At 45.9% G+C, this 144179-nt stretch overlaps 2 protein-coding genes and 1 long non-coding RNA gene across 8 annotated transcripts; 1 reads left to right on the top strand and 2 right to left on the bottom strand.

Moving 5' to 3' along the window:
* Positions 1 to 5939: 5939 nt before the first annotated feature.
* Positions 5940 to 9154, bottom strand: RTP4 (receptor transporter protein 4). Its single transcript, XM_030330022.2, has 2 exons — positions 8866 to 9154; positions 5940 to 7937 (listed from the first exon to the last, which is right to left on the bottom strand). The coding sequence occupies exons 1-2, from the start codon at positions 9045 to 9047 to the stop codon at positions 6923 to 6925; spliced, it is 1197 nt and encodes a 398-aa protein (XP_030185882.1). The 5' UTR covers positions 9048 to 9154; the 3' UTR covers positions 5940 to 6922.
* Positions 9155 to 77562: 68408 nt separating this feature from the next.
* LOC115523647 lies at positions 77563 to 80026 on the bottom strand. 2 transcript variants are annotated; one of them, XR_003971807.1, is made up of 2 exons: positions 79843 to 80026; positions 77563 to 79695 (listed from the first exon to the last, which is right to left on the bottom strand). It is a non-coding gene; the product is annotated as an uncharacterized LOC115523647 (long non-coding RNA). The 2 variants fall into 2 exon arrangements; XR_003971806.1 differs by having other exon boundaries at positions 77563 to 79682.
* A 15-nt stretch (positions 80027 to 80041) lies between these two features.
* Positions 80042 to 143208, top strand: MASP1 (mannan binding lectin serine peptidase 1). 5 transcript variants are annotated; one of them, XR_003971804.1, is made up of 18 exons: positions 80071 to 80281; positions 86912 to 87143; positions 107053 to 107230; positions 109300 to 109431; positions 111589 to 111785; positions 113294 to 113441; positions 114773 to 114891; positions 115864 to 115942; positions 122148 to 122285; positions 123093 to 123167; positions 133488 to 133625; positions 135035 to 135148; positions 136033 to 136218; positions 137987 to 138054; positions 140019 to 140118; positions 140310 to 140405; positions 140546 to 140866; positions 141896 to 143208. XR_003971804.1 is itself a non-coding variant. In XM_030329810.1 (17 exons), the coding sequence occupies exons 1-17, from the start codon at positions 80277 to 80279 to the stop codon at positions 140734 to 140736; spliced, it is 2196 nt and encodes a 731-aa protein (XP_030185670.1). In that variant the 5' UTR covers positions 80071 to 80276; the 3' UTR covers positions 140737 to 143208. The 5 variants fall into 5 exon arrangements, 3 of the variants coding, with proteins under 3 accessions (XP_030185671.1, XP_030185670.1, XP_030185672.1); XM_030329810.1 differs by having other exon boundaries at positions 140546 to 143208; XM_030329812.1 differs by lacking the exon at positions 140310 to 140405 and having other exon boundaries at positions 140546 to 143208.
* Positions 143209 to 144179: the final 971 nt, after the last annotated feature.

Here is a 144179-nt window from a genome sequence, read left to right as displayed (position 1 = left end):
CGGAGTGTCCTGTAACGTCTATTACAAAAGTCCGCCCTTCCCCGCCCCCCTGCTTCCATTTTCCTTCCTAGAAACAATGGCCTTTGTCTCTGGGCTTTAAACTCCACGTCTCTGCTTCTCGATTTTTCAAAACCATGCACGGGTTTCCTACCATCAAGATACAGATTCCGCGGTCGTATATACCCTCAGCCCCTCTGCTTTTAAGTCCTAATTTTTTGTTAAAGTGCCCTTCAGGCATGATATTTGACATTAGGACTGTTTGAATGCTCTCGTGGCTAAGCCATACGGTCTCATTGCATTTACTTTCTTGTACAACCGTTTTTGTTCGCCCTGCCATCAATGATCCCCTTGGTCTTCATTTTCTGTTTCTCTGCGTGGATTTTCCGTGTTCTTGTCTACCTCATCTCCATACTCTGTTGGAAGTGTGAACCTGCATACCTCCACACCTGCAGGTGCCTGAGGGAGCCTCTCAGTTTCCTCCATGTTCCCCTTAGAAGCATGCTCTCCCGGGCAGCTTCTGTCAGCCAGCTCCAGTGTGGATTTGTTTGTCTTTTTAGGCCAGCTGGGAGTCAGTATTCTGGGAGCTGGCTTCTCCAGCTTTCTGGGAGCTCACCCAGTCCCTGTGCCGTATGGGAGCCCCTACTGACTGGACTCCGGATGTTCACTCTACACTGCAGTGGGGAGAGGAGAGAGGGAAGGCATATCCTCTAGGGGCTTCCTGAAAATGGATCCACGGCAGGAAAGGAGGTAAAAATATGACCCCTTGCGTGACTGAAAATGAGGTTTATTCTGTACTTACATTTGACTACATTTTGGTTGGGTATGAGATACTATGTTGGAAGTAAGTTTTTTCCCTCAGAATTTTGAAGGCTTCGTTCCATTGTCTTCCAGCATACCCTATGCCAGCCCACTTTCTAGTGTCTTGTATTTGAACTTGGATGGAGAGCCAAGGACTACCAGATGTTTGAGGAAATCCTCTAACACAAAAAACAGAGGCCAAAACAAGTTTGAGAAAAAGAAGAAAGAGCCATTACCGAATCAGAAAATGACATCTGCAAATACACAAAAGCATGAATGCCTCTGAGACACATTGAGATGTTGGAAGGCCAATGTAATTACAGCTCTAGGCCCTTTGCATGTTGTCTTTGTTTTTATTTTTGTCTTGTTTTTCTTTCCAGAACTTTTAGAGTCTTTTTTATACCTGGTGTTAGAAATTTCATAATAATGTGTCTAGATGTGACCCTTGTCCATTCATTGCGTAGGTGGCCCCTCAGGGACCCTCTCAAGCAGGAAGTCCTGTCCTTTTGTTCTAAGAAAGGCTTTTAAAGGTTTTGTTTTGTTTTTTCATTTTCTGTTTTCTCTCTCTGGAGCTCCTATTGTTTGGATATTGGGCCTTCTGTACCAATATACTAGTTGTATCTATTTTCTATTTTTTATGTAGACGATAAACAGGTAGGCATCCAGTAAGAATATTTCTCAATTTATACAATCAAAAGAAACCATAAATGGATGATCAGGAATATGAGGGAAGCTGAACCAATAAAGTTAAAAAAAAAAAATTAGAACGCTTATTTAGTAAGATCGGAGCCACTTTTCAGACCCATAATTCATTGGCTGACAGAGAGGCTGGTTCCCAACAGGAAAGAATGAGGCAAAAGTCCCCGGTCCTTCCTCAAACAGATGTATGGCCATTTATTTGGGTAACTGTATGCTGGGGAAAGGGGAATATCTAGACATATTGAGAGCTTTTAGGTTCAGGATCTGAATTGATATTGATCCCCAGGGATCTGAAACAAATCATGGACCGCTGTTTGAGTAGAAGTATCTGGGGGCCACGTTATAAGCTGAGTCCCGACTCACGTCAGGCTCATGATGAATACAGTGAATCCATGGGCTCACCCAGTCCCTGAATGGATAATTGGAATGCACGCATGCAGTGGAAGTAGAACCCTTCTTTGGTTCTTTTTCCTCTGGGTAAGAGCTACTGTAATGAGAATAGCTGAAGATTTCTCTTTCAAAAAACCATGATACAGTACCATAAAAGCCAAAACTATCATGTCTCAGGGAGAATGGCAGAGATTAGAGCCACCCTTCAGACCTAAAAGACACAGAGGTGGTGATCTCCAGCCGATTCTCAATTAATTCCCCGGTCTAGCTCCTATAGAAGCCAGTCAAATCCTGGAGGACTGACGCCGTACTTTTCATACAGAGAGTATAGCAGCTTACATTTACGCTTTTGTCCCAGGACCATGTTTTCTCTCTCATCCTCGGTCATGATACAATCTGCAGAGCCTGAACCATCTGGACTTTCTGCAGAAGGTCACATTGGTTTACTCCATCAACGATACCATTTTAATCAGATAAGAGGAGTAAGAAGTGGCAAGTGCATCGGAGACCTCACACTTCACAGGGTGGGGGTCCTACAGAATCCTACAAAGGTTCCCTGCCATATCAGTAAACGTTTTAGGGGCACAGTAGTTTGGAGCACGGCAGGACAGCGCTTCCAACGGGAAGGTCAAATTATAGCATCTTGACCCTCACACCTCTAAAAGGAAGCACAGGTCCTCACACCTCTAAAAGGAAGCACAATGCAATGCAAGTGGCCCTGCCACGTGGGCCATATGACCCGGCTGACCCTTTGGTACCAGGGTGCCCATCCGCATTAGAGAATTACACACCATTCAGAAACCAACTTCTACAAGCCATTTGGCCTCATAGAGGTAAGACTCCTGATGGTGAGATATCAAAATGTAATGGGGCCAGAGATGCCCATTGTGAGCCAGATTCTGAAAAGCTCGTTTAGTCATAAGGTTGAGCAGGCCCAGCACATCAGAATATGGAAGTGACACGGCCCGGGATTGAACAGAAGTCAGGGATGGAGAAAACAAAACAGCTGGGTGACCTGGGGGCCCAGCCCCCAGGTCAGCCTCCACTGTTGCACTCACACCTCTCCCTCAGCTCACAGCTGATCACATGGTCAGGAAGAGGTTGTTACTTAAGACCTGTCAATAGAGGAAGGTAAAGGCCAGTCTTGGTTCACCAGTAGTTTAGTTCAATTATGTGGTAGTAATTAGTTAAGATAAAATCATACTGGCGTCCTTATGAGAAAAAAAAAAAAAAAGGCGGGGGGGCCACCTGGGTGGCTCAGTCAGTGAAGCGTCCGACTTCGGCTCAGGTCATGAAATCACCGTTTGTGGGTTCGAGCCCCGCCTTGGGCTCTGTGCTGACAACTCAGAGCCTGGAGCCTGCTTCGGATTCTGTGTCTCCCTCTCTCTCTCTTCCTCCCTTGCTCTCTCTCTCTCTCTCAAAAATAAATAAAGATTTTTTTTTATTTAGAAAAATAAAGGGGAAAATTGGACACAGAAACGCACATGTGAAGAACACCTCGTGAAAGTAAAAGGAGAGAGCAAGGTGATGCTACAAGCCGAGGAACCCCAAAGATTGCCAGCAATCCACGGGACGCTGGGTGAGAGGCACAGAATGGATTCTTTCCCACAGCCCTAGCAAACTAACGCATCACATATTATCACGTTAGAGAAATGACCAAATGTGGAGCAAAAGAGTTATAGCAGAGGTGATAAGGCCATGCAGTTTCCTGGTTTTCTCAAATACAACACCACGCAGAAGCGGCCAGCCTGAGGTACGGATCAATGATACAGCCCTTAAAGAGGTGGCTGTAATGCTGCTTGGAGATGCTGCCTTGCAAAGATGAGTCACCGTCCACCGGGGCGGAGTAGTACACGTTCTGAATCAATGACCATTGTGTGTGCGGGCCCAGTGGTGGAGCATATGGATCTGGAAATCAAGAGATGGAAGTAGGAGCGACCTTGTTTCCCATCACTCACATTAAATCAGGCGCCATTTTCAGGTGTCCCATCACCACAACCCAAGGCTCTGCAGGTCTGGCCACCCCGGGTGGGGACTGCTCCCACTAGGGACTGCGGCAAGAACTGCATGACCAGCGAAGGCTGGTCGTCTCAAAGACTTTTTTGCCGAGAGAACAGCAGGCACAAAAGCGTCACTCTCCTGATCATCAGAGGGAAATAGGACGCGGGGAGGGGGGTGCCCAGGAAGAATATATTTGGCACCCAAGTGATCCACTGGCGCCTCTCTTGGTACTTTCCTCTTTTGGTACTTGGTACTTTTGACAGTGGATGGACAAATGCAGAAACCACAACTGAGAAAGGCCTTGTGAGGAAGGGTCCACAGCGCCAAGATGAAGGTCTGGAAAGGCTGAGCAGGTAAGCCACCTGAATGGCAGAGGTGCCCAGGTAAGGGGAATGGAGAATGAGTAGTAAAGGGAGATAGTTGCCATCCCAAGACAGATGCAGTGATGGGGCTTAGTTTGCTCGCTATCTTTCCTCTTATCCTGGAGGATTCAGGGAGCATTTTAGACCAAGCAAGTGGATTGGAGTGGTGCAAAATATTGCCTGTCGTGGAGGCTGTGGTCCCCTGGCCAGAGCCCGGCCTTCAGGACCAGGGTGTTTATTCCTCCAGCTTTCAGGAGCATTGCCTGCATAAGACTTGTAGCTGAGATTCCCCCCAAAGACTCACCCCCAGCCAGAGATAACTGCCTCACCTGAGAGTGCTGCAGAGAATCGGTCTAATTCATGTTTCGCAAAGATGATACCCTCTCTTGTCCCTCTGAGGCATAAATAATCATTTTGAAATAGGTTTTGGTTTGTTTTCTTATCTTGAAATTATCTGTTTTCTCTGACTCCTCACGTTTTTTTAAAATTTTATTTTCTTCTTCGCCTTCACAGTTGGTATTTCCCTTCACACATATCAAATATTTGATAAGCCCTCGGCAATCTGTCCACATGAGGTGTCCGACCCTCTGCAGGGCTCTTGCATCTGGTGGATTTACTCTGGAGCTACTTTGGCTAGTCATTCCGCTAGATGAAACTCATCACCACAGCCCCCCCACCACCACCCTTTTTCATAGATATGTATTGTTTTTTCTCTTGAGCTGATAGGTTTTCCCAAAGAGGACCCATCCACTCTCCTGTGTATTTGAGGGGCGGGTGCGTAGGATATAAGCCTGGCATGGTTCCTAGGTTTGGGAGTGGGTAAGGGACTCCCATAGTCAGTGTATAGACGTTGACTACCTTTCTGATTGCTGGGTGGCACTCTGTCCCATAACATCACCCAAGTCCCTGAGTCCAGAGTCCCTCTAAGTCAATGTCTTCAGAGAATAAACCTGGAGTCAGTTAAGAGTGGTGACTGGGCTGCAGAGGGCTGGAGGAAAGAAACGTGCTGTAAACGCCTTCGGCCAATCCCCCTGCTTCCACGTCCCCAGCAGGTTCCTTCAGCGTGGCTGTAGCCTCCGGTTTTGAACTTTTCTGAAATTGTGCCGCATGAATTGCTTTGTGCCTCAGTTTTCCCTCACCTGATTTCTATTCCGGATCTCCCTACTCTGCCAAGTCAGTGACCTATCACTGGTCCCTCGGTTTGCTGGCTTCTACCCATTCTCTTTACCCTTGTGTGCTGATGCCTTACCCCCCGCCCACCGCCCCCTTTCGCCGTCACTCGGTAAGATTTCAAGAAAGCTCAGAGGGAAATGCACGTGTTCAATCTACCATGTTTCACTGGAAGACATTAGCCTGTTTTATAGATGGGGAAACTGAGGCCCGGGTTTCAGGATTGGCAAGCTCTTCCATGCTTCCTCATCCAGTGCTGGAAGAAGGGAGAGAACAGGATAGCTCCAGGGGTCACCAGATCAAAGGGAGTCTCTTCTGGATGGGGGCATTTGGATAGATTTAAGTAGGGGAAGAAGAAGAACAAGAGGGGATCGGCCTATTGGATATTTCTAATCTACAAAATGCTCTTTTTATTGTTTCAGCGGAAGCATACCTAAAACATAATTGCCTGATCCTTGGAGTGATCTTGATAGCTGTATTACTTTCCTATTACAGCTATAACAAATGACCACAAATGTAGTGACTTAAAGCAACGCAAATTTATTATCATAGACTTCTGGAGGTCCAAAGTCTAAAATCAGTCTCACCGGGCTGAAGTCGTGCGTCTGCAGAGCTGGTTCCCTCTGGAAGCTCTGGGGGAACATCTGTTCCTTTGTCTTTATGAGCTTCTAGAGCTGCCTGCGTTCCTTGGCTCATGGCTACTTCCTCCATCTTCAAAGCCCATCACTGCAAGCTCTCCTGCCATTGTTAAATCTCTTTTTTTCTCACTTTGACATTCTTGCCTCCCTTCTGTAAGGACCATTGTGATTACGTTGGGCCCATGCAGATAATGCAGGATAAGCGCCTCATCTCAAGATCTTTAAAAAAAATTTTTTTTTCTAATGTTTATTTATGTTTCAGAGAGACAGAGACAGAATGCGAGGGGGTTAGGGGCAGAGAGAGAGGGAGACACAGAATCCGAAGCAGGCTCCGGGCTCCGAGCTGTCAGCACAGAGCCCGACACGGGGCTGGAACTCACGAGCTGTGAGATCATGACCTGAGCCGAAGTCGGACGCTCAACCGGCTGAGCCACCCAGGCGCCCCTCAAGATCCTTAAAGTAATCACACCTGCAAAGTCCATTTTGCCTGTGGCATATGCACACGTTCTGGGAACTAGGACACGGATAAGTTTGGGGGGTCATTATTCTGCCTACCACAATAACTTTCTGATAACACTCATGATCCTCAGTTCTTGTCAAGATGTGGCGTCTATCGATATCTATAGATACCGATAAATGAATGAGTGGATGAATGAATGAAGAGCTTTAGTGAGTCATCAAATATTTATTATTGGGTCCATTATCTGCTAGGTTATGTTTTAGACTATCTGCTAGGGAGATCTAGGAAACTAGTGTTTATTCTTACAAACTTGACCCTGCACGGTCTGAAAGCATGTTCTGTGTCGTACTAAAATGGCAACCAGTTCATTGATTACCGTGGAACTGAGACAAAAGAAGACAAGCTTATCGCCATCTTCCTTCTTCTAACCATTTGGCTATGAAAACGACAATGATACAAATACCGCAGAGAAAGTAGAAGAGGTTCAATCTCTCCTCATCAACGAAGTAATCTTGTTGCACTAACGGAGCGTATATGGGATAGCTGTTTGGAACATTTCTGGGTGAACTTCTCCAGGCAGCTTGAGTTCCACTGGAGGCCGAAAACCCGTGTGTAGCCACGGAGTCTGTCCACGTGAGCTGTAGGTTTGACCTAGAGGGGACTGTTCTCCCTGTAGTCTGAGTGTCTGACCCTGATGTAGCCTTTGGGATTGCCCTCAACGTGGTCTTTGGGTCTGTCCCCCGTGTGGCCTGCACACCTGCCCCTTGTGTGGCTTGTGAGCATGCTTGCTGTGTGGACTGTTGTCCTACCCTCCTGACAACCTCAGAGTATGTCCTGCAGGGGGCCTGTGGTGCTGTCCCCAGTGTGGATTGTAAATTTCCCTGTGCAGCCTGCCTGTCAGTCCTTGGGATGGGCTGCCTGCTGGTCTCCCCTTTGGGCTCAGCAGTGGTGTGGCTGGGCCCTGATGCCTTATAGACATAATAATACCCATTCCATTGGCTTTGGCTGAACACATCACCAGTGGGAGATGAGGAACCAGTGGGAGAGAATGGGGATACTGATGGCTCCGTCATGTTGTTTCGCAATCTCAGTAAGCAGAAGCCCAGAGAGCAACCTTCGCAATTGTTCGTGTCATGGGACCCATCCAAAGGCACCTCCCGAATGATCGGTAGCTCTGAAACCTTCTTAAAGTCATAGAATTTCTTCAGAATACGCAGCACCACGTTTTTCAGAATCCTCATGGTACTCTCTGGGGAGAACTCAGGGTTCTCAAATCGAGACCAGGAACACTTCTTGCACCTCTGAGCAAAGAGGCGCATAATCACCTGACCCTGGGATTTGTGGGACTCCAGGTGCATGTGACATAGGATATGCACTTGAGCAGAAGCCCAACTCCGCTGGCATGAGGAACACTGGAACCTGCAGATAAAAGGAACAAGGCCGTGTGCCTTCAGGTGATTGCTGACCCGAAGCAGGTTGGCCTGCCTGGCCTCAGTCTCTGAGATCTCTTCCAGTTTGAAAAAGTCCATATGATATTGACACATTGCCAAATAAGAATGAGAGGGGTGGGCGCCAGGACGGCTTAGCCAGTTAAGTGTCCAACTCTTGATTTTGGCTCAGGTCATGATCCCACAGTTTGTGGGTTCAAGCCCCCGTCAGGCTCCGCGCTAACAACTCAGGGCCTGCTTGGGGTTCTCTCTCTCTCTCTCTCTCTCTCTCTCTCAGAATGAATGAATAAACATTAAAAAAAAAAAAAGGATGAAAGGGATTGTGTTTTTAACAAAGCTTTTTCCTGTGAGCCACCATAGCTTCTATCCTATGTGGCCCCACGTTTGCCTCTTTGCTAGTAAAATATCTCTGGGTGTCTCACGGGGAGGGGTCCTTCTGCCCCCTGCCAGTGAGATTTAAAAAATTTTTTGTAATATTTATTCGTTTTTTGAGAGAGATGGAAAGAGAGAAACAGAGCGCAAGTGCGGGAGGGGCAGAGAGAGAGGGAGACACAGAATCCGAAGCAGACTCCAGGCTCCAGAGCCTGACAAGGGGCTCAAACTCACAAACCATGAGATCATGACCTAAGCCAAAGTTGGATGCTTAACTGAGCCACCCGGGGAACCCTAGCATCCCATTTGTGGTTTCCACTCAGGTTAAGGGAGGAAGCCTAGTAAAAGAAGAAACTTCCTGCGGTAAACAAAATGGAGGCATTTACATACTAAAGAACACTGTGCAAAGGGAGATCCTGGTGACCCTTGTTCCTTTAACATGCTCTGGAAGGAACCCAAGGATGCTGCTGAGGCTAAGCTGGCCTCTTCGTCCAAGAATGCCCACTGAAAGGCAAACTCTCACTCACCTGCCGAATCCTTTCAGCTCGTATTGCTTCCACCCTTCTGCAAGGCAGTTTGGATCGAGATTCTTATCCAACTTCAGGGTCCATCTGGCCCGGGGTTTCTCCTGCTGCATCAGTTCTTGAAATATCTGCTCCCATGTCCCAACATCTAAAACCGTTTTCTTCTCCTGAGGCTGGGGAGCCATGCCTGGTGAGTAACTCAGTTTTATTTGGCAACTTGCAAGAGGGGAAAGAGAAAAAAAAAAAAACAAACATCAGTTTCAGTTTCTCTGTCAGGAACACACGTCAGCTATTTTCTTAGGTTTCGTTTTAGACTGAGTACACAGAACAGGTCTTTGTTCAGAAGACAGAGGGCAGCAGAGTTTTGCTAGTTTGTGAACAGAACTCTCTAAGAGATATCTGAATACAGAGCTCTGTTCTAGATTCTGGGGGCATTTGTAAGTTACCTAAGTATTTTAATTTTCTCTTATTTTTACACGAGGCCAAGCACTTTGCTCGGCTCTGGGATAAATACCACTGACTAAGAAAGCAGCTTCTACCCCCGCAGATGCTCACATTCTCACGCAGACATGGGAAGGTAGTGTGGGAGCGTGTGGTCAATGTTGGTCTCATGCACCCAGTAACTCTGGAGCTCAAACTCAAATGGGAGAGATAAGACAAGCAGGACCTCATGTCCTTGGAAGCCCCACTAGGGTTACTGTGTCCCAAATGGGATCAGTCTAAGCCTTCTCTGGCTTTCTAGATTTTAACATGTTCCCCTTCTTCCCTCCCAGCCTAGGGGCACCTGGATGACTCAGTCAGTTAGGGAACCAACTCTTGATGTCAGCTCAGGTCATGATAGCACAGTTCATGGGCTCGAGCACCCTGTCAGCCTCTGTGCTGACAGCACGGAGCTTCCTTGGGATTCTCGGTCTACCTCTCTCCCTTTGCCCCTCCCCCTTGCTCTCACCCTCACTCCCTCTCTCAAAATAAATAAATAAACTTAAAAAAAAAATCCTGGAAAGCCCTTAAGCATCAACTTTTTCTCTTTATGGCAGTCATCCACTTGATACTTTATTTCTGTAGTTACTCGAGCTTGGGGGTAGAAGGGGCTGGAAGGATTTGGTTTGATCAAAGGAGAGAAACAAGAAACTAGAAATGTAGTCCCTGATGTAACAATAATTTTACTTCGATTTTAAGCATCTCTTCGACTCCCAGAAACTCTATAGGTATATGCAGAACAGATAACAGAAAATTTTGAAGGAATAATCTGGGGAATAATGAGGCTGGATGACCCCTAAGCTAAGTCCATATCTCCTGCTTTGGGGATTCAGAATAAGGAGAAATGAGTACTAGAATTGGGGTCCCTGCTTGTGGGTGACACCAGGCATATCTTTACCCCCTGGACCCCAGGATCACTTGTTGAATGTGTGGCAGAGTGGAAGACTTACATTTCTCTGAGGCCACACTGAATCCCAGGAAAGTGTGGGCTTGTCTAAAGGAGGGGTTGAGGGGCACCTGGGTGGCTCAGTCAGTTGAGTATCCGACTCTTGATTTCGGCTCAGGTCATGATCCCAGGGTCGTGGGTTTGAGCCCCACATCAGTCTCTGCACTGAGCATGGAGACTGCTTGGGATTCTCTCTCTCTCTAATAAAATAAAATTTTAAAAAAATTTTTAAAAAAAGAGGAAGGAATGGTTTTCTAATGGTAGAAGAATAGGCAGAAGGCAGAAGGAGCAATTTGGGGAAATCCAAATGGGGGTCTTCAATCTGCTCTTCTGAAGGTTGCCCTCTCTGGGCTGGGACTCCTGGACATATCCTAGGAAGGACTGTTGGTCCAGTGAGGACTGCTTCTCAGCCAAAGATCAGCCTAGAGGGGAGGAAAGGTGTTGAAATCATATTGTCATAGAGGAACGTAAGGGGAGGAGTTGGTTCTCCACACCACTGCCCCTATGCTGCATGATTATGGCTGTTCACCACTACGTAGAACAGGGAAGGCAGAATTAGACAATTGTCTTTAAAAGAACAAATAACACATCTATTATGTACCGTCATCTCCTCGTCCTCATTCTCAGGCTATCAGGAAAGACAGATATATACCTTCACCGTTCCTGTGTCACTTTTCTCCACTTGTCCCTTCAACTCAGAGCACAGACCAGAGCCAGCCCACCCGGGTTTCGGTACTCGTTCCACCACTCTCTCCCTTGGAGGCCCCGGGGAAGTGCCTTCACTTCCCTGTACCTTGGTTTCTGCATCTAAAAGATGGGGATAATAATACCACCTACCTCACAGGGCTGTACTGAGGATTGAATGAGGTGAAAAATAGTTACCAGCGCTTAGCAAGCAGACAGAAGCGTTTGCTATTTGTTGTTGTTGCTGTGTTACAGGTTTCCTTGTTGTTACCATAAAGCCTTTCTTAAATATGTTGAGGATAAAAACAAAGATAAATTATATAGAATATATATATTATTATATATATGTATAATATGATATGTATATGTATATGTATATGTGTGTGTGTATATACATATATATACATATATATGTATACGTATATATATACATATGTATACATATATATACGTGTATATGTATGTGTATGTATATATTAAATAGTATACAGTATGAAAAAAACTACAAATAAATGTGCACATAAGGACTCAGAGAGCTCAACAGCCCCTTAAGAATTCAGACTGGGCAAGAAAGACACTAAATAAATAAATAAATAAATGAATAAATAAATAAATAAATATCCTAGAAAGAATCAGAAGAACTATGTAAAGTCAAAACAACTCAAAACCTCACAAGTTTTCGGGGCGCCTGGGTGGCTCAGTCAGTCGGGCATCCGACTTCAGCTCCGGTCATGATCTCACAGTCCGCGAGTTCGAGCCCCGCGTCGGGCTCTGTGCTGACCGCTTGGAGCCTGGAGCCTGCTTCGGATTCTGTGCCTCCCTCTCTCTCTGCCCCTAACCCACTCGCATTCTGTCTCTGTCTCTCTCAAAAATAAATAAACATTAAAAAAAAATTAAAAAAAAAACTCGCAAGTTTTCAAAGGGGGAGCTTACTTCACAATTTCTGTGAAAATGTATTTGGCTTCAGGCCTCATGCGGTCCATGCAGGATGCTGGGGTGTCCCCCCATAGGCACCCATTTGGATGTTGGGAGTAGAAAGATCACCCGTGAGCTTGAAGAAAGCTGAGCCCCAGAGAGGAAGGTGACCAACCTCAGGCCACCCAGAAGCCCCTGCGAGTAGAGCCCACGAGTCCTATTCTTTTTTTTTTTTTTTAAATTAATTTATGTATCTTGAGAGAGAGAGAGAGAAAGAGAGGGAGAGACAGCACGCACGCTAGCAGGGGAGGGGCAGAGAGACACGGAGAGAGAATCCCAAGCAAGTCGCCAGGCGGTCAGCGCAGAGCCCAATGTGGGGCTCGAGCCCACAAACCATGAGATCGTGACTTGAGCGGAAATCAAGAGCCCTTTGCTTAACTGAGCTGCCCAGGCGCCCCCTACCCCCACATTCCCATTCTTGACAGCACTTCCTCTTTTGCACTACAGGCAGCCTTAAAACCAGAGTCAGAACTAGTCAGGCCCTATTCCAAGGCTGTGGTGAAGATAAAGATATGTTAAAGCAGGGTCTTTAAACCCTTCCACCCACACGGCACACCAGTGCCGGAAAACCAGCAGGCTAACGCCACACCGTTCACTGGCTTTTCTCCTGTCCCTGACTCACTTTACCCACTTGTTCCAGCCCGCGGGGATCGCCTCTCGCATTAACCACCTACAACACGCTCTGATCGCAGGTGTGCTTCCTGAACCCCAACCGAGACAAAGAGCCCAAGTAACTTTTCTTCACTTCCCTCCTTTGTGTACAAAGGCAAAAATGCAGAGCAGAAAATGCAGAGCAAAAATGCAGAGCAGAAAACTGCTCTGACGCATAAGGAGCTGAGAAGGCATCGCTGCCATCCTCACAAGAAAAAAGCTCAGCAAACTGAAAACGAACCACTCTTCTTAGATTCACTAGAGAATTGGGGACACGGGGCAAACTGCTACCCAGACAACTGGAGAGACAAACAGGGGGACACAGAGGATCACAGCTTACCAGAGCCAAAAGCCCAGGAGCAGAAGCCACCACAGCTGGAACCAGTACTGGCCAGAACACTCGAAACTGCCATCGGCCAATTGCTGGGGGCTCAACGAAAACTAGCTTAAGAATTGAAAATCCAGGAGGGCCCAGTCTTAGAAGAGATTCCCATCCTTTCATGAATTCTGTCTCCAAGAACCCCACGAGGTCTCTTCACTATGAAGACGGACAAAATTCTTCTTGTGCTTTCAGCAGGGGAAGGAGGAAAATAACCACTTTTTAAAGATACCCAGGGGGGGGGCGCCTGGGTGGCGCAGTCGGTTGGGCGTCCGACTTCAGCCAGGTCACGATCTCGCGGTCCGTGAGTTCGAGCCCCGCGTCGGGCTCTGGGCTGATGGCTCGGAGCCTGGAGCCTGTTTCCGGTTCTGTGTCTCCCTCTCTCTCTGCCCCTCCCCCGTTCATGCTCTGTCTCTCTGTGTCCCCAAAAAATAAATAAACGTTGGAAAAAAAAAATTAAAAAAAAAAAATAAAGATACCCAGGGGGACGCCAGGATGGCTCAGTCGGTTAAGCGTCCGACTTCGGCTCAGGTCATGATCTCTCCGTTCCGGAGTTCGAGCCCCGTGTCAGGCTCTGCGCTGACAGCTCAGAGCCTGGAGCCTGGATTCTGTGTCCCCTCTCTCTCTCTGTCTCTGATCCTCCTCTGCTCTCTCCCTCTCTCTCTCTCTCTCTCAAAAATTAATAAACACTTAAAAAAATTAAAAAACCTAAAGATACCCAGACCTCTCTGTTCCTAACAAGGTCTTCTGTCAAGGAAAGCTTTGTCACCAAAATCACACTTGGATTTTATAAAAGCCTAACTGACCTGAGGGGTGGGAAATGCCCAAAGCCAACGGCAGCTGGCCTCCACCATACACATGGGAACGACCCCGGCGCTTCCCACGTGTGACCTCCTTTCTGCCTGCCGTAAGGACAAACCTACCAATCTTGCAATGATGAGAGAAGAGAGCCAGGCATAAGCTCCACAGGGCAGAACTACTCCTGGGCTGTTCTCTGGGAGAGGAGCCAGGTCCCACACAGGGCGAACTCATTCTCCTCTCAGCTCATAATATCTGGGGGAGAAAAAAAGAATTCAGTCAGCCATCAAGATTTCCAAACATGTGCTAGAATCATTAAACCATCAAACCACGGAAGAGGTTTTAAAGGCTCTCTAGGTCCCATCCTTTACTGGTTCACTTTGTAATGGTTAACATTTGAATTATAAGTGCAAATTCAGATACAATTCTTGGGGGAAGAATTGTCAGTGGGGGAAAAGCTTGGGCTCCAAATAAGAAGACGAGGGTATACATTCCCCCTCTAACATTTACCGAGTTACTTAAGCTCTTTGAACCTCAATGTCTTCATCTATGAAATGGGAATACCCATCCCACTATATTAAATGATGTATGCACTAATATGATATAAATATGAATCAAAACTACAAAATACTAGGGGCGCCTGGGTGGCTCAGTCGGTCGGGCATGTGACTTTGGCTCAGGTCATGATCTTGCAGTTTGTGAGTTCAAACCCCACATCTGGTTCTGTGCTGACAGCTCGGAGCCTGGAGCCTGCTTCGGATTCTGTGTCTCATTCTCTCTCTGCCCCCCATCCTGTGAGATAAATAAATGTGTGGGGTTTTTTAGGTTTTTTTAATGTTTTATTTATTTTTGAGACAGAGCATGAGCAGGGGAGGGGCAGAGAGAGAGAGGGAGACACAGAACCCAAAGCAGGCTCCAGGCTCCGAGCTGTCAGCCCAGAGCCTGACGCGGGGCCCGAACTCACAAACTGTGAGATCATGACCTGAGCTGAAGTCGGACACTTAACCGCCTGAGCCATCCAGGTGCCCAAGATAAATAAATGTGTAAAAAATTAAAAAAAAAAAAACTACAAAATACCAGGTAGCATCACTTCAAAAAAGAAGACTATACAGCAGCTTGAAATAGTTGTGCTTGGATGGGCCAGAGCATTTGAACTCAATAATTCAACAGTAAGGAAGAGACAAGGACCCACTTATGGAAAGAAGAGACACAGTTAGACTGAGAACTTAGAAAGTGTCTGTGTCTGTGTCTGTATGTAGAAAAGTAGAAGATAAGATGAATAACCAAATTGTAGAGCATTTTATCTGCTAGAATGTACCTTTATCCCCGCATCTATGTTGTCCCTCTAGTAACGTGATGGCTTAGGACTCTTAAACAAGAAATGCTCCAGAATGGACACATCTAATGGAGCTTTATAAAATACAAGGGAGCTTTATAAAATACCTCTGAGAATTCTGATTCTGCAGGTTGAGGGGTGGAGAGGGCATGTAGTTTTTAAAAGCTCCAAGAATGATATTGGCATACACTCTTGCCTAAAAGTCACTAATACGTTAAAAATCTGAGGCTCGGGCAGTCCGAACCACTCGCCAAGATCTAACATTCTGAGTGGCAGCGACAGGAGGCTCAGCCAGGTGCTTTGAGTCCCACTTGTGCACTTTCTTGCACTGTGTGATTCGGGAAGGCAAGGTCAGCCTTGATTAGTCCAGTCGTTGACTTGCCAAGGCTGAGTGGCCCTGGCATCAGAAAGCAGCTTGCTTTCTGATGGATGGAGTCCAAGAGAAGGCCACAGTCGTCCTGTACGAATTTAATCAACAATGGTATACACTCAAATCCAGGGAAGAGGGCTATGAGCAATGGAGGCAGATCAGCCTTGGCCATCGCGATGCAAAGCTGCAGACACGCTGCACGGCCTGCAGCTGTGATTGGTCACTCCAATCAGCAGGAACTCGGCTTTTTACCTCTGCGGCCTCAGGCTGGCCATGACAGTAGCCCAGGCCTTGGGGAGATCCTGGTATCACCGAGAATTCTGAAGCGGTGCTGAGAGCAGCCAAGAGGCCAGGCCGGCAGCAGGAGGCAAGCGGGCTCAAAGCCACAGGTCCCCCAGGGGTGGTTTGGGGAGTATGTTAAAGGATCCCTGATCCCGATCTCTAGGTAGATGCTTGGCAATATTTTCCCCCCAAGGAGAGTTTAGGAGATGGGTGTTGGAGCCATCTCAGAATCTGACCTAAAGTCTTCCACGAAGTTATTGATTTCTCCCAGTTCACTCCCCGGATCAATTTCACAGCCTGGTTCCCATACTTCCCTGTGGGGCCCTTTTCATTCTTGGCCACAAGATGGAGGGTTAGGCTTTCCACTGTTGTTGGAGGAAAAGAGGTCAATTCTCTCTATCTCCCTGCCAACTCTCCAGAGATTTTTTTCTTTTCCATTTCAGTTTTCAAAATCCAGATTCATTATCACCTTGTTTCGGTGAGGAGGGGCTCAGCTGGCCCTGGGAGCACCTTTAATTATTGAGCATCAGTAGCAAGTGTCAGATCCGCAGAGAGCTCGGTGAGTAGGGAGAGCAACTGCTTCTGAACAAACCGCGCGGTGCATAAGACCTGCTCTGAAGGCAGGCGGGCTGGGAGATTGCAGGTGACGGATGTGGCTGCGGGCATCGGCACTGCCGCACTGTTTTCTCCCCTGGCTCTTCCCTGCCAGCCCCACGATTTATAATGCTCTGTCGTGTCCAATTTCAGCCACAGCCTGGTGAATGTCATAAGGCTGCAAACACTGCGAGGCTTTACTTTCTGTGTGTTTTCTCCCACTTTGCATTTGTTACAATCCACGTCTCCCAATAACCGATTAACTTTCGGATCCACTTTTTGTTCTCGTTAAGCTCCCGGGGAGCGGGAAATGAGTATTCAGAGCATGCCCGTGTGGCACTGAGCTGAAAAATTATTCTGGCACAGATATTTAGGGAGAAGAAAACGAGCTACTATCCCCAGGGAAATTGATAAACAAAATGGATCGGATTTGGGGGAGAGGACCCGGATTTGAATCCATGGCCGATTGCCATGGTCTGCTCAGGCACCATTGCCGGGCATCTCCCTGCCTCAGCTTCCTTTCCGCGTAATAAAGCATTGGTTCGGATGGTCTCGGGCTAAGCCCTTTCAGTCCTAGCGCTGGCATTCTGTGGGATGGTTGAGGTTATGGATCTACATTAGGGGGTGCAAAAGGGTCTTTCCATATCCCAGATTCTTGTGATCCACAGCCTCAGGTTGTCCCAAGGTGGTAGTAGGGTAGTGAACTTTAGAGCAGTTCTCTGAAGGTGGAAAGCCTACCTCCTGGTAGAGCTTACTTTTCCCTCAAAGAGAACTGCGGAGTAGGTAAAGCTGAGGAGGAGATCTAGACGTGCAGGAGGACAGTGTGTAGAGGTCGGTGCCTAAGACAAGGGAGGGGTGGTGAAGGAAACAGGACTATGTACCTTGAGGAAGGGAAGATCCACTAGACGGAGGGCTAGCTAGAATTACCAAAGACCTTAGGTGTGTGCAGAAGGATGCAAGCTTGTCCCTGGGAACGCCAAGGGCTGACCTGACAGGGAAGCTACAAGAAGAGCTTTCATACAACGTAAGGGACAACTGAACAAGACTGTCATTCCAAGCGGCATAGAGATGGAGTGGCTCATCCTACCCACCAGCCCCTCTCTCTAGCAGCATCGCAGGAATTTTGAGTAACACACAGAGGGCCGGATTAAGAATTAAAGACGGGGACTGACATTCAAACTCTTCCAGGAATGGACAGGGCATCCCCATAGAGAGGATGTTGAACAGTTCACCACCAAAGGTTGGCTGGAGGAGAGGACTCTAGGGCGTCTCCCTGGATTTATTAAAATCTCTGAGTGCATCTCCCTCTCCCCTGGTATTGAAAATAAAGTGCAGGAGAAACTGGCATGGCCCTGCTTGGCTTCGTGCAAGTCCAAGGGTCAGTGTAAGTGGGCTAAGTGGGTGCTTGTTTGCAAAAAGATTGTGATAAAGTCTAGGCTACCACACTTTCCGTAGCTCTGACCCTCAAGTCAGTGAGCACACAATGGTCCGCGTTCATTTGTAGCCTTCAGAAATGTTTCCACTTTTCTCTGCATGATTTCCTTAAGTGCCGGCTGCTAGATAGATTTGATGCGTAACAAGTACGAGTGGGTCTAGATTTACAGATAAAATGCAGGGGAGAACTGAAAACAAGACATTACTTAGGATCTGCTCTTGCCTTGAGAGGTATGTTCTACTTCTAGTCTCCCGAGACAAGGCAGCTTTGATGACGAAAATCCATCTTGTATTCCTGGCTCTAGTCATTTTCAGGGACTTTCATCTCCACTCAGTTAAGCCACACCATCCCGCGGCCTCATACTTGACCTTGTCATGTCCCAGATTATCCAGTGTCCAGCTGCAACCAGCTCTCTCCTTCGGCTACTCCCACCAAAGCTATTGCTAGACCTTGCCAGCCCCTGCCCCCCCTACCCTCTCCGTCGGTCAGCGCCCTGCCACCTTCACCTCCTTCCGTCTCCAGATTAGATAAGGTGGTCTGACACTGAGACTTGTCCCATCTGACTGCTAAAAATCCCAACCACGGGTGAACCTGCTTCCTGCTTTGGTCAAGTACGTAAGTAGCCTGCCGGATGCTGTTGGGAAAACACACACCTGTGGATGCCATTGCATATTTACGTTTCCGGTCTCAGTAGAGCCCTCTACCTTGTCCAGAAAATTCTCGGCTTCCTTCACTTCCACTCTACTGCAGCTATTTTGAACTGTGTACGCTCTCCCCCAAATCCCAACCTGCCATTTTCCCAGCTCACGCTGAGGAGATGGCTTTACCCCACTCACCAGGAAAGCCGAAAGCTTCAGATGAGGACCTCTTCAATGTCCTGCTACCAGACCTACAAACTCTTGTGCCCATCTCTCTGTCCTTCCTTCCTGCTTTTTAATGAGGTGTCCTTCAACCTAAGTCGAGCAATGACTCCCATCCTTCCCGAAAATCTTGACGTTTTCGTTTCCCTATTTCATATTTCTGATGGTCTCTGTCTACTGATGCTTCCACTTGGCATTTAAATGTGTTGACCCCACGTCCCCTTTGAGCCATCACTGACATCCTGCCTCCCCGTCGTAGCCACTTTCTCGAATGAGTCACACACTCGCTGCCTCCACTTCCTTACCTCCCACTACACCTGACTTCTGTCCCCAACACCCCACTAATCCCAGCCTCACCATCGTCTCCCTTAACCTTCCTGTTCCTAAACCCACTGGGTAATTCCTAGTCATCATATGACTTGATCTCTGGGCAGGGCTTCGGCCTCTTTGAAACAAAAGCTCCTTTGACTTCTATGATACCGCACAGTCCTGTTCTGTTTTGTTTTTCTGCTCAGCTTTCTAGCCACTCTTTTAGCCTCCTGTGCAAGTTCTTCCTGTGCTTAGCAGTGGCCCTCAGAGCTCTGCCGTCTTGTCTGATGTTCTACTCTTAGGATAACCCAGGCTTTCCCGCCTATAATGGCCTCATGCACCCTGCTGCCCGCCTATAGGTCCAGTCCCTTTGAGTGTCATAACCTCATCTGCAATTGTCTCCCGACCGCCTCCACTTTGATTTCCACAGGACCCTTCAATGTGCCGCACTGAAAGTAATCTATCTAAAATTCAGATCTTATCATGCCAACCCCCCCCCCCCCCCCGCCCACCGCCACAGAATCCCCTGTTTCCTTACTACTCTTAAATGGAAGGCCCAACTCCTTGGTTTGACCCCATAACTCTTCATGACCTCTGTCTCCCTCTTCAGGCCAGGGTTTCTCAACCTCAGCCATTGACATTTTGGGCTAAATAACTCTTTGTTATGGGGGCCTATTCTGTGCATTGCAAGATACTTAGCAGCATCCCTGATCTCAGTGCTTCACTCTTTTTTTGTTGCTGTATACTATTCTAACCGATGATATTTCTGAGGCTTGTTCATATTTTATGGACACTCCGCATTTTTTCTTATTTGGGTACTCTCCCTAACTTTATTATATGATTCTGTCTGCAGTACTTAGACCACTTCTGGAACTTGCCTCCAACTCTGAGAACACACTAAAAGAAACATTAAAAACCTGAATATATTATAGGTAACTCCCTGTCACCCATAATGCTGTGGTGTGGTGGGGCAAGGAACAGCAGTGAATGGACCCCATCTCAGCCTTGGGGGCCGAAGGGGGGCCAAGATGGGTCTAAACCTATCAGTGAAAGTGCATTTCCCTTCAACAGTTATAAGTTCGGGTGCCCATTCTGAGCCGGTGAGATCCCACTCCTGCTGAGTCGTGTAGGGTGCAGATAGGATCTCTGGACCCTACCGCATGCACCTCCTCTGTCTCCTTGAGGAAGTTCAGTCTCAGAGTCAAGTTGACGCTTCAGAGGCAGAGAAGGGAGATCAAAAGAAACTTGGTTCTTGACAACATCACTGGGCCCTGACAAAACACTCTTCAAGAGTTCACCTTATCTCAGTGAACTGGGCATTGTTGTCCCCCTTTATTGTCCGAATCTGTTTGAATTAAGTTTCTTGGTCCTTGTAGCATAAAGGGTATACTTACTTTGGAGCATGGCCAAGGACATATGAGCCTGATGCCAGTGGACTCTGAAGGTGGGCAAATGAGGCCACTGCCCCCAACAACTTCCAGGTCACACAAGGAACCCTGGCAAAGAATACAGAGGTCCAGAAAAAGAAAGACTTACGCTTCAAAGAAAGACTTCTGCTTCAGTTTGAAACCATAAGAGACTCTTAAATACTGAGAACAAACTGAGGGTTGATGGGGGTGGGGGAGAGGGGAAAGTGGGTGATGGGCATTGAGGAGGGCACCCGTTGGGATGAGCACTGGGTGTTGTATGGAAACCTACTTGACAATAAATTATTTAAAAAAAATAAAAGAAAGAAAGGATTCAGAAAGGCCATCATTAATTAAGAGTCCTAACACGTGCACATACTCTGGTAAGTTTTTTTTTTTCTTTTTCATATCAGAGGAAGACAAGAAACACAAAAACCTACAGGTATCCCAGCAAACGGGAGAAGAAATGGCTCACCTACAAAGAAACAGAAATCAAGTTGGCTTCAGATCATTTCTTATTAATATTAAAAGCCAGAAGGAAAAGAAACAACATTTGGGAAGTTTAAAGGGAAAACATTCAAGGCTGAAAAATATATCAAGTTATTTCACTTGCGAGGGGGTAAAAAGATGTTCTTAACAAGCAAGGACTCAGATAGTACCTATATTGATGCTTCTCAGAAATCTTATTAAAATTGTGCTCTGAAAGATAAATAAAATAAGAATTCTAGGATGTGAAGAACTTTAGTGCTTCAATATTTAATATAAAGTTTACTGTTAGCATCTGAAAGATAATTTTTTATCATAATATTAAGATGGTTCACTTTCTAACTATTTTTGCATGACGTTTTAATCACCAATACATGACCTCCATGAGGCAGGGAGTTTTGTCCATTTTGTTCACTTTTCCATTTTCCATTTTGTTCCCTGGAAAAGTGCTTAGCACATAGTTGGTGCTCAAGAAATATTTGCTGGAGGAATGAGTCAACCAGAAATAGATGCTGAATCAGGTCCAATGCCTTTCCCCTACATGTTGTTTTGTTGTTTTCTGTTTTTTGTTTTTGAAACAATTACTGTTCTGATTTGCACTCATGGATTTCTCAATGCTGAGCCATCCTTGCATATCTGGGATACTCTTTACTTTAGTAGTGTACTATTCCTTGAATATACAGCTACATTTGATTTGCTAAGATTTTTATGACTAACCTTACATTAGCTGCTGTTGTTTTGTATTTTTTAAAGCTTATTTATTTATTTTGGGGAGGGGGGGAATCTGAAGCAGGCTCTACGCTGTCAGCATGGAGGTTGATGTGGGGTTTGAACTCACAAACCATAAGATCATGACCTGGGCCCAAATCAAGAGTTGGACGCTTAACCAGCCGAAACACTCAGGCGCCCCTGTATTTTTGTTTGTTGTCTGTATGTGTCTGACTTGTTTTTGTTCCATCTGCCCAGAATCCATTCTCCTTTCTCTTCATAAAGGGCCCTGTTTTCATTTGGACAGTTACCGCTTACTCATTCTGAGCCCACGAGGCTCGGGGTACACTAACTCTACCATTGGTCTGGACGTGGACCCGTGGTGCCCTCCGGGCCTGCTGGAGCACCAGATCTGCCACAGAAGAAATCTCAGTAATGGACATGGGAGCCAAGCCGGACCAATAAGTTCCCTTCTCAGGACTTGTACTGGAATTGTCAGTACAGACGTGGCTCTTATTCTGCTGCGGCTCCCCACTGAGAGACTGCCGGCTTGCACCTGCTGGGGACCACCTTGCCCCACCCAAGAGAAAGGGTGCCTGGAAGCAGCACACAGGAACCTTCAAGTGCCTATTTTCAGCATGCCGGAAGACACACTCCCATATTTGTTAGCAACATGAACGAGTTAGCTCCATTGTCTTCCCTAAGTCCATTTGACGAAATGAATATAACACTCATAAATCAGAGCTGTCTGTATCTGTGCGTGTGTGTGCGTGCACACGTGTGTGTGTCCTCTATCGAGTTTTGGTGTCGGCTCTACGCCAGTCTTATTAAAACATCTGGGAAAATTTTCCTTCTGTTTACACTCTGGAATACGCTAGAAAGCTAATTATCCACACCTCCTTCCACTTCCAGGTTACATTGAAAAGTAGACATTGGACCCAGGAGGGAATGAAAATATAGTAGACCTTACGATACTGGCAGAAATGGCCCGAAGGACATGCTGAGCTCTGCAGCCCAAATGGGGGCCTCCTGAACCGAACTGCCCAGTCACTGGAAGCTGCTGGCACAAAGGCCCCGCCCACAGATGCCCCTGTACCCATATATGCACGGTGGGGAGGGCCAGAGAGCCCTGTCTGGAGTCAGTTTTGGTTATTTCAACTCTCCTGAAGAATTATGCGTTTCATTTAGAGTCTTCTTGTTGTTATACTTTTCCCACTCCTCATGCTTTATATTTTTTATTTTCTTCATTCATCCAAAACCAGATTCCTAGGGATTGCTTATTTTAACCTATCCAACTACAAATCTTTTACTAACCGTGTTTATATTCCCTCACAAAGAGACTTTAGCGTGCCTTCCCTCACTCCATCCTCCTTTTGCCTGTTAACAGGATTGGAATTTTTAGTCCGAGTTGTTAAAATATTGATTTCTTCTCTTTTAAGAAACTCGAGTTATATTTTAAAATGAGATTCTCTGGATTCATTGAAAATCAGCATTTTTTTCTTGTATATTTCATTTTCCCCAATCTGAACTTTTATTCCTGATTAAATTTTAATCTAGAAGGCATAGATCTTCCAGTCCTTTGTAAGATGTTCACAGGTGCATACTCTTTTGAGCCCTTGTAGCCCTTGGTTGGAGGACCAAAGGAATCACAGTTCTGCTTTTCCACTCATCCTCTTTAAATACTTCCTAGGTCTACCAGCCTCCACTGCTGCGGATAAGAACATGAATGTCAAAATCATTCTTTACCCTTGTAAGTAACCTGCTCTCTCTTTTTGAAAAACTTGTAAAATATACTTTTTATTTCTGGAAATTAAAACTTCACCGCAAAATGTGTGTTCGTATTATTTTATTAATTACATCTATAATCCTGTGACTTTTTATACAAAAGCGTTTCTCTTTCTTCAGTTCCAAGAAATCACAATTTTTTTTTTTAATTTTTTTTTTCAACGTTTATTTATTTTTGGGACAGAGAGAGACAGAGCATGTACGGGGGAGGGGCAGAGAGAGAGGGAGACACAGAATCGGAAACAGGCTCCAGGCTCTGAGCCATCAGCCCAGAGCCTGACGCGGGGCTCGAACTCACGGACCGCGAGATCGTGACCTGGCTGAAGTCGGATGCTTAACCGACTGCGCCACCCAGGCGCCCCAAGAAATCACAATTTTTAATTATTGTTTCTCCGTTCTTTCCTTTTCCTCTTCTGGAGCTGTTTGTCTTTGTCAGTTATACTTCCTGAGTCCACCTTCCATTTCTCTTTTATTTGCGTTAAAAATTTTCATTGATTTGTCTTTTTTTTGGTCTATATTCTGGACTATATTTTTAGGTTTATTTCTTAGATGACTAATCCAGTTTTCAGTTCCTGCATATATTATCACTGCTTCTGTGGGAAGTTTCAATTTTAGAAAATTTTTTTAACTATATTTCCTAACTTTTGAGGGTTCTTTCTTATTATTGTTGTTATTTCTTAATTTTTTTTTTTACATTTATTCATTTTTGATAGAGACAGAGTGCGAGCGGAGGAGGGGCAGAGACAGAGGGAGACACAGAATCCAAAACAGGCTCCAGGCTCGGAGCCATCAGCACAGAGCCTGACACAGGGCCCAAACCCGCGAACCGTGAGATCATGACCTGAGCTGAAGTCAGAGGCTTAACGGACTGAGCCACCCAGGCGCCTCTATTGTTGTTATTTCTCATTATTTCTCTTTTGTAACATCTTCTTGAATCTCACTCAAAATTTGTATCAAAGCGTTCTCATTCTTGCTCTCTCTTTCCTCCATTCTATTTAAATGGGCTCTGTTTTATTTTTATGTGTCAGTGTTATAGCTTTCCTTTCATTCTCTGAAATGCCTAGCGTTAGTATTATCATTATTATTAATTTTCATTCTTATGAACACAGCTTAGACCTGTCAGCCCCATCAGCCAGTGTAGGTTCCCTCAACACAATTAAGGCTGGGCTGTTGAGGCCTTGAAAGGCATTAGACCCTCTCCAGGTAGACCCATGGCAACAGGTAGACAGGCTAGGATTCCTGAATTAAGGAAGGGGAAGGCCACTGGGTTCATGAACTTATCCAGGCTCGTGAGAGGGAAAAGAGGACACTGCAAAAGAGCAGTGCCCCTCAGCAGGCCTGGCCCACCCAGGACAGCTGGTGCCAGCAGGGGCCGAGAGCCGGTCCTGGGGCTGAAAACGCTGCACTGACTTCAAGGCCAGCGGCTCCCGGGCTTGGCCCCGGGCTCTCTGAGATGCGAACCATCACCCGCTGCAGGCAGATCCCAGGTGACTGCCTGAATCATCTCCATGGCAACTGAAGTGCCAGTCAGGGCAGGTGGGACCTCTTCCAGGCTTCCTTTGGTCCCTGAACTCTGGCCACGTGGTCAAGCCATCCGAAAGGAGTACTGAGACAGCATCTGAGTTCAAAACAGAGTGTTTTCTTTCCCCCCTGCACTTTGAGAACATACGCTCCACTATTTATAGTTCGGAAGGGGAAAACAGCTGTTATTTTTGAAAAAAGAGACCCCCTGGCGTGGTGGCAGTCATCCGTCATCAGTGAAGACTGCCGACAGAATGCGCCATCAGTGAAGACTGCCGACAGAATGCGCCGACGCCTCTTCCCAACAACCTTGTGAAAGTCAAAACGTTATGAACAGGAAGATACTTTGTTGCAAGTATGTCACTATGAAAATGCAAGCTGATGTGACTATTAACATCAATAAGAACTGGTGTTACAATGAAAAAGAAATGCGCTGTCACACAGCAGTAAAACTCCCTGTCCCTGGGCGCGTTCAGAGCGAGATGCATGGCCCTCCCTTAGAGACGTTCGGGGGAAAAGGAATGCATTGGACTTCAGAGTCGTTGATCTCCGAGTCCCTTTTCAATTTTCTAAAAGTCTGTAATTCATGCCACACGTGGAAGTATCATAGGCCTGGGAACCAAAATTTCCCCAAAGTTACTAAACTCCGTAAGTTGGAAGTCAAGTAGGAACAAATATACATTCTAAACTGGGGTAAAGTATGGCCTCAATACATGGCTAGTGCACACAGACTTCTCTTTCACTAAGGACAAGGAAAAAAATATTACAATGGGAATTCTCTAGTAAAATAGCTAGCTGCAGCCCATTCTCATCATCCTGACAGGCTGAGGGAAAGAGGGGCCCCAGACTTAATTAGCAAAATGTGACAAATCCTCTCTTGAGCCCTAGGCTTCAAGCCCACCTGCTCCTGCTGTCTCCCAGGCCCATATTCCAAGTCTCCAGTCTGTGCCTGGCTGTGGTATAAATGGATGAGTTCATAGCTGCAAGTTATCAAGAAAAACCATCCACCCGTACTCAAACGAACCTGAGTAAGAATCACATCTCTGTCAGTTATCGTATCCAATATAATCTGAAGACGAATGAGCCTTGTTAGATTTCTACTGGAAACTGACAGGAGACCCCATCCTCACGAAACCAAGTACAGAATGCAAAGTGGAAGAGAAAGTCGAATCTGGCTAGTGAGGCTTTTCATCGTTTACTTGATTCATTAATTTGACCAACCCAAACAAAGACTCCTTTGTGCGCTTAGGCACGGGGCTCCCACCATGGGGAGAATCCAGACAAGAACTGGTGAGGTTTTCTGTCCCTAACAGGTTTATGGTAACAGGTGCCGACACACTCTGACAAAGGAGAAAATAACCAGGAAGTAGGAGTCTCCGTTAAGGGGGTTAGCGGGACGTGGGAAGTTTATTTCTCGCCAGGAAGATTAAGAAACACTTTCTGGCCAATTAATATTTGCGCTTAATCTTGGAGAATGGGAAGAATGCAGATGTGCAAGGGTGAAGACAAGTAAGGCCCGGAGATGGGTAAGTATGGAGAATATTCACAGGACAAGGCGTCTATCTATCAAGTGCTTACTGTGTGCCAGTAAGGTGCTGTGCAAAGCTCTTTAAACAGATTGTTTCACTCAATTAAGAAACTGAAGCCCAGAGAGATTAACTTCTTTGAAGACACCAGCTTAGAAGTGATAAAATTGATACAATAGTCAGTGATAGTTATAGGAGGATATATTTATAAAAGTCACTGAAACTAGATCAAGAGGATAATGCCAAGTTAAGACCAACGTGCCTCGCTCTTGAGATATTCTCTCTAGATCTTATTATTGGAAAGATTCAATAACTCTATTATTCACTACATTTTCCACTCATCATAGGGGTTTGAGAAATCTTGAAAACCTAGACTTACTTTACAGACTGAAAATGGTCAGCTCCCACTACTTTACCACATGGTTCTCGGTTCTGAATTCAAGAGAACTCGGAGCTGATTTAAGGAAAGGCTGACTATAAGCTGGAACCACTTGACTCTGGCAGAGGTGAAGGAAGGAGCCTTGGGCGAGTCCCTTCATGAAAGAGTCAACTTAGTGGAATAGAATGGAGTCCCACCGCTTACTTCAGGCTGGAGACAGTCCTATTTTGTGGAAAATAGAATCGTCTGGAACAAGAGTCGACAAACCAGGGGTCAGCAAACCAAATTCAGCTTGCCACCTGTTTTTATAAGTAACGTCTTATTGAAACAAAGCCACGATCATTAATTTATTGCTACTCTCATGCAATAATGGTACTGAGTAGATGCTACAGAGACCATGGGGCATGCAGAACTCTTAACTATCTTGCCGTTTACAGAAAAAGTTTGTTGACCTTTGACATAGAGAAATCAGAGCATTCTAGCACATTCACATCGGAAGGAAGAACAGAGATCATTTAGTCCCTTATCCCCTCCCTCCCCTCAACACACATAGAGAGACCAAGCCCGGGAAGGAAGAGATTTACCTAAAATCACAAAACTGGTAAGGGACCATAACTGGGGTCACTAACCATTAGAATAATGTTCTTTCTACCACAGTAATCCTGAAAGACTAACGTAGCTTGTTTTCTAAACAATTACTCATCACTAATTCCTGATATGTGGGGGGGGGGGGGGGGGGGGCACGACCATGCTTCCTCAGGCTTCTGTGGAGGATGAGAGAAGTTCTGTGGTCCACACTGGAAATGGTGATAGGCCTTACGTAGCGGAGTTCTACCTGAACTCAAGTTGGCATCTGAGGGAAAATCAAACTGCACCCAAATTTCCCTCTAAACTCCCTCAGGAAGCCCCACATTACCTGACATAATGTTTCCCATTGAGTCCAACACCGCCCGTTGGCCTTTCCAGGCTGGAACTTTCTGGAGATGCCTTAGATGAAGCGGCTGGTGTCATTGCCACATCGCTGAGGGTGCCTTCCACCCCCAAGCAGCACTCGGGGAATGAGATGGTGATGAGGGATTGGCACGCTCTCACCTGCCACCACACTTCTCCCGGCACGGGGCCCTGTGTACCAAGTGGAAGGCCAGGTGGCGTCCCCGCATTATTCGAATGATTTTCCTGCTCTTCTCCCTCAAGCTTGCGTAGCTGCATGAGTGTAAGACTCTAGCTTCCGCTAGATACTCGAAGCTGTGTGAGGCAGCGAGTGCTACAGTTCCCTGTGCCTCGTAGAGATCGCCCACGTCGGGGATGTCTGCAGAGCAGTTGTGTGCGTGCATCTAGGGAAACAGAGTGCAGAGAGGTGAGAGATTTTCCCAAAGAGATAACTCGTTGTGGATCCAGCAAAACTTCATGCGGATTTCGTATCAGAAATTAACGGAACCTTGGGATTAGAATGTCAGCGGAGGGCCAAGGACTCCCAGACTGTGCTGAGATCGAGAACTGCACCTCCAGCAGCTTGGACAGATAGCCTCTTCCTGAATCCGCCAGGGGCCACCTTCACTATTTCCTGCGGGAGCCCACCCTGTGTTCAAACACTATTGACCGTTGAATAATTATTCTGTACGTTAAAAAGAACTTACAGCTTCTAGCCCTATCTCCCAAAGCCACGTAGAGTCTTTTCTCCCTTTCCTTGGGATGGTTCTTAGGGTGCACCCACATCAATCAGGCCCCCTTCCTGCCCCTTCTTCCATCCTCCCGGTGACGGAGCAGCGTGGACGGATGATGCCTGCACGTGTGTGCATGTACACATATATACATATATGTAGGGATGTGCAAGGGAAGGAGGAGAGAGTTACAGCAGTTCCGAATTAGTGAAGTGTAAAAACCATGTGAAAGAAAGAGTTGAAAAATAGAGCCTACTGCACAGGGCATTACATGCCCAACTAAAAAGGTTGTGCTTTAGATGGGAGAGCAACGCAGCCTGGTAGACAATTTAGAAAGATTATTCTGCCTTTATCACATAGGAGATATTTGCAGGACCCGGGCAGGAAGCCCATTAAGAAAATACTGCAGGAGTCGACGAAGCCTGAGCAAATCAGAGCGCACAAAGATGGGGAGACAGAGGCATGGTACAGAAACATTCAGGAGAGACCGGAAGACTTGGTGACTGATATAGACTGTGAGGCAGAGAGAGGGATCAGGGATGGTGCCAGGGGTGATGTCCGCAGACCGAACAACTCCGAAAGGCTGCCACTACCGGAAATTTTCATTCCGTGGCCTCAGCGCCCTCCCAAAGGAGAATCTGCCGGGAGAGAATGATACATTAACTGCGGAAGTTGGCAAGGAGCGAGGAATAAGAAACACCAATTACAGGCCAAGATAATTAACCAGCAGGTCTGGGATCAGCTGCATGTAACCTCAGCTCATCTGCTCCTGAAAATGGCCAACAGAGGATGCGAGGGGCAGACTGGGGGCAGGACATTTTGCAAATGCTAAGGGAGCAGCTGAGCTCAGACCTTGGTGACACTTGAGTTTGATGTACTTGGCGCTTTAGCTCCGGTTGCTGGAACCCTTGGGGTGCCAAATGCACTGCAGCCAGCTGTCCACTTGTCCAAATGTCACTTATGCCTCTAGGCCACTAATTACCAGGCTCCCCTTTGGCCTTATTGCGTCACTCCATTAGGGGCTTGTTGGCGACATGTACAGGAAATGGATTGGGGGCCATTAGACTGTCCAGGTTGAGAAGGGTCGGGCCTTCCTCTTGGGAAAAAAAGCCTACTTTTATCATCTGACACCGGAGAAAGATCTCAGGACTAGGAAAGAAGATGTTCTTGTCCCAGCCCAGCCGCATGGCCTTGAGCAAGTAAATTATTTCCAGTCACACAGCCTCTGTTTGCTGATCTGATACCTGGGGCATAAATAGTCCCTGATTGTGAAGATCAGATGGAATCAGAGGCCTAGGGGTATGCACTTAAGGAGCTGTTGTTACTGCTGTTGACGTTAATTGCCAACTTGAACATTTAGGTACTTTGGACTGGGGATGAAGAAACCAGGGTTTAAATCCTATTTCTGCTAGTATGATATATGACCTTGGGCAAGTCTCTTTTCTGTAGGCCTCAGTTTCTTCATCTGCAACACTGAAGGGATTGGTCTAAATCAGTGATTCTTACGTCCACTAGAGTTGCCTATGGAGATTCTTAAAAGCGTGGGTGCCCGCACTCTACCCCAGACATATTGAAGAAAATTCTAAGGAGATACTAGAATCGCATAACCACCGAGGACCACTGGATTGGACAGTCAAACCCCTCCTGCCTCCCCCCTCCGTATACCTGCTCCCTCCACACTTGGAGCTACTTGATTCCCATCTTCAGGTAAGCCCGCCCACAACCTCCCACACCGATCCTGTGGGTCAAAGCTCTGGACCTCAGCATCAAGTCTGGCGGCGCTACACTGGCTTTGACTTCCTGCTTTACTCTCACCTCTGAGCCCTGGCCAGTTGCCAAGATGTGGTGTTACCCTGTTCCCGGAGGCAGTTGCATCGCTGGGCTTGTCTAGTCCTGACTGGCAGGGCACTGTCTTGCCTTTCTCCGAGTCTGGGATCCCATCTCTGAACTCCAGACTAACGGGAGGAGACCCGTTACTGGCATCATCCGAGTATCCCTTGCTGTTGGACCCCTCCTTGCATCCCACATGTCCTGTCTGCCTTACCAAGAATGCTACTCCCATCCGAGATGGGCGTGAACACTGTGATGTGTTCCGGGACCACGCTCAGTCTGCCGCACAACCAAGTAGGTGGTGTTTTCTACCTGCAGCCCACCTTGGGCCTGTGACTTCACTCCATTCCCGCTCCAACCTGATTCCTACTCTGCCCAGCTGCAGCCAAGGTCATTTCGACCCGTTCTGCCCCATCACGTGGTTTCAGTGGTGTCTAATAACCCCTCCCGGCCAAAAAGTTAGAACTAAGGTGGTTGCCTCGACCTCAGGAAAAGCACTGGGCCTCAGTTGGCTTATCTGTAAAACAGGAACCACAGCATCTGCCTCGTGAGGGCGTTGTCTCTGACTCCAGTGCTCCTCCCGGTCGATTAAGTGAACTAAGTCCTGCTTGTTCTTAGGCCTTAGATCTTAGATGTGCCTTTATCAAGCAGGTTTCCTGGACCAACACTCCCCAGCATCATCGTTATGTGTTCTGATAACCTCTACTTTTACTTTGCAACTCTTTAATCTCCTGTAATTAACTGCTACTTATCAGCTTAAACTCTCTCTCCTCTATTAGATCATAAGGTTCCTTGTTCGCCAACATTAAATACCCCATGCCTGGCGCATAGCAGACATGAGACATGTGTCTGATGACCGACAGATGAGATACTGGATGTGCCTGGCACATAGCAGATGTCTGGTGAATATTATTCCCTCTTCTCCGCTCCTAGGGAATGCCACGAAGCTGAATCCAGGATGTAAGCCCCCAGCACAAGGGAGAACCAGGGAAGAGCTGAACGTCCTTCTGGACGCTGTGCAGGAGCCATAAGCAACTAGGAGACTGGCAAGGAGGACTCCCATGTCAGCAGTTACCAACCCTGAAATTCTCGACGTTCAAAAGAATTCCATCTGAGAATCTTCCAGAAAGGACCGGTGCCTGGGCCCAGTCCACAGAGACTTTGTTTTATTTCATCTGGAATATGGTGTGGGCTTTGGCCTTGTTCACTAATTCCCCCAGGTGATCCCAATGTGCAACCATAGACGAGAATGACTGATCCGGTCCAACCACATTTCAGACGTGAAGGTGAAGCCCGGGCAGGAAGGGATTAACCCAAGAACCCACAGTAGCTGCGGTGGGGCTGGAGCTAGAACTTCGAGGAGCTAACGTTCCACCCACAGCTCTTCCCACCGCACCAAGTAAACAAATTGAGACCGCCTGTATCACTCACAGAGGCGGCTTTCCTGGCACCAGACAAGGCTGGGGACAGGCAGCTTGTTTCTTCCACCCTGGAATATATGTTATTAAAAGCTGGTTTCTGCAAGAAGGATATAATTAATAGTGATGAGTGTAATTCCTTTATTGCAATGAATATTAATTAGAGGTAAACACAGCATCAATATTCGCTTAGAGAAGGATGGAGGCTGAAAAAACAGACTGCCCACGCCCGGGCTGTCAGTCACATCAGAAAGTGAAAAGATGACGGGACCCAGAGAGCAAAGTGTTGCTCTATTTTCCTCAGATCCTCTTGGATTAGAAGGCAGCCAAAATGCAAATCCGCTGTCAGGATGGGCTCCATGACCGTGCAAGTCTGCGTGGGCACAGGTCTGCTGTCTTTAGGGCACAGTCCATAGAACGTTTTAAGCTGGACAGACTCTTCGTCACTCGGGTGAGCATGCTGGAGGGGCAGCTGGTCTCTTGGAACCTCCTGGAAAGGGAGAGGCCAAACAGCCCCATGACCAGCCCTGTTGCTCTGGACTCCACACACTGGAAGAATGGCAAAAGCACATCATTTCCCAGGGAAAATCCCCCAGGCTATGGCAAGTCCCCAGATCTGACAAATCAGACTCATATATGGAGGGTTTTGAAAATGCAGATTGCCAGGTCTTATCCCCATCTTACCGAATGAAAACATTTATGGATGGAAGCCTGGGAATAAGCATTTTAACACACTCTCACGTTAAGCCTGATTTTTGACCAAGCTCAAGGTCTTTTTTTTTTTTTTTTTGCCAAGTCAGGATCTAGAAATCATTTCTCTCATTCATTCATTCATCTGATAAGTATTTATTAAACATTAGGCACTGTGACAGTCATGGGTGAAGACAGAGTTCCCTGTGGTCTAGCAAGACAAACCAACACATGAGAAATGTAATTATAACACACAGTCATGACTTCCATCATAGAGGGAGGAAAAGAGTAGTATGGGAGCACAGAGGCAGGTGAACTCAATTCTGACTGCGGCCTCCAAGAGTGCTTCTCAGAGAAGATGAGTGGAGAGGCTGTGTGGGTAGCATGTTCTCCCAGCAGTAAAGGCATGGAGACTTGGAGACATGACTGGAAAATGGATTTCACCAGAAGGCAGAGAAAGTGGTGTTTCATGAGGTTGATGAGCGCTAGATTGATGAGTGCATGGACGTCACGCAAAGGCATTTAAGTTTCACCATGTCAAAGAGGAAAAGACATGCAGGAGAGTGACATACACTCGGGTGGGTTGTGTTGAGAACGCATTTAAAGACCGCAGACTTGGGGAGCCTGGAACCTGGCTGGCTCAGTCAACAGAGCATGCAATTCTTGATCTCAGGGTTATGAGTTCAAGCCCCAAGCTGGTCACAGAGCAAACAAACAAACAAGCAAACTCTTGTTCAAGCAAACAAACAAGCAAACAAACACAACAAAAAACAAACAAAAAACCAAAGACTGCAGGCTTAAATGCCTCTTCATAATATCGGACTTACAATCAAACGAGCATTTGGAGGATGTTAAAAATAATTGGCAAAAAGGAGGTTGGCATGTACTCAGGAACCAAGATAGTGAGTAGAGAGAACAAAACAAAACAAAACAAAACAAACAGTGTCTTCCTAGATAAGCTGAGTATGTCCTGAATAGACAGGGAGGAGAGGAGAAGGTATTGCAGGCTTGGCATTGGGACCAACAGCAGAGCGCAGCAAGGGGGCTAACCATTATTCTAGGTCAAGAATGTCTTGATAGGCTTTTCAACCTGTGGCTGTGGGCAGCTGCCTAATAAGCTCCTAATGAGAAGGGGGTCAAGTTTGGCTATAATACAGTAGACAGAGCAATAATGTGGGTGCCAACTCTGATGACCAGGAAGGGGGTGAACACCGTACTCAGATGGGTCCCCTGTGATACATTTCAGAAGGAAGTAAACACACCCTCTTCTTTCTGAACTGGCTTTAGACAATCAGTTTCTCAGCTCTGGCAGGACCCATGGCGGGCATCCATGTTAACTCTTACGGCGCAGAGATGGGTAAGAGGAATGTCAGAAGGTGCAAGGACCTCATCACTGTCACATGGCCATCTAATTCCACATGAAGTGAGACCTTTTCCTTTTAGCTAACTCAGCTGCATGCTGGGATTACCTGGAGAGTTTTAAAAACTATTGATGCCTGTGTCCCACCCCAGAGATTCTGACCTTATTAATAGGGAGTGAAACCTGCTATTGAGAGTTATAAACACGGTTACCCAGCTGATCTTATTGTACAGCAAAATTGAGAGCCTCACTGCATCCTTACTCTTAACCAGTCAGCCAATAGGTGTTGAAGGCAAATTGAGGAGTTATTCAGCGATCGGGGGTGTTAGGTAAGACTGCTATTTCCATTTTGATGGCAGAGTCTTTTTTTTTTTCTTTTATATTTAACTTCCCGATCTTCGTTTCAAAGTCTGAAAGCAATTCCCACTTAGTGCTGCAGTCCAAACAATACAATAAATCTATTTTTCTATAACCTAAAATTGAGCTGTATCTATATCTCCCCCTATTTCTAACAAAAATGTTAACATCCTCTTACCCCAGATTATACGTAGGGATCATTACGGGTTTGAAATCTAGCATAATATTAATTTTTTTAATAGTCAACACTAATTTTATTTTTAAGTTGTCCTTGTTTCTTTACTCAAGAATGTTTCTCTCTGGAATAATTTTCTCTTGTGTTCTTTTTTTCCGGTTGCTAGACTAGAGCTTTCAGAAATTCTGGTAGTGAGAGTCACTGTACAGACTTTGTATGCCTAAAATGCTTTGAGTTTGACCTTACATTTTAATGATCACTCGGGTCATTATAGAAGTCCAGGCTCAAGATCATTTTCTTTCTTAACACAAAACATCATTCCATTATTTCTTGCAGCCATTATCGACAATCAAAAGCTTGGTGATCTGATTCTTTTTTCCTTTGTAGATAAATCTGTTTTCTTTCTGAAAGCTTTTAGATTGTGTTTGGGTTTTGTTCCTTTCATTTCCCCAACTTTCACTCGGACGAGTTTAGGGCTGAGTTTTCTCCTCACTCTACCCAGAAGCCTCGTGTGCTCTTTCCATCTACCTATGTACCCTTCTCTGATACTGGGATGTTTTCCTCAGTGAAATCTCTGATTTTCTTTCATTCATGTTGTCCACTGTCTCCATCTTGAACTTATATCACAGAGAGGGTGGACTTCTGACTCTTTCCTCCAAGTAATTGGACCTTCTGCTCGATGTTTCACCTGTCGATGCTCCTGCTCTAAGAGCTGGCGTAACTGTTCAGCTGCAGATCACAGCTTGCTCTGTGCTCCGTGACCTCATTTGTTAACTTTTCCTTTTGGTTTTTTTTTTTTATTTAAAAAAAAAAATTTTTTTTTAAGTTTATTTATTATTGAGAGACAGAGAGACACAGAGTGTGAGCAGAGGAGGGATAGAGAGAGGGGGAGACACAAAATCTGAAGCAGGCTCCAGGCTCTGAGCTCTCAGCACAGAGCCCGAGGCGGGGCTCGAACTCACCGACGGTGAGATCATGACCTGAGCCGAAGTCAGACATTTAACCTACTGAGCCACCCAGGCGCCCCTCTAATCTTTCTTTAAAATCATATTTTTGAGGGGCACCTGGGTGGCTTAGTCGGTTGAGCGTCCAACTCCTGATTTTGGCTCAGATCATGAGCCACTCAATGTGCAGCCTGCTTAAGATTGTCTCTCTCTCTACCTCTGCCCCTCCCTCCCTCTCTCTAAAAATATAATAAAGTCATATTTTTAGTTGGAAAGGATCTCAGAAGCCATTTACTTCAATTTCTTCATTTTCACTTTTTTAAAGGTTAACTAATACATTCACATTTTAAAGTCAGTTAAGACATTCTCATTGTAGAAAATTTGGAAAGTACAGAAGACGTAAAATCGTATAAAGAAAAATAATTCATTCACAAAACAATTACAATTAGCAATATCAGCTCCGTAATTTATGAAGGATGGCCCAGGGAGGAGAAATAGAAGGCCAAGAATCCATCAGTCAGCAGGTCATTGGCCGGGTCTCATCCACACCAGTCCTCTGTACTTCCCTCTCAAACAGGCAGGAAGACTTTGGTTTTGTCTGTTGGTTAGAGGAACACAAGACTGACCACAAGCCTGGATGAAGTTACCACATCTTTCAAGAAGCTCAGAGGACCCCTAGTTCTGCCCGCTTACACCCTCCTTCCTGCCCATAATCATGTTGGTCACAGCAATGTCCGACTCTTTTTTTTTTCTTAATTTCTTTTTAATGTTTATTTATTTTTGAGAGAGAGAGAGACAGGGTGTGAGCAGGGGAGGGGCAGAGAGAGAGGGAGACAGAATCAGAAGCAGGCTCCAGGCTCTGAGCTATCAGCACACAGTCGGACGAGGGGCTCGAACCCACGAGTTGTGAGATCATGACCTGAGCAGAAGTCTGCCACCCAGCCAACTGAGCTATCCAGGCGCCCCATTGTCTGACTCTTGAATTCCAAATAAGGCTTAGCCTCATTGCCTTATCTTGAAAATAGGAATAACAATAACTGCCATAGTAGGGTGGCTGTGGACACAAAGACTGAAAATGAATATAAAAGTATTTTGGAACAATGAGACACTATATATATACATTTAAGAGAGGAAAAGAAGTGAGTGTGGGAGGTTAGCAGGGAAACAGATATATGTCCTAAATAAAAGACCTATTTCTGTCAGAATCAAAGAGGAAGATCCTTCTCCAAAGAGGAGGAAACCACTGGAATCATAGAATGTCATGTTACAGGGATCAGGAATGCCTTGCTTGTGGTTAAGAATGGTTGTGAGCTGAGCCACTGGAATGAACAGTCCCCAAACTAATCTGATGCGTCCTCGTCCTCCGTCCTGCCTCTTTCCTCCCACCTTTCTGGTCCCGCCTCTAAAAACATGGGCTCTGAGCCACACAGCTGGGTTTGGATTCTGATTCTGCCACTAATCCAACCCGAAAAAGTACTTCACTTCTCTATCCATCCCTTTCCTCTTCTCTAAAATCGGCTTAATCATAGTGTCTCCACGTAGGGTCCTCTCTTCCCTCTTAGCCAGTTTTGCTTCCACAGTCTATCATTACAACTTACTTCCTTGCACTTACTCTCCACTCCCTCCTCCCCCCTTTTCCACCCCTGCTGAGATCTGCTTTGTAAAACCACGGCCCTAGTAAATCACAACCCTCCCCACACTCTCTGCTGCCCCCGTGTGGCTGAAGGGAGCTTGAGAAAAATTCAACGCCACACAAACCGCCCCGCTTTAGATACAGGACCAAGGACCACAGGTGCGCCCATAAAGTTGCCCAGATGTCATGCTGTGTTTCCTTAGACCACTCACTCTCACCCTGCTGGAAACAACTTGACAACATCCCTCTCCTCAATCTGCCTTTGCCAGCACTCTCCGCTAATGACCTTGATTTCCACGTCTGAAAAAATTAAAGCAATCAGAAGAGCAGGTCCACAGACTTTCACAAATGTATCTATAAGCCTGGCAGCAATTTCGGACAAGTACTCTACCTTCTCTCCTGTTACGAAAGATATATTGCCCATCCCCTATCTAAAGCTATTATGTGTTGGGGCGCCTGGGTGGCCTCAGTCAGCTGGGCAACCGACTCTGCCTCGGGTCATGATCTCCCAGTTTGAGGGTTCGAGCCCCATGTTGGGCTCTGTGCTGACAGCTCAGAGCCTGGAGCCTGTTTCAGATTCTGTGTCTCCTTCTCTCTCTACCCCTCCCCTGCTCATGCTCTCTCTCTCTCTCTCTCTCTCTCTCTCTCTCTCTCTCTCCCAAAATTAAATCAACATTAAAAAAGGAAAATTTAAGAAATAAAAAATAGTAAAGCTATTATGTGTTGAATTGTGCCCTCTAAAAATTTAGCATCTCAGAATATGCCCTGATTTAGACATGGGGTCATTGCACATAGTTAGGATGAGGTCATACTGGAGTAGGGAAGGGTCCTGATTCAATGCAACTGGCATCCTTACACAGAGGGGAAACTTGTTCACAGCCGTGTCCATGGGAAGAACGTCATATGAGCAAGAAGGTGAGAACAGGGTCCTGTGCCTGCAAGCCAAGAAATGACAAAGGTTTCTAGCAAACCACTAGGCTGGAAGAAAGTCTCACAGACCTCAGAAGGAGCCAACCCTGCCAACACCTTGACCTTGGATTTCTCGCCTCTGGGACTGTGAGACAGACAGTACATTTCCATTGTTTCAGCCACCCAGTTTGTGGTACTTTGTTCTGGCAGCCCTAGAAAACTATGACAAAGCCAGCCCTTCAGTGATCCAAAGTGACTGGATTCTTAACCCTGTTTAGGTGACCCAAAGACATGGTTCCAAGAGTACTCGTCTTTTTCTCCTAGAGCCTTTATTTTCCCCTCTCTACCTATTCTTATGTTGTACTCATTGTGTTCAAGTCCTCTCCTACTTCTCCTTAAACATACTTAGACTAGGTTTGGATGCCCTTTACTGCCCACGAAGCATTCTTGTCTGGGTCACCAGTGACTTCCACATTGCTAAACCCAACGGCCAGCTCTCCATCTTGCTCCTATCTGTGAGCAAGTGACATTTGACACAGCAGATCCTTGTTGCCTCCTTGACACTCTCCCTTCCCTTGGCTTCTGGGACAGCATCCTCTTGGCTTTGTCCTTCCTGTCTGACTGTTCCTTCTTCTTGGGGGCTCCTCATCTTTTCCCAGACCCAGGATGTGAGACACCCCAAGGTCCTCGATCCACCCTCTACCTATGCACATTCCCTGGGTGAGTTCATCCAAGCTCAAGGTTTTAATTACCCCCTGTGTGCCAACGACCCCTAAATTTATAGCTCCAGCTGGCCTTCTCCCCTGAACTCCAGGCTCACATATCCAACTGTCCACTCTGGTAAATGCCACATGTCCCAAACGGAACTCCCGATCTTCCTCCAGAAGCTTATTCACCAGTGTTGTCCATTTTGCCTAAAAGAAACTCTATTCTTCTAAGCACTCAGGCCAAAACCTGGTATCCATTTTTAATTCCTCTCTTTCTGACCACCGATCCAAGAAGCTGTATCTTGGGGCTCCTGGGTGGCTCATCAGTTAAGCATGACTATGAGGTCATGATCTCATAGTTTGGCACTTTGAGCCCCACATCAGGCTCTGTACTGACAGCTCAGAGCCTGGAACCTGCTTCAGATTCTGTCTCTCTCTCTCTCTCTCTCTCTCTCTCTCTGCTTCTCCCCCTCTCCTGCTCTGTCTCTCTGTCTCTCTCTGTCTCTCTCTCAAAAATGAATAAACAGGGGCGCCTGGGTGGCGCAGTCGGTTAAGCGTCCGACTTCAGCCAGGTCACGATCTCGCGGTCCGGGAGTTCGAGCCCCGCGTCAGGCTCTGGGCTGATGGCTCGGAGCCTGGAGCCTGTTTCCGATTCTGTGTCTCCCTCTCTCTCTGCTCCTCCCCCGTTCATGCTCTTTCTCTCTCTGTCCCAAAAATAAATAAACGTTGAAAAAAAAAATTAAAAAAAAAAATGAATAAACATGGGGCACCTGGGTGGCTCAGTCAGTCGAGCGTCCGACTTCTGCTCAGGTCACGTTCTTGTGGTCCGTGAGTTCGAGCCCCGCGTCGGGCTCTGGGCTGATGGCTCAGAGCCTGGAGCCTGTTTCCGAGTCTGTGTCTCCCTCTCTCTCTGCCCCTCCCCCGTTCATGCTCTGTCTCTCTCTGTCCCAAAAATAAATAAACGTTGAAGAAAAAAATTAAAAAAAAAAAAAATGAATAAACAGGGGCGCCTGGGTGGCGCAGTCGGTTAAGCGTCCGACTTCAGCCAGGTCACGATCTCGCGGTCCGTGAGTTCGAGCCCCGCGTCGGGCTCTGGGCTGATGGCTCAGAGCCCGGAGCCTGTTTCAGATTCTGTGTCTCCCTCTCTCTCTGACCCTCTCCTGCCTGTGCTCTTTCTCTCTCTCTCAGAACTAAATACACATTAAAAAAATTTTTTTGAATGAGTAAACATTAAATTTTTTTTAAAATTTTAAATATATCTGGAATCTAAGCCTTTTTCGTCCCCTCTGCTGATCCATCATCATCTCTCAGCAAGATTATTGCAGCAGCCGCCTGACTGTCTCCCTACTTCTTCCTTGCCCCCCACACTCTGTGCTCAACACAGCAGTCAGAGAGATTCTGTAAAATGTAAGTCACATTAAGTCGAATCTTCCAGTGGCTCCTTACTTGGTAAGAGAGAAAGCCACGCCCTTACAGTGGCCCCCTAAGACTCTCACGGCTTCTACAAACCCTTACATCTCTGACCTTATACCCCCCCATCCTCCCTGCTGCCTCCGCTCAAGCCACGGGGCTCCTTGTTGGTCCTAGAGCATCCGGCTTGTTCTCTGTGCGCCGGCTGTTCCCTTACCTGGAGTGTTGGTCCCCCGGCTAACCACGTAGATACCTTCCTTACCACCTCTGTCCCCACTCAGATGTCACTTCCTCAGTAAGGCCCATCTGGCCCAACTATGTAAAACCGGTCCCTTGGGACGCCTGGGTGGCTCAGTCGGTTGAGCAACTGACTCTTGATTTCAGCTCAGGTCATGATCCCAGGGTCGTGGGATCAAGCCCCATGTTGGGCTCCACGCTGAGCATACAGCCTGTTTAAGATCCTCCCTCTCTCCCTCCGCCCCTCCCCCCTGCTCGCCTGCTTGTGCTCTCTCTCTCTCTCAAAATAAAATGAAAAAAAATTTTTTAATTTTTGGTTACAAAAAAAAAAAAACTGATCCCTGCTCTCCCATACTCCCTTTTCCTTCCCTTAGCCCATCACTTCTTAATATACAATACAGTTTACCTGTTCATTACATTTACTGTATATTTTGTGTCTCCCTGCACCAGAATGTAAGCTGTGAAGGGCAGGGGCTTATTTTTCTCTTTTGTGTTTATTTATGTATGTATTAAGTGCCAATAAATATCTGTTGAAGGAGTAAACAAATGAATGGCTGAGTATAAATGGTTTAGAATAGCGTATGGCACAAAGTAAGTGCTTAATAATTATTAGCCATTATCTCCCGTATAATATTACCTCCTATTATTCAGATCAGATTCTGTAGACTGAAGATCTAGGAACTTGGCTGGCAGAGTGCCCCCTAAAGGAAGGACACTGGGTAAGGGGGGAGACTTCCCAGGCAATGAAGCTTATCCAAGCCTCATTTATTTCCAGTTGACTTGCATGGGCTTTTTTGGTTTTCCTCCAATTGCTCTCCTGTGCCAGCCTTGGATGGATCCCTTGGACCTACCCTGGCAGGGCCCCCTGAAATCACTGCTCTGGGCTTCTCGGGAGAACCTCGGGCCCAATTTACCCAGCGGGAAATAAAAATTAATAACCTCAAAGAGTTCTCAGCCTATTTCTGCTGTTCTCTCATTTTCAGGACTTTTTTCAGCCTTTCAGAGGAAATAAGAGAATTAGGCCCAAACCCAAGAGCCGATGATAATGCTGGTGAACGGAGCACGGGCAGATTCTGCACAGCCCCGCAAGACAGTCCAGCCATCGGTAGAGAATACGAATGGGTTTTAATTTGGTTTCGTTTTGATGAAAGGGTTTGCAAGGGAATCGATTTAATGTGGCTTGTGTTTTACGGGACCACCCCGGCTGTAATTTTGAAGAGAGAGTGTGGAGTACAGTTTGGGGGCCGAGTGCCTGGAAGGATGGGGGCCTCAGAGCAGCTCACAGGATTCGCGAGATACTCTCCGTGCGCTCAGGTATGTGCATGGATTGGGTTGGGGACAGAGTAACCTGATTGAGTAACCTGTTTTGTACACATCTCCTGCACCTATGTCTTCTTCAAAACAGGATGGACCAAAGTGCCTCAGTTTTCTCAGAAACAAGAGAGAAGGGCTCGTCTTGCAGAACCCCTAATCATTCTTTCCTGCATTCCTTACTTTTTCCATCTGTCCAGGAAAATTAGTTTCCGGAATAATTTCCACAGAACAGAATAGCTCCAGTCCTTTATTCTTCAATAAAAAGGTGATTTTAGCGACGGGTCCCCCTCTCCGTCCCTTCCTGAGTGCACTCAGGCCCTTTACGTGCAGGTCCCCTCTGCAAACCACCTTGTGGTTTGAAAGCCCACCCAGTAAGAGGGGTGGGTATTCAAATGACTGATAGGGTCCTAGGGAGAGGAAAGGGATTATATTTTACCTTTGCAAACACTTGGGGTGAGGAGGTGCCCTGATTTCTAGTCCAGAGTCCTCTGGGCTGTTGGGTTTCTGCTGCTACTCAGTGTTAGCCTGTTCACCGACAGCATCTCACCCAGAGACGAGCCTGGCCTGGAAGACGGCCTTGCTGGAGGGGAAAGGGGGTAAGAGCAGGAAGTGGGGGCCCAGGGTCTCGCAGATCCCCACCATTAATATCAGTGTACTCTGTCTATACTACCTATGGTTGTGGGAATCTAGAACCACACGAAGCAGATCAAATGGAAACCATAAGATCCATAGGATCAAATGGAAACCTTGAACTGGTTGCTTTCAGAATCGTTTTGCCTGGAAGGCTTGGGCGTTGCAGGAAGAACACACATGACATAAAAGCATTGCTGTTGCCAGTGCCCAGGATGCCTAAAATGGGTTCGGTTACAGCCAGGAGAGAGCCTGCGCGCGACCCTGGTGACAAGGGCAGTGCTTTCTTGGAGGCGCCGTGCTACACAGCTCTTCAGTGATTCACTGCTTTCTAAATCAAGGTGCCATCAAGGTTTTTCCTTTGATAATATCGCCCTCATCCTGTCCCATTTGCCTTCTTAAAGGAGTCAATGAAATAGAATTAAAGTTTCGAGCTGGGCATGTTTTGTAACCCTGGGAAGAACCATAGGAGCGTGTCTGGCAAGGGGACCTCACCGGTCATATCTGTGGAATCATCAAAAAAGGTTAGGTAATTAGGGACAGCTGTCCCAGAACAGAGGACCCACCTCCCACACTGAGCAGGGCCCAGACCTGCCTCTGAGCTGTGTTGGGGGAAGCTGTCATATCCTAGGGGTGTCACTGGAATGGGGCCATCACACACTTCTCCCCTTTGACATTTGGGGAGAGACATTTGGACCTTCCCAATGCTCCTCAGTGAAAAGAGAGGGTAGACCTTCGCTACCAGGAATGGACCTGTTAGAGTGGAAGATGGCAAGGAGCTACTCTGATCATGTAGCAGGTTTCCAGTGCATGGAAAGAGCCTCAAACAGGCACCCAGAGATTTATATTCCCGTCTTGAGGCTGATGGGGGCTGTCCCTGAATCTTTGTGACATGAAAAAGTCACTTTCCATCTCTAGGGCTCAGTTTCCTCATCTGTGAAAAGGATCAGATGATCCTCATGGCCTCTTCAATAATTCAGTTCAGTCCAACATAACATGAGTGGATCATTCTGACATCAGAGTGGAGGCAAGACTGGAAGAACATTGCCTGGAGGCCAGGAGATGAGCTACCATTAAATTCCAATGAATTACTATTAAATTACCAATACCTTTCTTAAGCTATGTTAAGAAAGGCATGATAATGGCCTGAGCAGCAGTTGTATCAGCTAGGAACTGCTGAGTAACAAATCACCCTAAAACTCCCTATTATTTTTCAATACCTACAGGTCACCTAGAAGCCCTACTTGACCAATCCTGACTGGGCCCATGCATGTGTCTGTGGTTGTTTGGCTGGCAGGTTGGCTTGGGGACTCTCTGGTCGGCTCTCTGTCACATCCCTCTAGCAGCCCAGCCCAAACATGTTCTCAGAGCAGTGGTGGAGGCCTAAGTGAGAAATCAGGCTTTTTTTTTTTTTTTCTATGTATTTTTTTACTTTTTCCTTGTGTTTTCTTTAATAGCAATTTAATACAGAAGTTGAATTGATCAAAACAGAGTTAAACATTGTAAAAAGGTAGGAGTGAAAAATCTTCCTCCCTGTTCCTGTCCCCAGTCTGCCCTATTCTCCCAGCCCGCTCCCAGCCACAGATAACACTTTCTTATTCATTTCTCATATACTTTTCCACTGTTTTTTTTAATTTTTTAAATTATTTTTGTATTATTTTTTTAACATTTATTTATTTTTGAGAGAGAGAGAGACAGAGCATGAGTGGGGGAGAGTCAGAGAGAGAGAGGGAGACACCGAATCTGAAACAGGCTCCAGGCTCTGCACTGTCATCACAGAGCCCGACGCGGGGCTCGAACTCACGGACCGCGAGATCATGACCTGAGCTGAAGTTGGACGCTTAACCGACTGAACCACCCAGGCGCCCCTCCACTGGTTTTTTTTTTTTTTTTTAAACGAGGACACAACCATACATGAATGTATGTTCTTATTTTCCCATATTTTGGACACAAAACCTTCTTATGCTGGATATACTACTCTTCTTTATATACTAAACCATGGTGATCTTTTCAAATCAGTACATGGGAACCTTTGGGTTGTTTCCAATCTTTGAGCTAGTGCCTTCAGGGACAACCTGGCTTGCTTGCCATACATTTGTGCTGCTGTTTCAGCACATCTGAGTGAAAGCTAAAGAAATCAGGCATTTTTTAAAGCCTCTGCTTGCATCAAGTTTGCTAGTGTTCCATTTTCCAAAGTAAGTGTCCTGGCTGAGCCAAAATTCCATGTGAGAGACACAACCAGAGGGCACAGATCCAAGGAAGCAATCCTTGTATATCATCTAACAATCCTCTGCAGAGGCGGGCTAAGGAGAGGGGATGCATACAAGAAACACAGAGAAAAGCAGGAGGTGGCTTCCCATCAGCTGTGACCTCAACGCATGTCAAAAACTTGGACATGTCCTTGAGTAGGCCCCAAGCCCAAGTGACCAGGAAACAAGATGGGGCAGAGTCAGTAAGGAGATTCGGGTGGAAGATGTTAGTGCTGGCTTCTGCTCAAGACCCTGTTCTCCATGAACAGGTCTCATTTGGTACAGCTCGGTATTTTCTTTTCTATTTCCTTTCAGTTGTTAACAAGATTCCTTCCCCATGCCATACTAAATTATTTTCACTAAAAAATAAATAAATAAATAAATAAATAAATAAAGCAAGAGGCGAGGGTGCAGAGTAGGGGAGGGTGTGAAGCTGCGCCCCCAGCATCAGATATGGTGAGGGCAGTGGGATCAGAGAGAGAAACCCTCAAGAGACTTGAAACGCAGGATGCCCTGCAGTGCTGGGATGGAAGTGTCCTACCTACACGCTCTGCAAGATCTTGCCTGTCCAAACCTCAATAGACTTTCTGGCTTGTTTAAATAATGGAGGTCTCAGTCCCACCGATTTATCTTCCAGGAGAGAGACTATGAAGGAGGAAGGAAGACAGGTGTGGCCAGCCCCTTTACAATTTCCCATTGACTGGAGTTGAGAGCCATCAACTTTGTTTGGAACTTTCCCACATTGGTAACATTTGTGAGCCCGAGTCTGTGTCTCCTGCCACAGTGGGCCACAAAACCATTAAACAACAACGACAAAGAGTCAGAAGAGTGTATGAATGGCAGCCCAGCCCAACACTACAGAGACAACAGAAGGTACTCAGATACGTTTTCAGATTTGATTCTCAAGCTGCCTTAGACTATTAGCTTCATCAAGACAAGAGAAATCATGTCTGTTTCATCCACTGCATCCACAGTGCTTAGAGCAGTGAGTGGCACATAACAGGTACCCAATCCGTATTTGTTGAATACATGAACGCTATGAAGCAAAGAAGACAAGTCATTATCCCCATTTTATATTTGAAGCCTAGAGTCTCGCAGTTAATAAATGGCGGAGCCAGGCCCAAGTGGAGACACTCATCCCCAGGTCATTGCTAGCTATTTTGTCTTATGATGCCTCTAGGTCATTAGCCTCAGGAAGCAAAGAATCCCAAAGGCATTTATGTGTGGAGCATCTGTACAGGGCACAGGCAGAACCTCTGGAGCTTTCTAGCACCAAGCAAGATTCACAAAGAAAGGACAGAGATGTGGATGAGTAGCTGGCCAGAAGCTCCCAGTCCTCCTGGTGCAGCAAAGGTGCGTTCCCAGCAAGCGGTCCCCAGCCAGGAACATTCGCAGCTCTTCAGCCTCTCCTGGAGCAGAGTTCCAGAATGGAGCCTCCTCCGGCGGCCCAGGTGCTGCCATGAAAGCCAGATCCAAGCACATCAGGGTTATGTCTAACTCATCTGTGCACGGTCCACTGTTTAGATATTAGCCATCCTAAGACTCGGGACCCATCACTGCCACTCTTTGTTCTCTGGAAGAGATAACCGTCTCAGGAGGAAATAGTCTTACTACAAATTAAGAGGCTAATGTGCATAGTTGACCATCGAGAATGACTACACGACATTAAGTTCTTAAGGTCCAGTGAAACCCTGAAATTCAGACCACAGCCTGGGTCCCTTAGGCAAAGGTCTGGAAGAAGTTGAAACAACATGCATGTTGTAAGTGTTCTGAAGGAGAGGGTCCATGGCTTCCATCAGATCCTGACAGGGGTCTCTGATTCAGTTCCAGCCACATGAAGATCTAGAATGGACTTGTCATCTTCCCAACTACTTGGCTTTGCTCAAAGCCCCAGGGATGGGACATGTCCTTAGCAAGACAATGCATGCTGTTTCCTGTGGTCACTGCCTGCCTCCCACAGAGAATGAAAAGTGAGTAGGTGGTCCCAATGGGACTAGAGCAATGCCTCTCCCTCCTCGTGTCCAACACATGGGGTCAGAGCCGGAACGGTAGCATGCGAATGCTGGAACAGGCTCCAGAGGACATCAGCAGGCATAGAAGATGATTTTATACTTCGTGTAAAGACAACTAATGCCTAGCTCCCCCAAAGTGGCGTGTTTCAAAAGAGATTTCTGCTCCTATGTCTCAGAAGAGCCTTACATAGAAGCCAAGCCTTGAGCTGGTGGCATCCATCAGCCTCAAATTCTAAAGGACGCCGCCCCACCCCTTCCAGGGTTCAGTAAAGGAGGCGAAACCCCGGGGTTTGTGCTAAAAGTGATTCTCTGGTGCCACCTGGTGGTCACTACTTATGAATGCACCTTTTACAACAGACTTAGCACTAAGTTTGTACTTTGCTTTTTACCGATTTCAAAACTGAATTCAGTTCAAACTCTGCCCATTACTGACATGCAAGTTGAAGCTCAGGGATTGCATAAGTGATATAGCAGGTGGCTCATCAGTGGCAGAGACTACATTGAAGCTCAGGCCTTCCCATTCTCCTTCCGGAGCATTCTCCCACCTTGTGCAATGTTAACTTTTCGTTCCACTTCACCCTTTTCCCAGGACAGGAATTTTCCATCTGGAACCAATGTCTGGGCTGAATGCCCTCCTTTGTGCTCCTAAAGTCCTCTAAGTTTCCCTCTGCAATGGCCTTCTCTACCCAGGTTGTCCCACTGACTTTTCTGCATCCCTCACTCAAAAAGAGACCTTTGAGAGCAGAGACTGTTCACACTCTGTATCCCAGGACCCAGCCTGGAGCCTGGAACACACGGACAGATGCATGAAGTTCCCCATCACCCAGATGAGCAGTACAGTATGCATGCGGGCCAGGAGCACCATTGCTGCCCCTGTCACCATGACCACTGTCTTCCTACTCCATGCTGTGGACCCCTTATAGTTCAGGGTCCTGAAGAGAACAAGACGTGGTCCCTATCGTGTGGTGCTCCAGTCAGGGAGGAGCCACAGCAAGGTCAAATATGGATCACAATATGATGTGGGGAGTCCTACACAGAGGTACCCTAAGGAGAGAGAGAAAACACTGGGGTGAGGCTGTGAATCTCGAGATAGTTTCTGAGACTTGAAGGTGAATGGAGGTGGCCCTCGGTGGAGGGCATCTGACAGCAGACACAGCCAGCCCCAGAGATGTGAGCAAGTAGGTGTGGGAAGGGTATATCTGGAGTACAGGATGCATGTGAGAGTTGTGGGTGAGAAAGGCAAACTTGGGGGCCAACTCACAAGGGCTCCTCATGCCAGGACATGGGAGCTTAGCCTCTGTTTCTAGGGGTGAAATCCCTGCAAAGGATTTTAAAGACAACAATGAAATGGGGGTCTGGGCAGCAGTGGGGTCAATGAAGTTGGAAACATTAGAATAAAGAACGTGGCCCAGGAAAAGTCTATAGAGCTGGTGTTCTCCAACTTTAGTGTGCTATGGGGTCTCCAGGAGGGAGAGCTTCTAAAGCAGAGTCTCGGGGCCCCTCCTGGGATTCGGCTTCAGCAGGTCTGGGCTTGTGCCCCAGCACTTGGCATTTTTAGCAAGAATTAAGCCTCTGCTACAAACGACTCAAGGGCCGCACTTGAGGCACCACTGGAGAAGAATGAGGGGAGCAAGGGCCAAAGACAGCGAGAGACAGGGCTGTGAAAAAGACACTTTGTGGTGGGAGCTACAGAGGAACAATTGGAGGGGTAGGAAGGGACAAGGGAACAAGCAGTGCCTATAAGACCACAGAAAAATTGTTTTAAGGACAGAATGGTTCCCCAAAGCAAACTCACCAGGAAAGTTAAATTAGGTATGAAGAGAAAATGCGGTGATTGGCTTTGGGCAATGAGGAGGTCCTTAATGACTATCCTGCAAGCGGTTTTGTGGGAGCAGTGGGGACAGAGCCAGAGGATAGAAGGTCAGAAGTAACTGGAAAAGAGAAATACGGACACTCAGGGGCTCTCCCTCCCTCTAGAGGCCTGACCTGGAAAGAAAATGAGAAAGAGAATGGAAGCCAGATGGGGACGGAAATAGGTGCCAGAGAAGAATTTTGGTGTTCGGATAGGAAAAGTTGACTATCTCTCTATGGTATGGAGGCCGAGTGGCTGAAGATCACAGCAGAGGGTCCAGGAGGGAAGGGTGACCGGAGAAGGGAGCATCCTGGAGAGGACCGGGAGTTGGGTGAGGTCCAGAGCCCCTCTCTCCTGAGGCCAGTGGGGAGAGGGAGGGGAAAGGTGTGCTTGAAAACAGGTTTGCAGGGTGATTCAAATGAGGTACAAAGATAACAAATACCGTAAATATATCAACTCACTTTGCCAAAATCTGAGTTGAGATAAATCTGGGAGAAATAGTAAGATCATTAAACAACGGAACGAAGATCCAAAGAGATGTGAAGTGTCTAGAGTGAAGAGCTAAAATGCAGCTTTAATTTCAGACGTGAACTCTGTACTTGGTTTAAAGTCAGCTTCCACAAGCACAGAAGGGCAACTTGACTGAACAGCAGACAACGGTTTAAAAAATTAATTGACAATATTCTCCACTTGACTGAAAAGGATTGCAAGGCTTTTAAAAGCTAAGGATCTCAGGTTATCAATGTGAGATCCCAGGACTTAGCAAAATTCTAGCCTATCCACTGTTACTTTTTCACACTTTTCTAAAGACGCGACGGTGGGGAAGAGTGGGTGGTATGATTGTTGAGACAGCTTAGTCTGTACTCTGCTTAATAAATGTTTTTTTAAAGTAACTCATTTGCAAACCTTGATATTTTAACAATAAGTGGAAGCCAGTTCCTTGTGATGGATCTCAAAACTGATTGACCTGATTTCGCCAAACCAAGTTCACAAATGTCCCTGACCACCTGGGGAGCTTTGCAAGAAGACATCCCCAAGACCTTCTGTCTGGCCTCACAGAGATTCTGATTGGGTAGATCTTGGTGGGGGGGGGGGGCTGTCAATGAACCACAGTGAGGTTTAGAAGACACTTAACTGGTTAGGAAATCTTTGGCGGTGTCTGATTCCCATCCTAAGCTGCTAAAGAGACACAAAACATTCTTCCTTGTGCTTCATAGGTATTCAGAACCAACAGATCGTGTCTTTAGTGAGTATGACGACTTACGTGCTTGAAGCCATGGCTAATGTTGGTATACTTTTGGTATACTTTATAATTTTATAAAAATTTTTATAAAGTTTTTTATAACAAATTTTTGGTAGACTTTATAATCTTATAAAAAAAATTTATAAAATTTTTTTATAACAAATTTTTGGTAGACTTTATAATTTTGGTAGAATTTTGGGCATGTGTTGGTATCACATATAAAAGTGTTGGAAGACTGGCTTAGATTTATAAACTTCTTTTCTCAAAAGAGTTTAGTTTCCAATACAAATCTCTATATATCTATTCTAATCTTTTCAAATGGCTAGTCATTTATGAGCAGCATATCCATGCGTAATGATGCCGTGGGTGTTACGGAGAGAGATGGGTAAAGTTAGGAAGAGGTGGTTTGGAATGAACTCATCCCGCCCAAAGATCCCAAAAAAGGGACCAATCATTTATCATCTTTACCATTTAAGTTTACTTTTATTGGCTGACGTGTCTCTTTGAGTTAGATTTTATTTATTTTTTTTTAATTTTTTTTTCAACGTTTATTTATTTTTGGGACAGAGAGAGACAGAGCATGAACGGGGGAGGGGCAGAGAGAGAGGGAGACACAGAATCGGAAACAGGCTCCAGGCGCTGAGCCATCAGCCCAGAGCCTGACACGGGGCTCGAACTCACAGACCGCGAGATCGTGACCTGGCTGAAGTCGGACGCTTAACCGACTGCGCCACCCAGGCGCCCCGTCTTTGAGTTAGATTTTATATACAATCCATCCATTATATATATATATTTTTTTTGTAAATTTACACAGCCCTGAAACCATCACCGCCATCTAGAACCCTGCCACCCTCCAGAAAGTTCCTTCACTCTTGTTGGCAGCCTGATAACCTGTGTAAACCTCGGATCTATTTTCTGTCTCTAATGTTTTGTCTTTTCTAGAAACTCTACGTAAAGAGAAGCCCAAAGTACTTAGTCTTTCACAGTTGGCTTCTTTCACTTTGCTTAACGCGTTTGCTCTCTACTTTTAGGTCTTACATTTCAGTCTATGATCTATTTTTTAATTCATACTTTTGTGTCATGAGAAGTAAGAGTCTAAGTCTATGCATTTGTATATGTGTGTATTTTTGCCTGTGAATAGCCAATGGTGTCACTACCACCTAAAAAGGCTGTCTTTCCCCCTTGAGTTGCCTTGGCACCTTTACTGGAAATCCATTGATCATAAATATGTAGGTTTATTTCTGTACTCTGTCTTCGGTTCCATTGATGTACATGTCCATCTTGTAGGAAGGATAAACACTGATTTGTGAAAATATTGTTTCGGTTATATGTACTAGGTGAGTGTGTAAAGTGTATTTCTTACCGATGACTGTAGCAAACATATCTTCTTGAAAATTATTTATCTAAGCAGTGCCTGATAATACAATAATACACAAAAAAAGGGTTCTAGAATAGGTTATTGGCACCCACAAAGACTGTGGAATAGAGTACAGCCTCACACTTTGCAGAAGAGGAAACTGAAGCCCATAGGGAGGAAGTAAGTTGGCCACAGTTGTGCTACAATGCAAACTGGGGTGCCTTTCCCAGAAGCCCCCATTTTCCTGATGCTCCAGCCACCCCTCCTGTTGTTTTGTGACTCCTTAAGGGGCTCCCACCTCCGCCCGTTGCAATGAGGTCCTGCAGTCAACAGCTGGCAGAGCTCACACGGGCACGGGACCGGGCAGGAATCCTGGGGGCTGTGACCCGCCAATGTCCCTGTCTTCCCCTCTCTCTTCAGCCTCCCCCTGCAGGTTCACTGAAAGTGGTCTCCACAGACACTACATTGCCTGGTGGGTCCGGCCCCAGATGACTGTTCTCTGTGCTCCTACTCCTCCCTCCGCACGGACTGCAGAGTTGGCTTTTCTTCAGGGACTCTTCTCAGAATGGAAAAAAGAGGGCAGCACCACGGACGTCAAATGGCTCTTACACAATGGCAGCATCTTGCTGAGAGTCATGTAAATAAGCCTGGGAACATACGGATTGAATTTCCCTCAACTTACCCAGGAATGTAATAAATCAGGGCCACGGAAGAAGGCTGCCGCTCGGCCAGGCGCTCAGAACACTTGAAAGACTCCTCTCCCCGCCCCAGAAACATCTTACCCTGGAGGTCTCCATCCCTCTCAAGTTCCAGGGCTCCTAGCCTTGACGAGGCACAGACACTTGGCTCTGTCCCTGGCACGCTGGGCTCTTCAGAGGGAGACAGTGCTTCCAACCTCGTAAACTGGGCAGAATGTCTGTTCACTTCTTCATTCATTCCGCCACTCCCGCACCTAGTGTTATTGAGCACTGTGTCGGGAGGATACGAATCTCACAGGGTACAAGACAATATGGTCCTGCTATCCTGTCTAGTGAAAGAACTTTCTAGCACCCCAAGTTATCAAAGCTTTTGAATAAGGGCAGCTTCTCAGCATTGGCAAAGTTGGAGCAGAGGCTGGTAGAGACATAAGCCTCAGATGCAGAATTGGGCGGCTGACCTCCAAGGTCCTTCTCAAGGGCAAGCTTCCTGAAGTCTGAAGTTGCTGGAGCACTGCCACCGCTTCCTTCCTGCCTCCTGCCTGCACGGCTCTCTCCCAAAGGCACCTGCACGACCTTTGCCCCGGAGGTTTTTGTTGGAAGGCATGGGAGGTCCCTGGAGAAGCAACAGTGGGTCCAGAGAAAGCACAATGTTCATCTCTCCTGCTGAGAAAACCACTATCATTCTGATTTCTTTTTAGTTTCTGTCTTCTGTGGCCCCTCCGAAGAAATCTGAAAGCTTTCTCCCGAGGGAGGACGAACTTGAAAAATAAAACAAAGGCGTATCCACCAACATAAAAGTTCTAGTTAAATTATTCCCATTGGGGAAAACTGCATGAAGGATACACGAGGACTCTAGATTATTTATTTTAACGGAATGCAAATCCACAAGTATCTCAAAAAAAAAAAAAAAGGTTTAGTGAGACGTAAAATTTCTTGATAACTACACTATGCGTATGTAAGATGTTATCTTTAAGGAAAGCAGAGTGAGGATGTAATGGGCATCTATACAGCTTTTCCAATTTTTCTGTCAATCTGAAATGACTTCAGAGTAAAAAAGTTTAAAAGCAATTTGTAAAAATGCAAGAAACTGCTTATTGATAGTGGGGGGGGGTGCAGAACACTGGACTGGAAATTAGTAGACATTGCCTTTCCATGTGACCTTGGGCAGGACCCTTCTTCTCTCTGGCCCTCAGTTTCACTACTCATAACGTGAAGGTGCCCCACTCTTTTTATATAACATCCTGCCCCATCTGTGGTCCAGTTTGTGGCCCCGGGTCTATGTCAGTCTCGCCTTCTCTTCACCCTTTTCCCAGCCCAGCTGCTTAGATTCCCCATCTGCAACATAGGAGTAAATAACATTTATTTTTTTAATTGTTAAAGAGGAAAGGAAAGGAAACAGTAGATGCCAAGTGCCTGACTCGTAATAAAGACTCAGGAAATATTTGATTCCTGCCCCTTTGCCCCTTTCCCACAGAGCAGAATTCGCTGAGTTCCTCCACCTTCCATCTCTCACCGCCATGCCCTGACCCTGGAGAAAGCACACAGCCTTTAAGAAAAACCTGTGAGGTTCCCCCTGGGAATAGCAAGACGTCAGATGGAGCACATGGGTCCTCAGTTTCCCTACAACTGTGGTCTTCACACTTTGGGTGCATCCAAATTACCGGGGGCGGGGGGCAGAGCTTGTTAAAACCCAGAATGCTGGGCTCTGTCTCCAGAGTTCTCCTTCGGTAGATCTGGTGCAGAACTTTAGAGAACGTGGGATTCTAGCACGTTCTCAGGTGATCCTGCTGCTAACATGAGTTCTTTGCAAACCCAAAGGATAGCTACACACCCCATGTTGCAGAGGCACAGCAGACTTGCCAGGGAGCTTGGCCCTAAGGGCTGGAGAAAGAAATCCAGGTCTGGGGGAAGGTGACATCTGGGCTGGGCTCCGGGAGATCAGAGCAGGGACCTTTTCCTGACGAAGGCTAAAGAGAGAGGAGCTGCTCCAGCTTTTCCTTTTCCTCCCCCTTTTCCACCCAAAATAAAGCACTGCCCCTGGCAGGCCTCCCTCTAGCCCATGGGAAGGCTCCAGAGCCATGTAAGGTCAGGGCTCAGGCTGAAGGGCTGACTGCAAAAGTAGAAGGCAGGAAAGACAGGAGGGGAGGAACGTCTCCAAAGCCCAGGACACACGAGCTGAAAGGGAAGTGGAAATTTAATCAATCCCGAACTGGTTTGTAGGGGGAACATTCCCGGGTGATTTGGGGGAGCTGCATAAGTAGGAGGTTGGCTGCGGCCCGTGTTTGTCAACACCCACGTGCTCGAGTGGAAAGTGAGGCGAAAGATGAAGGGAAGGAGGAGAAAACGAAGAAGCATCTCACTTTATTGTTTAAGTAAGTGCACAGCCCTGGGCTAAGCACTTATCTCTGTGAAGCAGGCATTACCCCCCCCCCCCCTTCACACTTAGTAACTACTCCCAACTTACACAGGTATCCACATCAACGGACGCCTGACTTCAGACCCCGCTCTCTCCACTGGTTTACTGCCTCATGACCTTCTGGGCTTTGTCACCTACAATCTGTGTGATTTTGGCCAAATCAATATTTCTCAGACCAAATTTCTCTGCCAGGGAGAAAAAAAAAAAAAAAAGAAGTTGATATCAAGTACTCTCTAACGGGTTTTTTTTTTTTTTAATTTTTTTTTTCAATGTTTATTTATTTTTGGGACAGAGAGAGACAGAGCACGAATGGGGGAGGGGCAGAGAGAGAGGGAGACACAGAACCGGAAACAGGCTCCAGGCTCTGAGCCATCAGCCCGGAGCCCGACGCGGAGCTCGAACTCCCGGACCGCGAGATCGTGACCTGGCTGAAGTCGGACGCTTAACCGACTGCGCCACCCAGACGCCCCTCTAACGGGTTTTGAAGCAGAGAGAGAACAGCCAGGGAAAACAATAAGGTAAAATGCAGCCTGCTGTGGGTGTCTCAACCACCCAGCTAAAGATAACGACCGTGACTTCTAACACACAGGATGGTAAACACTTAGAGGTCTTATGTTTGGCTTCTGGGCACCACTGGGTTAACATTTCCATCCTGTTGTAAGTAAAACCATTACTCACCAGTGTAACTAATGTTTCATTATTGCTAATTCCAAAGCCATTACACCATGGAGCCAGAGTTTAAAAAGAATTTAATTGAAGACCAAAACATGCCCAGTAGCAATGCCTCTTTTATAAATAATTTCTGCTCCAAATTCTAACTTGGCATAAAAGCTTTTTGTGTCTATTTCATTTTTTTTTAACGTGTGATATACAATGTCTTCACTGTATCTCTGGGCAGAAGCCTGAGATATTCAGAAAAATAACACCAGCCATAACAGTCCTTCTCATTTTAAAGGTGCCAAATGGTAGGCTGAACAATGACTCCTGTCCCACGAGGAAACACATACAGGCAAGTTACATGGGATGCCCAAGTTCTCAGAGCTGCGTCCAACCATCCAGGTAGTGTGGGTGTAGACCCAGTCCTTGTTTTGTCCCATCGTTCTTCCACAGAATATTGGAGAAAAAAACGTGCCACCCCACCCAACGTCAATGGCCCACCCACCTACACAACCAGCTCTCTTTTCATGTGAGTGTGGATTAGTTCCTCACTGGGAAATGCCCCCTCAGAACCAAGACTATGGAAGGAGTTTGGAGATTGTCTAAGGACTGACATAAGGTACTGGAGTTCTGAGAAGTCAAAACAGCCTAAGATTACACTGCCAGAAGGGGTCAGGAGCCCTCCTCCACCATCCTCAGACCACAGAGATCTGAAGAGGGGGTGATTGGGTAAACCCCTGCTAGGAGAGGATGCTGAGCTAGGATGCACTCATTCCTTCCCAACAAGCCCTGATTTCTCAGTGTGCAGTTGTCAAGCAGTGAAGGGGACTTCACGTTCATCAGAACGTGAAAAACATTATGATTATTCTGGAGAGCCCCAAATCTAAATTTTCATACATGGCATTGAATTCACAGTCCATTTAAAGAATTATCAACTGCTGCTGCTGAATGAGATCCTAACTAATCTGTTTATTTTTCACACGGGGGTTCTGAAGTTCTAACACCAAATGTGACTTACTCAAAGCCACAAACATTTCACTGTGACAAAGGTAGGAATTAGTAACAACTATTCAAATTTAAGAACCAAACCGTGGGATGGGGCACCTGGGTGGTTCAGTCAGTTAAGCGGCCCGATTTCAGCTCAGGTCATGATCTCATGGTTCACGAGTTCAAGCCCTGCATCGGAATCTGTGCTGGTGGCTCACAGCCTGGAACCTGCTTCAGATTCTGTGTTTCCAACTCTCTCTGCCCCTCCCCTGCTCACGCTCTGTCTCTCAAAAATAAATAAAAAACATTAAAAAAAAATGGGTACCTGGGTAGCTCAGTTTGGTTGAGCATCCGACTTCAGCTCAGGTCATGATCTCACAGTTCGTGAGTTCGAGCCCCACATCGGGCTCTGTGTGGACAGCTCAGCCTACTGCAGATTCTATGTCTGTGAATCTGGAGCCTGCTTCAGATTCTGTGTTTCCCTCTCTCTGCCCCTCCCCAGCTTGCATTCTGTCTCTCTCTCTCTCTCTCTCTCTCTCTCTCTCTTTCAAAAATAAATAAACATTAAAAAAAATTTTAAGCACTAAACCATGCACCAGGCACACTGCTAAGAGATGTTCATGTAACATATCATATAATGCTTACAACAAATGAGGGATGAAGGGGAAGGGAAAATGGTTCTTCCCCATAATCAAATATCCAGGAAATGGCAGTCTGGATTCACAGCCAGGTCTGTCAGGCTGCAAGCTCATGCCTCCTCCTCCATGCACTATTGCCTCTCGTGATATTATGATTTATAATAAGGAACTCATATTTGGCCTTCATCCCCATTTCCGGCCCAATGCTCCCAAAACCTTTGGAATTTCCCAAGTGATGAATCATAAAGGTGTCCTTTGTTATGTTAATGAGATGACTTCTGGACCCTGCCTGAGGATGGGGGCCAGTTGCCAGAGGAATCAACCCAGTGATTTAGAGGGTTGGAACTTATAGTCCCACTCTCTGACCTCAGGGAGGGGAGAGGGGCCGAAAGTTGGATCCATTGCTGAAGGCTGATAATTTAATCACCCATGTCTATGTAGAAAAGCCTTCATAAAGAACCCAAAAGGATAGGATTTAGAAAGCTCCTAGGTTGATGAATATGTGGAGATCTGGGGAAAACAGTGTGCTTGGAGAGTGTATGAAAACTTCATCTTCTTTCTCCCTACTTTGTTCTATGTATCTCTTCTATCCAGCCATTCCTGAGTTATATCCTTGGTTCCTGAGTTATATCCTGTTATAATAAACTGATGCTCTAATAAATAAAATGTTTCTCTGAGTTCCGTGAGCTGCTGTAGCAAACTAATCAAACTGGAGGAGGCGATCATAGGAACTTTGATTTATAGCCCGTTGATCAGAAGCACAAGGAACCTAGACTTGCAATTGGCACCCTGGGTTGGAGGGGGTTGTTGGAACCTTCAGTCTATAGCTGGTTGGACAGGAGCACAGGTGACAGCCTGGACTTGTGACTGGCATCTCAAGTGGGGGGACAGGGGGACAATCTTACAGGACTGAGTTGTTAACTTATGGAATCTGAATCTGATGTTGTCTCTAGGCAGATTGTGCCAGAATTGAGTTGAATTGAGTTGCTTGATGGTGTTGAGTTGCTTTGAGGCTTGAGATGCTTTGGAATTGGGTACAGGAACCCAAATTACCTCTCAATCTGTTTGAAAAGAATCACTGATGAGCATGGTGGAGAATACATGGGAAGTTGCAAGTCTGGAAATATGAAAGCCAGTTCAAAGGTGCTCACAAAGTTCCCAGTGACACAGTAAGGGCTTGGACTTGGACAGTGGCGGAGGGATGATGATGTGGACGTATTTTAGCATCTGCCCTATCCTCTGCTGAGACTTGGCATGGGTGTTAACATGAAGATAAATGCCACCATCCACAGGGAAGCTCCTATAGCCCACAGTATTTGTTCTCAGAAAGAGATAATCAGCTGTGAACACGTTGGTTAAGGGTATTAACAACCTTTCTCTGAGCATCATAGAATGGACTTGGAGTACATTTCAGATGCAACTCTGAGCCAGGGCACAGTGAAGGACACCAGTCAAAATGGATCCATTTTTCTAAATTCCTCCAATCAAGGAGGATAAAAATAATATAAACCCATCGGGGGCATTTTGTGGACATCTTCACCTGGGTCCAATGGGGTCTTTCTGAAATCCCAGCCCAATATCATTTTTTTTTTAACGTTTATTCATTTTTGAGACAGAGAGAGACAGAGCATGAATGGGGGAAGGTCAGAGAGCGAGAGAGACACAGAATCTGAAACAGGCTCCAGGCTCTGAGCTGTCAGCACAGAGCCTGACGCGGGGCTCGAACTCACAGACCGCAAGATCATGACCTGAGCTGAAGTCGGACACCCAACCGACTGTGCCACCCAGGCGCCCCCCAATATCATTTTTAACAATATTCATTCTGACAATCTTTTATTGATTAAACACATGTTTAGGGAGTGTGAAGCACCCCTAGGTACATGAAGCATTGCACAATGCTTGGGGGCTAGAGCAATGATGTAGTTATAGGTATATTACTCAAGAGCTTACAGTATACTACAAAGTATAAAATCCAGATATAAATGACTGAAATGCAAGGGTGGCAGAGATACATGACTTCAGAAAGAATGTAGAATGGCTCTGAAAGTTGAAAAAGGACCCTTCTAGCTGAAGAGGAGTGAAGGAGAGAACAGTAAGGGAGGCTTCCTGTACAGATGACAAATAAGAGAGTGATTTAGAGGATTTTCAAGTATGTTTACTCTTTATCTCCCAGATTCTCCAGGAAAACTCAAAGGAGTGCACTAGAATTATCATTATCATGTTACTATTGTTATCATATTATAAAGAGGGAACTGAGTCGCAGGGGGGTAAGTTTATTTTTTAAGGTTCACACCACCAGAAAAAATAATAAAGGCAGGACTAAAACCCTGATCTTCTCCCTACTAGTCCTATTAATCTACCAATTGGTTTGGCCACGTCCCTGAGGATATGTTGGAAAGGATCTTTCATACATCATAAGTCCCCATACCAGCTCCTTGAATAGCTGATTTTATAGACCATTTCCCAGGCACTGGGAATTACTTTGGACTGGTCTGAGCCAACCAGCTGTGTTGTGGAGCTTTGTTGATCATATTCTCTATAAGCATGTCTCTGGAGAGTTGTTCAGATTCACAGGGCTCTGGGAGTTTCCTGTTGAGACCATTGTCCTGGAAAGAATCTGGAATGACTCTTAAATGACTTTATCTTTTCTCAGAAATACAAGCATGAGGCATTTCCAGGAGTGTGTACTCACATGTCTTCTATTTCTTGATAGACAGTGGAATGTTGTGGTTTAAATTAGAGACACTATATTCATGTGAATAATGTCACTTTGCCACTTGATAGGCATGTTGACACTGGACAACTTACCTAATTTCTCTGAGCTTCAATCTCCAAATCTGTACAATTCAAATAATAATAATACTGAACTCAGAGGGTGACATATAGTAAGTGCTTGATATATGTGAACTGTTATTTTAATCATACCTCTCTTCACCCTCAAAATTGTATAGACTCTTCTACTTCCAGTGAAAATATCTTTTAGAAAACAAGAGCAAAATAAAGGCTTTTCCAGATATACAAAATTTGAAAGAATTCATCAGCATCAGATCCACATACACACAAAAAGTGTTAAAGGTGTTAAAGGAACTCCATCATACAGAATGAAATAATACCAAATGGAAATATGGATCTACACAAGAGAATGAAGAGCACTGGAAATGCTAAGTACATTTAAAAAAACATGAGTTTTTTTTTTTATTATTATTTAAATCTACTTAAAATGTAATTATCTTTTGGGGCACCTGGGTGGCTCAGTCGGTTAAGCATCTGTTTCTTGATTTCAGCTTGGGTCATGATCTCATGATTCCTGAGTTTGAGCCCCATGTTGGGTTCTGTGCTGACAGTGTGGGGCCTGCTTGGAATTTTCATTCTCCCTCTCTCTCTCTGCCCCTGCCCCTGCCCTGCTCATGCTCTCTGTCTCTCAAAATAAGTAAACTTAAAAAATAAAAAAAATAACAAAATAAAATTTAATTATCTTTTAAAAATATGATAATACCAACATACTAAGCTGTTTGTAACATGTGTATAAGGAACGTTACTGACAACAGCAGTATAGTGACATAGAGGAAAATGAAATTATGCTATTGTAAGGTTCTTATAATATACATGAATGTGTATAATATCACTTGAAGGTAAACTGTGATACGTGAAACCCTAAACCAACCAGTAAAATAACAAAACAAGGAATTATACCTAATAAGTGCGTAACAAAAGAGATAAAACTAAATTATAACACATATGCTTATTTTAATCTAAATTAAGCTAAAAAAAGGAAAAAGAAAAACAAACGACGGATGGGACAAATAGAATACAAAGACTTGTATGATACACTCAAACACAACCATATCAATAATCACATTAAATGTAAATGATCTAAACACATAACTGAAAGGCAAAGATTGTCAGATAAATTTTAAATAGCAAGACCCAACTGTATGCTGTTTATAAGAAACATATATTATTATTTTAATGCTTATTTATTTATTTTGAGAGAGAGAGAGAGAGCATGAGTGAGGGAGGGGCAGAGACAGAAGGAGAGAGAGAATACCAAGCAGGCTGACAGCACAGAGCCCGACATGGGGCTTGATCTCATGAACTGTGAGATCATTACCTGAGCTGAAATCAAGGTCAGAGAGGAAATCAATGAAATATAAAACAGAAATTTAATGGAGGGAAAAAAATCAATGAAACCAAAACTAGTTTTTTTGAGGAGGTAATAAAATTGAAAAATTTCAATATACACTGATCAGTACAAAAAGAGTAAGAATACAAATTACCAAATTCAGGAATGAAAGAGGTTACATCACTGAAGATTTTACAAATATTGAAATCATAATAAGAGAATGCTGTGCACAATGTTATACCAATAAGTTTGACAACATAGACAGAATAGATCCTTGAAAAGTTTACTCAAGATGAACTAGATAATCTGAATACTCCTATACCTATTAAAGAAATTGAATTTGCAGTTAAAATTTTTCTCATGAAGTAAAAGGGAGGGGCAGGCCCAGATAATCTTTTTGGTAAATTCTATTAAAGATTTAAAGAAGAAATAATATCAATTTGTTTATTTATGTAGATAAATTTCCAGACAATTGAAAAAGAAGGACTATTTTTCAACTCACTATGAGGCCATGTTTTGCTGATATTACAAGAAACCCAGACAAAAATGTTACAAGAAAATTTCAGAGCAATATTTTTCATAACCATAGATACAAAAAAAATTTAATAGACTTTTAGCAAATGAATTCAAACATATGAAAAAAATAATATAGCATGACCAAGTGGGGTTTACCTCAGGAATGCAAAACTAACTTTCTGGAAAAACGAAGAAAATAAACCAGTGAAATTTACAATATTAATAAACGAAAAATGAAAAATCATATGACCATCTCAAAAATGAAAAATAAAAACAATCGATAAAGTCCAACTGCCATTCCTGATGGAAACTCTCAGCACATTAGGAATAAAAGAAAACTTCCTCAGCTTGGTAAGGGGCAATTACAAAAAGCCTACGGTTAACATCTTACTTTGTGGCGAAAGACTGGCTATTTTCTCCATAAGATCAACAGCAAGACATTTATGTTCACACTTCTACTCACTATTGTACTTTTGGTTCTAGCCAGTGTAACAAAGCAAGAAAAAGAAATAAAAGGCATCCAGATTAGAAAATAAGTAAAATTCTTTATTCTTTTGATGATATGATCATCTATGTAGAAAATATAATGGAATCTTAAATTTTAAGAAGCTACTAGAACTAGGGGCGCCTGGGTGGCACAGTCGGTTAAGCGTCCGACTTCAGCCAGGTCACGATCTCGCGGTCCGTGAGTTTGAGCCCCGCGTCAGGCTCTGGGCTGATGGCTCAGAGCCTGGAGCCTGTTTCCGATTCTGTGTCTCCCTCTCTCTCTGCCCCTCCCCCGTTCATGCTCTGTCTCTCTCTGTCCCAAAAATAAATAAACGTTGAAAAAATTAAAAAAAAAAAAAAGAAGCTACTAGAACTAAAATGTGAATTCAGCAAGGTTGCAGTATATGAGATCAATATACAAAATGAATTGTATTTTTACATGTTAGCAATAAACAATCAGAAATAATAATAAAAATCATTTACAATAAAATAAAAATTTATGAAATACTTAGAGATAAGTATGACAATAGGTAGACAAGAACTATTCACTGAAAATAATAAATCATTGTGAGAAATTAAAGAATGATATAAATGAAAAGACATACTGTGTTCATGGGTCAGAGCATTCAATATTTTTAAGATGTCAGCTCTCCTCAAATTCATTTATAGATACAACATAGTCTCAGTCAAAATCCTAGCAAGCTTTCTGGTAGAAATTGACAAGCTTTTTCTAAAACATCTTGGAAAAAGAACAAGGTTAGAGAGCTAATACTACATGATTTCAAGTCTTTTTCTAAGGCTACAGTAATCAAGATAATGTGGTGTTGGTGCAAAGATCAACAAATAGATGAATGGAACAGAATTGAGACCCCAGAAATAGATCCCCACATACAGGACAACTGACAGAAGTGCAAAGGCAAATTGGTCGAGAATAATATAGTCTTTTTAACAAAACATGCTAGAACAATTGGATATCTAAATTAAAAAAAAATTCTCCTAAATCCATTTATCATGCCATATATAACAATCAGTTCAATGTGGATCATTCTAGAAAAAAAATACAGGGAAAAAAATCATTATGACCAATGGACTGAATGCTTGTGCCCCACCCTCAAATTCATGTTGAAGCCCTAACCCCCAAAGTGATGGTTCTCGAAGAGGGGGCCTTTGGGAGGAAATTAGGATAGGATGAGATCATAAAGGTAGGTCCCTCATAATGAATCAGTGTCCTTATAAGAGAAGATACCAGAAAGCTTGCTTCTCTTCTCTTTCTCCCATGTGAGGACACAGCAAGAAAGTAGTCTGCAAGCCAGGAAGAGGGCCCTCACCAGTAACAAAATCTACTGCCTCCTTGATTTTGGACTTTGCCACCTAGAGAATTATGAAAAATAAATGTCTATTATTTAAACCACCCAATATATAGTGCTTTAATATGCCAGACACTTGGGTTAAGCAAAGATTTCCTTGATATGACATCAAAAGCATGATCCAGAGGGAAAAAGATTTCTAAATTGCACTTTATCAAAATTAAAAGCTTTTGGGGACACCTGGGTGCTCAGTCAGCTAAGCATCTGAGTCTTGATTTTCGCTCAGATCATGATTTCACAGTCATGAGATTGAGCCCCACACTGGGCTTTGCACTGGGTCCTCTCCCTCCCGCCCCCTCACTTGCTCATGCACATGCTCACTCTCTCTCTCTCTCTCTCTCAAAATAATAATGATAAAAGCTTTTTTTTCTGCAAGACATTAACATATTGAAAACACAAGGCACCGACTGGAGAAAATATCTGCAAATCATGTATCTGAAATGGATTTGTGTATACAATGGTCTCAGGATATATAAAGAACTCAATAATTAGAAAACAAATAATATGATTGAAAAAACAGGCAAAAGGTTTGAATGGACACTTTACAAAGAAGATAGAGATACAGAAAACAAACAAATAAAGATGCTCAAAATCATTTTTAGAGAAATGCAAACTAAAACCCAGTGAGATACCTCTAAAAATATATAAGAATGGCTAAAATTAGGGGCGCCTGGGTGGCTCAGTCGGTTGGGTGACTGACTTTGGCTCAGGTCATGATCTCACGGTTCGTGGGTTCGAGCCCCGTGTCAAGCTCTGTGCTGACAGCTCAGAGCCTGGAGCCTGCTTTCGGTTCTGTGTCTCCCTCTCTCTGAACCTCCCCTGCTCGTGCTCAGTCTGTCTCTGACTCTCACAAAATAAATAAATGTTAATTAAAAAATTTAAAAAAAAATAATGGCTAAAATGAAAAAGACTGACCTTACCACGTGTCGGCAAGGATGTGGCACAACGAGAATGTTCACTTCGAATGTTCACTTTGGGAAATTGTGCCTACCATATGACCCAGCCATTCCACTCCTAGAAATGTATCCAAGAGAAATGAGACCATGTTTCCAAACAAATACATGCATGTGAATACTCACAGGAGCTTTATTTGTAGTTACTGAAATCTGGAAACAACCCATATGTCCATTAATGAATGGATAGATAAAAAATTGTGGCTTGTGAACTAACGGTGCATGCAACATGGGTGAATCTCAAAATAATTACACTGAGTGACAGAAGCCAGACAAATATGGGAACATAACGTACAATTCCATTTGCACAAAATTGGGGAAAATGCAAATTCATATGTATTGACAGAAAAAGCCCAGTTTTTCCCTAGGGAAGCAGGGGCACGGTGGAGGGGCAAGGAGAAACTACAAAGGGACACAAGGAACCTTGGGGGATGGTGAAAATGTTCATTGTCTTGATTATTGTGATGGCTTCAGAGGTGCAAACATATGTCAGAATTTATCAGATAGTACACATTAAGTTTGTGTAGCTCATTGGATGTCAATTATACCTCAAAACAGCTGTCTTAAAAATAAAATGACACAAGCTACTGAGAAAATAGGAGTATGAACACATGAAAAACAATTATTTATTGAATAATGAATAATTTCTCCTTAAAAAAAAATCATAGACTCGAGGTGCCTGGGTGGCACAGTCAATTGAGCTTCAGATTTTTTATCTCTGCTCAGGTCATGATCTCATGGTTCATGAGATCAAACCCTGTGTCGGGCTCTGTGCTGACCTCATGGAGCCTACTGGGGATTCTGTCTTTCCTTCTTTCTTCCCCTCCCCTGCTTGTTCCCTCCCTCTTTCTCCCTCTCTCTCTCTCTCCTGCTCTCACTCTTGCACTCTCTCTCTCAAAATAAATAAATAAACTTTAAAAAAATCATAGACTCTAAGGTTGGGAGAGTACTTGGAGATAATTCTAGATGAACCCCCTTATTTTGCAGATGAGAATAAATAGCAAAACTCAGAAAGAGAAAGCGACATGTCCAAAGCTGCACAACTAACGGGTGTTAGGTTATAGCGCTTTTTCCGTTAAGCCATCTTGTGGTGGAGAAATTGCAAGGAGCAGGAGACTTTAAAAATGTTCTATCAGGAAAATTTTCAAGCACACCCAAAACTAAAAAGAACGGCACAGAGAACTGAAATAGAGACTTTAAAGCTAAGTCCCTACCTCCATTATCATCTCATTATTTCCCACCCTAATTTTCTGTTGCCTTGTCTCTAAAATGGGGCTAACGATAACTGACTCGTGAAGATCGAATAAGAGAATGCATATAATGCCTGGCACACAGCACAGGCTCCACAAACGGTCAGCTCTATTATTCATTGTGCATCATGCCTCCATCACTGGCCTTCCCACCTCACTTTTTGCCATTTCTGTAGCTCCTGCCCTGCCATCAGCCTGTTGAAGTCCTGTTCGTTGTTGTTGTTTTTTTTTAGTCCCAACCTGAAGGCCACTTTCTACATATACCTTTCATGATCCTTCTCCCCCTACTTTCCAACTATGCTAATAATTACTACTATAGGCTGAGACCCCATAAATGGACGGTCATTTTGCGGGTGGTTTAAAGATATTACCAGGGGGGTGCCTGGGTGGCTCAGTTGGTTGTTGAGCATCCGACTTCCGCTCGGTCATGATCTCACGGTTCGTTGGGTTCGGGCCCACGTTGACCTTTGTGCCGGACATGCGAGCCTGCTCTGGATTCTCCGTCTCCCTCTCTCTCTGCCCCTCCTCCACCCATGCTCACGCGTTCTGTCTCTCTCTCTCTCACTCTTTCTCTTTCAAAAAAAAGCATTGTAAAAAAATTTAAAGGTATTACCAGGGAAGTTGTAATCCCTGATCCTACAAACAGGTATATGAGCATTTTTATTTGAATACACAATTTTCTCTGGAGGGCAACAATTTTCATTAGATCTCTCAGAGGTGTGCATTATTTAAAAGCCTTGAAGAATAACTATGTCCTTGAAACAGTATGTAGGGAAAGTGTTGTCATTACTCCCATTTATGGGAAGAAAATCCAAACAACTCAGGCCCAAAGAGTTGGGTCACGTCATGGCTTATCTCCTAAAAATGCAGCAGTAAGCATCATGTGCTAAGTGCTTACCTAACAGGGTCTACCCGCAATGTCTTCAGATGAGTCACCCTTTTTTCTTGGTCAGACATGGTAAAGACAGAAGGTCCACACAGTTTTATGCCCTTTCCACGCGGGCTGTGGTTGAGCCCAACCTTTATAACAATTGCCTAAGGGGTAGCCAGCTTTCCTGAGATGTTTTTTTTTTTGTGAAGAAGTATTTTGTTTGTAAGGTCCTGCTTTAAAAAAAAAAAAAAAGAGGGGCGCCTGGGTGGCGCAGTCGGTTAAGCGTCCGACTCCAGCCAGGTCACGATCTCGCAGTCCGGGAGTTCGAGCCCCGCGTCAGGCTCTGGGCTGATGGCTCGGAGCCTGGAGCCTGTTTCCAATTCTGTATCTCCCTCTCTCTCTGCCCCTCCCCCGTTCATGCTCTGTCTCTCTCTGTCGCAAAAATAAATAAACGTTGAAAAAAAAAAATTAAAAAAAAAAAAAGAAAAAGAAAAAAAAAAGCCCTGGTCATTCAGGTTTGCTGTGTTGTGACAACCGAAGGGTTTGAATTTGCCCTGTGGTTTGGCCGGAGAATACAGCCAGCCACAAGCCCCATGTGCTCCGCATGAGCCCGAGCCTCAGCCAAGCTGTGCTCTGGGCTGGGTCGAGCTGGGAGGTCTTTCCAGCTCTTTCCCAAACTGCCTTCGTTTCATTTCATTTTCCTGAGTCTGGGAGCGGCAGGAGAATCGGGGGGCCTGGCTACGTAGGTATTATTAGCTCCCGGGATATCCTCCAGGCCCCGACCAACTCACTTTAATCCCCCGTGTGCTCCTTCATCAAACATGCATTTTCTTTTCCTTTCCTTTCTTTTCTTTTTTTTTACTGTTTTTGCAAACGTTTATTTATTTCTGAGAGAGCCAGCGTGAGTGGGGGAGGGGCAGAGAGCGGGAGACCGAGGATCTGAAGCAGGCTCTGCACCAACAGCCGCGAGCCCGACCTGGGGCTTGGACTCATGAACCAAACCTCAAGCTCATGACCTGAGCCGAGGTCAGATGCTCAATCAACTGAGCCATGCAGGTGCCCCCAAACATGCATTGTCTAAAACACTGTCTGATCATGTCAGCCTTCGCTAAAAAATCTTTTCCGCCTTCCTGTTGCCTAAAGATTCAGCGGTAGTCCTCAACCCTTTCAAGATCCTGGACCAGTGGTGACTTTTCCACAGCTGGTGTGGCACGAAGGGCTGGTGATCCGGAAAGCCCTGCTCTCCTCCTCTCTTCCCTGTCTCCGTAAGTGGTACAGGTGCCACCTGAAGTGAGCATTCCGGGCACTCTATCTTTGCTTTTTCCCTTCCCTCATTTACGGCCAGGTTCAGGCTCTTCTTATCACAACACATATTTTGCCTTGGTCCACTTGGCTCCACTCGGATCCGTGCAAGCATTACTCTCTCCCAACCATGGCCGCTTTATGACTTTTGTGGGCTCTAGGCACTTCTGCCTTTATGAGCCCTTCCATCCATCTAAAACATGAATAAAAATCACATTTTAGCCATGCCTTGGTATAAAGGCAAATGTAATCCAAGCCAAGTGCATTATTATATATTTGTTTGTTTGTTTGTTTTTTAATTAAAACATTTTCACAGGCTCCAGGCTCCGGGAATGCCTAATGGATGAATGAGTCCTGTAACTAACCACTACAACAGCCTCCTACCTGGCCTCCCTGCCTCCCCTCCTCCAAATACATTTTCCTCATGATACCCAGCAGGATTTTTTTATCATTGTGAATTGGGTTGTGCCACTTTGCTGCCTGAGCGCCCCTGACCAGGCACCAAAGGCCTTGCGGTTTGGGAACTAGGAATGAAGCCTCTCTTGACCACATCCACCACACGCGTAACCGGTTACGTTGGCTAGATCTCCTTCCCACACTGACTTCTAAGACATATGCAAAATACATGCAAAATGTCTATGATATGTGCAAGATATGGATTGTTTGGTGAGCCTATTGTTTTGTCATTCAATAAATAGTATCCTAACACATGTATATCATCCTTCAACCTTCCCTTTTCACTCAGTGCTAAGTCTTGGAGATAAATTCCTGTTGCTGTACATAGATCTTTCCCATTTTCTCTCACTGGTGCTCCATACTACATCTAATCACTATTTTACCGAGGCTCATTTTTCACCTTACAAACAATGCCACAAGGAATATGCTGGCCCATGTGAGTGTATCTCTAAGACGGATATCCTGAAGTAACATTCTTGATTTGTAGGCTATGCACATTTTTGTTTTACCAATACCCCCAGCTTGCCCTCCAAGTGGCCATGCTTGTATATTCCTACAAGCAATATACGAGTGTGCCTATTTCTCCACAGTTTCGCCAACACTAACCATCTCCAACATCCTCCGGTGATTCTTTCTGAAAAGACCTGCAAGTGATAAGCTTTTAGAGCCTGAGTATGTCTGTATTTCAGCTTCACTTACATAATCCTCTGGCTAGTGTAGAATGACAGGCCCAAAGGATTTTTCTTTTGCACATTAAGAGGTTTTTTCCTTCCCTCTCGTTTCCAGGTGGCTGGCAGAAAATCTGGATATTAATCTGGTTTTCATTATTTCTTTTTGGTAATTTTTAAGATTTTAACTCTACCTCTGATATACTGAAATTTCACAGCAAGGAATCGATGTATAATTTTATGTATGTATCTCACATGAGGCTCGGTAGATCCTTTCGGTCTGAGATTCATGGTTTTGTCTCAATTCTGGGAAAACTGAGACCAATGTTTCTTTCTTTATTTCTTTTAAAATGTTTATTTATTTTTGAGAGAGAGAGACAGAGACAAAGAGTGGAGGAGTGGGGGCAGAGAGAGAAGGAGGCACAGAATCTGAAGCAGGCTCCAGGCTCTGAGCTGTCAGCACAGAGCCCGACACGGGGCTTGAACTCACAGACTGAGAGATCATGACCTGAGCCGAAGTCAGGTGCTCAACCAACTGAGCCACCCAGGAGCCCCATGAGACCAATATTTCTTCAAAGATTTCTTCCTTTCCCTTCTCTTTATTCCATTTTTAATGAAAATTCCACTAGCCACACATAGGATCTTCTGATTCTATACTCCCTTTACTTTTCCATACTTCTGATCTCTTTATCTGGGGAAATTCCTCAGCTGGATTCTTCAGATCATTAATTAATTCTTCACTTGTGACCATTCAGCCATCATATTAGTACTGCATTTTATTTTTAATTTTAATACGTGTACTTAACATAATTATATTTAATAAATACAAAATTATTGGTTTAATTTCACTGATTATCCAATTACTTCCTTTTGTGTTTCAATCTATTCTTTTTTCAGATCTTTCTCCTCTTCTTGTTTCATAGATGATACACCCTCCTTTAGCACTCCAGAGATAGCTTACTTTAAAATGCTGCTCTTACATTTCTGTTAACCCTATTTCCTTACATAACATTCTTCTCTTATTGAATTTATGATCCTTTTTCCATATACAATCTTTAAAAAAAAATATCTGTTGATGCTTGTTCGGTGCCCTTTCTGTGTTGGTGGTTTCTATTTCTTAACAAGTGACTTCATGATACAGCCTTGTCAGAATCCAGCTTCCCCATGGGACCTTGATGGCTTTCCACATGGTCAGGATGGGTTCCCACAGGATGAGTTCCCATGGTCAGGATGGGTTCCCCGGATCACTGCTACAAATTCTCATCTACAGACCTCCTTGTACAGACTTTCTCATCCACAGATCTTTCCTTTTCTTGCTTCTGAGTGCAGCCGTTCATTTATTTCTCTCATTTCTAGTCTTTCTTAGTATTTCTATGGATTGGGTACAGAAATTGGAAATTTCCATTTCTCTTGATGTCCAGGTGATACAGCCCACCCTTCTGAACCCACCAACACTTCATTAGCTGACGTGTACTCATTCTATTCAGCTGCCATATCACCATGACTTTGCTGACCACTTTTATAATGTAACACATGCAATAATTTAAAGTATGTATAAGGAACAAAGGTAGTATTTACTTCTCCGCTGGGTGATCAGAGAAGATCTCCCAGAAAAGCTGACATTTACGCAAGATTTCAAGGGATAAATTAGAGAACGTTCTACAAGAAAATGAGGAAGAAAATAGCAGTAAAGACCAAGAGAACCAAGTATATAAGTTCACGCATGCATGAAAGAGCGTGATGGAACCTGGAATAAACTACGAGTTTGGTACCAGTTCTAGACATTAAAGTGTGTGTGCCTAAGTGAGGGGAAGAATATAGAAGTGAAAAGAGCAATTCGACTTAAGAGTATCGTGTGAGTTGGGCTAGGCTAGATCATCTACAGAAACAAACAAAACCCAAAAGCTCTGTGGCTTTATACAACAGTTTTTTGTTTTTTGTTTTTTTTTTCTCACTCATGCAGAGTGTGCTGTGGACCCAGCAGACTTGCCAATGCAGCTGCCCTCCACATGCTGTCTCAACACTGCAGACTATTTCAATCTCATGGCACCTCATGTCAACATGAGGCTTCAGGGTTCAAATGTTATTTTGAGACACTCTTATTTGACTCTTTAAACAAAGGAGGGCGTTTAGGAAAAGGTTTAACAAAGGAGAGAATTAATGAGATTTTTTTTTTTTTTTTTTTTTAAGAATGGTGCTGTAGACAGAAAAACCAATTAGGAGGTTATTGAGACAAGCCAGTGTGAATTAATGAAGCCTTCCACTAGTGCAGTTGCGGTGGGGATACTGGATTTGCAAGAGACTTACATGCAAATAATGGGACTTATTGATTAATGGCACATGAGGAGAAAGGAAAAAAATACATCGGAGCTGACTCTCAAATATCTGGCGTGAGTTTCTCAGCTAATGGTGGTTCACGAACATAGGTGGTGCAGGAGAATGAGCAAACTGAGAATGGAAAGATAGTAACCTCTGCCCAGTAGAAACCTCAGATGGAGGTGTGAACAGACACTTGATCGGTGGGTGAGGAACTGTGGGGAGATAATAGGCTACAGAAATAGATTTGTAAGTAATCAGTATACAACAGCATTTAAAATTGTAGTCATGAAGTGCATTAGAAATATTCAGGAAGAAGGGTTAACACTAAGCTTCTGAGTTTCAGGGCCTCAGAAAGGCCATCAAGACCCAGACATTGTATGCTAAGTTTTAAGAGTGTGTGCATATTTAAATTTTTCCCTGGGAGGAAAGACCATTCCACAAATGTTTATTAAGGTCCTACTAAGTACAAATCAAAGGCACTGGCCTGGAATTGGAAACAGAGCAGTAAACAAAAAATACAAAACTACTTGTCCACCTGGAGATTATGCTATTCCAATGGGATGGGAAGGGAGCAACAAACAAATAATAATTAAAATAAATTGTATCTTAGCTGGTGATCAGTGCCATGAAAAAAACTGAAACCAGGTCTGGGGGTGTGAGTGTGGGTCGAAATACAAGCGATAGAATAGAGTGGTCAGGAAGGGTATCACTAAGAAGGTGACACTTTTAGAAAGAGTTGAAGGAGCTGAGGGATGGAACTATGGGGCTTTATGGGGGGTATTCCAGACAGGAGATCTAACTTTCATTAGATTCTTAATGATTCACTAGGAAGATAAAGAATCATTCCTCTGAAGCAAGAGGAGAGCTTGAGAAAACAGGGAGAGAAAGAATAGAATCATCTGGGGTCGCCTGGGTGGCTCAGTCGGTTAAGCGTCCGACTTCGGCTCAGGTCATGATCTCGCGGTCCGTGGGTTCAAGCCCCGCGTCGGGCTCTGTGCTGACAGCTCAGAGCCTGGAGCCTGTTTCAGATTCTGTGTCTCCCTCTTTCTCTGACCCTCCCCTGTTCATGCTCTCTGTCTCAAAAATAAATAAATGTTAAAAAAAAAATTAAAAAAAAAGAATCATCTGCAAAAGAATGCTGGCAATTGGTTGTGGGATTCAGAAAAGATGTAAAGGCAGGAGGACCTGATAGACTGAAAATAGAGTGGTGTCAAAGAACAGTATGTCTTGATGAGATTGAAGTCTACTGTTACTGCAATCTGCAGGGTGATGGAAGGAGCAAACGACCTAGAAAGATAGGACACGGTGGTCAGAAAATGGGGCGTTTGTTATGAGCTGAGGACTTCAGAGGTGGATGTGACTATGGATGTAGTAGGTGGTTAGGGTCAAGTGGAAGAAGTCATCATTGAGGATGAGGATGTTAAAGGATGAAGGCCTAGGGTCACTCAGGATGTCAGGAGGAACGCGGAAGGAAAGGTAAGCAATGGTGCCACACACCTAAGTTCTTAAAGAAAGGAGCAAAGGGTGGGAACAAGAGATTGGAAGGTGGCAGTAACAGGGATGAGCAGTTTGCCAGAGTGATAGAAGGGCAGGGGAATTTGGAAGGAGGGTGGAAAAGTAATAGTCATGAAATAGCAGTAGAGAGTTAGGGAAGTAAGGACCCTGACTCATCCATGATCCGAGTCTGCCCCCCAACCGCACCCCACGGTCTTACCCCAACTGTCCATTTGCTTCTCATGGTCTAAACAACTCTGTCCTGTGGTTGGATCTGCTTGGTCCCTGTGGCCTTAGCATCTGGGGAACCTCTGGGAGAGGGAAGACATAATGAGTGAATAGAAACTACTGTTGCTATAAAATGGACTTAGGTGAGCAAGGATAAGGGAGGTTGGGAGGGCTTGTTGGTTTCCTAGGACTTCCATAACAAAATACCACAGACTGGGTTACTTACACAGCAGAAATGTATTTTCTCACAGTTCTGGAGGCTGGAAGTCTAAGATCAATGCGTTGGCAGGTTTGGGTTCTTTTGAGACCTCTCTCCTCGGCTCGCAGATGGTTACCTTTTTAGTGTGTCCTCACATGGTTGTCCCTAGGTGTCATCTGTGTCCTAATCTCTGTTTCTTAACAGGACACCAGTCATGCTGGATTAGGGACCACCCAACAGCACTTTTTTAACTTTAATTACCTTTTTCTTTTAATTCGAGGGAAAGAGAGAGAGAGAGAGAGAGTGAGCACAAGCAGGGGGGAGGGGCAGAAGGAGAGAAAGAATCTTAAGCAGGCTCCACACTCAGCATTGGAGCTCAACATGGGGCTTGATCTTCCCACCCTGGGATCATGACCGGAGCCAAAATCAAGAGCCAGATGCTTAACCAACTGAGCCACCCAGGTGCCCCAACTTTAATTACCTTTTAAAGGCCATATCTTTAGGGGCGCCTGGGTGGCTCAGTCGGTTACGTGTCCGACTTCGGCTCAGGTCATGATCTCGTGGTCTGGGAGTTCGAGCCCCACGTCGGGCTCTGTGCTGACAGCTCAGAGCCTGGAGCCTGTTTCAGATTCTGTGTCTCCCTCTCTCTCTGCCCCTCCCCTGTTCATGCTCTGTCTCTCTCTGTCTCAAAAATAAATAAACGTTAAAATTTTTTTTTAAATAAATAAATAAAGGCCGTATCTTTAAATGTTATCCTATTCTGAGATATTGGGGGTTGGGACTTCAACAAATGAATTTGGGAGGGGGAAAATCTCTGCCCAAACAGATGGTGTATGTCTCAACCACTTAAGAATCCCAGGATCATTCCTGAAACGTCACCTGTCCTCCTGCAAGCTCATCAAACAGAAAACCAGGTACCCTGTGTTACCGATGAGGCTAGTTCCTGGTTCCACAGACTTGAGCCCTCCAGTAAAGCTGGGCTAGATGACAGGGCTTCCTTGAGTCAGAAGTTTCAGTAGAGCACGCCCACCCCCTGCCAGAGTTTAAATCTTAACATCCTCCCCTTATCCCTCTTTGGCAAGGAGCATAGAGAAAGAAGAGTAAAGAGAGAGCCAGAAGACCTAAAGAAGGCTAGTCCGTAGTTGTTGGGTTTTTTTCACTGAATAAAAGAAGGCAGGAAGCAAGAGAAGCTGATGTGTATGACCAGTTGACTCATTTCCACTCATAAACTTAGACTCCAGCCTAAAGAATAAGGAAGAAGGGGGGAATCAAGTTGGGCTGAGAGGTGGGAAAAGGGGAGGGGTATCCTCTCTGATACAGAGCCCAAAGTAGATCCTAGAATCTATAAGCTTCTATGATCAGATGCTATAGATTCATCACTGGCAACTGATGAAGCATGAAGATTTTGCTCTTAAAGGGAGGTCCAAACACCTCAGCACACCTCTTTGTTCAATAAAACTGTGCAATAGAGAGCCAGCTGTGCTGGCCAGGCAAGGGTCATTTGGGGTCTTCCAAAAAACAAGCAAGTTTCTTTTTAAAGTACTCAGTTTCAAATAGAGTGGCCTACAACCTAACATAAAAGAGCACTGGAGAAGGAAACTCTGACTCATATCTCAGCTCACCACCTAATTTCAGTGTGACCCTGGACAACACATTTCTCTCTCTAGGCCTCTGTTACGTCACCTCAATATTATTAATCATACACGTAAAATGCCGATAATAAGGCATGCCCTTTAATGGTTATTTTCAAGAGGAAAGCGTTCTTCTCGAACATACTTTCTTCTGTTATATCCCAGAGTACACCCTCTTTGTAAAGCCACTTTGAGATCTAAAACATTAGTCCAGTATGGATAGTAATGCATCGGGTATGGTTCCACACACTGAAACAAAGTGATCTTAAAGTGTTCGAGAAAGGATACCCTTCAAAAAAAATAAAACAAAAACGAAAACAAGACAGCTAATCCAACATCATCGCTGTGAATTAGAAATCCAAAGTCTAAGGAGGACAGACAAAAAGCTCAAGACTTCTCAGTGGGTTAGGGCAGAATGTGACCTCTGTTCTCAGCATCCTGACTCATAGGCCATGCCAGGCTGCTTCTATTGTGTCCTCCCTCTAGAGCAATGCTTCCAATATTTGGCCACATTTATAATTTTTTTTCATATACATGAAAACATGTTTATTGTTATTTATTTTATATTTTTATTTAAATCTACTCCACATTTGTTTTCTTTTTTAACTGAAATCCATATATGTGAAAGTATGTTGCCACTCTAAATATAAAAATAAAAATAATGAATAAAACATTGCTAAACTCTAGAAGAATGATATGGCCTCTGCAAGACTATGAATTTGGGACCCGCCTGTCCTTGATAAAAGGGTAATTAGCATTTATGGCATAATGGCATCACCCTCAGACTTTCTTCTCAATACTATCAGGAGTGAAAGGGAAATGAAGAAGGCAGGACTTTCTTGGCATATGGTGGTGACAGACACTGAAGGTTGACTCATGCAATTTCCGTTTCCAACCCCTGTCTTCCTTGCTGCCTGTCTCGGCTATGTAAGCTGTAAAACTAAGAATTGGACTTCCAGCATCCCTTGCAGTTAGTGGTGGCCATGTGACCCAACTCTGGTCTGTGGGACATAAGGAGAAGTCCACCAATTCCCTTTCCCTCTTCTTCCTTTTTTTCTGTTTAGAATGTGGACGTGACATATAGAGTTACAGCAGGCTTTTTGTGACCATGAGGTGGTAAGCATGAGACTAAAAGCCCATATCCTAAGGCTGGCAGAGCAAAAAAGAAAGAAAACAATGCCCAGCAGCTTCCCCAGACCTATGTCCCTCCTCACTTCTTGCTATGTGAGGAAAATAACTTCTGTTTGAACATTAGTCGAGGTTTCTGTTATTATCTACCAAACAGAACATCAGCTTCCCCGGCACTTTTGAATCCCATGTCCGTGGCATCTGAAATCGGCCTGACACCCTGCTGGCATGTGCTTCCTGCTTTTCGAGACCCTTGTGTAAGAGAACATGGGCTAGGGCTTCCGTGACAAAGTACCACATATTTGGTGGCTTAAACAGCATAAATTTATTTCCTTATAGTTTTGGAGACCAGCACTTCAAACTCGAGGTGTGGGCAGGTGTTTTCCAGTGAAAGCTCGAGGTGTTCTTTTGAGGCACCTCTCCTTGGCTTGCAGATAGCCACTTCCTCACTGTGTCCTCACATGGTCTTTTCCTCTGTGGTGTCTGTGTCCTAATCTCCTCTTATCATAAGGACGCCAGTTACCGGTAAGACCGCCCCCCCACCCCCAGCAATGGTCCCATTTGAGCTTAATCACCTCTTCAAGTCTCTATCTCCAAATTGTCGCATTCCGAGGTCCTGGGGGTTAGGGCTTCAACGTACGAATTTAGGAAGGACACACTTCAGCTCATAACAGAGCCTAATAGTTTATTTTTCAACAGATACGCTTTTTGCCTTCCCTGAACTCTTGCAGACACGTGATAGCATGGCTCACGGGTGTTCAAAGTCCACAGGCAGGATTGGGAGGCTGCAGATGAAGGGAAAGAGTCCTGGATCCGGGGTCAGGGGGCCTAGACTCCACATGTCAGTTGTCCTCTTACTGGCATGGTCTCTCTGAGCCTCAGTGTCTTCCTCTGTAAAAATATGTGACTACTACATGTAATAATGTATATGGAAGCATCTGGCACATGCTAAGGATACTTCATCAAGTCTAAAATGCCATCAACTTCTGTTTGGATGATCTGTCCATTGTTGTAAGTAGGGTGTTTAAGTCCCCTACCAATATTGTATTGTCATCAATTTCTTCCTCTATGTTAATAGTTGCTTTATGTTTGGGTCCTCCCATGTTGGGTGCATAAATATTTACAATTGTTAAAAAAAATATATATATAAGTAAAAACTAAAATAAAATGCCATCAATGATAAGATGTACCATTATGGTGTATGTACCCAAATAGGCAAAAACATGCCATGACGACTTTTATTTTTTAATGTTTTTTTTTTTAATTTATTGTTGAGAGAGAACACGAGCCGGGGAGGGGCAGAGAGAGAGGGGGACAGATAATCCAAAGCGGGCTCTGCGCTGACAGCAGCGAGCCCCATGTGGGCTTGGGCCCACGAACCATGAGATCGTGACCTGAGCTGAAGTCGGCCGCTCAACCGCTGAACCGACTGAGCCACCCAGGTGCCCCTAGGAGAGCTTTTAAAATTAGAGATTCAGGCTCTCCACCCCAAATTCACTGAATTTGAATCTCCTGGGATGAAGTTTAGGGATTGGTATTTCTTTAATCCGCCCCCCATATTATTCTGAAAATATGATAGGCTCTGAAGCAATGGCTTTCAACATAGTCAATGTATTGTATAACCCAAAATATAATTATAAGGTGCCATCTTTGGGGCTATTTACCAGTTTCTTAGATATTCTATAGGAAGCCTGGATTTCCGACTTTGCCAACAAAATCCCATTGCCCAAATACTTGACATTTTCTAGCACATTCATGGGATTCCAGAAAGTCTCGGCTCAGGAGTCGTATATAATAAATACTCGGTACAACATATAAACCAAGCCCGGTTCTAGTGGTAGGAATGCTGTCACATTTACCCTCTTAGTGCTGTATTTCTGACCCCTGTCTTGCACTCTAACCTGGGGCTGTTGAGCCCACCTCTGTTGTTCTACATTTTAGGATTCTAAATGAGGTACTGTTAGTTGATTGGATGTAGATTTTAAGCCTTTTGTCAAACTTTTAAAAACCTAGGTGAATCTTCTTACAAATTATTTTTCTGAATACCCACGACGGAATCCTGAGCAATGTCATGTGCGATGATCGCAGATAAAGCAAGTGTCGAAATGAGTTGGCCGCTCTAGACTCGACTCTCTTCGTAGCTCATGAGAGCAACCCCCGCAACTACCTTCACTGCAGGGTTATTCCACAGTTCTCGCATCCACATTCATATGTGTTCCATCATCTCAACGGGGTCCAATCCCTGAGTTTATAGTGGAGCAAACAGATGACCCTCCCCTCCCTCCCCCCAGCCGGGAAAGTCGCTGCCCAAGGTCACATACAAGTTAGCCTACTGACACCGAGCCTACTCCCAGACCAATCTCCCTTGTGTTCTTCCTACTTCTCATGGTCTGTTAATGATACTTCAGAGAATTGTTTTTTTTTTTTTTAATCAAAAGGTCAGGACAACATCACCAATGTCTTCTAGTCTAATGGGAAACTTCCCTGAATCTCACCCAGATCATTCACTGAGCCAGCCACACACAGTTCCTGTTTTCATGCAGATTCCATCTGAGCCTTGGCGAACTCCCAGGGAAACACATATCAGATCTGCTGTCTATTGGCAGAACTTTGGCTTAGAACGTATTTCAAATGCCTCCCATTGAACATTGGCAGCCTTGAAAAAATCTGGCCAGGAAATTATTCTGGGAAGCTCAAGTGCTCTATGACACTTACAAGGAGACGCTGATGGCTTTCTCTCCCAAGCTCTTCCCTCTGTGCCCAGAACAAATGATTGCATATTCCTGTATGTGCCCTAAATTAGGAGAGGGCCAGTCCTGCTGCCACATGAATAGAGGGAATGTCTGTGACGGGCAGGGCCCTCTGCATAGCACACTGTGCTTTGAGCCAAGTTCTTTCTCCTTCGGTTTAAAAACCCTGGGGTATTCCAAGAGAAATGCAATCCATGTGTTTCTGATTCATTTACACTTAAATCATTAAAATGTTGTTTTGCGAGAGTTATTTGATGTCTGAGGAGCCTATGAGGCTTCTTAATGGGACTTTTAAACGTTTTTTTTTTCCCTACCCTGCCTGAAACAGAAAGCAACATTTTGCTAAAACAGTGCCTGAGTTCAAACATATTCTCTCATCTCATATATTTGCGCCCACATTATCGACCACAGCCTCTCACTAATGCCAGGCCTGGCAAGACTGACATTTGAAAGTGTTAAAATAGAGAAACTGGAGAGAAAACGGAGGCAAGAAGAATTCTGGGGGGGGGGGGGGGATTCAAACCCCTGTTCCCCCAAATCTGCCAAGGCAGCAGTACCCAAGCGTGGAGAGCACCTGTGTCCGCGACCTGGGTTAGACTGGTTGGGGGGCCCTCTCTCAGATACACACCACCGGGCAGCTAGCAAAGCACTTCCACAAACATAATCACCCTGAAGCCTCATAGCAAGCCTCCTTTCCCCGACGCAAAGCAGGATCAGAGATGTTAATAAAGTATTGGGCCCAACGGTGAACAGTCAGCTCGCACAGAAAGGAAAGATTACAGCTAAATTCGGACTCCGAGCCTACTGCTCTTTCCAGAATGCCTTGAGTCGAGCTTCCCTGTGGATGCTGTATTTGAAATGCCAGACACATTATAATATATGAGTGAGGAGCAGTGCCAGACCGTGGGTAAGTTCTCAAATTTGTCCCCTGTCGCTTTCTAACTGTGTGATCTTGGCTATACTACTTAATCTCTCTGGGCGGTTTCCTCATCTGTAAAATGGGGCTAAGCCTACTACCCAACTCTACGAGATATAAAGATGATTGAAGGAAATTAACACATTACTAGAACAGTCCCCGACACAGAGGGCTCAACAAATCTCAACTCTTGGCGGTAGTAGCAAAGGAGTAAAAAAGAGCTGGATGATCTTGGCAAGGTGTAGAACCTCTCTGAGCCTCAGTTTTCTCATCTGTAAAATGAGTACAATAGGGTGACCCTTACGAATCCTCGGGGAGTACTTGAGACCATGCTTATGCTTAGCGCTGTGCCTAACACAGAAAAGCTTCTCCGCAAAATCTATTTTTCACGCCCAGACGTCTCTCTCCATATTGAGTATTGGTTGTCATTGTCGTGGGGAAGTAACTGTCTTATTATTCGGCTCGACTTAGATCTGGTGCTGCATTTCTCCACAATCTCAGGGTGTAGGCTGGTACACAGGCCCAGGTGTTTCTATACCCATAGGGTGCGGGCTCTCCTGCTGTTGATGGACCCACACTGGGCTGAGTTAGATCTCCGCACACTCTGAGCTGGTAAACAGCACAAGTTTTGCTTTTAAGTGGAGGAGAACCACTAGCCAACTGTAGGACTTGGGGCTCCCTCCCATTCCTGGCCAGTGGCTCTGTTTGCAGGAAAATCTGTTGCTGTTTGCAGGCTGTCTGAGGCTTTGGGATTTGGACCTTTTTTCTTTCCTAGTGTAGATGTCAGAATTGCCTTCTTAGTGGGTTGTTTCTGCTTCACTGGTGTCTTTTTGCCGGTGTCCTGAAGACGAGCAGAAAACTATAGCCATCTGGCAGGGGAGACTAAAGAGAAATTAGACTTTGTCCCTCTCCACCGTTCACACACACACACACACACACACACACACACACACACACACACACACACTCTCTCTCTCTCTCTCTGTCCCTCTGTCTCTCTCTCTCACACACACACACAGATACAAATACCTTTTTGAGCTTCCCAGTTATTTTCTCTGAAGAGCTGGGGCCAGCCACACAGGATAAAGGAAGGAACTGGGAGAGCAGATCTTTTCAGGAAGAAGACAGATTCTGTTCTGTCAGGTTCCTATGAGTGTGTGTAAGTGCGAGTCAGAGGAGAGAGGGAGAGAGAGGAGGGAGAGAGAGGAGGGAGAGAGAGAGAGAGAGAGAGGGAGAGACAGAGAGGAGAGAGAGGAAAAGGCAGAGGGAGAGAGGGGGAGAGGGGATCTGTTGCAGGCAGGGGAAGGCGTGACCTGAATGGAGAATGCCAGCCAATTCCAGAGACACACAGGGACCTCAGAACAAAGATAAGGCATCGCTGACACCACACCGGGGACAAGCTCACAGGAAAGTCAGACCGGGGGGACCAAGGCCAGGCAGCTAGGAGCACCCAAGGCTGGAAAATGAGGTGAGTGCCAGGGTAGGAGTGGGCACGGGTGCCCTTTCAGGAACCAGGTGTCAAGCAGCCCTGGAGAGTTTGACCTTGTCTCTAGGCAGACTCACCTGGGTGTCCTGGGGGTGTTGCAGCGGGTTCTTGTCAATCCTTGGGGCTTTGAGAAGGGAGATGTGGGCTGGGCGCTGCCCTGGGACGGCAGGGACACCCCAGCTCGAAACAGGAGACTTTGTGCAAATCCTGCCGGGACACTGCCGAAGCTCAGTTTCCCCCTCTGCCAGCACAGGGTGCTGTCTGCTGGCAGATGTGACTTTCCTCCAGTGCCCGCAAGGCTGATTTTTTGTTTTCCTCCTCTGCAAAGAGCACTGATTTATCTCTTCCAACACTTTGTGAGTTAGGTATGTGTTTGTGTGTTTATTTGTTCGGACCGGAAAAGAAACCAGCTTCCCACAGCTCAGCTCTGTGGTTTCTTAAACCTTCAGAAGTTTGCCAGTCAAAACCTCAATTTAGAAGACGAAAAACCTGTCCCCATTTAACAGTTCCTTATAAATTTCTGCATTTCTCACTGAAATCAGAGGCAGCTGGTGGCATGAATCAGGCTATGAATTGCACCGAATGGCTCTTAAAGGGATACCACAAATTAAAAAAAAGAAAAGAAAAGAAAAGAAAAAAAGGAGTCTTTGGCGTTCTAAATCTAGGACTCTAAATTCTAATTGTTTTTAAACTCTTCAAGATTTCCTATTCCTCAGCTTATACTTAAGAGTTACTTGATCCTTCTTACCAGGCATTTCTTCTAAGTTTTCCTCTGCGAGTCTCAAAACCCAGCCAGTGCAATTATTTTTACTATTTCTAAGCGTTAATGCTGTTAAAAATACAGGGGGAAAAAGACAGAAAAAGAAAAACACCCTGCAGATGTGTTAAGTCCCCCAGCACCTCTTTTCCCATTGATTTTCTTCTCAATTGGAAAAAGAGTTTCTATTTGTTTCTCTTCTGCAAAGTCACCTAGCAACTTTTCTGGGTCTGGGGCCACTGGGGGGCTTCAGACTGTGTTAACTCTTTGGGCTCAGATTACCTGTGGTTCAGAGAAATAATCAGGTGTTTACGATTCATTCGATCTGTTCTTTTAAAATCCATTGTAGCGTTAAGCTTCCCATCGAACTTCGTTTTCCTTTATCCTGCAAAAAGGTAGGATTTCTGTTCATCTATGTGGAGTGACAATTTGACTGATGTGTCACTATTCAAATCCTGCTGTACCAGCCAATGCCCCAGCATGCCAACATACAGGCTGATTTACAGTCCTGTATCATCCCTTAGTGCAGAACCTCTCTCCTCCTTATTTTCCACCTAAAGCACCCGACTGTTCAAGCCACAGCTCAAACATGATGTCCTCTGCCCTGGCCAACATCCCCAACATAAGCATCCTGTCCTTTGCGCGGTCTCTGTTCCTGGGAGCTACATCTCTTTTCGTCTTTGTAGTATTTCACCGCTCAATTATCTATCTCCTCATCCAAGACTGAATGCACCTTAAGGTATAGGCTCTAGGTCTGTTTATCTTAGTGTGCCCAGCCCCTAGCGTAATGTCTGTTTCCTATTAGGCATTCAAAAAATAGTAGCTGAACAGAATTCAGTTGGCGACCAGTGGAGACGTGCTCTGCTAGAAGTCTCCAAAGGGTCTTGCCTCTCGGGGACACAGCACTTCAGAGTTTGAGAAGCACTTTTATAGGCCTGTCTCATCTGGTCTTCAGATTTTAGATGAGATGAGGATTCACGGAGAAGTGGGGATAAAAGCAGTTAAGCAACTTGCCCGAGGCCACCCTGATGATCTTGAAAAGGCTCCGACTCATACTTGGGTCTTTGGACTCCCAGTCCAAGATTTTTTTCTGCTACATTCCACCAGACTCTCAACCAAGTATATTATCCTATACCAAGAGCTCTTGATTCTAGCTGTACATTAGGATCATCTGTGATGCTTTCAAAAGGGCCGATGACCAGACCACACTCCAGACCAATTAAACTAGAATTTGTTGGGGAGGGGCTTTGTTATTAGTATCTTTTTTTTTTTTTTAATTTCTACGTAAAGCCATGAGTTTTTTAATTATTTTTCACAGGATTAATTGCTTTGGCCAAATGCCTGGGCATGATATGGGCATGGACCCAGCAGGTTCCTCTGTTAGCTTTTGTGATTCCCTTTTTCTGTGGAAGCTAATTCACCATCTGCTGTTGGGCATTACGTACCACTTCTTGGGATATCCTTTTCATCATCCGTCAAATAAGGGCATTGTCCAAGGGATCTATCTATACAGTGGCTTTCAACTCTTCTACTTAAAAAAGTTTTGGTGCAGTGTAGGTTGAAGTGAGGGGAGGGAATGAAGAGGATAGAAAGTGCTATTTCTTCCGCAATCATTGACACACACACAGGCATTTTGTGCACTCCGGAGAGCCTCCTCGTGCAGGGGGGTCCGTCAAGTCCCAGCTTTATGTATTATGTTTGACATCTCAAGCAAATGTAGCTAAACTTTTTGATTAGCTCAAGAATAGGTCGCAGGTGTGGGGAATTGTACAGGCAGTGCCTGGTGTGTAAGAAGCAAAAAACATTCAGAGAGTGTCACAGGAAACAAAAGCGGCCACTTGTATTCTTCGATCAGCAGCCCCTAAAGCAAGCAAGCATATGCTCAAGCCCATTATGTGCAAGGAGGTATTTGTTTCCTATGTTTGAAACTGTCTTGAGATGCAAACAAAATAGAACAGAAAGCTTTGCAGGCCTTCCTCCCACACTGGCTGGTTACCTACCACATGTGGGCCTTTGAGGCTGAATGGGGCTGTCAGCCGTCAACTCTTGACAAAACCAGCATTAGGAGGCTCCGAGTCTCCTCCATGCTGTCTGGAAAAAGCAGGCATGGAGAAAGTTGACCTTTCAGCCTTGCATAATCTGGGTGTCGCTATTGCAGGAAAGTCCAGCTTGGGAGCCAAAGCTCTTTCCTAACCGCTGCTTTTCGGGAAGCAGCATGATGGGAGTCATTATCACTAACATTTGCTGAGGGCTGGACGGTTAACAAAGCACTTTCTAATCCTCCTTTACTCTGATAGCAGCCCTAAGGGAAGTCATTATCACCACTTACTGGATGAGGAAACCGAGGCATTACCTGGCTTCCCCAAGATGGGGCAGAGAAGTCAAGTCAAAGGCTGGACTTGAATCTAGCTCTTCTGACCCAAGACCAGTGCCCTCCCCTCCCCAGGCGGAACTGAACCAGAACTCCCCGCCCTGGTAGCATCGGTACATTTCCTCGCTTGAATGTGGGGCTGCCTGGGGCCTGAAAGATAGAGTTTCTGGACTCCTCTTTCCTGTGAGTGCACTGGAGAGCTTGGACTTAGGCCTTCCCTTCTGTCTGCCTTGGAGGCCCTCCCTCCTAGATTGGTTTTTAGAAAATATTGACACTGGCAACTGGATTAAAACATTTTGTTTCCTTTGTTGAAATCTTACATGTTACTATTGTAGGGACCTTGGAAAAAATTTAAATAACTTCATTATTTTCTTTTTCTTGAAAAAACAGTACAGCGGGGCGCCTGGGTGGCTCAGTTGGTTAAGCGTCCGACTTCTCTCAGGTCATGATCTCACAGTTCGTGGGTTCGAGCCCTGCATGGGGCTTGTGCTGACAGCTCGGAGCCTGGAGCCTGCTTCACATTCTGTGTCTCCCTCTCTCTCTGCCCGTCCCCCACTCACACTCTGTCTCTCTCTGTCTCTCAAACATAAATTAACATTAAAAAAATTTTTTTAAAAAGAAAGAAAAAACAGTACAAGGTCCTTCCTGACAAGTGTGAACATTTCATATACACAAAGATGACATTTAAAATATTTATATTCCCATTTTAGAGATAACCACTGTTAATATCCTGTTAATATCCTTCTAGGCCTTTTGCATTTACCTATTTACCTTTTATGTAAATACAATATTGAGATGGCTAGATAATCTATATTTACAGTTATCTTGTGTTACATCTTCAAAAATTCATATATGTGTATGTATGCATCTGTGTGCTGTGGAGGGAGAGTTGGTAGAAACAACTTTCTGATTAGCAATGATGGAATCATTACAATAGTACCTGTTTATGCCTGGAGGATAGGTTCCTAGACCCTCCCTGGATACCTGAAACCACAGATAGCAGGGAACCCTGCTAGGAAATACAATGTATTTCCTCTATATACATACCTAGGATCAAGTTTAATTTATAAATTGGGCACATTAAGAGGGGCCCTGGATGGTTCAGTCAGTTAAGTGATCGACTCTTGATTTCAGCTCAGGTCATGACCTCACAGTTTGTGAGTTCCATCACCTAGTCCAGCTCTGTGCTGACAATGGGGAGTCTGCTTGGATTTCTCTCTCCCTGCTCCTCTCCTGCTCTCTCTCTCTCTCTCTCTCTCTCAAAATAAATAAACTTTAAAAATTAGACACAAGAAGAGATTAACAATAGTAACTAATAATAAAATAGAACACTTATAATATACTGCAATAAAATCACCTGCATGTGGTCTCTCTTTCTCAAAGTATCTTTAAAATTTTTTTTAATGTTTATTAATTTTTGAGAGAGAGAAAGAGAGAGAGAGTGAACAGGGGAGGAGCAGAGAGAGAGGGAGACAGAATCCGGAGCAGGCTCCAGGCTCCGAGCTGCCAGCACGGAGCCCGACGCGGGGCTCGAACTCACAAGTCGTGAGATCATGACCTGAGCTGAAGCTGGACGCCCAACCGACTGAGTCACCCAGGCATCCCGAAATAAGTCTTTCTCAAAATATCTTAACTGTACTGTACTCATCCTTCTTAGGATACAGAGATGATAAAATGCCTATGTGATGAGATGAAATGAGGAAAATGATGTAGGCACTGTGATGTAGCATTAGGTTATTGCTGACCTTTGGACAATATGTCAGAAGGAGGATCATCTTGCTTCTGAACTGGGTCTGACCAGGGGTAACTGAAACCACAAAAAATGAGGTCGTAGATAAAGCGGGATTACTGTCATCCAAAGATGCTGGTATAATTTCCCAGTATTGACTTCAGCTGTAGAAGACTCGGGCACACTTTCATCCGTCCATCCATCCATCCATCCATTCATTCATTTATTCATTTTATTCACCCATCACCTATTTTATACCAGGCTGTATACTAGGTCCTTTATATATACATCATCTCTAATGCTCATGGGAGTCCTATAATTAGAGATCATACTCCCCACGTAACAGATGAGGAAACTGGGGCTCAGAGAGACTTATCTGGTATTTCACAGCCAGTGAGTAGAAGAGTTGGGATTTGAACCCAAATATCCGTCGCTCCAGGGGCTGCATCTGAAGCAGCCCAGGGTGATGCAGGCAGAAAGGAAGCATGTACGGGGAGCTGTGGGATCTGGAGGTGTGATGAGCGCACCATAGCCTGGGAAGCTGTGAGCTGGGTGGTGGAAGATAAATAAGACAAGCAGACGAAGAATGGGGATGGTACGCGCAAGGGGGCCGAGGCGTGGACCGGCATGGCATGCTTTCAGAATGACATGTCAGGGCACAGCTGGCCCCGAGCTGAGGCTGGACCCGCAGATCAGCCCTAGATCAGAACGGGCTCGTCCACGATCCCAGGGACAGAGGCCTGATCCCACAGCCACAGTGAAGCCGCATGGTCATGTGTGTTTTGGAAAATCAACTTCAGCAGCAAAGGGCTGAATGGTATCAAGTGGGGGACAGGGAGATTACTTAGGGTGCAATAACAATAGGCCAGATAAGAACGTGTAACGTAATTGATGGAAGAGAAGCGGATGACCTGACATATGAAGCAGAATAAAGAGGACTTAGGCAAGACGTTCATGAGCCGGGTTTGGGGTGTTTGAGCTCAAGGTCCTCGGGTCTTGCAGAGGAACAATCTATTAGAGGCCTGCTGTGGTGCATATTGACAATTCGGGTTTTGACTAGCCATGGACATTCTGCCTCGCCATTGCCTCTGCCACTTGGGGTGTGTTCTGTGAGTTTTACTGGGTTTTCCTTGCCCCCGAAGCAATTTTTTTTAACAGTCCGTTATCTCTGATTCCTACAGCTGGAAATAAGTTGCAGGGTTTTGATCCTTTCATCGGAATACTTACCCAAGTGGGGAACATGTTTTGCTTACTCTTTCTTAATTCCAAACTTTGCGTACCTTGACCGATTTTGTCGAATCTGTTCGAGGTCCTGCAAGATCCCATCCTGGAGCATAAGTCTCCTCCCAACATTACCACGTCACTGTTACTCACTTTTGACAAAACTGAATCCAGAGTCCAAGATCCTTAAATGAAGCTGAGTTGAAGGAAGGACATCCACTTTTACCTAATCATGAAACTTAAGTTTTCAACAGTAACATGATACGTGTCAGAGTCGCGACTAGGGGACTTTCTAGGAGAGCTGGATACTGTTAACAAACCTTCAGAAGAGCACAGCTAGAAGAAACCTTAGGAATCATGGAGTTACCATCTCCCTGTCGAATAGACTGGGTAAGCAAGCCCAGAGTGGGGAGGAGTACCCACAACACGTCAGCGGCAGAGATCTGCCAACAATGTGGTCTCCTGGCTGCGGACTTAGTTAAGTGGTGAGGACCTGTGTCCATGAACGTAAGTAGATCCATTCATGTCTTTCAGGTGGCTCCTTCTCTGTCACGCTCTGTGCCTCTCCTTGTTGAAAGCTTCGGCCCACACCGTGGAGCTTAACAATATGTTTGGTCAGATCCAGTCACCTGGCTATCCAGACTCCTATCCGAGTGATTCAGAGGTGACTTGGAATATCACTGTCCCAGAGGGATTTCGGATCAAGCTTTACTTCATGCACTTCAACTTGGAGTCCTCCTACCTTTGTGAATATGACTATGTGAAGGTGAGACCCCCTGATATTCCCTCACTGCTCCAGGTTCTCTACTGGGAGTCAGAGAAGAATTAAACACTGTGTTTTCCCTCCCAGGGTAGCAGTCCAGTGAGGAAGGCACACAAAGTTACAACATGATGAATGAAGGTTGGGGTGATATGCTAGGTGCAGGCTGAGTGGGAGATCTAGAAAGGACCACAAGGGAAACTGAGGCTGGCAAGGTGTAACTCAGCCAAACGTAACCTCCCCTGTTTTCTTTCTGTTCTCAAAGTCCTTAATGTTTCCACTAACCTCTGCTCCAAGGTCACCTTTACAAGCAGCGAGAAAAGGGCAGAGACCCCAGAGTAAGCATAACCAGACTGACACACAGCCATAATCATGTCCAAAGCTGAGGCATTTGAAAGCCTTTCCTACTTCCCTAAGTAATGATCAGGTACTTGGGAAGGCTGGGTATACAGTAGCAGACAGTGGGAGGTGAGGTCAGGTTGGATTGGGGTGAGATTCTGAAGGGTCTTGAATGTGATGCTGAGAAGTTTAGGTTTTCTCTGCAAAGGGTGTGGGCAAGGTTGGGGGGGTCAGAATCAGAAGTGCATGTAAAGATCATGTGGAAGAGGAACAGGAAATGATTACAGCATCCAAGCAATATTGCCTCAACTTTAGAGGGACCCCACAAACATTTCCATGGATGGGAAGCTGTTCTCTGAAAGTAGGGCTGAGAAAGGTTGGAGTACGTCTGGGAGATCAAGTTTATTAAGGTTGTATCTGGCTCAAAAAGATGTGGAGACCTACTAATCTACTTTCTAAGCTCTCTCTGGCTTTCTGGAAAACTTCTCACCAAATCACTCCAGAGTAGATTTTATATATTTTCAGTCTTATCGTAGTCTCTGTTTTCTACAGCCAGGAATTCAACAAGAGTTAACCTTGTATTAACCAGAATGTTTGACAACAGCAAAGCAGTGAGTTTACAATGTACATTGATACTTGAAATCTCATTCAATCTTTAAAAAAATTCTATAAGACAGGCACTTCACAGGCAAAGAAACAAACCCAAGAAGGTGAAGCGGTGGGTCAATTTACAAACCCATGTCTTGTGACTTTCATTTCCATGTTCTTTTGGCTACACCAAACGAACGGCTCTCAGGTCACACTCCACTGGGCCCCAGGATACTGCAGGGGCTTATAAGACCACTGTGGGGGTAGAGGAGGTTGATAAGTGGGACTATGAATCCCCACCCTGTTTAAATTTATTTTAAATGTTGTGTATTGCTTATTGTATACATTGGGTCTCCACCAACTATCTCATTTACAGCAAGGTTTCTAAGATTAAAAACTTTCCCAAATTGGTGGTCTACGACAGAGTGTCTTAGCTTCAGCGCTGTGGATACTTTGAGCCAGATCGTTCTTTGCTGAGGAAAACTGTTTTGCGAATTATAGGATTGTTAGCAGCATCCCTGGTTTCTACTCACTAGATGCCAATAGCACTCCCCCTCCAGTTGTGACAACCAAAAACACCTCTGGAAGTTGCCTATATCTCCAGAGGGACAGCATCTCCTAGTTTGAGAACCACTGCTCATTGTGATGCCGCCCCTCTGTGAATGTCCTATGCTAGGGACTATGAGAATTTAAAGATACAAAAGATCTGGTCCCTCACAGAGAGACGTGAGCCTAGAAGAGTGGCCATTGCATAAGATGGAAAAGAATAATGACAATAAAAGATTGGCAGATCAAGAATGAGAAGAGGTAGATGTGGATGCTCTAGAAGATGATGTGGGTTGGCAATCTAGACTGACATATAGTTTCCCTAAATTAATTAAAAATGGAGCCAACTGGTCAGAGTCACAGGGATCCAGCAAGCGGTATTGAGCAAGACTTGAAGTGTTCGTCATCCTAAATTGAAATTTCTGACAAATACATTAGTTATGTCTTCCAGGATGTAATCTAGCCTCTGCCATAGCCAGACTCCAGGAGAAGATGCATTATGGGTAGGGGACATTAGGTTGGCAGACTCTTCCAGGCCATTCCCCCAACTAATGCTGGTCATAAAACCATGGCATCCTCAAATATTTGGATTAGAAAGTGGTCTTAACCAGAAGGAAAATGACGAAACATTGGCTTAATACAATAGTAGGTTCCATAGGTTTAAACAAGGTTAGATGTGAACTTCCTAACTGCTTTCTTCTTATTTTCAAACATGTCAACCATCTAGAATTTTTTTGCAGTGGAAAAAAAAAAAAAAACTTGCTTTTGCTAGTAGCTGAGGCCTTAAGACTGTGGAAATTACAGAATTTTTTTCGTTAGCTGTAACAATGACTTACTTTCATTATCCACCCCCCTTCCTCCACCCGGAGAATTGACTCTCAATTCATATACACTGAGCAATCATTTCTCACCAGTTTTCCTCTTGTTCAGACAGATGCCAAGCTTGACCTTGTTAGGACTCCTTTATAGAGATAATAAACACACAGCAGAGGATTTAACTCATTCCTTTGTCCCAAATAAATGGAGTCTCCTGGCAAGGCAGATTAAGGAGCTGACATCAGCTGCATTTTGTAATGGGAAAAAAACGACAAGGCACTTTTCCAGTCCAACAATAGAACCCAAAGACCTCTTCTGACACTGAATTAAGGACCCTGGAGTATTCTACCCAAAGCTTGACCTTTCTAGCTGAAGAATACTTGGGAAACTAATTGATAGTTTCTATCAGGGACTGTGAGACACCTTCAAGAAAGTCCAGGCAGACGGAGGTAGGTCCTCTGGAAGGGCAGCATGGTCCTGGACGCTTGCCTGGGATCCAGGAAACGCCTGGTCTAGTCCCCAGTCTGCCACTGACTCCTGAATGAAGGAAACGTTATAGCACTCTCTCCACTCCAGAATAAGACTGTGACCCCTGGGCATAGCAAGGAAGCAGTCTGCTACCTGAAGTGCCCCACAGTCCTTGCGTCTTTGGTTCAGACACCTTTTCCCAATTCGAAAAGGGATTCATGTAGTGGGCAGGGAGGGCAAGATGTATCTCTCTTCTTGTGCTGACTGCCTTCCAGAATGTTACCCCGGGCGTCAGCATTAGCCTCCCTACAGAGGTTCCAACGGCCACGGGACCTGAGCAGGCCTCCCCTCACAGGACATTGCACCCTTGTTGGCTGGTAACTCACGCTAACATAGCAACACGCTCTGTGCCCCTGCCCACAGGCACCGGGCGGAGTTCCTGTCTGGAGTCATGAACTCCCAGAACGTCAAGTTGCCTCGGCCCTCAGGAGACTCAGCTAATCCCCCACTGTTGTTGTTATTATTGTTTTTCAAACATTTCCGCCCCGTGAAAGTTTTCGTCTAACAAATTTCTGGGAGGCGCGATAGAGAAAACAGAAGAGTGGCCGGCGGGTGGAAGGTGGCTCTGAAGCTCACTCATCCTCCTGGGGCACCCTGAAGGTCAGCATTTATGACTTGACTACTGCTTTAGTCCCCACCGGACAGAAGAGGAGCCTGGGAGCTCCAAATTCTGGCACAGGGCTAGTACTCTGGCCTCTGAACTTCCAAACCCAGAAGCTTCAACATACAGTTGAAATCCATTCACTTCTAACTGCCCCCCTCCCTCTGCCCTCCAGAAAAGGTGCCTTTCCTGGCTATGAATGAGAGGGAAGCTCCTTCCCTTCCATCTGAATAAAGCAGGAACATGCCATGTCACTCCTGGGTAAGTCAACATTCCTCTCCAAAGTTCTATTTTCTCATCTGTTCCACGATGGGGTGACATGAGATGATCCCTAAAGTCTCTTAAATTCCTAGACTCTAACCCTAATGCTCCTCACCAGAACTTTCCAGATGACCCCACCAAACCCTCACTGTCCTAGTTAGGATAATGCCAGAAAATGGTAATAATATGTTACAACATCCACTTCTCCAAGTTCTGTGGCCATAAGCATTCCAATGAGAGCCTACCGTCCGCGGGGGATGTCATTTAGAGAAAACTTGTAAACACGCCATGCCACCACTGTCCTTTCCCAAGCAACTTTAAATATCCCTGATGTCCCTTTGGTGGGACATTATCCCCTATTTTGAGGCTTTTACACTCTGTGACTGAATTCCCCTGGCAGGCCTAGGAGTAGATTTAAAGCACCCTCGAGCTCACAGGGACCCTTGCTGGCCCAGCCTAAACTCACAGACACAGACTGTCCTTCCCACCCAGGCCCATCAGGGTAACAATAATGGAACTGCTGACTCCATAGTTCAGAGGCTTGAAGAAGAGCAGGACCCCAAGGCTGTGGTCCGGATGCTCTCATTTTATGAAAATTCCTCTCTGGCCTGATTTCCCGCAGTCCTTGGTCTTCGAGGCGTGTGCACATCTGCACGACAGCATCTGCTTCCTTGGAATGTGGCTGCAATGTGTGGATTCCTGCAGCGCACAGATGAGGCAGATGAGTCACAGCTGGTTAGCACTGCAGGCACGGGACACAGCACGGACGCTGGCTGTGGTGGAGTCAGAAGGGTTGGACTCTTGGGGTCATTCTCCACTCACTAGCCTTGGGCAAGTGAGTATTTCTAGAGGGGACTCAACTTCCTCTTCTCTCATACAAGGGAAGTTGAAACAGACGGTCTCCAAAGCCACCCCGGCCCGGATATTCTATGCATCTAAGACCTCAGAAATCATGGTTCAACTCCACGACCAGACCAGCATGACCGAAGCCTAGGGAAGGGGCCATTTGTTGGCCAGGGCCACACTGAGAATTTGTATCTCAAGACTCTCAGTCTTTTCTTCTTTAAAAACAAAAAAAAAATTGGGGCCTGGGTGGCTCAGTCGGTTAAGCGTCCGACTTCGGCTCAGGTCATGATCTCGCAGTCCGTGAGTTCGAGCCCCGCGTCAGGCTCTGTGCTGACAGCTCAGAGCCTGGAGCCTGTTTCAGATTCTGTGTCTCCCTCTCTCTCTGACCCTCCCGCGTTCATGCTCTGTCTCTGTCTCAAAAAATAAACGTTAAAAAAAAAAAAATTAACAGTGAAGTCCCACCGGGTGGGTGCTTAGGTTTTTAACATAATGTAAATGTAAGTAAGTGCCATGAAGGCCAACATTGTCTCTAGTCAATCCTATTTGGTCTCTTCAGTACAATAGAGCACAGAAGAACCTTTTGTCCCAGGAATACAGCAAATTAGGTTCTTTGGTTGGGCATCAGATGAAGTGGTGACTTGTGCCTGGAGAAGGTCCCCAGAGCCACGGTCACTGAAAAAGGTCCTGAGAAACCAGAACCCCCAAGGGAACACCAAAGTCACACACCCTATCTTCAAGTTCACTTCGCAACATCTGTTCACTGGAAAAAGAGACAATAACAACCTACATTTGGTTTCTATTCTCTCTCTCTTTCTCACTGAGTACATATAGCTCAGTTGGCATCTGCCAGATGCTCCTGTGACGTCTCACCAGTGTTCTCCTGTTAACCCTCTGTCCTCGACGCGCTCGGCGTTTCCTCCGTTCTTCCCACTGTTGGCACCTCCATTCCAATTCTTATTCCTCTCACCACGTCTACTGCAATTGCTTCCTAAACGTCTACCAGCTGTCAGTCTTTCCCCATCCAGTCCACCCTCTGCCTGTGTCCAGAGGTATCTTTTTTTTAAAACAATTTGTTTAGTGTTTATTTGTTTTTGAGAGAGACAGAGACAGAGTGTGAGTGGGGGAGGGGCAGAGAGAGAGGGAGACCCAGAATCTGAAGCAGGCTCCAGGCTCCGAGCTGTCAGCACAGAGCCTGACACAGGGCTCGAACTCACGAACCAGGAGATCATGACCCGAGCCCAAGCTGGACGCTCAACTGACTGAGCCACCCAGACGCCCTCAGAGAGATCTTCTTAAAACACCTCTTTGACTGTGACACTCTCTAATCTTTCAGTGACTCCCCATGGCCTATGGAATACAGTCCAAGAATCCCATTGAAAACCTACTGTAAGCAGGACACTGCACCTGTGCAAAGACAGGGCGCATGTATCTGCCCTCCAGGAATCGGCAGTTTCATAGCGTGTCACGAGACAAATATCTAATTAATACATCAAAGCTGTGCAAGTAACACAAAGGGGGTGAGGCAGTATACAAGTCGGGGAGCAGTCATTTCCGGGTGTTCAGGAAAGGCTGGGGAATAGGAATAATACTAAATAACAATAAATAGGAATTCACAGCACAACTCCCTAAGCTTCTCGATCTCCCTAAGCACTGGTATTATCGCTAGTACAACAACAACCAAAAGAAGTTTATCATGACATGGTACCTTCCTGGAAGGTGGTGGGAGGGTTTAAACGAAATGTTGGCTGGAAGTAGAATTCATAGCGCAAGGGGCAAGCATGCTCAGTGGTTCCGAGATCAGGCTTTAGAGCCAGTCAGACGGCGGGGGCTGGGGGGGGGGGGGGGGGGGGGGGGGGGGAGGGAGTCCTGCCTCCACCCACCTCTTACTGCAAAATGGGGCATAATATAATGCCTACCTCATGGGCTTATCGCAAATGCCAAACGAGGCAGAATTTTTAATGACATCTGTCCAACACGTATGGAATTCACTCAGTAATGTTGTCATAGGGGTAACGATGGCAACCGTGTGCATAATAAAGTGCCTGCTGGTATCGCCAGGTGCTGCATGAGCATCGCGTTTCTCATCCACTCTGCCCGTACCACTAACTGGCTACCCGTGACCTTGCTCGTGCCCCTCGGTTTCTTCAGGCAACTTATGGGGAAATATTTCGAAAGGACTGGTCAGATGCGAGAGGTCATTTCTCCTGTGCGTTTACCTTTCAGTCACACACATTTGTGTGTTACCTTTCAGTTACCTTTCAGTAACACACATTTGTTCCCCTTGTACTGCCGCGTTTGATTCTTGGGGGAAGAGCGGGGATCATTACACCTACTTTACAGAAAAAGAAATCCTGCAAAGAACCCAGGTGGACTTGTCCAGTCTTTACAGAAAGCCAGTTTCTCAGGCCCTGGTCTGCTTACCCCCAAGTCACAATTTTGTCTCTCCATTTAGTCATTCTGTTAGAACAGGCTTTGTCCTAGAAGAGACCTTTTGGTATGCTTCCTGGCTATGTATTAGTCCTAAGGCAACCCTGCCTGTCAGGGTAATTTAGTAAAATTTGGTAAAACAGAAGGACTTTGAGGGTCCTCGTATTGTCTAGAATCTGTTAAAGAACTTTCTCTTTTATCCTCACTTGGAGACGATATCTATTTTACAAAGCTATCAGGAAATGGAGACTGAGCTGTGAGGGATGAGGGCTTGATTTATCTGTGTGTGGTACACAAGCCCTAACAGTGAACTCCAGGTCGTTTCACTAGACCGTCAGCGCTGGCACCTTAGGGCCCACGTCTAGGTTTGTTTCCAGCAGCGAGCACGGTCTCAGGCAGAGCAGGAAAAGGCCTATGTGTCCCACTAGTGAGTATAAGGAAAGGGCCGTGGCCTAGAAGGCAGCCACTGACTCCTGCTGAGATGCTGGATGAGTGAGATCCCTGCTCTGGGCCTCAGTTTCCCCATCTGCCCAGTGAGGGAAGAGGACTTGTGGGCGTCTCCAAGCCCTCCCAGTTCTGACGGCCTACAGCTCTCAGTCCAGTGCTCCCTTCTCCAGGCCTCATAGGGTCAGTCTGCATCCTGCTGTGGAATGGCGAGATAAGTCCCTCCAATGGCCCTGCTCCAAGCCCGAATCCCCTGACCCCCGGGCTCCTAATTTCTGTGCAGTGCTCTGTGTTTACTCAGAACATGCCCTCGACCTTCAGGCTGTGGCTGACCCCAGCTACCGCAGCAGCTCTGCTAATTCTCTGGGAGTGGACAGGCGGCCTTGGCCTCTGAAGGAAATGAGAGGAGGGGAGATGTTTCTCATGAATCTCGGTTGTAGTCCCTGGGGGTATTCTTCCACTCCTGAGATAGTGGGTTCTAATGCTAGGGACACAGAACCCAGGAAGTGGAAATGAGCTTCAGAAAAGTGTGACAAACGCTCATTTTATGCAGGAAGGGCAAACAGCGTAGGCTCTGGGGGATGGAAAACAGAAGGAAGGTCCCGATGCCGGGGCAGGGCACACAGGCACACTCAGATGGGTATGAAGCGGGGGTGCTCTGGGGTGCCGGGGCACCTGGTGCACGAATCTGCATGCCTGTGTGTGCGCAGACCCATCTCTGCTCCACCTCGGTGAACAGCAGACCTTGAATCTACTTTGGTGTGCTCAAAGAGGGAAAACTAGTTGCTAGAGCTTGGGGTACAGCAATAATTAAAACATACAGGAATCCCTGCCTGCAGGGTGCTTATATTGCCCTGGGGGAGACAGATAAGACACACCAAACATAATCCATAGATAAATTATACAGGGCGTAGTAAGGCGATAGGCAGAGACACGCAATGCAGCAGGATAAAGAGGGGTCACGGTGAGGCAGGGCAAGGGTTGTGATTTAAACGCATTGGTCAGGGGGTGCCTGGGCGGCTCAGTTGGTTAAGTGTCACTGTGGATTTCGGCGCAGGTCATGATCTCATGGTTCGTGAGTTCGAGCCCCGTGTCGGGTTCACCGCGTAGAGCCTACTTGGGATCTCTGTCCCCCTCCTCCCTGCCCCTCCCCCACTCGCTCACACACACTCTCTCTCTCAAAAATAAATACACACTTTTTAAAAATACAAAATTAAAATAAATAGACACGTCGGTCAGGGTAGTCCTCATCGACAGGGTGACCCTTGAGCAAAGACTTGGAGAAGTTGAGGAAGTTAGCCACGTGGCTTGCTGGGGAAAAGCCTTCCACCCAGAGGGAACAGCCAGGGCGCAGACCCTGAAGGGGGCAGGTAGCCCTTGTGTCTGAAGAATAGCAAGGAAAGCAGTGTGACCGGAGCAGGAGGTACAGGGATGAGAAATGGAGACAGACAGGTGCAGGAAGGGAGCCGGGAAGGACGGCCAGATCACCAGGCGGCTGGGAAATAGGGTCCCTGCTCAGCGCCCACAGCAATGACAGACTTTACAAGCTGTTTTCATGCCAGTGTTTCATGACCTCTCAACTTCTAGAGGACACTATTAACATCCTGCCCCCACCTTAGATGCTTGTGAACACTGAGGCCTGATGACAGAGGTGTGCTTGTCAATGTGGCTCTGGACTTGGGGGTAGGCGGGGAGGGCCGGGAGAAGAGATGCTCAGAATTCACACACCGTTCACCATTCAGGTGCCCTAGACACTCATTACCTCCAGGGCATAGGTAACCAGTTAAATACTGGCAATGGGAGGTGATGAGCTTCTGTATAAGTTGTCTCCAATATAATTTAATTAATTGCAACTTTCCGAAACGGAATTGTTAACGATGGCTGTGTTTTAACAACCGGCTGCAAAATCTCCGAAAAGTTGACCCTTTGCACTTATAAACTGGTGGCAGCCAGCTCTGTCACCCTACTGTCTGGGGAGGTTAGGGTGACACATGCCATGAGAGGCAGGGCGGGCACCCAGGTCCTTTGGTCCTTGTTCCTGTGCTCTGCAGGAGTTTTCCCGTGAAGATCTGAGGATGTTCATGAGGGCCGGGGCTGGACAGGGTCCTTGGCAGGATCAGAAGAATATGCCAGCTCACACATTCCTGGGAACTCTGCCTGGGGACCCTGGCCTGTGGCAGGCCCCTTCGCTGCACTCAGCCCTTACTCAATCACGGCTTACACCCCCAGCCTGACTGTGACATACCTTGAGCCAGGCTGCCTCTGCTGCAGAACACAACCCTGCTGTGTTTTCTTGCCCTTGGACTGTTTTCGGGCTCCAAACAGTTTGAGGCCCAGCCCACCCCACTCCCCACCCCTTGTCTCTGAGGGGATTTGCATGTGAATGAGCCTGGCTCTGAAGTTCCAGAAGGCAAGGGGTGGGGAGTCTTTCACAAGCTGGAGAGAGTGAATCCTTCCTGGCCCTCCTGCCCAGCCCCAGTTCCCAGACTCTCCCGCCTACCCCCTCTCTACCCCGCTCCTGCTGGGACAGTGGGCATTGCCAGTTTCCCACCTGCGGGACGCCCCGCTTCCCAGGCTCTTAGAGCCCCTCCCTGCCAGCCCTCTTTTTCTCCCCATGCTCCTGCTGCCTGGAGACCATCCCCTTTTCTGTCCAGAGCCCTTCTTGCAAAAGGGCAATCCTTCCCGGGAGCAGTGGGAGTCTTGGACTCCGAGGACCCGCCAGCCATGGCTCAGGCCCCCACGCCGTTAATGGTGCCTACCATTTCCATGGACACAATACCTTCTTAGGGGCTTACCCAGCTCTGTTAGGAGCTTTTTACTGTGATGAACACATAAGTAAGAACACCATACTGGGACTATGGGACACACCCCTGCCGTTACCAGGCCATGTGGCTTTGAAGGGGTTACTCCGTGTCCCTGAGCCTCACTTTCCCCACGTAAGAAAGAGAAGAGATAAACTTGGTAGCCTTTCATATCCTTTCTATCTCTGACCTTCTGTGGTTCTCTGATTCCAGTGACTGGACCAGGGCTGGAAGTCAGGATATCAGGATTTTGTCTCAGGTCTGCTACTCCTAGGCTGTGTTCCCTTGGGGACTCATGTCACCTCTCTGGGCTCAGAATCACAATGTGTGCTTGAAGTGCATTCCTTGCAAGAGAGCCAGCAGAAGCAAATATAATAAAGAAGGTGAAAATACCTGTCAGCTGGAAAGTTCCACACAGAGGAGGGAAATGACTGTTACCAGTGCTATTATTATTATTATTATTATTATTATTATTACCTTATGGCCAAATGACTTGGCTGAAACCCAAGCATCAACCTCCAGCCCCTCTCGGGCAAGGCCAACTTGAGCCTTAGACCCACCAGCTGTGCTATTTTACTTCCATGGCTTTCAAGAGCTTCCAGAATGCAATACACAAAACGCACTCATACAGACACACACACCTCCTTTCTCCTCTAGTCCCAGGCTCTTGTCTGGAATCCAGTACCTGTAATTTGCTCCTTCTCGTGATCTTTAGCTGAAATCTGGGCAAGTGTGTAAAGTAGAAGATTGAGCTGTCGAGCCCTGGCCCGGTCCCTGGAGGTGATAGACTTACTGAGAGGGTGGCTTCAGGAGCACAGAGCACTCTCTTGCGAGTCAGAAGTCCTAGCCCAGGGCTGCAAGTGAATCCCGACCTCAATTCCCACATCTAGAGCAATCCTTTGTTTTTTGTTTTTGTTGTTGTTTTTTAAATATAATTTATCATCAAATTGGCTAGCATACAGTGTGTAAAGTGTGCTCTTGGTCTTTGGGGTAGATTTCCGTGGTTCATCGCTTACATACAACACCCAATGCTCATCCCAACAAGTGACCTCCTCAATGCCCATCAGCCATTTTCCCTCTCCCCACCCCCCATCCACCCTCAGTTTGTTCTCTGTATTTAAGAGTCTTTTGGGTTGACTCCCTCCCTCTCTGTTTGAAACTATTTATTCCCCTTCCCTTCCCCCCATGGAATAGAAGAATCCTTTGAAACACAGGGAAGTGAGGAGATTCCTGGACTTATATTCCCTTGCGGGATGGAAACTTTGAGAGCTCCCTCACATTCCTCTGTGAAATCAGTGTAATATCCTCTGTCTGTCACCCACCTCCCGGGATTTCCAGGAGATGCCTCGAGTGCAGAGGGCCAAAGGAACTTAAGATAGATGCCACCTGCCACATGAAGTGGCCGGGCTGTGAGGGGTCTCAAGGTGCCCCTCCCTCTCCATCGGCCTGGGCTCTGGGGTCCTCACAGGATGAGAAGTCTGTGCTAATGGCTTCAGTGAGATCGGGAATGAAGGTGTGAAATTGGAAACCAGAGGGGATACGGGAACAGTTCCAGTCTCTCCCTCTTCTTCAAACAGTGAAATTACCCATGCCCACCCAGCAGGGAGTGCAGAAGGGGGTCATCTTGGATGACTGGATCTCAGCAGTCTTGTTCTTCTCACTGACGTCCTGAGAGCTGACTAGATTCCAGGTGCCCTTCTAAGTGTTCTACGCATATGAACTCATGTCACTTTCACAACAGTCCTGTGATACTAATGCTATCGCTGTCACCATTTCCCAGATGAGAAAACCTGTATACGGAGCATAGCCGTTTCCTAGGGCTGCCATCACAAAGCACCACAAACTAGGTGGCTTATAACAGGAATGTATCGTCTCACAGCTCTGGAGGCTTCAAGTCTGAAATCAAGGTGTTGGCAAAGCCACTCTTCCTCTGAACGCTCTAGGGAAGAATCCTTCCTTGCCCCTTCTGGCTTTTTGGTGGTTGACTGCAATCCCCGGCATTCCCTGTGTGTGGCAGAATGTCTCCAATCTCGGCCTCTGCCTTCACACTTGACTCCCTGTGTGTCTCTGTGAACAAACGTCCCCCTTATAAGGACACCAGTCTTTGAATCATGGGTCTACCCTAAGCCAGTATGAGGTCATCTTACCTTGACTACATCTGCAAAGACCTACTTCCGGATAAGGTCGAATCAAATCCAAGGGTTAAGACTTGAATATATCTTATGGGAAGGGGGGGCCACAATTCACCTACACACAGAGAGTTTGAATGATTTTCCCAGCATCTAATAACTGGGTGAAGACTCATGTGCAACTCATATAAAGATGAGGTCCCACATGATTCCAGTGTCAGTAAGGGGATTCATTAAAAAAAAAAAAAGAGGGGCGCCTGGGTGGCGCAGTCGGTTAAGCGTCCGACTTCAGCCAGGTCACGATCCTCGCGGTCCGTGGGTTCGAGCCCCGCGTCGGGCTCTGGGCTGATGGCTCAGAGCCTGGAGCCTGTTTCCGATTCTGTGTCTCCCTCTCTCTCTGCCCCTCCCCCGTTCATGCTCTGTCCTCTCTCTGTCCCAAAAATAATAAACATTGAAAAAAAAAATTTAAAAAAAAAAAAAAAAAAAAGAAGAAGAAGAAGAAGAAGAAAGGAAAATTTTGGTGGCATCTTGGTGGCTCAATTGGTTAAGCACCCAACTCTTGATTTCGGGCTCGGGTCATGATCTCATTATTCATGGGATTGAGCCCCACATTGGGCTCTGCACTGACCAGCACAGAGCCTGCTTGGGATTCTCTGTCCCCCCCTCTCCTGCCCCTCCCCTGCTAGAGCTCACTCTCTCCCTCTCTAAGTAAACAAACACTTTATATATATATGTATATACATATATATACATTTTATATATATATGTATATATATAGTATATATATGTATATATATAGTATATATATGTATATATATAGTATATATCTATCAGTATATAGTATATAGTCTATATATATCTATCTTATACTAGTATACTAGTATATCGTCTCTCTCTAGTCCGATACTGTCTCTCTCTGTGTGTCATTTCTCATCTCTCAGTCTATCTCTATCTACTCATAGAGCGAGCGAGAGAGAGAAATTTAAGATTGACGCCTTCACAACGCAACTCACTTCTTGCGAAACCAAACCCAAACAGAGATGCTTTTCCTATACTCTTCATCTGCCCCCACCTCTCTTTCTCTCTCTCACTCTGTCTCTCTCTCTCCCCTTCTGTTTCTTCCCCCAGTCTCCAGACTCCACACCAAAGAACTCTTCTGTCTCCCCTCCTCCATCCACTTACACACTATCCACTGACTCCCCCTTGGACTTCATGATCACAAAAACCATTCATGCACTGCCATATGTGAATTTAGTTTATTCTGAGTTTCTTTGATTGTTTTATCAGAGTTCTACTTCTTACCATATTATCTGTGTGGAATTAAAGCAAGAGCCTCACCCTGTTTCAGCTCTGTTGGGACCCAAGGGCTAGAAGAAAACGTTAGGAGGTGACAGAGTGGGGAGGAGTCACATACCAGAGATTCGGGTGTTTATGAGAGACAGAGGGACTGCAAACCAACCTGAACTTCCAGGCTGGGTTAGTTGCCGCTCTTGTGTGTTCCGTGTTTGTTGACCTAAACTGACCAATTTTATGCCACTGGTAGAATGAGAAGGAAGTAGCTTTGGGCCCAGGTTTCTTTTTAAAATACTTTAAAATATAGAAACAGAAGAAAGAAAAAATTACCTGCAGTTCAACTAGCCATTGTTAACAGTTGCTCTAATTCTTTCTCCTTTTTATTTTCAATGCATTTCTTCGACATAATGCATTGTGGTAATTACACCATGTATATGTTTAATATGCGTAATATAACCTACTAAGAAAGTTTCCAGATCATTGCAATTCTTCATTAATGTGATATTAATGCCTAATATTTATTAAGTGAAGGCTCATTAGACTGTTTCCCCTAGAATTGGATATTTACCATTTTTTTTTAGTTTTCTATTATTATACATGACTGCTATAAACATCTTTGTCACAAAAGGTTTTTCCACATTTAGGATATCTTCCCCTAAGTTTTATTCCCAGATAGGAGGCCAAGCAGAACTTGTAGGTGAGGATAATCCAAACAGCCTGATCTGTCTTAGAAGGTAGTGAGTTTCTCATTTTGCAGTTGATCTCAAGAAGGCGGCATGATTTTTTGATAGGGGTGTGATAGGGAGATAAGGAGTCAGGCCAAGTAGCTTTCAAGGCCCCAAGAACCTATGAGATGGTAATTCTCCAAGTATCACTTCATAAATGTCACTCTTTCCCTTTGTCCCAAATTGCTTCCTACTCCCCATAGCATATCTATTCCTGTGCAACAAACCACTGTAAAACTTAGTAGCTAAAACAACATCCATTTTACTTGCTCAGATCCTTTGGTCAGAAGTCTGGGCTAGGCTCACAGGATGGTCTTTGGCTGGATTTGCCTGAGGTCATTCGAGGAGCTCTAGTCATTTAGAAGCTTAACTGAAGCTGGAAGGTCCAAGATGACCTTCCAGATGGTGGTAGCTGTCAGCTGGCTGGTCTAGAGACCTCGATTGGGATGATTCCTCTCTGGCCTGTGTGACCTTTGCTTCTCCAGTAGGCGTGACAGGGCTTCCTCACATGGAGGCACACAGGGAAAGAGCTACAAGGCCCCCTGATGCCTGCAAGAGCCACAGGGCCCCTTGGAAGTGGCACACCAGCTCCACATGTCACATGCCTTTGTCAAGGCAAGTCACAAGGCTTGCACACTGAAGGACTACTCCTTCCAGAAGCGCCTTGCCACGTACAGCTAGAAACACATACTGACGCTTTCAACACTGTCCAGAGATCTCCTTAGCAGATCCACAAGTGCACTGTGTACACTTTTCTGCCAGCTACATTGTCACGGGCAGGTTGTACCAATTGTCTCACCACTACGTGACGCAGGTTGTCTTCGTCAAGCTCCCCCCGGGGCGGTTGCTCATTTTCTTCTAACCTCTACTTGCTAGCCAGTCCCAAAACCCAAGCCAAGGGTCCTGTTTGCTACAGCCCCGTACTTCTGAAGCCGGTACCTGCATCAGCCAGAGTTCAGTGAGGAAAGCAGAGTGAGAAATTGCTCTGTGAGCAATGAGACGTAAGAGCTATTTGGGGCCTCAGAAATCACATGACTAGAGGAGAAGCTGGGAAAGTGAAAGCAGGACTGGGGAGCCGGAGGACCACGGGCACTAATCAGTGCTCCTGAAAACCGGACGTGGGCGGAGATGTTGGCACCTGCAGGGAAATGTGAGAATCCAAGACCTTCTCGGAAGCCAAAGTAGGCCCATGAAGGGGGGCCCACGGGGAGAGGGTCTGTGAGAAGCTGTTGACTCTGAACACCTCTGAACCACCCACAGAGGTGGAAGCTGTTCAGAGTGGGTGGTAGGTATGAGCCACTGTTGGTCAGCAGAGCCAGTAGTTGGAAAGAAGCGCTGACTGCAGAGTGGAGGAGAGTGAGGGCAAGTGGGAACCCACTGGGCGCATCTATGTCTGTTCATTCTCCGTAGCTGATCACAAAACAGCCTTCAGAGAGTAAGGACTGTTGTGTTCTAAACTCACACAAGCCTCTCTTTTGGCCCCCTCTACCCTGGAGCTATACAGAAAGGGAGATTCTGAGGAATATCGTTCCAGATTAACTAATTTGACCACAGAATAATCCAGCACATTTCCTGAATATCTGCCTAATTAAATATCTGCTGGCCTGTCTTAGTTTTGCCAAGGTTTGTGCTGTTTCTACTAAGTTGAGAATTCATAGAAAACAGACCCTGGCTTCTCTTCCTTAGATCTCTCTTCCCAGCTCCCTGTCCTCAACACCTTTCCTATGGCAGGTGGTGATGGGAAAGGAGGGATGGTGGAGACTCTGAATACCCCCGGGACTTCACTATTCCCTTAGCCTAGAAGCTCCTCCTGCTTTCCCCAACTCTACTACTATTTCTACCTCCCTATTCCTATTCATCTTTCAGGCCTCAGTTCAAAGAACATTCTGTTCTTCCTAAATGTTTTATGATTCCCCTCAGCTGGATGGAATTTGTTTCCTTCTTTAAACCCCTGGGGCTTCCTATCTTTCATTGCTATAACTATGCCCTGACAGTTCCTGAACACATACCCATTTGAGTTACTTATCTTACTCTCCTACTAAATTTCACATTCCCAGAGGCAGGGGACTTGCTCATTAAGCTCATGCAACAAATAAGTAATTTTGGCATCCTCCACATTACAGTCCAGACAGAATTTGGTACATAAATATTTTTGAATTGAGTTGAAAGAAAACAAATTGAGGACATGCATCCATGTGTTGGGGCCCTAAATAACAATAGCCTGAAAGGATATGGTTGCCATAATAAGAAATAGAAAAATGAAGAGTCTGTGATCCCCGGCCAGATGGTTCTCTATTATAATGAATTTTGTGTCTTCATTTGATAAGGGACTTCCCACCATCATGTTCACATGATGACCCTAGAAATGGGACAGTCTGAACAGAAGCCAGGGCTCAATCTTTTGCTTGTGCTCAGAGGTAAATGATTTTTGTAGAATTTTACAATTCTTAGCAGGGGCTGCAAATATTAACCAAGGTCAGTGACCCTTCTGTTTAGGTTATGACTGGAGCTGTCACTGAGCCACATCCTCTCTGGGAGACAGTCCATGCCCCCAAGATAAAGTTTCAAGAGGCCCTCGAGCCAGAAAAGTTGTTTGGCAAAGTGCCTATGTCTTTTGTCATGTACTCTCTGGGCTGGTGGGTTCCTTCCTCCAGGGTCAGAATAGTTCCAAAAGCAAAAGTGCTATCAGGAAATGCTCATGGTTATCTGTCTACTCCTGAGCAAGTCACTGGCCCACTCTGGACCTCAGGTTCCTCTAGAAGGAGGGGGATTGAAATAGCTCTTACAGGGCCTTCGCTCCCAGCTCTGATATTCCAGGACTCTATTCTGAGCGGCAGGCTGAATTCCCAGGCTTCCAGAGCCTTCTATCCCCTGTTCCTAAAGATATAGATGGCTGAGATTTTCCCATGGGCCTCAGCCAGAACATGCTTACCTGTTGTCTGGAATAGTGTGGCTCTGCACATGATGACTATTTATCTGCCATCATGAAAATGTCTTTTATCCTGCAAGTTATGAGGGAGTTTGTTATCACAGACCCTCATTATGTCTCCCCGTGATCCAAGTTATCCCTGGTTGATTTCACTTGAAAGTGTCCATGCCCCAGGCACTATAGGATCCAAGAGACTTTGGGGGATACCAAAATATAAGCAGGAAGCTGCTGAGTCTGGAAGTGTTAATGCTCAAGTCATACGACTATTCGTTAACTAACTGACTTTGTATGGCATGGTTATAGACCACAAACAAGTTCAAGTTCACCAAGTTCTTCAGCAGAAAACAACTGGTGTCTTGAAAATTCTGCTCGCCATCCTCCAGTTGGCCTATTGAATGTGTGGGTGTAACGACTTGTTAGAATACTAGTATATCACAATTAGAAGAGAACATATAGCTCAGCTAGTTCAAACCCCTGTTTTATCAGGTGGATAACTGAGAGTAGAGAGGAGGCAGCCCTGTGACCGTTTGTGGTAGAGTCAGGAATAGAGCTCAGGACCTTCAACTGCCAGGTCAGGATATCTTATATTATCAATATTAGAACTCAGAGTTAGAGGTCACCAAGATAGGGTCCTCCAGTTCACGCCTTTCCTAGGCCTTCACTCTGGTTTCCATTTTACAACATATTTCAGTTAATAAACTGATTTTTAAAAAGACACAAATAAAACACTACATAAAGGAGACCTAAGAATTGCAAAGGCGTTATAGTCCAGGAATGTTCGATGCAGGGCATGCAACATTAAACAACTCAATATCCCCAAGATGACTGACATTCATAATAATGTCCTTGGGTCGCCAAGAAAGGGTTAGCATGTTTCACCTACGAAAGCAGGGATTTGTATAAAGCACTTTAAAAAGCATTACACTAAATAATAATGATGATGATGATGATGATGATGATGATGCTGATGATGGTTATTATTATTAATTATGGTCAGGTAAAACTTCGGCTATCTGGAAAACTCAGATAACCAAAATAACAAACAAGCCATGGTGGTCAAGGAAGTGACTGTGTACAGATAGGTACATTCTACAGTAACAAGGCTGGTGTGAGTTTGGCTAGTATCTGCAGAGAAGAGGAATAAACAGCAAAGCCATGATCTCATCTTCTGTTTACACTTCAATTCCCAAAGTTAGTGATTAATTGTCCTTGTGTTTTGTTGCCAGGGCAAATTGTTTTTCTTTAAAACTCCCACTTATCTTAAATAAATAAATCATTAGTTTCAAAACAGAAGTGTCAAATGTCAAGATACTTCTGACATACTAGGCTAATGAACAAAACAATGAATGCATTAGAAGCTACTAGAGGTACGCAGAGCCTTTGAGAACTTTCCCTTAATGACTTTAAAAGGCATCAGAATCATTCTTGGTAAGAGATTTTCTCACGCATCTTGGCTAAAATGTCAATCTAGAGGTTGCAAACACAAATACAGCCTCAAAAGAATCCAGTCAGTGTAAATGATAGAGTGGTAGGTAGGCCAAGTATTCATAGTCAAATAACATACCAACCAGCTACCGTATTGTACTTCCCAAACCAAACTCACACAAAATCAGCTTAGGCCCCAATTTAGGCTCTCCGCTGGGGTCTCTGAATTTACACAGGGTCTCTGGCTCCTCCAAGGAAGGGAATTCTTTTAGCAAACAGGTAATTTTTGCATCTGAGTCTTAACACAAACACAAATGTTTCAGGGATGATTCCAGTCATTTCTGAATTATTAAGACTACCTACTAAATATAGTTCTAATTATATAATTTCCCTGTTCAAAGTTTCCAGTGTCTTTTCTTTACTCAGAATTAAGAGTCACATAGTGTTCTTATGGTATTCAAAGTCAGTCATAATCTCGTTTCAACCGTTCCTACGACTTTATGTTCCCACAGACTCCCTGGCTTCTTGTTCTCAGAAAGAGCCTCACACTTTAGTTCTTGGTAACAAACATTTGTTGGGTAATTGCTAGGTGCCAGGTCCTGCTCCGTGAACTAAAAACACATCTACAAAGAAAACAAAGTCTCGTTCTCCTGTAGTTTCCATTCTGATGGGATCTTTCATCTTCTGAGTGCCAGTGCGTTCCCAGTGACTGCGTTCCCGTTAAAGCACTCGTCGCACCGTATAACAGCTCTGTCTGTGTTTTCATCAGTCTGAATATTGGCTCCCCAGGCACAGCTTCCATGCTTTACTCAGTGGCAGGCACACACTGAATGCTCAGTGAATGCCTCGGAGTTCGTTTCTCGTCTTTGGTAATGTGGTCAGTTTCTGTTGCATATGGAATCCATCTGTGAGGTTATCTAAGTCTGAGTTCTAATAGTGAGTTAGTTTTGACAGATGAGTCATTTTTTTGTCCATAGGATGACAAATGTCAAGCTACTTCTGATGGACCTAAACAAAGGAATGAGGCAGTGACTATGCAGCCACATGGACTTAACCCGCACTGTGTCTTTCCTCAAGTCCCAGAGTCCCAAATCCTCTTTCTCTGGGTTTCCCAGGCTGCCTGGTCTGTTCATGGGCAGCCCCTCCCTCTTTTCGTTTAGAGACCAAGCTAATTTTGGAAGCTACTCATCTTGTTCCCTTCCTCTTTGATCCCAAAGGTAGAAACCGAAGAGCAGGTGCTGGCAACCTTCTGTGGCAGGGAGACCACAGACACGGAGCAGACCCCTGGCCAGGAAGTAGTGTTCTCCCCCGGCTCCTTCATGTCCATCACTTTCCGGTCAGATTTCTCCAATGAGGAGCGATTCACGGGTTTTGATGCCCACTATATGGCTGTAGGTAAGTTGGAGAAATGGGTGGCTCACCCCAGGTCTCCCCTTCTCTCTAAAGATTAAAAGTACCTCATGCTCGTTTCTTTACAATGAACACCTACATACTCACCATAGAGATTCTGCCATTAATATCTTCCTGCATTTGCTTCATCACATATCTACCCATCTACCCATCCTCAATCTAGCTATTAATCCCCTCTTTTTGATGAATTTCAAAGTAAGTTGCAGACAGACAGTGGTATACTTTTTCCTAAATACTTACCCATGCATTTCATTTTGCTGAAGTTCAATATCTATTCACAATTTCCTTTCTTTTAAAGTAAAATGTACAGGGGTGCCTGGGTGGTTCAGTCGGTTAAGCGTCCGACTTCAGCTCAGGTCATGATCTCGCGGTCCGTGAGTTCGAGCCCCACATCAGGCTCTGTGCTGACAGCTCAGAGCCTGGAGCCTGTTTCAGATTCTGTGTCTCCCTCTCTCTCTGCCCCTCCCCTGTTCATGCTCTCTCTCTGTCTCAAAAATAAATAAACGTTAAAAAAAATTTTTTTTAAATAAAGTAAAATGTACATTCAGTGAAATGCATAAGCCTTCAGTACATTTGTTGAGTTTCAAAAATTTTATATTGTATGTAACCCAAGCCCCTAACAAGGTGTTGAGCTTTACCGTTAACCCAGAAAGTTCCTTTATGCTCTTTCTCAGTCACAGTCTGGTCCCATCTACCTTAGAGGTGACAACTGTTCTGATTTTTTTTTTCCACTATAGATGAGTTTTGCCTCTTCTTAAACTCCATATAAATGAACGTACACAAAATATATTTTGGAAGTGAGGATTCTTTACTCAGAATAAAGTTTTTGAGTTTCAATCATGTTGTAATGCATCGGTAACTTGCTCCTTTCCTGGCAGAGTAATTTTCCATTGTATGAATATAATACTGTCTGTTTATCCATTCTTTCATTGGTAGACACCTGCACTCTATCCGTTTTTTGACTCTCACTAATAAAGTTTCTATGCACTCTTGTACAACTCTTTTTGTAAACATATGTTTTCACTACTGTTGGGTAAATAGGTAGGAGCAGCATTGTTGGGTCATAGGGCAGGTGTATATTTAATTTTATAAGAAATTACCAGGCCTTTCCCAAAGTGTTTTTGTACTATTTTATATTCTTTCACCAATGTACAAGAGTTTGATGTCAATTTTTTAATTTCTAAAATTTAAAATTCTGATGGGGTATGTAGCGGTACCTCATTATGGTTTTGATTTACATTTCCCTGGTGACTAGTGATGTTCAGCATCCTTTCATGTGCCTGTTGGCCATTCTTTTAGCTTTTAGGGGGAAATGTATGATCAAAATTTTTTTGATGTGTATCTATTTGTTTTGAAAGAGAAGGAGTGTGGGAGTGGTGTAGGGACAGAGAGAGAGGAGAGAGAGAATCCGAAGTAGGCTTTCAAGCTGACAGCATGGAGCCCAATGTGGGGCTTGATCTCACGACCATGAGATCGTGACCTGAGCTGAAATCAAGAGTTGGGTGCTTAACCGACTGAGCAACCCAGGTGCCCTTGCATGATCAAATTTTTAAATTGGGTTGAGAACATGCGTTTCTTTAATGTCTACGTTCCCACTGCCCAGGGAAGTGGGATATATATAGAGAGAGAGGGGCTGCATGGACTAGAAAGAAAGAATGGGTTCTGGAGCTACCCTACCTGGGTGTGAATACTGACTCCACCTTTTATCATCTCTATGACTTGGAGTAAGTTCTTTAAAGGCCCCAACTGTCTGTTTCATCATCTGTGGAAAGGGGATGGTAAGAGTTCTACCTGCTATTATCACAACTCTTATGGGGTAGTGGCACCCGTGAGAGGCAGATCGCCTGGCCTCGAACCTGGCTTTCGACGGTCTTGGATAAGTTGCCTCCGTTCTCTGAGTTCCAGTTGCCTCATTTGTAAATGGAGACAATGGCTACTTTGGGGCTTTATGTGAGGCTAACACAGGGAGTGGCCATATTGTGTGCTCTGTACATGGCTGTTGTCTTCATCGTCCCACATGGACTGATGACCAAAAGGCTCTACTTGCCCTGCAGATGTAGACGAGTGCACTGAGCGGGAGGACGAGGAGCTGTCCTGCGACCACTACTGCCACAACTACATCGGCGGCTACTACTGCTCCTGCCGCTTTGGCTACCTCCTCCACACGGACAACAGGACCTGCCGAGGTGGGGCCCAAGGATGACTCCGTATATCACCACTTTGTGCCATGTTTCTCAATAAGATTAGGGGAGGCTCAGAGGCGGAACAGATACGGAGTAGAAACAAGTAAAAATGAAGCCAGAGAGCTCTGCCTCAGATACCCTATGCCTGAAGATGCTGAAATGCCCGCCAGCCGGGAAGTCCGCGTTCAGGTTCTCAAAGGATCACATTTGTGAAGCCTCTAGGCCATCTTTCTTCCTGGACAGCAGGAACTTCTGCTCTCCTACTGTAGGTAACTGGCCTGGCCCCAGTTATGGGAAAAGCTGGGTTCCCAGTCCTTTCTCAGCCATGCACCCGGCCTCACCCAGCCGTTCCTTTACCTCTTCACTCCCCTGGCCTCACAAGTTCCTCTGTGATCGAGAGAACCTCAGTCCAGAGAACAGATGAGGAAGGAGAGAGGCAAAGACAGAGACAGTGAGGAATATGCCCCATTCCTTCCATCTCTGGTTTCCTGTCTTAATCAACACGCTCACCCTGCTGCCACCTCCAGGCAGGGCGAGGATGGAGAAATGGAAGACTTCAGCCACTTTCCATGAGGGCCTCCCTGACTAGTGGGGTTATCAGCACAGAAGCAAGTGGTGAAATGTAGCAAATGCTGTGGGCTCAGCACAAGTGACCTAAGTCTGCACGGCACCGTGAGCAGACATGTCCCAGAGATGGTGGCACTTGGCAGAGTGGGAAGAAGAAGGAAAAGGAGAGTGCTCCAGGCAGAGAGAACAAATGTTCAGAGTCCTGATAGAACTTGGCATGTTTGGGGCATTGCCATCAGATCAGTATGGCTGCAGGGTAAAGATCTGTGTTTTAGGAGGGTCACTTGGAAGCTGAGTGGGGGATCATTGGAGGAGAGAAAGGCTGGAAACAAGACTTCTTTTCCTTCCTCCTTAAAAAATTCCTACTTTTTTCTGAATAAAACCCTCATGTGATCCATCAGTATAAAGGAGGCACATACAGGAGTTTTCTTCAAGAGGGCTGTATTTTCCTTGGTTTTTATTCAGTAGGTATTTATTGAGTATCTACTACATACTAAGTCCGGTGGGCTCTAAGAATGAGCAAGGCTTCTCAGTCTTTGTTTTCATTTTCTCCTCTGCCTCCAGGGGACTTTTAAAACATTATCTTCCTAATTTCCCCTACCCATGGAATTTTAAAACCACAGATAATACTGTATGTATGTTTATATACTGTATGTCCTGTCTGTGTATTATGCATAAAAAGAGTAACCTTGCCTAAAAAAAAAAAAAAAATAGCCTCCATGGGCTAAATGCCACCCCCCAGAGAGTGCTTGGGGTAAGAAATGAAAAGAGGTGGGAATTCAAGAGGCCTCATCCTAACCATACTCTGCAGCTCACAGCTATAGGACTTTAGGTTAGCCATGCCCCCTCTCTGAGCCACAATTTTCTCATATTCAAATGAGCAGGATAAACAAGGGCTTAGAAAGGATTGACATCCCAGATCTGGGAGGGGTCAGCCCAAGGACAAAGGTTCAGTGGCAGATAAAGGGCCTTGGCAGGGCTAAGCCATGGCCAGGGTCCCAGGACACTGGATCCTTGGTTGCAGCTACAGTGGCGAACAAAGCAGAATCCCTGAGCTCAGGGAACTTACAGTCTACTGGGGGCAAGAAAATCCCCCAACAAATATATTGCACAATGTCAAGCAGTGGTCAGCCGCATGAGGAGAAACAGAACAAGGTCAGGGGCCAGAGAGTACAGATATGTGTGAGTGTCCCGTGTTGGATGAGGGATCAGGAAGGCTTTGAACAGAGACCTAATGGAGTTCTGGGCTGAGGGGAGAGCAGACAAAGGAGGTCTAGAGGTTTCCCCCTACCAGTCTATCTCAAAACTTTTCCTTCTCAGACCCCCTCTGCCCCACACCAATACCAGAGAAGCTGATGAGAAGGTTTATCACACTCACTGCCTTTGAGTCTTGACTCTGAACATTATGAGGTGTGTGACCTTGGATACATCACTTCTCCCTGAACTTCAGTCTACCCATCCATAACATGGGGCTAATGATGTCTTCCCATTGCCTCTCAGGACCAGTGGGAAAGTCATACAGTAACCGATGAGAAAGGGGTTGCTGTGGCCATGGCTGTGGTGTGCCACTTTGCTCTGGTATGTTTCCCACAGTGGAGTGCAGTGATAACCTCTTTACCCAGAGGACCGGCGTGATCACCAGCCCCGACTTCCCCAACCCTTATCCTAAGAGCTCGGAATGTTTCTACACGATAGAGCTAGAGGAGGGTTTCATGGTCAGCCTCCAGTTTGAGGACATTTTCGACATTGAGGATCACCCTGAGGTGCCCTGCCCCTATGACTACATCAAGGTAAGCCTACAATGGACATTTGCCCTGGCCATGCTGGGAGATCTTGGCTGAATTGGGAAAATTGATATTCTTGGTCCTCCAGTTTCTCCCAGGATAGAAGACCAAGACCAAAAATTACTTAAAATAGTGTCTACCAGCTCCATCAGCTCCAGCCTAGGGATCTTCCCTGATCCAACACTAGCTCCTTGGCCACCTGTAAAATCCCTTTTGCCATGTCACGTGACATCACCATGAAGGAACACCAGAGGTGAAGGTCACGAGGACCATCTTAGACTTCTGCCTACCGCGTATAGTATCCCAGGAGCTATGCTGTAAACCTTCTCCAGGCACTTAACCTCATGGGGCTTCACTTTTCCCCCATTCACAATAAGGTGACAAGATGGAGATATCACCCAAGATTGTGGAAGCCACCAGATGAAGGGTCAGGAGGCCTGGTCCTCGGAGATGGAAGAAAACACGAGTTAGAGGCACAGGAAGGACCCATACCTGGTAGTCAGGAAATCTAGATCAGCTAATAGTGCCTACTTCTTTCTCTCCATCCCCACTGACTCCATTCCAGGAAAATCCCTCTTATCTCCTGGTCCGTGGCAAGGCTTCTAGCTGTGTTTCTTGCTTCTAGCCTTGCCCTACACAGTCTGTTCTCCATGACATCAAGGCTGATCTTTATAAAATCCAGATCCGATTAGCACTGCTCTTGGAAGTAAACATAAACCCCTCAATACCATGTGGTGCTTACCTGCCTTTCCAACCTCATGCTATGGCACTCCTTCTGTTCCAGCCACTCTGGCTTCCTTCCTGCTCTTAATGCTGGGCTCTTTCCCACCTTTGGCCTTGACCTTTACATATACTGTTTTCTCTGCCTGGAAAGTATTCTTCTCTCTTCCTCAAGTGACAATCTTCTACTCATTCTCCATGTCTCAAATCCAGTGTCACCTCTTTGAAGAAACTTTCCCTGACCATCTATTTAAAGTTTTGTCTACAAATAAACAAAAAAATATTTTATCTATTATATAAATGATGAATTATATAGGTTACATAGATTTTACTACGTACATTAGAAATATATAGCATATACTTGTGTATATATATATATATATATATACATATATATATATACACACACACCATCATGATTATTTTTTATAATTATTTTGCTTATTTATTGTTAGTCCCCCCCTCGCCTCCATCCTCGACTAGACTGCAGTTTCTTTGAGAGCAGAAGTCTTTTCTATCCTATGCACCTAGACAGGACTCTGTCCCATTCTGAGACATAGTATGTTCATCTTGGAGCAGAGGACTGCCTTGTCCACTTCCAAGTCCATTGTAATCTGTAAGTGAGAGAGTAGAGATGGAACTGTTTGGTGAATGCTAATGCCCGCTAAAAACATGAGTGAATACTATGGGTGCACATGGAAGCTTCCAGAAAGCCGGGGTTCAGTACAGAGATGGTCCCAGCAGCTGCCACCACAGCTCAGATGTGACCTTTTTCTCTATCTTGCCCCTCACAGATTAAAGCTGACCCAAAAGTTTGGGGGCCCTTCTGTGGAGAGAGAGCCCCAGAACCCATCAGTACCCAGAGCCACAGTGTCCAGATCCTGTTCCGCAGCGACAACTCTGGCGAGAACCGGGGCTGGAGGCTCTCGTACAGGGCAACAGGTAATACAACCTCTTCCCCCATGGGTCACACTTAGTCACCATGCTTAGCCCTCATGGGACAGTAGCTGAGGGATGAGGGATGCAGGCCTGGGACTCCTCTGGGGACGTGACAGGACCCTCAGCTCTGCTATAAAGGAGGTTGGGGCCAAGTACATTCTGTCTCCTGACTCAGTTTACCATCCAGAAAATGGGGGCAAGGGCAGCAATAATGGTGGGATTAGACTAGACATAGTTTTCAAACTTGCCGCACTTCAGAATCACATAAAGAGATTTAAACAAGAACAATAATAAACAAAGAAACTAACTAACCAAAAAAACCTTATTTCCTGAACTCTACTCTTTCACACCGATTCATTGGGCCTGGAGAGAACCCTCCCAGCTCAGCCCTCTCCAAGTCTGGGGCAGGAATTTGAGTGCGGGCCTATAGCTCAAAACGTTTCCTCATGGCGGTTTGCCTCCTGTGGCCCCCAGACTGGCAGCCTCCGTAGGCCTCATTCCCTAGTACCCCAAGGCAGCCAGTGCTGGCCCAAAGCCTGATAGAGCCATGTGCCCCAGGGGTCTGCAGTAAGCCGAGGAAAAAGAGGGTACTGGTTGTGGCTGATCTCATAGATCTGATATCCTGCCCTTGCCTGCATTATCACATCAATGCCTGGTTCTGGGGAGGGGAATGGAGAGTGTATTAACAGAGACTTTGTCCAGGAAAAAATGTCAGGGGTGGAGCCAGGCCTGGGAATCCTGTCCAATTTAGGCTTCGGAAGGGCAGACTCAGAAGCATATGGTCACGGTCTCTCTCTAACACTCTGAAGAACGGTCTTGGGGAGAAAGAGCGATTAAGTCATACTGAGCTGCCCAAGAGAATAAACTTTGCCCAGTGAGTGCCAATGACAAGGATATAAATTTCAGTGAAATAGGAAAACACTGTTCCTTTCATCAGAGGAGTCCAGTAGGAAAGGTACAGGTTTGGGAGGTATTAAGCTCCCTGTCACTGTAGGAATGCAAATAGATGTTTGACATCTACCACGGAAGATGTTGTAAAGGAGGCCTCAGACAAGGGTTGCACTCAATGACATTTAATATCCTTCCTACCGTGTGTTGTGATTAAATCATTTGGCCAACCAGCTCATTTTACCGATGAGGAAATAGAGGTCCAAGTTGGAAAGTGACCTGCTCAAAGTTCCAGAATAAGTCTTCAGAACCTAGTAGGTACAGACCCCCAAACACCTAGTTCTGTGGGTCTCCCCTGCACCATACCTTGCACTGCAGGGGCTCGCCACCTGCTGCAGCCTTTTCCTTGTTTTCTCACCCACCGCTCTTTCATTGCTCCCCACCAGGGAATGAGTGCCCAGACCTACAACCTCCTGTCCACGGGAAAATCGAGCCCTTGCAAGCCAAGTATTCCTTCAAAGATCAGGTGCTCATCAGCTGTGACACAGGCTACAAAGTGCTAAAGGTACAGGGTCCTGCTGGGGGAGGAAAGGCCACCAGGCCACAGAGATACTCCTGTGCCTCCCAGGGCAGACGGGCTTCCCGGAGCTTGCCATGCCCCTCCACGGTATTTACCAACTTCCCCATAAACCTCCAGCATGTTCCAGAAATGCCAGCCCTCTGAAAATCCAAAGCATGCATCCCATTCTAGAAATGGCACAAAAGTCATTTATCAGAGCTTGGGCTGGTTTGAATTGCAAAAACAAATCAAGATCCGTTCAGCCCTACAATCAGGACAAACAACCTTAACGGAGTTCATCAGTCAGGCCGATTGGGGGAAACTGGGATGGGAAGCAGAGATTTGAGAGGCGGCACATGGCTCACTCTTCCCAGGAGCCTCCTGGCTACCTTGGAAAATAGAAACAAAAGCACCTCCTAGGCCTCACCTGAGATGAATTAAAGCGGGATCTCTGGGGCAGGGCCAGTGATTGGTTTTTCTGTTATGTCACCCAGGTGAGTCCAGCGCGAGCCAAGCTAGAGAAGCTCTGACGGGATGGGTCTCCACGTGGGGTCCCCACCACAGCATCATGTCACTCGTTAGAAATGCAAACGGCAGTCTCCGAGCCAGGCCCACTGAATCAGAAACTCCAGGGGTGGGGCCAAGCAGTTTGTGCAAAAGCCTTTAGGCATACGGATGCTTACGCACGTTTGAGAGGCCCTGCTCTGGAAAGAGAGTCAAGGGTACAGGTTTCCCCTCCAGGACAGTTGCCCCAGCCCTTCCTCACACACAGCCCTTGCCCCTTTCCGCGGTAGGAATGGGCACCATGAATTCAGAGTCTGTCTTTTCCATGGAGTCAAGCTTGTCCTTGGAAGCCAGTGGTTGGAAAATGTTAGTCGAGGACAACTGGGTATGGAATTTGAGCCAGTTGTACTGGGGAACAACCACCAACCCCACCCCTCCTCCCTGTTGCCACATCTTCTTCCTGTTTCTTCCTAGGATAATGTGGAGATGGACACATTCCAGATCGAGTGTCTGAAGGATGGGACATGGAGTAACAAGATTCCCACCTGTAAAAGTAAGAGAACAAAACTGGTCTGTGATAAGGATAATGAGCTCCCCAGCATTGGTGGGTTCCAATCAGAGACCACACAAGGGTGAAAAACTGACGGGTGTGCTCAACGAGGGGTAGAGCCAGTAACTCAGCAGGCACGTGAGGGCTGGACTGAAAGACTATTGTTTGTTTAGGGAATACGACATTAGGATTCCAAAAGAAACTTCTTGTTGGTCCTGGTTTACTTCCCAAATACTAACTTTACCTCTGCCTGCAGGCAAGTTGCCAAACTTGCTAAAGAAGTAGCTTGTCCCCAGCTCTGAAACTAGCTCTGGCAATTACTAATTCAGGAAACTATTTTAGCACCGGTGCCCAGAGCCAAATGACCTTGCCAATCTCTATGTGGTCATCAGCCATACCCACTAAGGTTTCTGCAACAGCTCATGATTTAGGGCCCGTCAGGAAAGGCTGTGAGGTCAGTAGACCTGTGCGAAGCAGGGGCCAGGGGCACAGCTCTGTACTGGCTCTTGAGACCCTGAGATTTTGCATTGACTCTGCTCCTAACCCACCCCGTGATCATGGACAAAATCCTTCACCTCAAATGTGCAATAAAAAGTTGAACTAGCTTTCATACTTTAGAATACATTGGGGTGTTTCTCAAATAATATATTCCACATAAATCACCTAGTGTGCACTGTGAAAGTATAGATTACCAGCCACCACCCTGTCCCCTACCCAGGTCGCTCCAGTTGGAGACTTGTGAAGACCACAGTTTTAGGAAACTCATTATGGCAGCATGGGGGAAGGGAGGTGTGGTGACGGGAGGGTGGGAAGGGAAGAAAGGGAAGGGGCAAAGAGAGGGTTGGCTTTAGGAGGGAGAGGTGAAAAGGCAAGAGTTGGTCCTGCCCACCCCCGTTTCATGGCTTGCCATAAACAGTGGAGTAGTATCCCACTTCCCTGGAGTTAGGAGAACTAAATGGCTCAGATTCTCTAGGCAGGCAGATCCACTCCCAAAGCCCCAGGGGGGGACTCTGTCAGTAGGAGCTCTCTTGAGGCAAATCCCAGACAGAATTTTAGAAAATACACTTGCTTTTCAAATCTTTCTTTTTTATATGACAACGTGGCTGGAGTCAGAGCCCAGGGTGGGAAAAGGTGGGGGGCAGGGGGGGCATTTTATGGCTTCCACTAGTTGGATGCCTATAGGAAACAGGAAATTCAGGTAGAAAAGAAAGGTCCAGAAACTGAGGAACTCAAAGGCCAGCAGACATGTCCACCACCTTCTCCAACGCCTGGCTCACCTGTAGTGCTGCGACTAAGTTCTGTGTGAATACTGTACAAGGCAAAGCAAGGGCGCATTGTGAAGGAGGAAGCAAAAGAGAATGTGGTGTGGAGAAGACAGGATGTTTGTAAAGTCAGAAAGTTCTAGATCAAATCCAGACTTGACCAGTTGAGTGCCCCTAAGCAATTTACTCAGACTTCCAGCCTCAGTTTCCTACACTCTTGATTCTTCTCAAGACCAGTTGGGCTAATGTACCTACTGTGCCAGTGGAGCACCAGGAGTAAGTGAAAGTTCATAAAAGCTTCTCTCTTCCCTCCCCACCCCCCACATCCAAACTCCTCACTAGGCAGAGGTTTGTTTCTCTCGTTCATGCTTTTGGAAGGTAGAAAAGTTTAATAGTAATTTTTCCCCAATGAAGCATGCACACTTCGATTGCAACAGAAGTACTTCATTTGATGGTACTATTTTAAGTGACTTACGTTAGTATACAAAAGAATGGCCGTCATTTTGTACTAAAGAAGAGGAATATTTTTTTTTCTCCTGAATATGGCCTGGTTCTCCCAACATAGCCCAGATTAGGATTATTAGAATCCCAATTCAGGCATACCTGGCACCTGTACTCATTCACTGAATAGGTTTTCACCAAGCATCTCTGCGTCCCAGACATATGCTGGGTCCTAGGTGCAAAGATGAGTAGGACTAAGAAATTTCAAGTCCCTAGGGATTGTGGGGCAAGAGTTTGGGAACAGACAGGAAGTGTGCATGTGTAGTGAAGAAACTTGCACTGGAACAGGAAGTGGAAATGATGGAGGGTTGTCCTGACCCTGCCTCCACCTTGCCATGGCCACCCAACACAAGTACTCTCCATGCTGAATGCCATATGTCAAATGAAGGTTCAAACCAGATGAAAACAAAGCTTGCTTCAGGGGCAGAATGCTGGAATCCTCGTGAGCCAGGACTTATGACCATGCAAATTCTCAGAATGGTACAAATTCCACAATCCCAAACTATCATCCACACTGGCTGTACCTAAACTGCATTCTTAATCAATCTGGTGGAGCGATTTCTGTATTTCCTGCATGAACTGTTTCTGCTTTGCTTGCTAATTTTTCTCTTTCTCTCCTTTCTCTCTCTCCCTCTCTTCCTCTTTCTGCTTTCTTTCTCTGCACCTCCTGACCCCTCTTTGATCTTCACCACGGTGGCAGAAACCGAAATGGATGAGGAGAACGAACTCGGGTCAGAGCAAGAGACAGAGTGAATGATGGGACCCCTCAGAGTGCAGACATCCAGGAATGGACCATACCCAAGACCCTGGGGCCCCAGAGCTACTCCACCCCTCCCTACCCCGCCAACGCTCCATTTCCAATTTCTGTGCGGATTAGTGTGGATGCTGAACAAGGCAACACAGCGTCAAGCAGTCGAAACTGCAGTGTAATGGAGAACGGTTCCCTCCTGGAGGGCCCACCCATCACTCAAACATTACTCTGGAAAATAATGAAAAGCCAAGGGGGATTTTTTTTTAGCACACTCCAAGCGGACCCGTACAATTCTCAAAGGAAAAATGACTTTGGTTCCAGAGACACAAGATTTCATATACAATCACATGGCCCTAGGCTGACCAGGTCAAAGTGAGCCCTGGTTCTTCATCCACTCCACACTTCAAGTTGAACTGGGCCAGAAGGCCTGTGACGTTATGACTTTAGTATTTTTATCTGTTGCTACTTTCTAACCATGAGTAGGTGTGAAACTAACCATAACTCCTAGAGCATGGCTTTTTAGGAAATCTAGACCTATTCTCATCCACAGAAGTTTTGCTTCCACCTAGACTTAACACGGGACTGAAAGCCCATTATCATTATCATTATTAGTATTCTTTCCTCTGGGCCAGGGCTTACAAATTTTGCATCTCTGAAAATTCCCTGATTAAAGGTTTCAAAAGATAGGTATCACGCTTGAAAGCACAGTCCTCAGCTCTCGAGCCATGGGCCATCAATGGGTCACGATAAAGGGCTCTGTTAGTGGCAGCAGGAATCTCTGCTTCAGCCTGAACAAAATCAGAATAGATGCATCTGAGAAACCCTTCATTACTGTGACCAGTCAGTCTATGTGGTGATTAATGAGGGCTTTCGACGAGGGCAGAATCCTGCACAGGTGGACAATGGCAGGTCCGGAGACGGCAGTGCCAGCCTAGGGCAGGGGTGCCCCTGAGAGCGGAGATGAGGTGGGCAGTCAAGATGGGCATCAGTTAAGTCAATACGTTTAAGCCCACAATGTGTAACAGATATTTTACTCAGTGTGATAGAGGGGATCCTAACTTAGAAGATCCGATATGGACCCAAATAATTGCAACACTGGGCAACATAAGATGCACGCATCAGAGAGATGAACAGAGGCCTCAGCAAGGGGAATAGGGAAGCAGCCCTCTCCAAGTAGAAGATGGAGAAAAGGCTTTCAAGAAGAAGCAGCGCTTGATCAAGGCCTCAAGGGTGGCCAGAGCATGGACCACATGGTTTCCCGTGTGGGGAAAGCAGGCGAATGAGCGGCACAGTGAGGGTGTGTGATGCTGGAACACAGGTGCACCGAGGGTGGGGACCAAGAGATGCTGGGGTGAGTGCCAGGGGAGCCCATGGTGCATTGTTCTGCAGGAAGCCCCAGATTGTGGCAAAGCACACTCAGGATGGCAGGTCAAGAAAGATGTGTCTGAAGGAAAATAAATGGCAGCCAGTAGTGACAGCAGAGACAGGGTGTGGGGTGCGTCCCATCCCAGGGAATGATGAGAAAGGGCATCCAAGGGAATGGAAAAAAGGAAGAGCATTTTGATTCCAGAGTGGGGAAGTGGCCAGAGGGAGTGTTAGAGAAAGTATGAGACCCCTTCCAAAGCAAAGAGGCTAGGCTAGCTGAGGAAGGAGGCTCTGGGTATAGCATCTTTGATTGCACCAGGTGGGGCTCAAGGCCCCCGGGAAAGGGAAGTTGTCTCCAGGTCCCAGAGAGGCATGGCTCTTCACCTGATACTATAGACTTGGGAGAAGTCCCAAGCTGAAGCGACCCTCTATTATATACTATTTATCACCTCCATCTGCCTAGAGGGCCAGCAAAGTTCCTTCTCTAGAGTGATGAGAAAGCAGGTACTCAAGAAATATCTCCCCACCATTGCTGGCCAAGTAACAGTCTCTCAATAGACTGAACTTCTAGCCAGGGCTTCTAGGATCTAAGCCCAACCCTGCAATTCCTCCCCCTGGAACTAGGTATTAGGTCCAGAGGATAGGTAAAATGAACCAAAGCTCAGAGACACAACAGTAATACCAAGATCCAGGCACCAGTGAATGGTATTTCCTAAAAAAGGAAGAACGATCTGCTTTGAGACTCAGCAGGAAAGCACATTTAAAACTGTTTTATATCTTTAAATAATAGATGTTATCACCTCTGGTGACCCTAGTGCTGACCTTCATCATACAGAGTAGAACAGTATCTCTAGTTTTGGGTTATCAAAATGAATGGGAACGATTTGTCTAGGGAGACTAGAGGTCAAGACAAAACATTAGCCAGTTCTCTTGGCTTTTGCCTTCCTTGTGGATAGGAGACACCTGCTGTTACCCTCAGCTGTCACCGCTCTCCTCCACATCGAAGGGCCTTGGAGCCATCTATGTTTTAAATTAGGTAACTCTTTATTCGATCAAAATGATAAATTTAGAGTTCTAAACTTAAAAATCACAAATTCTGGGTAGCATCTCAGGGGGAAATTGCCCTCTCTCTGCTTCCCAAGGAGGGGGGATTCTGGAAGTTCTTTGTGGAGTGCTGTCCTCTGAAATTAACAGAAGATTAATAGTTAATGTCCATCATTACCCAGCTAATACTGATTTTAAGCCATTTTACCTAGAAAACAGATCCTTAGGAATTGTTAGTTGGTTTTCTCAGAAGAAACCTGAATTCAAAATCAGGTCCAGTTTTCTGATTGTACCTCGTTGTGTGACCTTAGGCCAGTCAAGTCTTCTCTCTGGGCTCATCTGTAAAGTAAAGGTATTCTGGATTGTCCGCCTTTGGGCTTCCTTATGAACTACAAAGTTCTATCTACGACTTTTTTTGTGATTCTTCAACTCGGACATAGGCTGTTAGCCCTAAAATGAAGATGCCCTTAGAAATGAGCACCACCCCCTAAAAGAAGTCCCTGAAGAGACCGTTTGATAAATTGGGTCCTCAGCCCATGACTTGGGCTTCTGACAGACTTGTACTGGACTTTGTGCTGGCAACCCCCTAAGACCACCTCTGAGGAGCAGGCATCCTACAGCCAAGCCCAACATCCAGCCCCAACAATTGGAGAACATAAGCAGGTGAACGATTCAAACTTAGCCCACCCTGGGCCCCACCTCCCGCCTTCTGTGGCCAGGATGCCCACAGAAAGCCAGCCGGGTGGGGCTGTGTGTTCATGCAGGAGCTGCTGTCTTTCTGTTTGTTTTTGGTATTTTTATGCCAGGCACCAATGTGAGCACATTAACTGCTCTTGCTCAGCATGTGGTCGGGTCTGGAAGAACTGATGATTCCTTGGTTCGTGTCAGCCAGAGTTTTTTCAATGAGCTACAGGCTTCATGCTTGGGCAGGAGAGACTAAGAGGATTGCACAATAGAACTGGAAGTCAAAGAAAGGACTATGTGGGGAAGAGACTGGGGTCTGCTTAAATCTCAGCAGCCCTGCCCCTGCCCTGGAGTTGACACAAGGCCAGGTGAGTTGGCCACACAGTAGTGCCACAGTAGATGGAAGAGACCCCAAAAGCAGAGCTACTCATGGTGGCAAAGGCCCTGTAAAATCTCTAGGGTACCATTCTCATAGACTAGAGCACTGCTCTCTGAACTTGTGTGCAGTGCACAACCTGCACATCTATATGAGACAGATCCTTCATATGGCCCCAAGGAGAAGAGCACAGGGTAATTAAGAGGTGTTACTCTCTTCTCTCAGTTGCAGACTGTGGAGCCCCAGCAGAGCTGAAACATGGGCAAATCACCTTCTCCACCAGGAACAAACTTACCACATACAAATCTGAGATCCAATACTCCTGCCAGCAGCCCTACTACAAGATGCTCCACAATATCACAGGTGAGCCCTCCATGCTAAACCAGCCCACTCCCACCTTGTACCATTTGGGCCTCAGGGTTGGACTGGGGGATGAGGCAGCCAGTCTACTGGCCGATGTTTGGGAGGAATTGGAAGGAGAAACACCTGGGGGCATATGTTACCTCTCCCTGCCTCAAGCTGACATCCCACGGGTTAGGCCACATGGCACCCCCAAAACCCTCACATGCACACTCAGAGCCCCTGGCAGAGAAGGAACCCTCAGGGAGACGGTAAAGCCAATCAGTTTTGCCTCTGCCACAGACTGGTACTAAGAAAATTCTCTAAGCTTCAAAGCCCTCACTTTTCAAAAGGGGAACTCATAGAGCTAATGTGAGACTCAGATGAGATGGTGGACACGAGTGTGGACACGAGTTTATTAAGTGGGGAAAGGAGGGCAGACAAGTGCGCCACAGGGAACTGCAGGAGCAAAGGGCTGGTGACTGAGAAGGAGGAAATGCCTTCCAGGGGCTGGGCTGGATCAAAGGAAGGGGGCAGCCCCAGAGAGACAGGAGTCAGATTGTACAGAGCTTTGGACACCATGCTGAAGAGTGTGCTGTTTGTTTGTGAGGGCAATGGGGAGCTCTTGGTGATTGTGAGCAGAGGGAAGGCATAGATTCTAATTTTAGAAAGGTCCTTCAGGGTGCAGAGAGGACTGGCCTAAAGAGAATGGCATCAGAGAGACCCCTTGCAATGGCCTACTATAAAAGAATCAAGAACCCAGATCTATTTTCCATGTGCTACAAATCAACCATTCTCTCCCTTTTCTCCCATCTATTTTCACTCTCCCAGGTATATATACCTGTTCTGCCCAAGGAGTCTGGATGAATGAAGTACTGGGGAGAAGCCAGCCCACATGTCTGCCAGGTACCTGACCCTCAAGTCCTCTGCCTCCAGGTCTCCCATCCAAGGTGCTCTGGCTATTGATGGAGAGTGGATGGGGAACATGATGCTTTGGTCCTTTGTTAAGGGCTACCTCAGAGAGCCCAAGATCAGGTCTTGGCAAACCATCCAGCCTCTACATTCAGCCTCTGTTATCACGCCAAAAGCCTTCCTATCTCTTCTCTCTGCAGTTCTGCTCCATTCCCACCAGGCTTTCCCTCCAACAGTTTGTGTGTGCACCTCCTGTGCACCAGGGAAATCAAGAAAGTGGGCACTCTGTCCTCAAGTACTCACTGTGTTGTAGAGATGAGCAACATAGGACGAATAACGGACAACTATAGGACAGAATAAGAAGTTCCTCCAAAGAGCAATGTATTCAAGTCTTACTGACCACTGCAGCCCATGGCTCACCTACTCACCCCACTCTAAGATGAAAAAAGAACTTTGTGGTAACAGAAAGTGTCACTGTGCATAGAGATTTGGGAGACATTTTGTGGATATTTGTGTTAGCATTAAAAGTATAGGTGATTTGCATTGCAATCATAGTGCACACATATATTCAAATCAACTTTCTAGAAAACTGTGGCCTGAAACACACTCTATAGGGTGAAACAAATAATCCACACCAAAAAGAAAATTAATAGTCATGGCACAGAAATATACACTCTTAATAAAAGCAAAAATAGCAGAATTGACTTAATTAATCAAGCAGAATTCATTAAAATTCATTAAAAGATACAACCATTCAGGACAGCACTGAGGAGTGATGCTGACCCCACCTACATATTTGCTGGAACAGCAGAAGCTTTGCAGTATAGTTAAATGTTGTGTGGCATTTGTATTTTACTGAATTAGAGTGTGGGGTAAACTGAGACAGTGTATTATCTGAACGGTACCTTTTAGTAACCCTCAATATCCACTCAGTAGGCTTCTATATGTTAGATATAGATGTTAAAATAGAAAGACTATAGGGTTGTCTACCATTATCTGTAAGAACCAAAGAAAATGTTAGCATTCTATGTTGGCCATCACAGTTGCTATGAGATCCTACAGAAGGAGGAATTCACTGCGTGTGGTAGTCTGGGAGTGGAGGAGTCAGGACTGGTTAGGAAGACTTCACTTGGGAGGGTTTTATACTTAAGAAAGAAGTTGGAGGAGGTGAAGCGGAGGAAAGGTCAACCCACTCATACTCTGGTGATCCCCATCATCTCATTCAGGCTTAGCCAGGAGCACACCCAAGGGCACAGAGCACACCCAATGTGAACCCTCAGAGAAGATGGGGAATGGTGGAGCTGTGGAAAACTGGAAAGCCAAATCCCCATTTTGCTAAAATACTATGTGGGCCAAAGGTAAAAGCATTGCAGGGGGACTCCATCCTGGGCAGCCATATTGCAACCTCTGGAAGGGGAAGAGGCATTGAGCTGGGAGTCAGGGGCTTGGGTCCTAGTCCTGGTGCTGTCACTTTCTTATTGTGATCTTTGTAAGTAATCTCTGGGGCTAAGATTCCATACCTCAGAAGTGAGGGAGTAGGACCAAGTGATCCATAACATTCTATAACCTTCAATGGTTATCATCCTCTATATTTACACAAAGCATCTTGGATACAGTGAGTCATGAAATTCTTTTAACACCTGGTATTGGGAAGAACTGTGGTTCACCATTGGACCATGACAGAGATTTCTAAATCCTTTCCTCCTAAAACACCAAAATTGAACCCAAAAGCAAGCCAGAAAGGAGAAAGCCATTTTATTTAGCATCATAACATCCACCTTTCCAAAGAATCTTATTAAGCAAATACTCTCTGCCCTTCATTTTACGTGTGAGAAAACTGAGGATCGGTGAGGAGCACTGATTTATCCAAAGCTATCCACAAAGTTAGGGGCAGAGCTGGAAGATGAAGCCAAGAATTTTGCTGTCAACACAAGCAATGTTGAGCCATTCTTGACTCTATGTTTCATGGCATCCTCATGGACCCAGAATTCTAGAATATTATATTTTTGTTTTAAGGGCCCTCCCTCAGTACCTCCAGTGCTCTAGAGTCTGAATTTGGCTTCAGTGCAGCTGAAGCTCTAGTTTTTCAAGAAGATTCCTTTATTCCAGGAAAGATTGGATGGAAAAGGGTAGCAGCCAAAAAGAAGGTCCCATTTCAATGAGCTCGCTCAAGGCTTGTTGCATCATTCAACCTCTTGAAAGGACAAAAGCACATCAAGATGAAAAGCAGACGTTAGTGCAGAAAATAAAACAAGAGTTAGAAGAAACAGGCTCTACTTCTGGCTCTGTCACTAATGACTTTGAGTATGTCACTTGCCTTCTCTGAACCTCGATTTCTCCATCTGTCAATTAGTGGTGCTCCAAGCTTCCCCAGCTCTGACATTGAAGAAAGGCACCATTCAGAGCTGGCTTTGTTGTAAGCATGAACTCAACCACAGGCATGTCCCTTACCAGATGAGGCCCTTTCAGCACTAAGTGAGTTGTTGTGCAGGGCCAGTCACAGATTGCCTTGAGATGTCACCTTGTAGGCTGCTGCTTGTAATTGGGAGTCTGGTCTTCAACTCTGAAAGACCAGGCCACAGAGAATTAGCAAAGGCCAGCTCACATCTGGCCTGATGTGAAGGACAGAGTGCCTAAGGATCATGTCAGAAGCTTTTGGCATCAGGAAGAAGAGCATCTGAAAAACATTAGGTCGCTGAAAGCCTGACCTCCCAAAGTTGCCAAGAAAACACAAATATTCCTTGGTCTTTAAAGAATTGTTGAAAGTATCCAGAACCAAAGAATGTAGCCTGGCCATTTGCAACCAGGAGGAAGCCCACACTCACACCAGGCTCACCTCCCAAGCCTAAGAGCCCTGCTGGGAAGGCCCATGTGAGCTTGTTCTTGGCCAGCAGGGGACTGGTACTGAAGACCCTCTCTGCTCATGGGCCAAAGACATTTGGCTGCAGGAGGCTGGTGGTGCATGTGCATGCTCGGGGTACAACTCAGTGGAACGAAGTTTGATCAGACCTTTCTTCTTCCCCTGAAGGTACTACATGGTTCCTGGGTGCAATGATGGGTGGCTCAGAGCAGAGCCCATGCATCATTGCTTGTAGATTATGCCACTTTCCCCTAACCTTGGATGCCCTGGGCATGCATTCATAGCATGAGTCCTTTAGGCCAAAGAAGAAAAAGTTACAGAGCCCATGACCATGATCTGTATATCTAATGAGGTACTGTGGGATATGGGACAAGACATTGATCTTAGAATCTAGTTAATTCTCCTACTAACTTAATAGTCATGTGTCTTGGGCTAATTGCTTAACCTCTGGAGAGTTTTACTCCCATAAAATGGGGATGGCCATGGAAAATGAAATAAAAATTGAGGGAATTTGGAATTTGAAGGATCCATGGAGATCATATTGGCCAACTACTTCATTTAGCAGATCAAAAATTAAGAGACAAATTTACTTAGAGTCACACAGGACATAGGAGAGAGAAGCTGGGTCAAGTCCCCAGGTATCTTGACTCCCAGCCCAGTGTTTGCTGTGACCCGCCAGACAGTCTTTTAGTTTCCTTCCATCGCTCAAAGCCCATGACCTATGGTTTTCAGAACTTTTCTAAGTACCCACAGCATGGGCCTCTTCTGGAATATGAGCTGGTCAAAGCCGAAAGTGATGTTGGCTGGAAACGATTCAGGATGGTGAAGCCCCCACACATGAAATGGTCTGGTCTGTCGATGGCACTGGCTACAGAAGGGCCAGACCATACACAGGCCAGACCAGAAAGACCTAAGTCGAAGATGACACCTGTGCAGAACTCTCCCAGGCTACTGTGGCCCTGTGATGTAGAGTAGGGTCCCATGTGGCATAATCTACAGTGAATGATGTGGATTTCTTTCAGCAGCTCTTTCCATATGTCTGACCTGACCAGTCTCTGTCTCTTGTCCCCATTCCCTCCTTCTCCTTACAGTGTGTGGTCAGCCCTCCCGCTCTCTGCCAAACCTGGTCAAGAGAATCATTGGGGGTCGGAATGCCGAGCCCGGCCTCTTTCCGTGGCAGGCCCTGATAGTGGTGGAGGACACCTCAAGGGTGCCAAATGACAAGTGGTTTGGGAGTGGGGCTCTGCTCTCTGAGTCCTGGATCCTCACAGCAGCCCACGTGCTGCGCTCCCAGCGAAGAGACAACACAGTGACACCGGTCTCCAAGGAGCATGTCACCGTCTACCTGGGCCTGCACGATGTGCGGGACAAATCAGGCGCTGTCAACAGCTCAGCTGCACAAGTGGTGCTCCACCCAGACTTCAACATCCAGAACTACAACCATGACATAGCTCTGGTGCAGCTTCAGGAACCTGTGCCCCTGGGACCCCACGTCATGCCCATCTGCCTACCAAGTCCTGAGCCCGAAGGCCCGGAGCCCCACATGCTGGGCCTGGTAGCTGGGTGGGGCATCTCCAATCCTAACGTGACAGTGGATGAAATCATCAGCAGTGGCACACGGACCTTGTCCGATGTCCTGCAGTACGTCAAGTTACCTGTGGTGCCACACGCTGAGTGCAAAACCAGCTATGAGTCTCGATCGGGTAACTACAGTGTCACGGAGAACATGTTCTGTGCCGGCTATTATGAGGGTGGCAAGGACACGTGCCTTGGAGACAGCGGTGGAGCCTTTGTCATTCTGGATGACTTGACCCAGCGCTGGGTGGCCCAAGGCCTGGTGTCATGGGGGGGCCCTGAAGAATGCGGCAGCAAGCAGGTCTATGGGGTCTACACAAAGGTCTCCAACTACGTGGACTGGTTGTGGGAGCAGATGGGCTCCCCACAAGGCCTGGGGGCGCTCCAGGTGGAACGGTGAGCTGACTGACTTCCTCAGGGCCTGCCTGCCCCGCCCCAGCCCGAGTGAGTCTGCACACGCACTTCCGACGGCACACTCCACGTTACTCACCAGACCAGATGGAATGGAACGCGCTGTTCTCATCCTCCCAAGACAGCCCAGGGGCCCTGAGAGCCAGCAGTGTGGTATAGGAAAAGGCTGTATAAGAGACCTGGGTGCATGGCCCTGAGCAAGCCCCTGCCCGTCTGTAGGCCTCATTCTCCCCGGCAGCACAGTGAGGGAGACTAGACCTCTGGCCAATCCCAACACTCCTCTTTGGGAGCGCTTGACCCCAGTGGCCTTATGCACTCCTAGTCACTTACCAAACCCACTCCTCGCACTGTTGGTGTGCCCGAGCTGGGACCTGATTGTTAGAAAATCTTTCCTTATGTTGAGCTGAATGCTGAGTCCATATGTTTTCCCTGATCAGCCCTGGCACAGACAAGTCTAGTCTCTTCTAGGGTTTTAGAAGACACGGATCAGACCCCCGAGGCCCTGTCTCCTAGGGTGATACCTTGGTGTACTTTTGTTCCTTAGGTTTCTCTCCCAAAAGCTTCTTGTAGTCCAAGCCATATGCCTGTGTTCTCTATTAAAGGAATTTCAAAGGACAATGAGAAAGCTGCGAAGGTGTTGTGGTGACCAGGAGGAGGAGAATATCAGTGGGAGGCCCCCCATCCCTGATAAATTCCTATTGTCAATTCTGAACACATCATTTAGACCCATATGTTACTCTCCAATATCAGCTGACAACATGGGCGTCCACACCTGCCGCTCCAGACAAGCATGAAGCAAACTTCCAGCTTTGAAGTGTATCATCTGAAAGGGCGACCTGAGCCCCAGCCCTAGGCGTGGAGACCCAGCTGGATTGTTTAGAAAAAGAGAAGGCCCACACTGTGTCCCGTTGGGCTTCTGGGCAAGAAAATGGAAGAAGGGTGGGCTCAGGACATTAGGAGTAACCCGATCTCACCAGACTGCCCAGCGTGCCTACAGTCTGAGCTCTTCAGAGAACCCACCTGGCATGGATGTTCAGAGAGATCCACCCCTCCGGTTTCCAGGAGCCCGAGTCATGGGAAGCAGAGACTTGCCCATGAAGACTTCTCTTGCAGGGAAGAAAGAGAGACAGCCAAGAGTGTTGGGTTCCAGTCCCCTAACTGGCTGTATAACTTCTCACAAATCACTTTCCCTTTCTGGGCCTCAGTTTCCTCATCTAGAAAAGGAAGACATCAGATCCCTCTCAGCGTTCTTCTAGTGCTAGCATTCAGTCTTCTGACTGCCAGAGCCTTTCCCTGGCTCTCACAGGGCTGACTGTGTTCCTCCTCCCCAGAGCTTGCTTTTCTGGGGATTCTCCATCAGAGAAAGGCAGCCAGAGAAGTCTCTTGAGAAGAATTCCAAGAGAACATTGGGAAGTGTCCGCTTGTCCAATCAGTTCATGAAACACACTCCTATGTCTATGAACAGTGCACATAGAGAATGCTGTATTTTGTGTATTTCATACCACAAGCTTCACTACTCTGCAAGGTGCCTCTGTGCTCTGTTTCTCCTGTCAGGGGTCTAAAGTGGAAATAAACCCTCTGTGGATAACAAACAGCCTTCATTCTGAGGTTTGGTTATTGTTGATGTTTGTGTATTTTGACCTTTTGAAGGAGACTGGCCCCTCATTAAGCTACTCTCTCTCCCATTACAGAAAAGGTACAACTTTTGTCATTTGGACATCATCCAAGAAAGGGTAAAATGACGAATGGAGTCAGTTATGGACATGTGTCCCCCCCCAGGCTGTGTGTGCCTTCACTGAAGCACCTGTCATTTAAGTCCTTGACTTCAAAGAGGCCAAACTAGCATGCAAGACAGGGTCACGTGCATCCTTGTCTCACACAGGTGAAAGCAGGGAAGTGTCGTAAGAAGAGTAGAGATCACAGCACTGTGGGCACTTGAAGGTGGGAGAGTCACAGGGCTGAAGAGGATTTGGGGAGCTTTAGAAACAGGCTGCAGAGAACACACCAGGAGACAGGAGAGAAGGGCCAGTGTGGATGAAGATCAAGCAGGGAAACATGCCTGAGTGGAGAGGTGCATCAGGGAATCAGGGAAGGTGGAAGGAGTCTTAAAGGCCATACAATGTTTGCACTATGTCCTGTAACCAGTAACTCTCTAATTGGGAGTATATTAGAATCACCTGGAGTGCTCCTTAGAAATGCAGATTCCTGGGTCTCACCGGCAGAGGATTCTGAGGGTGGGCAGCACAGTGTGGGAAGTGGGGGGAGGGGGAAGGTGCTGGAGAAAAAGGTGCAAACCCACCAGACCTATGGCTAAGCCAGTGCAGATGTGGGAGCTGGGGGAGTTTAAAACATCCAAATGATGTATTCAGCAGGGCTCAGTGTATAGGCCTGGTGTGAAATAGTGCAGGCACGGAGCTGGTGGGGAGGGGGGGCACAGCTAACCTGCTCATGAGGGCTCTCCATGGATGTGCTCATGGTTTGCCTTTGTTTGGGGTTTGTATCATAATGAAAATATCATGGTTTTTACACTATTGAGAACTAAAAGAATCCTAAATTATGCTTGACATTGTATATGTAGCTGGTCTCAAGCACTATCCTGTCTTGCGTTCTAATGTGTTTCAGATTTTTACTATCCTCTAAATATTAGGACTTTATGTTGTGACATATCGAGACACTGAGGTATCATGAGGTTACACGGAAACCACCTTGTGACATGGCAGGGAGGAGTCACATTACTCTCTACTTCCCCTGGTGATTTTTTTTTACCAGCTTTAGGATGCAATCTATGCAGACCTTAACAGACATCTGGAATATCAGAGGGGAGAAGGTCACGAGCAATCCAGCTGGAGATGTAAGGAATGAATAAGCAAGAAGGGAATCACTGAGAAGTGAAGCCAGGTCAGAGATACTGATTTGGAATCCATCAGGGTACAGTATAGACAGTAGGATGGCACAGGAGACTGCTATTATCTACTGGAAGTGTCCAGAAGAATGGGCCAAGGACTGATCAAGGGTGCCGCAGCATGGAAGGCATGGAGAGAAGAGAAACTCCAAGAAAGAGACCAAAAAGAGGGGTCAGAAACACAGGAAGAGAAGTGCTTCAGAAGCCAGGGAGGCAGTATCAGGAAGGGTACAGTAGTCAACAGTGCCAATGCCACAGGACAGTCTGAAGCTAACCTCCAGGCAGGACACTCCCCAGGGACAAGGACCCAGCCTCTACTGTCTCCTCAGAGGCTCTAGGAAGCAGGGCCCCTCCTGTGTTTAAATCTCCAACTCTCCCTCCTCCTCCTCCTCCTCCTCCTCCTTCTCCTCCTCCTCCTCCTCCTCTCTCTCTCTCTCTCTCTCTCTCTCTCTCTCTCTCTCTCTCTCTCTCTCTTTCCTTCCTTCCTCTCTCCCTCCCTCATTTCCCCCCTCTGTCTCCAGACTTTTCCTAGGTTTTATCTCTCTCTCTTGAGGCAGGCAACTATCCTCACATCCACTTTTCTCTATGACTTATAGTAAAAATTATGATTATATGCTTAGTTCTCTGGGTTTGGGTTCCTTGAAACCTACAAATCTTTTACCACAATCCTTGACTCTTCAAATGAAAGTTTAAATTTCCAGCTTTGCTTTCTACTTTGCTCTTTCAAAAGTCAGAATTGTATCCAGCCTCACCTAAAACAATGGATGCTCAGCTTTAATAATAAGGAGCCAGAGGGCAAGGGGAATTCCTGGACATACAGAACATATGACAGAAAATTTCAAATCCTGTTTTCCTACACATGAAAACATGTCTTTTGAAGTCCCGTGTATGGGTCCAGAGTCATTCTACCTCCATATATTGTTGTGGATCTACTAAATGTCCAAATAGCCACTTTATTTCCAAGTGTATGCACAGTCTGGCACTTTCTTCTTCCAAATCCACCTCCAAAGGAGAGGAGAGGATGTGGAGACTAACTGTCAATTCCTCTTTCCATAAGTTTGGCTATGGAAGGGAGGAGAAGGAGAGACTGTAGAATGAATGAGAAGCCAGGAAAGTGGAAGTGCAATTTTAGGATGAGAACACGGCCATGTTTTGGAGGTGTGGGCAAAGGAAAGATTCAAGATATCAGAGAGGGATGAGAATCTCCCAAGCCAGGTCCCCAAGAGTGTGGAAGTGAGAAGATCCAGGGTCCAGGATTAGTTCTGAAGAGAAAAAGGTTTATAGACAGGGGAAGTTGGAGACAGAATGTTTGGGAGAGTTTCCACACAGTGGGCTCTGATATTCTGCTGGGAGTGGGGACAGGACATTAGCCTGGGACATTAGCCAAGGGCATGTAGAATGAAGCTACTGGAAGATACTGAAGATGCAGTCAAGGTTAAAGCACATCCATCTGGGATTTCCCCAGCCCTACTCAGCAGCCTGGTGACAGCTACCAAGAAGGCAAATGGCTACCTGGATCCAGGGGCTTAGGGTATGAGTACTCTAGGAAGTCACATAGTAAGAATTAGTGGTGCTGGATATGGTGGGAAAAGCCCTGAAGTCAGGAGACCTAGATTAGAATTTTGCCCCTAACTCATAGAGTAGCTCTTTGCAAGTTAATTCCCTCCTTAAAACCTCAGTTTCCTTAGGTGTATGATGAGAGGGATAGACTAGATGGTCTCCAAGGCTGTTCAGCTGTAAGGTGCTGTGTGTCTGTGTCTGTGAATCCAAGTCAGTGGAAACAATATGGATCAGGGAGACCCTTGGAGGGGTTTCAACCCCCCAAGGGCCTGAGGAAGGGCTTCTCTGAGAAGAGATCCCCCTGGATAGAGCATGAAAATTCTTTATTAGGACTCTTTCATTCATGTAAAAGAAACCCAATACAAATAGCTTAGGGAAGAGAGAGAGGGCAGGGGAGGGAGGGAGAGAGAGTTTGTGTTATAGGCTCACATAGCTAAAAAGTCCAAATCACAAGACTTCAGGTATGGTTAGATCAAGGAACCCAAAAATCAGGATACAATCTTTCTCTTGCTTCATCCTTCATCATCTAGACCCACTTTTTTCCATTAGTAGCATCATTCTCTGAAGACTCTCAATGAAGTGATCATTGATAGATCTTGGATTATAACCAGCAGCTTAGCAACCCCAATAGAGAAAGGCCTTCTCTTTTTCTAATACGTTTAGCAAAATTCCCAAGGCCAGCTTTCATTGGGCTAGCCAGGGTTACATTCCCATTTCTGAGCAATTGTTGTCCCCAGAGGATGAGAGGATTTAATTCATTAGGTCTGGGTCACATTCCTATGTCTGGAAACAGATGTAAGATCATTCCAACTCAGGACATAATGGACTAAGAATGAGGGAAGAGTAGACCCCAGAGGAAAACTGGGGTGCTGTTACTTAAAGTGCAGTGAACGCTGGGAAATCAAAAATAATAGATGTTCCTAAAAGACAATGATGAGCTCATACCTCTAGCAAAGAGCAAGATGAAGCCCAGAGTGTGATCTGTCCCTCCCTCCTTTGGCTGCAGTGTGTGGGCTCCCCAAGTTCTCCCGGAAGCTGATGGCCAGGATCTTCAATGGACGCCCAGCCCAGAAGGGCACCACCCCCTGGATTGCCATGCTGTCACACTGGAGTGAGCAGCCCTTCTGTGGGGGCTCCCTTCTAGGTAAGGAGAAGTGGAAAGGGTGGGGGACCCAGAATTCGGGGACTGGGTGAAAGTGAAGGGAACCAACCTTCATTCTAGAGACTGATCAAGATTTCTTCATTGAGAATCACTGTCCACACTAGTAGCAGGACCCAGAAGGACAGTGTGGTAGGAAGAGTCCTTAACTGGAGCTAGGAGACATGTGTTCCTGCTCTAGGTTGCTCCTTCAGTCAACAAACACCTATGAAGTCCTGGTCAGTCTCTGGCACTGGGAAGGAATAAGTCAAGGAGTCAGACCCTCAAACATGAATTACAAGGCACTTATGTGCAGCTCAAAGGCATGGTGACTAGGGCTGTGGGACTGGGGAGAACCAGGAAACTCACCCTGGAGAAGTCAGGGAAGGGAGATTTACAAAGGCCCTGAGTGCCATATTTAGGAATTTAGATCTATCCTGAAGGCTGCTGCAGATTTATAAACATATTCTGGAAAGTTCTTGCCGGGGTAACACGGATTGAAGGAAGAGTGAATCCAGAAGCCAGGAATTCAGTGAGGTAGCCATTGCAATTGTAGGGAGGGAAGTCATTAGCCTCAGCATGAGGACATGGGACAAGGGAAAGAAATAAGGCAGATTCGAAAGGATTAGGAAATAGGACTGTCAGGATTTTGCAAGGAGTGAACGTGGGTGGGAAAGGGAGTAAGGGTGGGAAAGAAATGGCTGGCGGCTCTTCCCACTGCAGTTTGGTCCAGATGATCAAAGATCCATTCCAGCTCTGACATCATAGGAAAAATGAATAGCAACCTAGAGTCCCTGGCCAGTTCCTGGTCTGATCTCTGAGAGATCAGAAGACCTGAATGGGTCCACATCTGCCTGGGCAGCTCCCAGGCTGCCAGCCTCGTCTCTCACTGACTCACCTTCCTGACAGTACAGTCAGGTAAGGACATGTCCGTGCTAGATCAGTGCTTTTCAAACTGTAATATGAATAGGAATTACTTGAGGGTCTTGTTAAAATCCCCAGATTTTATTATAGAATTAATAAAGATTGTATTTCAGTAAATCTGAGGCAGAGCCTGAGAGTCTGCATTTCTAAGAAGTTCCCAGTTGAGGCTGATGCCTAAAGGGTAGCCAGTAAGCACAAGGCTTTTTGCGGACCCATCTTGGGCTGTGTGGAGTTCACCAAGCCCATAGGTTTAAGGGAGCCCTAAAATCCCATTGAAGATGTTCAGTCTTGGCCTCTTGGTTAGAATAGATAGATGAAATCACAGATTTAAATCCTCATCTTCAGATTAGGGTCAAATGAGTGTCTGAATTCGGGCTGTGAAACACAATGGAAAGGGGAAAGCCTGAAGTAGTCTGAAGCTCTCAGCTCAAGGCAATAGAAGGCAGGAGGGGGCAGTCTAGGGCAGTACATATGTACAATTCTGTTCTCAGGCTCCAGCTGGATTGTGACCGCGGCTCACTGCCTCCACCAGTTACTCAATCCAGAATACCCAGCCCTACAGGACTCAGACCTGATCAGACCTTCTGACTTCAAAATCATCCTGGGTGAGTGAGGGGCAGGCTGACTCCTGAAGCCAACAGTGGGTCCAGGCATAGACTGTGTCCACTCACTCACTCATCAGGGCAGGACACCTGGGACGAAGAATGAGCTAGAACTGGAGTCCAGAGGCCTCAGTCCTAGCCCAAGGCTATGATTTGCAGGTAGTGAGACCATGAGCCAGTCGTTGAAGTCCAGCCCTCAGTTTTTATAAGTAAAATAAGGATCCCAGTCTAGATATTTTCTAAAGACACTTCAGGCTTCTATGAATCCATGGTTTCAGGTAAGTCACACACAGATGATCCAAGCTGACCCTCTCTTTTATAAAATCTAGACCATCAGCTGATTCAGTTCGGTTCAGCACATACTTACCTACTGACATTATGCCGGGATCTAAGAACACAGTGTAATTAAGAGCCAGTTCCTGCACCCCAAGGAACTTACAGCCTACTATGAATATGAACACAGAGACCTCTAGTATAAGATAGGAAGCAGAGAGTCCTATAGGAGGGGAACAGATGAGGTACCATTGGAATTCACAAGAAAGAGACTTCTAACTGAAGAATCTAACGCAAGAATCAGGGACGCTTCATGGAGGAGGGAACACCTGACCGAGGCACTGAAGTGTGATTATATAGTTTGGACATGTGGCAATGATCATCAGAATGAGGATTATAAGGCAATGGGATCAGTTCAAGAAGAAAGCCAGAGGTAGGAGCCCATGACTTTGCAGAAGTCAAGTAGGGGATGGCTGGGAAAAGAGCAGTGAGAGGCAGAAAAGGGTTAAGGCTGAAAGCAGGCTGGATGGGACAGGGGGTGACAGGGGACAAGGTGTGATCTTCCCCTCCATGTCTCCATTACCCCCATGCCTCATGGGCCTTCTCTTGCCCAGGTAAGCATTGGAGGCGCCGGTCAGATGAGAATGAACAGCATCTCAGAGTCAAACGCGTCTTCCTCCATCCCCTGTATGACCCCAACACATTTGAGAATGACGTGGCTCTGGTGGAGCTGTTGGAGAGCCCGGTGCTGAGCGACTATGTGATGCCCATCTGTCTGCCCGAGGGGCCCCCACAGGAAGGTACTCTGCCGCACCCCTGCTCCCGCCTCTGTAGAGCAGCAGGTGCCTTCACAGGGACTTCTTCTCCAGCCCTGGGGAGGTTCTGGTGCCAGCCGAGCCTGCTGACCATGTCTGCGTGATCCCTCCGCTGCCTCCCCTAAAACAGCTAAGTCAGAACCGGCTCCATGGCAGGACACAGTAAATAGGCAGGCTTGACCAGTACTGTAAATACTATGTCAGTCAGGATCCAGATGAGAAAACAGAAACCAGACTAGTTATCACAAGAGAGAGAATTTAATACAGAGCATTGGAGGACTAGGGCAGTAAAGGGGGATACTAATGCTAATGTAACACAGGTAGTACCCACGGGAAGAACCCATCCCTCCTGGGGCTGGGGGAACAAAGGGGGGAGGGGGCAGTCACAGGACATAGAAACTTGGAAAGGGGACTCAGAAGCCCGAGGAGAAAGCCCTGTGCTGAGGTGCTGGGGAAATAGCCAGGGCCAGCCCCCAGGGCTAGGGCAATGCCAACAGTAACAGCAAGGCTTCCTGGAAACGCCCCCTATTTCTGGGACCCCTCCTCCTCAACAAAGCACAACTCCCATTTTAGAACCTTATCTGCAGCATCACAAAGCAGAGTAAAGAGGAAGCTTGGGCCCGAGAGAGACGATGGTTTCATCACCACACAGATTCAAAACCCCACCCTGCCGTTTCCCAATTGGGTGACCTTGAGACAGTGTTAGATCCTCAAGGCCCTTACCTCTACACAGAGGATAATACCCCATAGGGTGGCTGTGATATTTAAGTTCAATAATACACTCAAACACACTGGCTTTCTTTTCATTTGGTCTAAACCCAGTAGTGCCGCATCGTAGCTAACCTTCTTCGGTTTGATCAAGTTATAAAACATGGCTGAATAGAGCTGAGCCAACAGGAAAGGCACAGCGATGACTCTGCTTTATCAGATGTCATGTGCCTACCACGTACCAGTTGCTTTGCTTTCGTTAATTTATTTATTACTTCTAAAAGCCTGGTGAAGTGGTATTGTAGTCCCATTTTCCAGATGAGAAAATGAGTCCTCACAAGGTGAAGTGACTTTACCCAAGATACGGTTTGTAAGAGGCGTAGCTGGGACCAGAAGCCAGGTTTTCCCTCTTAACACCCAATGCTGCTTCCAGTGTCCAGACTCTTTTTCAAATGAAGAAATGATTGCTCTATCAGAGCTCAACCCATTTCCACACTGTCCCAATATTTGCCAACTTCATAGACTTCTAGAATATCAGGGCTAGGAGAGGTGTTAGAGAATACCAAGTCCAGCCAATTCATTTTGTTTTATGGACAGGGAAGCCAAGCCTCAGCAAGGGAGGGAGGTGAGGGGGCTCCCCGAAGGCAGCAGAGCACATTGTGGACTAGGCTGAACTTTTTAATTTCTCACCATTATTGATTGAACACCTACTATGCACCAGCACTGCTGGAGGCATGGGGATACAGCAGGGAAGAGAGAGAAAGCTGAGTCTACTAACTTAATGGAGCCTAAGTTCCATGCTAGTTGGGAGCAGGAGAAACTGGACAACAAATTAGCCAGCTAATGAGTCCTAGAAACAAATGTCCAAACCTCTATTGCAGGTAAGCTCCAACCCAGCAGTTCTCCTCTCCACCATGCTGCCGTTCTCCAAGGGGACAAATTCAGCCCTTCCTTCCCATGCAGGGAATGATGGGACAGCAAGACTCAACCCTCTGAGAACCCCACAGACAGCCTCTCTTCTCTCACTGTGTCTTCCTTCCTCCAGGCGCCATGGTCATCGTCAGTGGCTGGGGGAAACAGTTCTTGCAAAGGTTCCCAGAGACACTGATGGAGGTGAGGTTCAATTTATGTCCCATAGAGAATGATGCCTCTGCCCTGCATTGACCCTTTCTGTTCCATGTTCCCCCCAGGGATTTAGAGTTTTGGGTGAGAGAGACAAAAGAGGCCCAGACCCACCTCCAAAATTCACTGGGACTTTGAACCCCCACAAGTTTTGGTCTGTTTGTTCTACATGGGGCACTAGTCTCTAAACATTGTTCAGTATTTCTGTAACATATTAAAGTCTCAGCTTATGGAAATTCTTCCAGAAAACAGCAGGCTTGGACACCCCAAAAGGTGACCCATCAGTATACCATAAAGATTCACATACCAGAGAATGGGCTAAAGAATGGGCTCTTGAGAGCTGCAGTTCTTGTAGTAATAAACTTGACAGTTGCATTTAGGAGTTCACATTTATATCATTTCATAAAAGAACACTGAACCAGAAGTAAGGAGCCATAGCTCCAAGTACTGGTTCCTACTAACTTGTTGGGTGATCTTAAACAAGTCATTTGCCTCTCTAGACCATTGTATAGTATCTCGAGCTGCAAAGTTAGGGGCAATGCTAGACACTCCCCCCCCCCAAGATATGCCTGACTCTGACATGACTGGGGTTAGTGACTGCCACAGCTAATTTTTGACCTTTCAACATATGTTATTTTAACACACATCGGAATTTCAGATTTGCAACAGCCATTCATCCTTTCCTTCATTAACTTCCAGGTACTTATTTGGTGCCTCCCATGTACCGGACATTGTACTAGTTACTAGGTATGCAGGGGGGTAAAAGGACAGATCCTGTCCCTGGATCTTATAGGGACTGGATCTGCCCTTTTAGTCAAGTGAGGGGGACAGAAAGTAGTTACCAACATGATAAACGTGTTGAGGAAGAAGTGCAGGAGGCTCCAGAATGTATAACAGGAAATCCAACCTCGTCTTAAGGGTACAGAAGGGCTCTCCAGAGAAAATAACACTTTAATACCTGAACAATGAATAGAGGTCAGTCAGGCACTTGATGGTCTGCTGAAGATATGTGCTTGTGACCACTCTGTGCTTGTGACCACTCTGCCCTAAGTTTCTCTCCCCAGTGATCTGGGAAGGCCATGGCCCAAGAGGGACCGAAATGACAAAGGTCAACAAGAACTATACTTTGGGGTCGCATGACCCATTCAGTTATTGGTGTGGGTAAATGAGACTCATATGTTTCTTCATTTTATTCCAGACATCTGCTCCAACATTTACCCCCAAGCTGAATCCAGGGCAATAATAATCACAATACCTTACTTTTACGTATCAATTTATTGCTTCAGTTAAAAAGACTATTCCCTGAGTATTGACTCTGTCCCAAGCTATGTAAGTAGAAGTGGACAAAATACAAACCCAGTGTCCAGAAGCTCATACTACTGTGATGCCTGCTGTAAGGCAAGCAGTGGTAACCCCTATGGACTTAACATTTATCCGGTGTTTGTAATTTACAAAGTATCTACTTATTCATCTCCTCTTTGGACCATTCCATGTGATTCGTATGGCAAGTAGTGTGACTTCCACTTCTCAGATGAGGAAGCGATCTCAGAGGTCTGAAAAGCAGTAAGCAAACTATATGCCGCAGGTCCCACAGCCAGCAATTGTAGGGATGGGGGCGGGGGGAGAAGATTGACCACGTTTTGTATACATTCCCATATTTGAAATAATGAATGTGCTAGGCAAGTATTATTACAGATGAGAAAAATGAGGCCCAGGGAGGGCAAAAGACTTGCTCAAGGTCGCACAGCAAGTTCATGACTAAGACTGTAGCAGAACATGATCTCCCCATTCTTCAGTGTTCCTTCACCTGCACAATAGGATAGTCTCTGAGACCAGGTCTAAGGTTCGACCTAAGCTCATCCAGGAAGGAGATGGGGAGGAGCCAGCTCTAGGGGTATCAGAACAGCAAGAACTCCTCAGCCAGGGGTAGAGCCAACGATGGCCTTATGTTGCAGATTGAAATCCCAATTGTTGACCATCGCACATGCCAAGAGGCCTATGCCCCTCTGAAGAAGAAAGTGACCAGGGACATGATCTGTGCTGGGGAGAAGGAAGGTAAGTCAAGAGGATGGCATACAACAGGGCACCACCAGCAATGGAAGGACTGGAGATCGTCCAGTCTAAGGCTGAACAGAGGAGGACTCAGAGAGGAATGGGGGAGGTCACGAGAGGAAGGATTCCACTGGAGAATTACACTGCGTCAGAGAAACGAGTGCTAAGAAATTCCCATCATTCCCATCTCCAAGCCCAAGGATTCCCCTATGAAAGGAGAGTCCCGAACCTGCCTGCAATAACTGAAATCACTGAGCTCTCGGGAGGCCGGACAGAACTGCGGAGTCCAGGTTTGGGTCACATGGTCTGTTGCGCCCCCTCGTGTTCAATTATCTGAACTGCAAGTCAGATGTAGGGAAAAGGAGGCTCCTTTGGATTTATTTGGGGCTAGGAAGGGGAAAGCTTTAACATGCATCTCCTTTTCATTTAGGGGGAAAGGACGCTTGCTCAGGTGACTCCGGAGGCCCCATGGTGACCCTGGATAAAGCGACAGGCCAGTGGTACCTGGTGGGCACGGTGTCCTGGGGCGACGACTGTGGAAAGAAGGACCGCTATGGAGTGTATTCCTACATCTACTACAACACAGACTGGATCCAGAGGGTCACCAGGATAAGGAATTGAATTCTGTTCCTCACCCCCAACCGCCTGCCCCGGGTCACTCAGCAGCACAGGAGAATTATCTGATGCAAGATGGCCACCCCTCACCTTTCACCCATTTCGTTCAGCCCACCCATTACTGGCCAATAAAGAGGTATCTCAGCCCCCTCTCCACACTCTGTAAAGGAGTAGAGTAGCTGAGTGATCAGAACACAAGGCTGAACCCAGGCACTATCACTTACTGACATTGCATCATTGGGCAGGTGGCTTTACCTCTGAATGGCAGTTTCTTTGTCCATATTATAAAAATGGCATACCTTACCTACCTCAGAAGAGTCTGATGAAGATAAAATTAATTAATATATACATAGCACTTAGCACAGTGCAGACATAAGTCCTCAATAAACATGACTTGGCAAAAGTCATTGTGTTTACCAGGCAAATGAAGTTCTCCCACAAATCCCGTTGGGTCTTAGGGCTGCTCAGTGTGTACCCTTCCCCTCAACCTTGACCATCTCCTTCATCTGCCTGCAAATGTTCCATGATTCTTTGCTACCATGCACTTTTCTCAGTCCCAATCCATGTTCCCCATTAAAAAAATAAAAAGTGACAAGTTTCTTAGTCCAATGGCATGTCCCATAGCAGTGCACTTGTGAATGTGAGCTGGACACGAAACTGAGAGAGTGCCCGAGAGAAGCAGGACAGGAGGAGGGGGGCAGACCAGGGGCAGTGGACTGGGAAGTCAGATGCCAGGTTTTACAAATAGCTCTTCCCCCAGCTCCTGTGTGGCTCTATGCCAGTCCCTTCCCCTCATCTGAAAGGACCCTCCCAGCTCTGACAGTCTAGGATCCAACGAAGACATGTTGGATCTAATGAGATGTTTCTCTAATGTTTCTCTAATGAGATGAGTTGAAGCTGAAGTAACCAAAAGGCAAAAATTACTTTAAGGTTCAACAGAGCTTTGATGCAGACCCAATACTGCATCCACTGCTCTCCCCATCCCCACCCCGTCTACCATGCCCTGGTTTCCAAGAATGTCGCCTAGCAAAGTGCTAGCCAAGGGAACTTTCCACATTCCAAAGCAGAGCATCTGCTCCTACCCTTCCTGGGAACCTGAGCTGCACAAGGTCAGCCCTGGTAGGCTAGACTCAGACCCCTGAACTCTTCCTTCTTATGTCCCCAGCTAACCCCAAGCAGCAGTGCCACTGATTTCACACCCCGTCCCTCACCCTGGATGCCCTGGCAGTGCAAGATCACAAGTGTTTCCCAGGCAGAATGCCTCTCCCCTCCAAGAACCACCTCCTCTCTGGGGAGACCTCATCCCCTCCAGAGCTCTGAGATTTAAGCTCTTCAAGGGTCAGAAGTCCCAGGTTCCTGTCTTCTATTTTATCAAAATTGGTCTTCGTGGGAGATTCTAGTTCTTAACCTGCACTGCGGTTGGTGGACTCAGTCAGAACCTCTTGTTGGAAGATGAAGATACTGAGGGGTGAGAACTCACAGAAACTAAGCACTAGGCTGAGTGCTCAGGGACAGCAATTCACAGCCTGCCGCTGGTTCCATGAGCAAGTCATTCTACCTCTCTGGGCCTTGTGGTCCATGCTGTAAAGGGAAGATGGCAATGGGTACCCAACTTCATCAGATATATGTCAGACAAGCTGGAGCTCTATCTCAGACACCAAAGAATTGCAATGCAAAGTTTTGGAGTTGCTGTAAGACATTCCAAAACCCCATACCTTCCTACCTCACAGCACTGCCCAGGTGTCCCCATGTGCTAGGCTGTGCCGACGGGGCTATGGAGAATACCAAGTTGACGGAAGCATGGTTCATGCCTTCCAGGAGCTCCTACAGGTGGAACTGACACCCACAAGTGACTACCATGAACAGAAGGAACCCAGCCAAGTGCTGTGTTTGGGAGCAGCATGGAAGCTAAAGAATAGCCACTCTGATATGGAGGCGTGCGAAAGAAGAGGGGACATCAGGAAGGAATCCTAGAGGAGATGATGTTGGCACTAACCCTTGAGGAGGGTGGGCATTCCCACAGGTAAAACAGAGGGAGGCATTCCAGGTGGAAGGATCACAAGAGTAAATGTCCACTCAGGTTTTCGTCATATTAGACTAGCTTCTCCCACAAAAATGGTGGGTTTACTAGGCCTGGAACAGAGAAAGGACATTATTCTGATTCTGGGATCAGAATCACCATCTGAAATAGCCTTTCTTCTAAAAGTCAGACTACTATAGCGTTTGAAATAGCCTCAGGATTTGTGCATAAATACTGGCTTCTGGCTGGACCCAGTTCATCCTGTTATTTCCCCTTTATCCTTATTCTGAGGAAATGTCTAAATGTGCTCTGGAACTCCAGCTTACCCTTGATCAACAAGCATTTATCAACCCCTGCACTGCTGCTGAGTTTCAAGAAACCCAAACTTCTCACAGAGTTATAGAAGCAGAGCGTTGGAGGGTGCCTGGGTGGCTCAGTCAGTTGAGCGCCAGACTTCAGTTCAGGTCATGATCTCATGGTTTGTGGGTTCAAGCCCCACGTCAGGCTCTGTGCTGACGGCTCGGAGCCCGGAGCCTGCTTCGGATTCTGTGTCTCCCTCTCTCTCTTGCCCCTCCCCTGCTTGTGCTCGCTCTCTCTCTCTCTCTCAAAAAATAAATAAACATTAAAAAAAATTAAAAAAAAAAAAAGCAGAGGGTGGGAGTGTCTATTAGGACCATCTTATCTAGAGGTGTGAAACTCATTACCTCCAAATGCAACCCATTCCAAATTCAAAATGTGCTGCCTCTTAGGCTCCCTTTTCTATGCAACAAAACTCCACCTCCCTAGAATAGAGTTTGTAGCTGTGATTCCATACCATGAATGTTCTTTGCAATAATGATCATGCCAACTTCATTAGCAACAAATGCTATTGTTTTTGTGAGTAGCTACACATTTGTTCCAATAAACATCTGCGTTGAGTCAAAGAATCCTGTTTGGCTTGTATGTTTTTCATGTACTAATGATTCTGGTAAGTTGTATTTTCATTTATCAACACTTCTCTGAATCTGATTAGTATCACTGTACTATGAAGAGAGATAGTGGGGGAGATCATATTGTCAATACAATAGCAGGTCTTAGGTTTTTCAGGTCAGTTCTGATTAAACACCTTGTCCTATTATTCCTATAAATTATCAAAATATCCCAGGATGCTTATCTTTGAGCATCCAAATTACATTTCTTGATTGTCATCCACTCCCAGAATATAAAAAGAATTTTTTTATCATGTGTTCAATTGTTTGGTTCAGAAAATATGGCACCATGTCTATGAGTGCACTCTTTTGAATTGTAGTGTGTACTTTCCTTTTGCTATGAGTTAATCTTGTTCCGATGGCAAGAATCAGAGAATTAGCACCAACAAGAAGCCCTTCTAGCAATGATAGGTAGGATTAGGTAAAATTAGAGAAATCTATACTGATCATGTGGCAGAGAT

Source organism: Lynx canadensis, chromosome C2 (genome assembly GCF_007474595.2).
Source record: "Lynx canadensis isolate LIC74 chromosome C2, mLynCan4.pri.v2, whole genome shotgun sequence".
Lineage (NCBI taxonomy): Eukaryota > Metazoa > Chordata > Mammalia > Carnivora > Felidae > Lynx > Lynx canadensis.
This window is presented reverse-complemented; position numbering and strand designations above follow the sequence as displayed.

Excerpts from the sequence above, each read along its gene's own strand:
- RTP4 (XM_030330022.2), bottom strand. The coding sequence starts at position 9,047 with ATGGCTCCCCAGCCTCAGGAGAAGAAAACGGTTTTAGATGTTGGGACA. Across the intron at positions 7,938-8,865 it reads GAGCTGAAAGGATTCGGCAG|GTTCCAGTGTTCCTCATGCC; the intron begins GTGAGTGAGAGT and ends TTTTATCTGCAG.
- MASP1 (XM_030329810.1), top strand. Across the intron at positions 87,144-107,052 it reads GTGAATATGACTATGTGAAG|GTAGAAACCGAAGAGCAGGT; the intron begins GTGAGACCCCCT and ends TTGATCCCAAAG. Across the intron at positions 115,943-122,147 it reads CAAGATTCCCACCTGTAAAA|TTGCAGACTGTGGAGCCCCA; the intron begins GTAAGAGAACAA and ends CTCTTCTCTCAG.